We start from the raw sequence: 138,721 nt of genomic DNA on the forward strand, positions 1-138,721 counted from the left end.
ACAGAAAAGAGTTTCCTGCTCCTCTCTGATTGGCTTTTTTTGTTTTGTTCAAAAGCAGTGAGCTTCAGCTTCTTCTGCAGTGAAGGTAAATTCCACAGCAGTCAGTCACAGTGTCGGTGCGACCCCTGGTGGCCAACAGCTGGAATTACAAACAGTCTGAAACCTGACATCCAACATTAATCTGCAGCTCTGAACCGTCTCCTACCAAGAAATATTCAGCCCTCCTGTTTCTGTCACGCTGCAGTGCATTCTGGGACTCTCTGGTGTGTGACCGACATGCCGGATCGATCAGTCGGGTGAACGGAGACGATGACTGGAAGGTAACGAGCGTCCTGCTCGTTAAACCCATTAGCGGACTCACATCAGCAGGAGCGGTTGCTACAAGAGTTCCTGAACAGCCTCCTCTCTACGACTACAGACATTTTAAATGATGCAGTACAAATCACTAATAGCTCAGGATACTCTGGATACTCTCTCAGGATAATCCCTGCAGCACACCCATACAAAAACAACATGTAAAATGAGGAAGACCTCTGCAGGGGTCAGTGCCAAACCACAGTGCTCCTTTATGCTCGGAGAAAACGATTTGTAGACCTGCAACAATTTAATGATTCTGTGACAACTACAACTAAATTGTATTTTAGCAATCGGTTTGAGTGCATTTTTTAACTCCGTGATGACAGTGAAGTGAAAATCTGTGGGTTGTGGACAAAACACGACACCTGATGAGCATTTTTCACTGCCTAATAGAACAAACAACTTTTGGTTAAATGATTAATCAACAAGCCCCAATCTCCTGCAGGTCAGGGTTTGTTATTTTGGCAGCCTGTCACGTCTGTTTATCCTCTTTTTAATGACGCCTGCAACCTAAATTGTTTGTTTTTAATTGCAAAATCTGATGCACCTGACAGAGAAAGAAGAAGTTTTTACTAGAAGACAATACGACAACACAGTGACCATGTGGTCACCTGCACGGCCAGCAGGACTCTGGAAACCTGTTTGGAATATCGAGCTGGTTGAATAACTATTTGTACATGAGAAAAACTTGTTGTGTTTATTAAAGTTAAGGTTGTCACACAGCTCTTCACAGCGCTTCTCCAGCTGTGTTCACTTTGACGGACTTTCACTGAAGCCAACACTGAACCTCTAACTGTGATCACATCAGAAGAAGTATTTTTAACACAGCAGCTGACAGCTAAAATACTTTCACAGTAAAACAAAGCAGAGCTTCCTGGCTGCTGCAGCTCTTCTTGTGAAGTCAAAGCCAGACACTTCACGTCTTATTAATTAACTTTATTTATACGACATAAATAAAGTTTTTTGTGCTCAACACCACAGTGCAACCATCAGAGCCTTTTGAGACTGCGAAGAGACAAGTGCTTTGCATGTGCTGGTATTCAAGTCTGCTTATTTTTTAACTTTCTGCAGTCTGCTAACGAGGCTGCAGACTCTGGAACGTTCTGCGTCTGTGTGATGTTTGTGGACACGAGCAGGAAACAAAAGGAGTCCATTGTGTGGTGTAAACATGCAGTCACCACACAGGTCACTATTGTACTGTGTTTGTGTGTGTGAGAGATTGTGAAGGGTACTCACATCGAAACCTGTGTTTGGATCCCAGCCCACGTGACCGATGTGCCTGAAGAAGACAGGGAAGAACATGATGAGATGACACTCACTCTCTCACACACACACACACACAAAGTATTTCGCCTGTGCACGTGTGCGACCATGTGCATATGCTAAATAGTGAGTCCCCCCCCCCCACCCCCCCCCCCCCCCCCCCCCCCCACCCCCACATACACAAGCTAGTCACAGACAGTGGCTGGTCACTGAGCATTCTCAGACTATAGCACAACATGTTGACTGTCGCCACGATGCCCAGTGTTACTGCAGGACACACACGGACACACACACACACACAGCTGGGCTCTGTTTCATGTTTCAGTGCTTAAAGGGTGACTGACTGCTGATGGAAGCTCTCAGGTCTGAAGGGCGACTCACTGGAAGTTGCTGGGCGTGCCGATGTCCGCCTTGGTCAGCTTCTTCTTCTTGCCTTTGGTCTTCTTGTCCTTGCGGGTGAGCCCGCTGTGGCTCAGCATGTTGTTGAGGTGGTACGGCTGCTGGTGGCTGTGCGAGTTGTGGAAGCGGACGTTGTTGATCTCCGGGTTCTTGATGTCCACCGTGGCCATGTGCAGAGCTGGACCTGGCGAGAGGACAGAAATGTGAGATGTGGTTGATGTTGTGACAGCAAAACTTCTGTGTGTGAAGTGGATTTTGTTCACAGAAACTGCATGTAAACACAGCAGGCACAATCCTGAGGTCAACAGAGATGAACCAGCTCATGTACGTGTGTTGTTGTAATTACTGTAACATCATCAGGATGGGTTTCCACAGGGTTCACACAGAATACAGCAGCTTTAAGGCGACACAACATGGCCTGATCCAGTACAACACACGTGAACGCACATTCCTGGACTTTGAACCATGATGGTTTGTGTTCCTACCGTTTGGTTTTCGTTGTGAGGTTGAAAGAAGAGCTGCTCTGACCATGTTCTAGTTTGTCAGAATGAGTGTGTGCCAATGGAGGTGTTTTGGCATGTGTCAAACTGGACCTCCTGGATTATGTCATACCCCTCAAAGTGTTGTGTGGGTTCCTTTAACACTACTGTTTTGGCTGTAATGAAGACAAGATCCTACAGGGGGACGCTGGCAACACTTTAGACTGTAAGTGAGGTGTTCGCTGTAGTAAAATCTGACTGTCCCATCCTGACATACTGACAACAATCATCTGTTTTTTTCTAATATAAACGTTGTCCTGCTGTCCCTACCCTCTGGTGGGTCCTGCTCGGGCCTCCAATTCTTCATAATCTCTCCAGACCGCAACAGCATCCGACATAATCACTAATCCACTGCTAATCCCAGTCCAAATCCCTGGACTCCCCATGAATGCTGGATGTCGAGACCAGATCAACCGGCCCGCCTCAAATCTGCAGTCTCCTGAGGAACAGGATGGGCAGGGTGTCGGTTTCCACTTTCAAGAAGAGCAGCATGGAACTGTGGCTTTGATTCTCAGGCCTACGCAGGTGGCTCAGATGCTAAAAAGTTATAACAACGTAGAACGCTTCAGTGCAGTGTTTTGACATGTACTGAAAAGTGTCAGGTACTGAGAGGTAACATAACGTGTGCTAACAGAGAAGCTAAGCCAGCTCATTATAAACAGATATGTGCGCATCCACAGTCTGTAAGCAACCGACAAGACACCGACGGACACAAAACGTTCTGGATTCTGTTTGTACTTCATTTGCACCAGCGAACATCCATTCAAGGCCACTGCATTCAGTTTGTCGACAAGCAGCTTGAGCCCGACTTAAGAGCTCACATCAGGTGACAAGAAAGTGGGAGGTGAACATCTCCAAACAATGTGGCAGTAACAGTACCAACATGAGCAGCTTCCTCATTACTGACGTGCTCACAGTGAGAACGTGAGGAGGGGGCGGATCACAAACACATGTCCACAGAGGCGAAGCCGGAGCAGCACCATCCCAGTGCTGGACTCATGTTTCACAACTGAAATGTCAGAGAGAGAGTGTGTGCCACTGGAGACAAACTTGGATGAAAGAACGATGTCAGGCACAGATCCTGGGATGTGTTAATCCTGCTCTTTACAGCGCCTGTTGTTTGCCAACACTCCAAAGGCTTAATGAAAGTAAACCGTCTTTTGGGATGACATGTAAACACAGCTGCAGAGGAGAAGACCTAAACGGAAGTTCAGACGGGGACCACTGGGACCATTACCAGCAACTGTGCTCATGATGGTGTTTAGGTGCAGCCAAACCAGTGCAGTGAAACAGCTTTTACATTCACAGGCCATTTTCACCCACAGACCCCAAATGTTCTGACATACGACAAACAGCCACCTCACTTCATGTCATGTACAGGCAACATTCACAGTCTTTGTGCTCCCCATTTTGGTCTCCGCCCACAAGATGGCGCAAAGACAAACCAAAGCTGGGGAGTTTGTGTAAACTGCATCCCAGACTGGATGAATCGAAAACACCAGCCACACGTTCCAAAATGCTGACGGTTCATCCAGTCGGGAGCTGTGTGGTGATGAAGGAGAAATCTTGAAATCTCTCACTTGACGAAAATGTTCACAACAGTGAAAACACATCTTTTCCTCTCCATTTTCTCACGGTTTTTCTGTGCCTCCTGGAAATGGTATGCACACAGCTGACTGCAATGTGATTTTTCTTGGATGCAGTACTGCAACTGGCCACTGGGAGCCTGCAGCAAGGATGACTGGTGGTGCAGTAACCCGTTCTCTTCATATATTCATGGGCCCACTACTCCACGCATGCTGGAGACCTTTCATCTACATTAATTCAGTCAGAAGACTCAGACCAGCGTCTCAGTACTGGCTTTGATCTTGGCGGATATTAAAATGTTCGTGCTGATTCACGTTTCCTCTCATAAACTGAAAGATAAAATGAAGTCTATACAAAACAAATGTTCAGCAGCAGTAAATGAGGGATTACAGATTAGTCCTAATGTGCATCACAACAGGGTTTAAAGGGAACAACACCAGAGGCCATGTGGTTCACATATGGCACAGAAGGGCTTCCTGCCGACCAGATTAACCTGCTGCAGACTCCACTCTGTGACTGTGTGTGTCTGTGAAACAACGCCGCCAGCGTGTCAGGAAACACCACGACTCAGCACTCAAGACTCCTGCCATCCACTCAACATCTATTTTTGTCCCGACACACTCAGTGAGCGCGAGCCCTGTTTTCAATCAACAACCACAGTCTGCTGTTGTTGTCCCAGTGTTTTCTAACCTGGACTGTTTCACCCAGATTAAACCCGAGGTGTGTGTTCTGGTGCAGGACCTTTACAAGCACAGTGTACGAGTGAAAGCTGGTACTGAATTCCTGCCCACACATCCGCCTGAGCCAATAAGGAGCAGCACCCAGCTGTCAATCATGACATTTCAGCCCCTTTTCGTAAAATCTCATAACTAATTAAAACCAAACTTATGAAAGAAATGAACACTTGAAGCAACAACAGTGTGACAAGAAATACCTAAGATGATAGAAACCATCTTTTGGGAAAAAATTATTTGGCATGTACTTTAAAGCTTTTGTGTCTTTTTAGAGTTTTTAGTTTGGCTCATGTCCCATATGCTAACATGGAGGGGGAAGAGTTTAGGAGCTGTACTACAGTCAGCCAGCAGGGGGAGCTCTCATGTCCATCTTTTACATTCAACAGTCTTAACGACTTTAATTTTTCTCCATTTTGTTGTGTTTTATTGAACTTTTTGTTTTTTTGCTGTTGGGGAATTTGATTGTCATATTTACCGTTTGGTTTGGAAAACAAAAAAAAGAAAGGAAAGGAAAAAAAAGAGTAAAAACCCCTGAACTGATGCAGTGAGCAAAACCAAATCTTAAGATTATTGTTATTGTAGAGTTCAACATACCATTTTTAGGGTCACCTCTCTTCTCTGAAAAAGAAAAATTAACAATAGTTTCAGAACAAAATCAACAGGACTGAACTCAACTTAGAAAACATACAATAAAAGATATTTTAAGAGGCGAGAGAAAAGCGTGAGATGCTCCAGAATCAGAAAGTGTGTTAAAGATCAGTTAGTGGGATTCTGCAGCAGACAGAGAGAAGGCGAAACCATCAGCAGTAAAATCTTAAAACATGCTGCCTCATGTTGTCGACACAATAGGCAAAAACAGTCAGCGAGTCAGTTCAGGAAGTCTTCGACACAACCAGAAAAAGAGATGCTGAAGTTTAGCGAGCTCGGTGTGCATCTGATTAAACCCCCCCACCCCCCATAAAAGAAAGCCTGCCTCTGGACCCTCAGTCACCACCCCAGTCTGAGTGGTGCACTTCAAAAGGTCGGCATGCTGAGAGGAGCTGGAGGGAAGCCACAGAGGACCCTCACTGCAGAGATGTTTACGACACAGAGAAGCACACTGAGCTCCCAGCAGCAGAGAAGGAAACTGTCCCAGACCAAACCTCAACTCCTGTCCTCATCTAAGAAAACACCTTTACCTGTCTGGAATCACACCACTGCACCATGTGAAGCCAGAGAATTTGATGCGACTTGGAATTTAATATTGTGGCTCCAGCTCTGTCGTTATGCTGAAAAACTTCTCCTGAAACAATGCCAGCACGCTGCCTATCCTTCCTGAATAAAAACCTGCTATGTTGTCGACGACGGCCATTTTACGAGGTCCTGGTGGTCGAGAGGAGACTGAACAGTTGACGCTGCTCCACAGACTGCTTGTGAGGTGATGCAACGTCACTGTGACTGTCAGACTGCCTTACCCACGAGCATCCCTGTTTGTTGTGCTTATAGAATGGAAATGCGGAATTCAAAACAGGTCTTTTTTTGTTCTGATGCCTGAATTAGTCTAAATGAGGCCTTAAGGTGTTTACAATCACAACTTTTTGGCTGAGGAGAAACCGAAGAATCACTGCCTGTCGCTGGAGATTACTTGATTAACTGTCTTCAGATCAAGAGTCCAGCAGCATGTGGGATTCTTCCTTTCAGTACATCCATTCAAATACCACAGCAGCAGCTTAAGCATCAACTCTTACATAAGCTCCTACTCAGACTTGTTGAGATGCTGAGGTCAAACCAACACGTGTTTCCAAGGTCGATCTGAATTTATCAGCCCTGCACATTTCCTGCTGCAGGAGGACATGAGAAGGCAGACTTGTCAGACAGGTTTGGGACAGAGGCTGAGGTCTGGTTAGCAGAAGAGGTTGTTAGTGCTCTTCGGTCTGAGCCCAGGTGTGAAAGGTGAAGGGCCAGCAAGCAGAGAAGGAAGGCAAAACGAAAATAAAACTTACCGGTTTTGCGTTGTCTTCGGTTGAGCAGGTCATTGATGGCAGCTCTGAATCTTTTGGCCTCTTCTTCGCTCGCAAAGTTCAGGCCGATCTGACAGCTCTGAAGAGGAAGAAGAAAAGCCACAGGTGACAAAAGTCTTCTTCTTTGAATAAAAAAGTGTTCAACAGAAAGATGGCAGCAGTAAAACAGCAAACCTTGTACCAGGACCAGAAGTGAAGCATCATCAACTTTTAAACATTTATCTGAGAACATCTGTCCCCTTAAAACAACACTAAGAATGGGTCATTTCAGCAGCGGTCGCCAGTCATTTCTACATGTGATTGATCTACATGTGCCTGATCACACCTCAGTGAACCCGACAGGACTTGATCGGTCAGACCAGCTGCTGTGGACATTTTTGCTTCTGAGCTAATGAGATGCACACTTACATCTCCTGCAAATGAGATGAAGTAGGATCTGGAGCTGCTGATGACAAAGTTATGGTACAGTTCCTGTTCAAACATGGTCTTCCCCTCCTGCAAAAACAATAAGAAGGAAACATGAGAGCAAGTTCAGGAGGAGCTCAGCTGTGACTGATTTCCATCCAGGGCTTTCAAGGTATGTGAACATGCAGGCAGAACACACACGTTCTGAGGGCAGACGGTCGCCCTTAAGACACCACGCTGATGGTCGGTGAACATTCTGGTTCTGGTGTCTCGCCCCACGTGTGGCGCGAGACACCAGAACATGTGCAAGTATGTTGTTGAAAACATTCATATATTAAAATATTGGTTCAATTCAGTGATCATGCAGCTAAAACAACAGATTTTAGTCTAGCATTTTTGGTCTTGACACTAATGCGTCTGGCAGCAAGTAAACTATACTTTTGGCCAAGTAGAGAAAAAATGACAAATAAGTGCATACTATCTCGCTAAAGTGGAGCGTTTTCAGGTGAACTGTCTCTCCCACCAAGTGTTCAACAGCACTGACTGACTGGACGCTTGGCCAGAAGCTAAGCACCGTAGAGGACAGCGTCGCTCACCTTGATGTCAAACACCCTGATGAAGTAGGACCTCTGTGGGTTGTCTTTGACCAGACAGGCCACTCCACAGCACCTCTTCACCCAGCTGCAGCTCCGGTCTGCGCCGTAAACCTGGACCACCGCCGAACACAGAGTCTGCACACACACAGGACAAAAGACAGGACGGTGGACGCTTCATTAACAACACATACATTTAACAATCAGGGATATCCTGCAGCAGGTGAAGCTGCCAGATCTGACAGACACATCTGGTGAGTTGTTAAAAAACAAAGTAGCTCCAGAGGAAACGCACCTGATGCAAACCATTTCAACCGTGATAGGGATCAGATACAGCACACACCTGCTTCACCAGGTGAGAAACAAAGAGCCAACACTGAAACCTTTTGAAATCAGATTATGAGTCACATGCAAATAATTTCACAACAGATTGTCAAATGTGCAGAATAAACGCGTGCTTGATAGCATGACTGGACGTGTGTGATTTTGGATTCATTTGTTGTCTTAGTTCGGACTTCAGAATCGCACACCTCCCTAGTCTGGACCGAAACCGCCATCGCAACAGCCATGGCTAAATAAGGCAAATGATTCAACAACACGAGGGTGCACTGAGGGACGGTTTATTAACACGACTGCTGTCTTGGCAGCAGCCACTGTTGACAAAAAAAAAAACGGTAGCACAGCGTCGTCCAAAATGCATGCTGATGTATAAATCAGGCCTGGACTGCAGAAAACTCCCACTTCCTTCTTGATTCCGGTCCCCAGCAGAGAAACAATCAGATTTTTTGAGGTCTTGTGACTAGTTTGGGCCATAAGAAACTCCTTTGTTGCAGTCGTTATGTGTTGGATCACAGTCCTGTTATGTTGTTGTACTTTTGCGGTATCTGACGTCTCTCCACCGTGTTTAACCTTCATTTGTGTAGGACAGGAAGCCAGCTGCTGTCCTCAGCACTATCCTGTCCTCACACTGTTCTGGTTTGTGGTTTTGAGGGTTCTACAGAAGTCACACGCTGTTAAATCTTCTGCCAGGATCTCTCCCTCTGTGGCAGAAAGTAACTCCAGCCGCTGGGGGAGGAAAGAGGAAATGCCACTGGACCAGTTTCCTCCTCTGTGATTTATGTGTGCAGGTCAGAAGAGCAGCAGGAAACACTTTTCACTATGAAATCACTGCTCAGCATCACACAGGAAAGGTCAAAGGTTGGCGGTTAAAAGCCTCATTTGGGCTCTGTAAATTCTCACCGAGGGAAAGCATGTGGCAGTGAACACAGGCAGACTCTCTGCAGGTTACAGCAGCTCGCAACACAAAACTGAAGGACGCGACCAGTTCATCTATTAACCAACCCAAAGAAAATTAATTTGGTTGAGGTCCATTATCAAACATCTTCGTTCTCTGGTTTGAGAAGATGCTGCTTTTTTCTGTTTCATATCATTACAAACCTGTACGTCTTTGGCTGTTGGATTGTTGGTCAGGCTAAACAAGGTGTGAAGACATCACCATGGACTCTAAGAATTTGTTAAAGATTAAACACATGAACTAATGATTACAAATGTTCATGATGGCCCTTAACTTGTAGAGACTTGTTTAATGCATCTGAATCCAAACTTCTCTGACTGACATCATCTGAATGGTGCTGCATTCAAGAACACGAACAGCCAGTCTGAGATCTGACAACCAACATTTTCATGGACAAAACAACCAAATTCCCATCCCGCATCCACTATAAATCTCAGAACAAATTTTGCATGCGAGGCCCTGAACAGGTTCAAGCTGTCCTTTAAAATTCGTATGTCAAATCTCACCCGATCATTTTTCTTTTCTTTTAATGACCAAAAAATGTGATGCATTAAACAAACATGCTCACGTTATTTTTGACTCCAGAGAGGGATGACTAAATGTGAAGACTTTAACATAACTTAAAGAATTAAACAGATTTAAATGAGCGGTGCCTCCTCCCTCAGACTCAAACTCTGGAGTAAAATAAAATGAAGAACTGCAGTTCGGGAAAATTTCTCAGACCTATAAAAACTGGTCAGAACAGGTTGAAAAATCATGTGTAGACGTCCAACAGTCCTAAATCCAAACTACCTAATACTGTGCATCCCCAAACTTGTCACGTAATCGTCCTCTGGATAAACCCACCACGGATCCGTTAGGGGAGCAGAGGGGCTCTCCACAAAGCCGGATCAGCAAATTAGCCACATACCTTCAGGAAGCTTATCTATTTTTTTTAAAGCTACTACTATACTTTAAAGAATAAAAATAACATGCATAACCACAAACATAACGCCAAACTTAATATGACAGATCTGTATCACCAGATTCATCTTTACTGCTGCCACACTTCATCTGTGGAACTTTCTAATCCTGCTTTGTGAAATACCACCGCCGCCGCCCTCGGCCCCCACCCAACAAGCCTCCATCTGCGTGTCTGTGGGGAAAAGAAAACGAGGTCTGATCACAAGTCATCTTCTATGATGTTTTTTAACTAAGAGCAAGCGAGGCTCGAGACCAAAGCGGTTAATTACTCCTCGTTTTAATGGTGTCACCTCTCCCCTCTTTATTCCTGAATGACGCTCGCTTTCATTCATTCATTGGTTTTCTTTTTTGTTGCAGGATTGCTGAAGACTGGATGTGCTAATAAGATAATTGTAGTTGCAAGGTTTCCCATTCATTCATTTAGCTCATCGTGAGTTTCGCACACATGCACTTACACAGGTACACTGATGCTGACAGTAACTGAAATGGTTTGATTTTAAGAGATCAAATAAGCTGTCATTTTCGCTGCTTTGCTTATAAAAGTTTTCCATGAAAACTGCAGCACAATTCACTGATTCATCATGCTTAATTAACGTGCCACAAAGAGGCTCCTTGCTGTAAGCTTGTACTGGTCACTGCTACTGGAGATATGCTTTTACGCAACTATTGTCAATACAGGAATGTAACTTTTTGATACCTACTTTATCTATTTATCTACTAAAAAAACATATTTTTAACATTTGAACAAAAGAACTTTGCTAAATGTCTAACCCCAAGGAGCCATACAAGAATTTTGTATAAATAAAATATAGACTAAAACTAGAAACATGAGAGCAAAAAATATATAAACAAGTTTATAAATCCGTCCAGACATTCAGACATTTCAGTTCGACAGGCAGCCCCGCTGGACCGCGCAAAGCCACCAGTCCAGTGTGAGTTTACCTGGCTGTTCTGAGGTCAGGTGTTTCCCACTGCACGCCCTGCAACCATCACATGACATCACCCCCGAAGAAGATCAGATCAAACCGTCAGAACAACATCCGGGTACCGTCGGTTTGCAGCCGAGTGAAGTGACCCTGAAGTGTCCAAGTGGCGCCTAAACGGCAGGAATGGAGGCGCACAGCTTCCTGTCCCATCAGCACGTTTTACAGACGACAAAACATTTGGACACCTCAAAGCGGAAACTTAAGGTCAATGAAGAAGTGGCCTGGACAGGTTTTGGACTAACTGGGTCGGTTTTAGGTCTTGAAAAGACCAAAAGTCCAACAAAGTTTTGCTTTGCTGGTCAGGTTTGAAATTCCCTCCATAAAGCTTTGAGCAGCTTCCACAGCTTTCCAAACTGATGGACACCAAGTGGCACAACCCGCTTCTTAAATATCCACCAACATACCAACTTCTACTCACATAAAAACGTTAAATCAAGTTACGCAGTACCAACAACAGAAATGGGACTTTATCACAATACTGAAGGATCAATTTGTACTTATTTAAGAATGTGAATCTGAATATTTTCTCACTCAATCATCTTCTCTATAACGCGTAAACTAAAGAGAGTAAACAAAATGCTTTGCTTTTTCTGACCGCCAGCCCGGAGCCCAAAAATACTTCAGTTTATGACAAAACTCAACCAAACCCAGCCAATAAATTTAAATTAAAGCTAACTGAAGCCGGTTCTGTTTCAACAAATTACGTGAGTAATGAAACAGCTGTCCAAAACGTTGCCTTCTTTGTTCCACACATGTTCAGTTGCGTAATGCTAACACGTACATGCATCAACACTGATCTAAACAAATGGTTTAACAAAGTTTGGGTTTGGACTTTACAGTTCTGTTGATTTAAAAACCTTTCAAACAGGTAGCACCTACCAATTGATTTCTTATGGTTAACCACGTATGTCGTTCATATCTGGTTCACTGGTTGTGTTTACAAACGAAGATAATACAGCAGAAGCTAATGGACAAAACAAATAAGGACTGTTTTTATATAAACATGTTTGAAGCAGCGAAAGCTTCAGGGTCACCGACTTCGTTTCAACACCGGGCCGCCGGGTTGAACGCCACAGCGGAGTCCAGGCGGGTTTCTGCTGCTTCGTTTCAACTGAGAAAGCTAACCTGGCAGGAAAAGCACAGCCTGGCTGTTTCAAACGACGTGTGCCTGTATGTGCCTGCACCTTCTTCGGACCTGCAGGTGGTAAACAAAGTGGGAAACTTACGGCGCATTTCCTGCCCAGGTAGCCGAACAGGCACTCGTTCTCCTGCGGGGTCAGGAGAATGGAGCCGACGTTAACAGTTCTGCGGGGCGGCGGGTGGCTGTTCATGGCTCCCGATTCTTCGAGTTAACACCGAAACGATGCAGCTATCCCCGGACGGACTAAGCAAACACTACTGATTACAAAAAATCCATGCGGGCTCCGGTTGCAGGCCACAGCAACCGGATCATCTCCACTGAGTCCGACTCCCGGCTGGAGGGCGGAGGAGGACGGGGGTATTTCCAGGCTTGCTCCTGCTGAAAACAGAACTTCAGCTTCTCCGTGTGGCGTTAAATAACAATAATACGGGCTCGCTGTGTAGCTATACGCGGATAAACGGTTAACTTTCAATCGGAAACTCAGAAGCTGCAGCAGCGTTGCGTACATCCAACATGGCAGCAAGACGGAGCAGACCACTTTAAAGCGAGATGAGAGGGGTTACTGGTTTCGGCAAACTTCAGAACCATCCACTGTAATATGGATAACATGGTGAAGCAAGTGAACACACACACAGAGAAGGACAAGATTTAATAGTAATATCAAGTCAAAAGAGTGTGGCTTGTGTGTCTTTGGTCCATTGTGGAGCAAAAATGGCTCAGCTAACACGTAATGGTTCGGTCCGATGTAGGAATGCAGTTCTGCGGAGGGAGAGGGAGGGGCGGGAAGAGCGTGGAAAGGAATGGAGAATGACGTAGCTCGGGGGAGGAGCCAGAAGGAGCACGTACAATGTAAATAAGATGAGCAATTTATGAAAATTGAAAATATTATTTCTGTGAGGGGAAATAATAAAATACTTTAACTTTGCAACATACACATAACAACAATAATGCTACATTTATTCAGAAAATTGTAGGCCTGTTGCAACATAAAATTTTATAGAGTTACATCGCATTAAGCATTTGAAAAAATAAAGTAATATAAATTACTTTTGACTTAATAAAATATAAATCATAACCACATTCATTATCCTTATCTGCTTAAGTGACAGCGTGGATTCAGTTATGGAATAAAAATCCTATTTAATTGAAACTCATATCACATCTTTGTGTTTGCTAGCACTGTGACTTGTACAGGAGTATCGGCTGACCCACTGCCACAGAGAAAACATCCCACATGTCCTGCCCCTCTGCCATTTACAGGAACACTCAGTCTTTAAAACTAACTTACTTTTGGCCACTTGGGCCCATGTGAAACAAGCTCCTCATGATATGTCAAACCCCAAATTGGGATTTACAACACATGTAGTATCAGCTCCTTTCTCAAAACAAATGGAATCAGGAGCTGATGGATGAGAAGGTGGTGGTGGCAGATGGATAAATGGCGGCAGAGGTCAGTGTCCCGCAGGTCCCGCCTGCCTAGTGCAGGTTTAAAGTCCATCAGCAGCATTAACACCGGGACTAATCTGTAGACCAGCTGCTTCTACACGCTGCTGTATACAGGGACCATTCCCCACTATCACAGAACCCTCACTAACAACAGTGCCAGTGTCCTCCTACAGAGACAACCTGAAAGTGTTGGACAGCAACAGCATCCCAGTGATTCATCTATTCTTAAGCCCTGCCAGACAAGAAGATAAGAAAGAAAAGGTTATTATTATTATTATTAACTGTGGGACATACATTCATGTTCCCCTCAAGATGAGTTGCAATTGTTGTTGTGATCCACAGACTTTTCCACCATAACAAATCAAATTATTTTTTTTTCCTCTGAGTTCTGTTGTTTATAACCAAACACTATAAAATGGGTTGATCACATCAGCATTTAAAATGGTGAAATTTCTTGGGGGAAAAACATCCAAAGCAAATCAGCAGTTTCCTGGTCTTCTTCTCGTTTTGACCAAAAGTGTTGGATTCACAAACCAACAAAATGTCCTCACACTGCAGGTGAAAACAGACCACCAGAGCTCCAAGTTCCAACTTTTTCATCGTGTTTCATCCACACCTGTGCGTCAGACACAACAGGGATGAGCGTAATTTTAACAGATGGTGAGGGGCAGTGGGGGAGGGAGCTGTTTACTGAGGCAGACCAGTCGCTGCAGGACTGAGGTGGATTTAATGCAGATCATCTGCTCTCTTTTGTCCTGTTCAGGTGATCATTTAGGTTTAAAAACTTGCTGTGAAACTTTTGATCACGACTGAAACCTGTTCTGTGAGTCTTCATGCACGTATTCTGTCAGATGTGGCCATTTCTCCCTGTACTTTCCTTCAGCCTGAAGTCTGTGAGGCTCAGATCAGCCTCCTCCACTTAAAGTTGCAGTTCTGTGAGAGGGGAGCATTGGCTGTTTCATGTCTCTGTGTTTTAATGTATTTGACTGATGGCACCACTAGATGGCGGTAGACGCCGGGCTGTCCAACCTCACGTCTCCACTGATTTCACCCACAGGGAAGGAACTCGACTGAATCCCAGCTGAGGCAAAAGATTTAGAAGACAGCTAACGTCAGGTAAACCCAGTTCGGCTGCCGATGACATCCTGTTTCTTTCTGCGTTAGCTGCATATCAGCAGCGTCATCTGACGAACAATATGGGCTGCACACCTGATATGTCGCCCACATCTCAGGCAAGGACAAATACAATATTTTAATTTTAAATCTGAGAAGCAGTTGCATATCTTGATGCAAATCAAATCGTTATGATGCAGTACTTTTCTGTCATGTTGACATTGTTAGTTTAACAAAGGACTCGTTGACTTCTTCTGCATCTCCGAAATGGACTGACGTTTCAGACAAATGAAGAGAGTCTGTAATGACTTCCTCTTCCCAGAATTCTCCTCTGTGGCCCAGACGTAACCTGGGCTCTTTACTCTGTCTGCCAGTGTAATCTAATCAGAGCTCCTGCAGAACAGCATGATGGGAGTCATCGTGTCTGTCTGTGTTGTTTCCTGTCCACGAGTTCGTTCATTCATTCAGTAGATCAGACAATCGTGGCCATTTTACACAGTGACTGGCCAGGAGGTGGGAAAGCAAGCAGGGTTTGAGCTATTTCTGTATCATCTGGGTGAGTACAAAGGAGTGCAGCACTGAAAATGTGCTGTTAGCCTCCCTCTCTGTGAAGGGCCAGCTTTTCACCCTGCCTTTTCAAGTGTGGCTGTTCAGAAAAGCCATCAGCAGTTTCCAGCATAATCCAGCAACGGAAGTCCGCAGCGGATTCTTCCTCCAGCCGCTGTGGACGCAGGAAACAAACTTGATAATCATCCATCCATAGTCATTCAGATATTTCAGTCTTCAGCCAAAAACACCGAACACACACACAGACATTGCAGGCAATGCAAGTGCAGTTCAGTAAAGCAGTCACAGACAGGAGAAGATCAATACATTTAAAATGTTCCATCCTGTGTATTTCAGACACATGATCGGATGTGACGGATCGGATCGGTCAGATCAGTCAGACTGCAGCCATTTTCTTTAACTTGAATGTAAACACTCTGCACTGACGTCAAGGCCTCATGGAGACCGCCCTTCCTCTTTTCCACGTTTATCGGCTCTGCTCAGCACTGCAGCACTTGTCAGGAGCTGCCTCACCTCCACAGCATCGTCTGCTGTATGACCTGTAAAGCAGCATCACTCAAGAGGTCCAGTCCAACCTTTTAATGCATTAAAACAAACCAGAAAAAGTTAGAAAATCAGACACACACACACATATATATATATAGACACATTCACTCTCAAATGGCATGCACAAGTCATCTAAGAGAACCTGTGGTGTAGATCAGTTTTCTTGAGCTTAAAGTTTCTCTAAGCTAAGCTGAAACAAGCATATGAGCAAACTCGGAGCCTTTCTATCGTACCCACTGAGGACAAACGGACAGGCTGAACTTTTCAGCATGTTGCACTGGGTTCACTCAAAAAGTGAGTGGAAAAGTCTGAAGGGATTTCTTTACCATCTGACCTGTTTTTGTTCCTCCTGACACACCTTGAAATGAGTGACTGTACTTGCAGCTTAAGTGAGATACTCCACAGTTAGTTCCAGCTGATTCTGCATGGCGGCTGCAGGAAGTGTGATACCAAGTCTGCTTTGGTGTTGAGTCTATCCATTTGTGCAGCTGCAGACTGATGGTTCTGGACATTAATGCAGCGCTGACGCAGAGGTGAGGCTGTGCTGTATGGAGTCCAGATAATAATAAAGTTTTCTCATCTGGAAATACAGATGGGTGAGGAAGAACCTGACTGGACTTCTTTCCCAGGGTCACCATGTGTGGGGAATCAGGGCCATATGGTTAACACTGAAGACACCAACATCATGTAACCTACATGATGTTGGTGTCTTCTTCAAACATTTAAAAGTAAGACTTGTTTAGTTTGATTGCACTGTTGCTAACAATTAATATAAACAGATAATTTACTTTTATACTGTTCTTAGCAGAATTTTTTCAATGTGATGAAGATTTTGAGTTCTTACTATTTAGAAATCAAACAATCATTAACTGTTAAACACATGGTATGCAATTTCTGCCACTAGGGGTCTCTCAACCAAAACAATAACAAAAGACGGAGTTTGATGACGTCGTGTTGTAGTGTAGGATTATGGGAGCTGTTCTTGTCATTGTTAAACAGCTACCATCGTCAATGACAATGAATAATCATGTTTTCCATCACGAGCGCATAACACAAGCAATGATGAACAACGGTGGCCAGTTGGCTAGCTAGTTTGCCGACTTCCTTCCTGACTCTCTGATATGGTCATCTGGGTTTTCACAGGGTAAAGGCAGGCGATTGAATGAAATGGGTCATTACCTTGAAAGAAAGACCTGTTTGGTGTCTGGTGGAGAGTTCAGACTCTTTGTCTTATTTATTTGTTCCTAACATATGACTTGGACTAGTGCACAGTGTCAGCTAGTGACTAGTGACAGTCTGTGGTGGATGCAGACCCTGAAGGTCCACCAGAGAAAGTGTGTTTAGTGGTTTATTTTAGATTTCATTTTTAGTTTCAGATTGATAGATTACTTATATTTGTAATTTATTTAATGTTTTCCACAGTTGGTCTTTAGAGCGCGGCACGGTGGTGCAGTGGTTAGCACTGTCGCCTCATAGCAAGAGGGTTCCAGGTTCGAATCCCGGTCTGGGCCCTTCTATGTGGAGTTTGCATGTTCTCCCTGTGCCTGCGTGGGTTTTCTCCGGGTTCTCCGGCTTCCTCCCACAATACCAAAAACATGCACATTAGGTTAATTGGCTACTCTACATTGCCCCTAGGTGTGAGTGTGAGGGTGTATGGTTGTCTGTCTTTGTGTGTTGGCCCTGCGATTGACTGGCGACCAGTCCAGGGTGAACCCCGCCTCTCGCCCGTAGTCAGCTGGGATAGGCTCCAGCTCCCCCGCGACCCTGACGGATAAGCGGTATAGAAAATGGATGGATGGATGGTCTTTAGAGCCTAGAATGTGCTCCAGGCTGTTAACTGTCCAGGACTTCATCTGCTGTTTGGGCCAGTAAATGAGAGGCCTGTTGGGCGCAAATGAGGAGGGGCCAAACCAACAATAGTGGGGGCATCACTGCCCCAAGAGCCGCCAGGGACCTGACAGAACGGGGACAGAGACGGAGAGACAATTCAGCAGCTTATCAGATGGGCAGCTTCTGTATCTGGGGTTTAAAACAGGAGATGAGAACATCAAGGAGGCCTTGATCTTCAGCACAGTCAGCAGGGACGGGAGGGTAGGTTTCCTTTGTCATGAAACTGTTTTTATGTCCTCTTATTCATTTTTTTTGTCATGTCAGATTTGGTCACAATTAATATCACAGACTCTGAAGGTCTTTAAATATCAAATTTAATTCCATTTGAAAAATATTACATATATCTGTACTTCTGTAGTGTTGTCCCTGCCACTTTTTGGTTATGTAATCTTTCTGATGTTTAAGTGAAATTTACTGGAAGATATAAAGATTTTAACTCTGCTTCTGAGCCAGGCTGGTGAAGGAAGTGTAGGACATCCCCAAAGCTGAGCCAGAAGCAGACACAGCAGGATGAGTGAAAACATGTTTGTTAAAGATAAATCAGGTAAAACATTAATAAAAAATTAATCAAGTTAACAAAAGGCATACTTTAACTTTTGATATTTTGATACTAATGCTTTTGTACTTTTACTTAACTTTTAAATTCAGGATGTTCACTTGGTATTGATATTTTTAGTTAAGTAAAACTGTGTGCTTCTTCCAATCCTGGATTAATTACTGACAAAAGGACAGATGGGTGGACAAACAGGATTAAACTGTGAAAGTAAAATGTAAAACGCAGCTTGTCGTTGTTGCAGCAGTGAAATGTCTGAGCGCTGGTGTTAATAAAACCTTAAAATCACATCTGGAAACTGCAGCAGAGAGACCGCAGCCTGAAAACCACACATGAACATAATCAAGGCTCCACTGAAACCTGGAAATGAACCAGATATAATCAGTGTGTGAGCGAGTGATGGAGCGTAAGGCTTCATTAGGCCTCAAATGAACTACTTCAACAAACTTTGCTTTGTTTTAAGCAGAACGAAGCCTAACAGTTTACCTCTGTCTTTGCAGACACTTATTAGTGACACACACTCTCACTTTTAACACTTTAACAGCACCACAGGTAAGAGGAAAACTATGCAGTTTTTATTTTGGTGTGAACTGTCCCTTTAATGCACAGACTCACACACATCCTTGTCTTGTTGACACATTTGTAACTTCACAGAAACATAATCGATGTACATGTTGGCAGTCAAATCAGCAGTCTGACTCAGACTTTCTGCTTTTCGTGGTTTTAAAGCCCCACAACGCGCACACACACACACACACACACACACACTCCGTGATGTGTGGTATTGCTGAACGACGACAGTCACTCTGTCTCTGGTTGTTGGATGTTAACTGTGGATCATTAACTTCTAATTCAAGGCTGGCTTCATATTTTCCAGATTACAATGTACGAGCTGGTCATGAACCAAACACAGTCACTCAGGCCCATCCAGACCAGCCTTAGACTCACAAACACACCAACACCACATCTCATCTGCACACACTGCTGCAGATAAAAATCCAGCTAAGTTCCTCTACAGTAAGTCCACTGACTGAATAAAATGCAGAGAGGGTGCAAACAGTCCAGTAAAGACAAAACAAAAAGGCCAGAAAGATAAAGTGACTGACCCAGTGAGCTCGCTCAGTGTGAGCAACCTCAGCATCCCCTTTAGCTCAGTTTGCACCACTGACTTATATGAAGATAAACAAAGTGTTTCAGTACAGCTAAAAGCCTAGAGAGCTTCATCCAGTTTGGACACACTGGATCTCTTTCAGCAATGCTGGCCCTGTCAAGGCGGCTGGCTACCGGTGAACAGAGTGAGTTCACGTCACACTTGGCCACGGTGGAGCAGATTTGCCCCCGAGAGCGAATGCACTGACCACGGCCATTCCCTTTAATGACCCGATAACCAAAGTTACTACAATTCATACTCTAAGGACCATAAATATCTGAGCTAAATTTCATGGCAGTCCACCCAATAGTTAGAGTTGTTGAGATATTTGACCCTGAACCAAAGCGATGCACCAACGTTGCCATCCTGAAAGCTGTGCCAGTAGCACAGAGTGGCTAAAAGTCACGAGGGTTAACTCACACTGGCAGTTTTGCCTGTTCTCATCTGGATCCAATTAGTGGAGTTTTTTACCATATCGTTGTGTCTGTCTGAGACCGCGCATCATACTGTGTCTCCTGTGTCAGTTTGAACTCAGACTTCGTGTTTGGGGGGTCTTTCTTGTGGTCTGGAGTAGCAGTGTTTCCAGAGGTTTTGGGCTTTTCGGTGGTCTGAAAGACAGCCTGAGTGGCTTCACCGCAATCTGTTTGTCTTGGATAAGCATCACCAGAAAAACCATCCAGCTGGGAGAATTATGAAACTGCACACAGCCTGAAGAAATGCTTTCCTAAGATGAGCCGGACATGAGGAAACTTTCATGAATTAGAGCCCTCTTAAAATGTTTTGAAGGTGGCATTATGGCTCTGAGCACTCTGTCTTCCGCTGTGTTCTTCTCCAAGCCTCCACTCACTGATCCACATCCAAGATTACTGCGATCATAATGTTCTTGTGCCATTAAATTCACCAGAGCACATCAGCTCCGGGCGAGTGCCTGCTCAGATAAAGGAAAATGATCGAGAAGCCTCAGCCCACCAGCGGTTTCGTGCTCCCTGCTCGGGTTACAATCCCACAAAGAGAATGAGGGGAGAATTTCCGTGGCGTCCTTGGAGGCAGCCTCAGTGGCCATGTTTACCAAGAGCCGGGTCACGATGTCTTTCCCCCAGCTCTGGAAAAATTGAAATATGAATTACTTGCATATGAGGGGGCGCCAAGAGCAATTAGATGGGGAGGGGGTTGGGGGCTCTTACATAAAGAGCTGGAGGGAACAGTTTCAGAAGAATGACAGAGAAGAAAATAAAAGGCAGAGCTACAAACAGACTAAAAATGTGTGTTTCAGTATTTACTGAACGTGTAACTACACAGAATGAGTTTTGAAGCTTTGTAGTTCCTTCATAAAAGTACAGACTTCATTTGAGAAATAAAGAAATTCTTAATAATTCAAAATCACATGGATCCTGTAAATTACTTCTTTGAACAGAGACGTTTGCAGAACTGAAATAGCTGACACACGGTCGAAGGATTACACATCCCGTCTGTTCTGGGAGTGCCTCAGGATCCCCCCAGGCGGAGCTGGAAGAGGGACGTCTGAGACACCTTGCTTAGCCTGGTGTTTGAGGTTTCATTACTAAGAACTGCTAACAACATTCACATTGATAATCTGACAACAGGAGCTGTGGTTGTGGTTGTCAACAGCTTCTAGAATCACATTAGTGGATTACAATTACTGATGCAATAATGTGTACAACACATTAACTTGTCAACTCATTTTATGTGGCCATGGAGAACTTGCAAAAAATTTTATTTGTGCCATACAATTCTGTATAGCATTAGGGAAGTACAGTGTCCATAAACCACATCCAGAATGCCTCCTGATTTTGTTACCTACACTCTAAAGGGGGCTAAGCACTTAACGTCCTCAGAAATGTCCATGAGTGCAATGCATCATATACCATTTGCCTGTAAAAACGTACAAAATGCATTGTAGCAGTAGTGCACTCGCTCTCTGACTTGTGTGAATCAGACAGGACTGTCACTTTTTTGTCTGACAATCGATTCAGATTAAACTATCGGAATCCTTCTTTAGTTTAGATAATATTTGTTATACTCTTGCCATGTGTGTGCTATCTATGAATGAATCTATGAATTCAGTTCTGCAGTGAGGAGGCCACAGTTGGACCTTCTGACTGGAAGAAGCATCTCTAAGTTATTGTTTAGAGTTTCAAAGGGTGTGAAGTGACGACAACAAAAAGAGAGGAGAGAGTTAACGCACATTGGTCCAACAGTCCACATTGTCTCCGCTGCTTTTGGATTTGAGCCGGCCGTCTTTTCATCACATCCCTTTAAGAACAGGGGAGCTTTGTGTCTTATTGCATTGTGGAATTTGGAGCATTCACTTCAGTGACCATCACTCATGTGTCCTCTCGCAGGTTGGCCTGATTATTTCTGCTCACTGAAGCTCATAACGTGTTTATTTTCTCTACAAACATGTCAGTTCTCTCCTTTGTTTTTGTAGGACCACTAATTGCTCCATGAGGAATAGGGGACCATGGCACTGATGGTGCTTCGTCCCCTGGTACTGGCCTTGTGTGTTGGCGTTGGAATAAAGTTCCAAGTTAGGGGTGACCAGATGAAGCCTGCACGGGCACCTCTGATTCCTCACCGGCCTTTTGTTGTCGTATGGAATGCTCCTACTGAGTCCTGTCGCCTTCGATTCAAGGTGGACTTGGACCTCAGTGTTTTTGACATTGTAGCGAACCTCAACGAAACCCTAAGTGGCCCAAACGTTACCATATTCTACCACAGCCACTTGGGATACTACCCATACTTTTCCAACTCTGGGGTTCCTATCAACGGTGGCCTACCACAGAACCAGAGTATTTCCAAACATCTGAGCAAGGCGCGGGCCGATATTGATAAACTAATCCCCCAGAAGGATTTTCGAGGCCTGGGTGTCATCGACTGGGAGAACTGGAGGCCTCAGTGGGTCAGGAATTGGGGGTCTAAAGATATCTACCGCAACAAGTCCAAGGAACAGATCCGGAAACTTCACCCACACTGGCCAGAGAGCAAGGTTGAAAAGGAAGCAAAAGAAAGTTTTGAGAGGGCTGGGCAGGACTTCATGAACCTGACTTTAGCCCTCGCTGAAGGTCGCAGGCCAGAGGGGCTGTGGGGGTTTTACCTGTTCCCAGACTGCTACAACTATGGTTATAAGCAGCATCCGCAACGGTACACGGGTGAATGCCCCAATGTTGAACATGTACGTAACGACCATCTGATGTGGCTTTGGAAAGAGAGCACAGCCCTCTACCCGTCCATCTATCTGGACTATGAGCTCAAGTCCTCCCCCAATACTGTCAAATTTGTCCACTATCGAGTCAAAGAAGCCATGAGGATCGCGTCCATCGCCCGTATCGACTTTACATTGCCTGTGTTCGTCTATTCCAGACCTTTCTACGCCTACACCTTTGTAGTTCTTTCAGAGGTAAGTTTCTGGTTTTTAGTTGTAGTAGTTTTTAGCTGTTGTCCTTGTGGTAATATCAGCGTAGTCCATCATATTTCTGTAGCCACAAAAACATTTGTAGATTTGAGATTATGAAAAAGTGGAGGAGTTTGAGGTGAGTATGTCGTATAAGGATACGGAAAGGTTTGGCGTCAGGTGTTTACTTGACTAAAAAGACCTCTGTCATTCTGTTCCAGAGGGACCTGATTCACACCATCGGGGAGAGTGCAGCTTTGGGAGCGTCAGGTGTTGTCCTCTGGGGATCATCAGAGTACGCTCGATCACAGGTAACTGCGAACAGCATAACCAAAAAATACTGTTTGTAAATTGCTTTGTAAAAATTTACAAAATGTACATGTGACATGAAATGATGACAAAATATTAAAAAAAAGGTTGCATGCCAGCAAAAAATTCAGTTTCATTGAGTTTACTTCAGGAGCCACTTATTAGCTTTTTCTCACTTGTGCTGAACGTTTCCACAGTCAGTCATCACTCGTGAAACTTTTCAGTTATCACAGTTAAGTTGTATGTGGTTCTTTTGGAACTTAGAGATTTTTATACCTTAACAAAACTGTCTGCTCTGACATAAGCAGTTTTTAACCTAGTGTTGAGTTAGGTTATCTTTAGCATGCATCTAACTCTAATTCATTCTTCATTTATCCTGGTTTGTATGAGGTCGTGCTGGATGCTGAAATATCAAGAGTTTAAGCTAACGTTAGCTTAAAGCTGCTCTCTATTGAACTTGGGGAAGTTTAAGGGTGTATGATTTATCACACTCATTTATCTCTTGTAAAAGAGGACATTGTTTGTACAAATCAACAATAAAGCAAAAAAATGTGATTTATTTGGAAGGTTTAATGAATATGGGTTGATATTTCATTCTTTCCTTAATCCCACTACAACAGGTAACTAAGTCTTTCTTCCATACAAGACCAATGCTGTTTCTTAATCTCCATTCTTCTCGGCTGGTGACGACGTTGACTTTTTACCTGGTACCTGTCAGCTTTAGCCCCTTTTTGCTTAATTTCAGCAGTGGGTTGATATGATTTGTATGAGGCAATGCGATGCATACTTAAGGAGACATTAAAAGATGGAAGGAGTAAACAATTAGCCAGCAACATTTAATAAATGAAAAATTCGAGTGGAAATTCTTCAACCATCACTGTAAACTGCATCGACACATTAAAGGAAAGGTTCAGCAACAGTAATTAACACCAAGTGACCCATTGCTCGAAAAATAAAGGAAATCTAACTGATGGTTTGGAGTGGAAAATGCTCAGCAGAGATGATTTAGCGATCTGTTTGAAACATGGCCAATTAGAAGTAAGATCTTTTAATTTTACCGACTCTCTGTGTGTCTCCTGCTTTATCCAGAGGAACTGCATGACAGTGAAGAAGTACATTGATGGTCCTCTGGGACATTATGTCATTAACGTCACCTCCGCTGCCAAGCTGTGCAGCAAAGCGCTTTGCAAGAAGAATGGCAGGTGTGTCCGTAAGAGCCTGAACTCGGGCGCCTACCTGCACCTGAACCCGCACTTCCACATCCACCGCAACCCTACACCCAAGGGCCCTCATTTCCATGTCAGCGGTCACCTCAACAACCACGACATCCTGGACATGAAGCACAAGTTCACCTGCCAGTGCTACCAGGGCTGGACAGGTGTTTACTGTGAGATGCCCCAGGCTCCGCCATGTCCTCCATCTCCCCCACTTCAGCCTGCTGTCCCTCTGCCACACCCCAGGGAGAACAGCCTGCTGGGAGACATCCTGCTCCTCCTGTCCCTCCATTTCTCCTGTCTGTGTATCATCATGTTCCTGGGACTCTGTCTGATTATCAAGTGTCTGATACTGTAGACACCAAGGTTTAGGGCACAGCTGTAGAGAGGACAGCAGGCAGGTCTGTAATAAGCAGCCACACCTGAGTGTTAGCCTCACCTAAAGTGCGATCAGCTGCAGTTCCTCGAATGTCCACGCAGTGCAGCACCAAGAACCGTATTGAAATGAATGGGAAAAACTCCAGGTTCTGTGATTTTTAAAGATATCATTTGAACTTATGAAACAGAATGCTGAGCCCATGTACTAACGTCCAGGTGTCTCACAAAGTGGAAGCGAACCTCAGTCCACCACTGCCTGAGAACGCCTGAGCCTTTCATGGATCATCCAGAATCAACTGCTGCTAAAAAGCATTCAAAAATGTTTGAAATGTCTGTCAAAAATGCATATTAAATTCAAATGTAGAGGTTAAAAACCCCACTTGCAGATCTGATCACTTTTGTACTCTCATGATTTATCTGTTGAACTTGACTCATTTGCTGATAAACCTTTTGAGAGATTTTTTTTTATTATTTTCTCCAGCCAGAGCACAAAACACACATCTCTTTTCCATGAAAACCTCAAAAAGCAATCATCACATTAAGAAAAGATAATAAGATAATTCAGTCAGTTTACAGTCACAGGCAGTCATTTAATTTGGTGTGATGACTGTAATGAGACTGTCATCACAGCCAGCACTTCACATCAGTCAGCTGTGTGAATCTCCACTTTGGTGATGGTGGAGCAGCCAGTCAAACAGCGAGCTGAGGCGGGACGGGTCATGTGACCACACGGTCTAACAATAGTCCCTGTTTGTCCCGCGGGAAAGGGAGGGACAAATACTGTTTTGGGTGATGAAAGGAAGGAGGAGAAGCTCTTCTTTTAAAATGAGCTTCAGTGTGAACTGTGGATCACAGAAAGTGTTGAAGTCAGCTCATTATAAATGAAGGTCTTCACAAAGTCCTCTTAGCTGAGTTTCATCACAAATCTGCTGCTGCTGGAGGATCAGAGAGCCACGGGATATTAAGTGCTGAAGCTGAAGGCCATGTGATTTATGTTTCTATGTTTCTGTAGTTAATTCTGATCACTGAGAGTCTGAGGAGCAAAGGTTTTGTGACTCCTGAATTAACAGTTTTAAAAACTAATTTCAAACAAATGCTATCTGCTTGTCACTGTCTTTGTGAGAGTGAGAGTTCAGGTCAGTGTGGGTAGCAGAACTTAGCCTTAAAAACTGGAAGTACCAGGGAACCGTGTGTGTGTCCGGCTCTTAAAGTCGGAATAAAACAGACAAATGTACATTACACTGACTTGGTAAACCTTGGAAAATTTAAGACATTTGTTGAAACAGACAGACTCCAAATTTCTGCTTGAAAAAATTCAGAAGACTACAATTTCCTGGCTCACCCTCTGATGATCTTCTGTTTATTAAAAGTGTTTTGGACATAAATCTGAGTTTCTGGGAACATAAAACACAGTGACTCAGAATATTTTATGATGGATAAAAACATGCGAGTTTGTCCAACAAAAACACAGTTTAGCGAAGTTTTGTGGTTTTCAGCTGCTCAGAGGTACTAACGAGTCAGCAGTCGCTCCACCCTGACTCAAAACTGTCAGCTCTACTCAGGGCTTTGCTTTCTTTAAAATGATGACAAATAATCACACATAGAACTCCACTCCTCAACCTAAACAGCTTTCACATTGAATTTTTAGGTTTCCTTCCTTCAGTCTATCAGCAATGAAAATCAGCAGATGAATTTACTGGCTGAGCCTCAGTCCGAAAGAAGGACAACGACTCTGAGGTCACCATGGACCCACCTGAAACACCTGCAGAGTGTGCTGGTCCTTCTGCCTCGGGTTGTGAGTCTACGCCCGGGGCGGAAAGCGAGAACCAGCTGACGGTGAGAGTGTTAATGAAGTGGAGGAGTGGGTCACCCACACAAAGAGGCTGATGAACCAGGCCATGGACGGACTTCACTGCCACTGAAGGCTTCTGACACCAAGCACACCAAGAAAGTGTGCAAGGCCCTGCTGAAAGACCTGCGCGACAAGTTCTGCGGTACACATGATATTATTACAGGATCCAGCTGTGGACGCCGCCATCGTCCAGTCGTTGAGACTCACGTCTCCGAACTGTCTGCTCGGCTGGCACAGAAAGCTTCACGGCCCCGCACCAAGTGGACGGATGTCCTCCAGGGCATAGCCTGTGCTCTGGGTTCATCTTATGAAGCAGCACACCAGCAGCTGCAGGTGAAGGAGCTTTGAGGCGTTGCATCAAAGTCCACCATTTTAAGATCACTGGGCTTTGTTACACGTTTCTGCATGGGTTTTCTCCGGGTGCTCCGGTTCTCCCATACTATCAATTTGACAATAAATTCCTTAAACTTATTTCTGATGTCTGAGGAACTTGTTTACCTTCCGAGCTGAAAGTAATGTGCTATAAAAAGATGAATAAATCAATAAATGTGGCAACACGTGAATGAATTCATAAATAAATGAAGGAGCTCACAAGCTAAAGTAAAATGAGCACCATAAATATTTTATCTGCTAAATAGCACATTAGCATTGTCACTGCAGGCATGCTAGTGCACCGGTGTTAGCGCTGGTTAGCTCAAACCAGTTCGATGTGTAAATATTGAGTATGGCTATAAACACTGTTTATGACTGACGTGAGTTTTGTACACTTTGTGAAGCTCTTTAAAGAAAATCTGTAGTTTTAGATGATATAAGAAAAACTAAATTCACTTACGTCATCCACAAGCTTTCGACCTTTGGGTGGCGCTACATGAAAAGTCAGCGGAGCACAAAAGTCATGAAGATCCATCCTCTGTGGGTGATGAATGTCAGATTTCGAAGCCCTTCGTGTGACTTTGGCAGAGCTGAAGCTGACTCGGCTGAATGAATGTGACAGCGTGACTGTGTTGGTGTTATTATCGGATTATGGTGATTGACAGCCGAGGAAGTAAACAACCTCAGCATCAGTCCTCTCAGTTTCATGTCGGGGTGTCTTTCTTCTTCATCCCCTAAACACACACCTGAGAATGTGAGATGTCGTTGGTGAAAGTTAGACTGCAAAATAATACGACTTTGTTTCCTTCAAGTGTTTACACAAGCACATCTGAAGAGTTCGCTCGTTAAGACGCTGTATTCTACAGCAGTATATCCACTTTGTAAAATAAACTCTTCAATATGTCTTCAATGCAGTATACAGAAACCAAACACCTGTGATTTTACAAACCGCAGACATCAGTCAGCTCCTTTACTTTGACTAATGACCATAATCAGCTTTAGTTCAGTGTCAGCAGTCACTCTGAATGTTCAGCTCATCTGCAGTGAAGCTGACAGCACGAGAGCTGTGTTTTCTATCAAACTGATGGCGAACAGCTGCAACCTGAGAGAACAAACCTTTGGAAGTTACAGGACAGGAACTCTAAAAGGACCCCGACTCCATTTTCACACAGTGCTGCCTTTCAAAGGAAACGTCTGGTGTTGTCCTGTGTGAGCAAAAACAACAATGTGTGTGTAAACATCAGAAAAGGCATAATTTTACACTGCAGTTTTTATCAGCAACAATTTTATCAGCAGTGGATTAATGTTCGAGTGAGTATTTGCAGCTGAGCACAAACTGCAGGTCTGCTGAATTCAAACAGAGTGGACCAAAGATGATGCTGTCACTGGACTGCAGCTGTGATTGGCCGTTTATCAGCTCTTCATCACCTCTCTGCCAGCTTCATCTGCTGCTGCTGATTACAGGCTGGGAGAGAGAGCGTAACCAAACATTTACGACCTCCATACACAAACAGTTTACGAGGTCTAAACACCGATGACTGACGATCGAGATGGATAAGACGTCTCCCCTCCAGAAGTGCCTCACATGTGAAGAAAAAGAAAATCGAAAGCAGCTCCATTTCCGTCCCTCTGTAAGCAAAGAGGCTTTGACTGATGTCTAACTCTCTGGAAAACACACAATTACCCCATTTCCAAAAGACAGTATGTATAGGAGAAGCAAAGCTGTTGATGTGATTGCATATGGTTGCAAGTTTAAATCTTGACTGAAGCAGAGAGAGAAAAACTTTTCTGCTGGTTAAGGTGAGATGGCCTGATGGCGCCGGCGTCAGCTGAAGAAGTCAAACGACCACCGAAATCATCAACATTCAGCCTGAGTCGACCGGAAACATCCGCAGAAAATTCTTGTTGAAATCAGTAAACACAGATGTTGAAAGTCCAAATAATCTTGAGTTTTTCACCTGAGTTCATAAAACAAGTTAACAACAGGCTGACTCACTCTGAGACATCTTACAGGATTGTCAGAAGAGACGCACTTCATCGTGGCGAGCCGAAGTCGTCTCCTCCAGTAAAAACAACAACATGGTGGCCGTCCAAGCAGTCAGGCGTCAGGCGTCAGGCCGTTGATTCTGAATGCAGTCAGCCTCTCAGATCCTGATCCCACAAAAACTCAGTGAAGCTCCTCGACAGCCACAAAATGCAGAATCAGGTTGGCGGGTTAAGATGGCATCAGAAACAATAATACGACTGCTGGAGAAAACTGGCAACCCTGCGATAAAACAAACAGCACGTGAGGCCCACTGGGATGTGGTGACCGTACGAGACGGACTCCTGCAGCTCGCTGGACTCACACTTCCTGTTCAACACGTGTTGATGACTGCAGACTGAGCTTCAGCTCCTGGAGGTCAAAGGTCAGAGTCACAGCTGACTGACGATGACAACAAAAAATTGTGTCCATTTCCCTCTGCGTGATGGGCTGATAAAAAGTTCAAACAGTAGCGATATGACTTTGTTTTAAACAGGAAATGATAATCCTGCTCTACTCCAAACTCTGTTACGTAACTCGTCTTTTGTTCAGTGTGGGAGGTTAACTGTGAGGAGGTGCTGCGTGACTGGAAGCCGCCTGAAGTCTGCTCTCACGGGGAAAATCTGCATGGCTGCTGAGGACATGAACAGCAAAGTGCCTCCTCAGAAAATGGGAGTGACAGCAGTCAGTATGATGAGGGGTTGATGACCTTCATCTGCAGCAGCCACACAAATCAGTTTCTGTTCTTTCCATCTAATTTCTCTCATCGTCCTGCAGGAGCACGTCTGACAGATCTAAATCTGCACATTTTCTCCTGAAACCATATTAAACAGAATGTATTGAACTCAGGCCAACGCTGAAGCAGCACTTCCTCCTCGGGCAACTCGATGCCTCATTACAGCTGACGCCATTAAAGCGACGGGAGGATCCGTGCAGTCCAGACATTTTCATAACACAGTCCATATGTTCCCGAGGAGGCTCTGACCGCCAGAGACGCAGCGTGGAGCGAGTGAGCAGGGGGGCGAGGAGGTGAGGTGGGTTCACGGTGGGCCCTTCATCCACGGCCAGAAGAATCAAACACAGCACCTCCACCCACTGTGGGAATGTGTTTTCCTCCACACGCTCTCAGTGAGGCTGAGGTATGATGAAATCAGTCTGTGGGTTTGTTTTCTCCCAGTTTGCATGCATTTCAACTCTTGTTTGGGGACAAAGTGTGTGTGTAAGAAAGAAAAATAAAAAAAGGTGCAGAGTTTAAGGCACAGTATGTAGTTCCTGACTAACAGCTAACAGGATGCATGTGTCGCCCATGGATAACAGGATGAGAAGACCACAGATGGACCAGTATCTGGATTCATAAGGAGGAGCTGAGGAGTTATAAGACAAACACATAAAGAGGACTGGAGCCACAGGATGCTTCAACATCAACGAGTGGAATAAAACTGTGGAAGTAGAACATGAACAGTTTTAGACTGACAGACTAATGAATAACAGATCTTCTCATTTCCTTCTAAATGGTATTGTCTCTGAAAAGTGCATCAAAAGTTCTGAGATCCCTTCAGTTACGCTAAGTTCAAGTTTCTCTCGTGCATGTTGTCGTACTTTGAGTAAAATAAAGTCAAATAAAGTAAAGTCAGCAAGTCGTACCACACTGGTGCATTCAGGTGATGGAAGATGGGAAGCGAGCAAGGTGTCTCCTCCTCAGCAGCAGATAATCCTCGTGATCAGAAGGTGATCGGGTTCAGCGGTAGCTCGCCATCCCCCTCGGCGGGGAGCGTTCCAAATCCTGAATCACAGGTATCCAAGGAATCTCAAAAACCCAGCCTGTACAAAACAAGGCTATTACTACCATTAAACTATGTTCCATTATTTTACATTATGGTCATAACAATTCACATCACATTCTCACAATAATACTGCAAGACAGTAATTACTTTTTGGGTATTTTAGCTCATTTTAAACCACAGATGAATTGTCTTTAGTTTTCAAACTATTTAAGATTATTGAATTAAGATTATTGTCATGAACTAAAGTGCTTGTGTCTTAACCTCTAAATCACGGATTGAATAACAGCAACAACAATTGGTTTAACCATTCCAATGTGATGCTGTTTTCAGGGCATTTCAGGGCACAAAATAGAGTGTTTTTCTGTAACTAAAATGTAGTCAAGGCAACATTTCCCAAGTCACCCAACCCTCGTGTGGCTAACACAGCTAGCAAGCTAGCACACCTCGAGACGTCGCTGAAAGTTGTAAACTCCTGACTCTCAGTCTCTACATCAGCTGTTTTACGGTGCATGGAAGCCGTCTCATCGTGGCCTGAGCGCTCATGAGTGTGTTTAATCAGTTTTCTCCTTGTGTCGCTGAACTGACCGCAACCAAATGGCCCTCACTTGCTTCGTGCATCGCACGCTCGGTCACGTTCACCTTCAGCAGGTGGGACTTGTTCCTAGTAGCCAATCAGGCTGCAGAACTGAGCTACATTAACATTACGGTCTCATCCAGAGGTTACAGGGTACCTTCTGCATCTGGATGAGACACTGAGGGACGTACCAAAATGGTGGCGTGTGAAGCCCCGGCAGGATCGTCATACACTGACGGCTTCGGCGTCTCGACAGACGAGTCACGCAGGTCAGACTGCAAACGAATTCAGTTTTTGACAATCATGCAAACAAGTAAAAGCAAAGGACAAACAATGAAACAACAGCTCAAACTCCGTGTGTGTTCTCGTCTTATTGCATGTCAGACTTTGATTTTCTGACCTCATCATCAGTCCAATTTAACAGCTGAGGAACTTTTGTAGTTCCTGAACTCTCTGGTTCCTGTGGCTCTTTTGATGCGTCGGTTATTTGGGGAAGGTTTTTCCCAAACAAAACACACAACTCTGTTTTTGAAGAGTGTATCGAGCTGCAGAGGGAAAACATAATTAAAGCAAACGATGCTCCTCAGATTTGTAGTCACCCTCAACAAACTTCTGTCCCTCCTGTGCAGAAATACAGAGAATCTAATGACCACCCACAGTCTGTCACGGCTGATGGACGGTCCCATCGACTGTCAAAATGTCCTGCACTGCAGCTTCCAGTGTGTGTGTGTGTGTGTGTGTGTGTGTGTGAGAGAGAGAGAGAGACACAGAGAGACACAGAGAGAGAGAGCTTTTGTTTTTAAAAAAAGACAAAATTGTATGGTGACATCAGGGAGCAAATTAGAGAAAATTGCACCTGATGAGTTCAGAGAGAAGATCTGAGGGAGTCGCTGATCACTGATTATCCTGGAGAGAGGAAAAAACATCTGTGGTTGGCTCACAGGAGTCGCTGATTTAAAGCAAACACACACACACAATTTCTGTCTATTTCTGATATCACAATTTAAAGAAAAACAAGAGATGTTTAAGCAAACGTTCTCCGTCTTCTTGAGATGCACATGAGATGTGGACATCAGTTTCTCTGAAACCAAGCCTGGTCTAGCCTGGTCTAGCCTGGTCTAGCCTGGTCTAGTCCAGCTTAGCAATCAGCTAAGCATCATGTAACGCTATCTGTCAGAGCTGGTGAATATCCAACAATAATCCAGTCGACGAGGACTCAGTGTGAGAGCTCTGTGTGTGAAATCATACAGAGCAGACAGCATCAAGTTTACATGCACACAACAGACTAAGAACTGTGACTAAGTTATTATAAATGATCATGTATGGTCCTCACATCCCCATATGCTGAGAGTCAGCAGCCAACCAGCACATGAAGATGAGCCTGACAGCTGCAGAAATGCATCTTTCCAAGTGACAGCATCTCACCGGCTGATGACCAGCTCATCCTTATCGGTCACATGAGGAAATATCGTTTTTTAACCCCACATCCAGTTTCGTCTAGCAGTTACTCTGAACTTTAATGAAAAGAAGACTTGAAGTTTATAGAAAGAGTTCATCAGGTCATTAGACAACAGAAAAATGAGAAAAAACGAAGCCAAGACTCCTGTTTTTAGATCCTCATCACTAGAAGCAAAGAAAGGTGAAATAAATGTGAGGATATGAAAAAATTAATAAAAGGAATCAATAGGCAAATGAAAAATATAAAATTTAAGAAATTTATATCTATTATTTCATACTACTACAACTACATTTATTTTCTTGTTCTGTCACAGGTTTATTCTCTTTTGAAGGCACTTCTGTGATGTGCTGTCTGATGTTCAAAGCTTACAATGAATGAACATCAATGATCTGATGAGTGTTTTAATTATAAGCTGCAAAAGGTTTTACTGCCACAAAGTCAGAGTCGGGCTTCTTCCACAACACAATACGACCATCTTCAATTAAAAATAGACACTATGGAAATCAGTGTCAGTGCTGTTTAGACAAATGCGTGTGCACATTCAGCAGAGGGACTCGAGGGATCGGCTTCACTCTGGCTTTTGTCCTCTGGTTGTAAATATGTGCGGTCAACCACAGGAATCTCAGCTCGGGCTGCGTTTAAGTGCAGGGTCCACACGTCACGTCGTTTAATCAGCGCAGTGACACTCGGCTGCACCGAGGAGTCACAGCACGAATTAAGAAATATGTGGAGACACCACTCTGAACTGCTGTTTTCATATTTTGGCAGAAAAATGAGTAGATGTGTGTTGTTGTGTGACAGCTCTGCAACCCCGATGGTTTCCTGCTCTGTACTACCCCAGAGTTTCTCAGGGATTTTTTTCACTGCGTGTGGTTTCAGTGATTAGGCTGGTTTTGAAAGCAGGAGACTGGCCTGACATTTTTACCATTTGAACATTCAGCAGAATGAAAGCGCGAAAGCGGGGCTACAAAAGTGCACCGAGCGCTGCATTCGGCTGAACACAGCACCTCCGCAGCTCAACACGTCTTTCTGAACTCAGGAAATGGACTGAAGTTTAAAATCTTGCCACATACACTGAATGCATCACTTGCCTTTTGTCTAACACACACAGCTTGCAGGACCAGTGCTCACTGCAAAAAGCTTTACATGCATGAACGAGAAGGCTCCCTGTACTAAAAAAAGACTTTTAATTGTTGGGTATGTAAACGTAGATGAACACACGCACACACACACACACACGCACATTTGTTGTTGACTGCTGTGTGTTTACGTCCGTCTTCATGTCTGATGCTGATTGAAGTTGAGACTTTTCTTCCAGAGAGGATCAGACCTCAGAGGAGCTCAACAAACTCACAGGGATTTAAAGCCTCTCTCTCTCTCTCTCTCTTCAGTGTTTGTCTCTATGTCTCTCACCCCCTCCCTCCCTCCCTCCCTGTCCTGTAATCGCTGTGTTGTGGTGGTGATGACGCTCTCTCCTCCTTCTCCTCTCCTCTCCAGGCTGTATATAAGTGTGGATGGCTGGCTTTTGTTTCAGACTGACTGAGGGAACGAAGACAAGCCTTTCGGACGTACGGCACGGGGGGCCACCATGACCCCCGCCGTGACCCTGACGATGAGACCCCCACCTCCCTCCTGGACTGCTCGTTATTGGTCAGTGTGCAGCATCTACAGGTGAGCTGTTGAACTCAGGTAAACAGTTGAAAACTTGTTTATATTGGGCCAAAAAAAAAGAGAAGAAAAAAATTTTGACTTTTGTGCAGCTTTTGTTTTGCTTCACAAAGAGGAAAATAAAGTGTATTTTTAATCCCTGAGGCAGGCAGCAACACTGGGTGTTACAACACGGTTTGAGCGTCTGTTTTGGGTGATGCAGGAAGGGGGGGAGGTGGTGGAGGAGGAGGGAGCGCCTTGTCATGCAAGGAATGTTGGCTGACTCTCACAGTGGAGAAAAATCTAACTCAGAGCAGTAGAATTTCTTTAAGTCTCTGAGTGGCGTTTTCCCCCGTCAGGGATTAACGTTGTGCTCACAAACTGCACGGAGAAATGAAGGGTCTCATTTAGGTGGAGTTTCAGTCATTCAGCAGATGCTCTGACTCATAACGACTTACAGTAAACATCAGCAAAGGCGGCAACACGGGAGGTCACAGTTTTCAAGGGATGTCAGAGAGAGCAGCAGGATTAAAGCTGGGCTATAAAAAGTTCTTTTCTGTTTACAGAAGTGTGTTGTTTTTCAGGCAGACACACACACACACACACACACACACACACAGACTGGGTTAAACATCAGAAGCCGGGAGTCTTGATTAGCTGACAGGATTTCAGGATTGTGTGTTAAGATCTGCAGTTAATCTGACGGATGCTCTGCCTTCAGACGTTCAAACCAGAAGAGTTTCTGCCAGTGAAGTCATGTTGTTACGATGGTGTTCAGTGTGCTGATACCTTCTGATATTAACATGGAGACAACGTGGTAGCTTTTACACTTTTTTTTCTTTTTCTTAAATCAGGAGACATCAAACTTTGTGGTTGTTTCAGCTGCATTTCATTGTTCCCTGTGGGTAAAGTTAAGTACTCAGAAGTCAGATCCAATTCTGAAGTAAAAGTAGCAGTACAACAGTGTAGAAATACTCTCGCATTTGTATTTTTACTTAAGTAAAAATGACAGTATCAAGTAAGTATCAAATGTAAAACTACTGTGATCACAGCCAGTGGTGGAAGAACTTATTCACACGTTCTGTGAAACGTTCTGCATGGAAATTCAAAGAAACTCAGCTTAAAATAAATGTAGTGGATCTGAAGAACCCGATATATCGACATGCTTGTGCACGTCACAACATGCGCTGATGTTAGGAAACAAACATTGAACCGTGTATGGTACGTAACTGTGCCTGTGCAGCAGCATTTAGAGCTGAAATTCTTCTTGATATCAGCAGTATCTTGAGGCTTGCTCGTCTTAAATGAAAACGTGTTGAAGAGCCTCACTGAAAACCTTTCTGGGGGGGGGGGGTTTATCGAACGTGCTACGTCGTCTCCGCCCTCCCCCTCGATTAACAGTTTGCACTGAAGTAATTTGCCACATGACTCCTCCATCCTCCAACAGTGTCCAAACAAACCAACAGGAAGAATAAACAAAGGCAGACTTTGAGATCCTTTCATTACTTTCATCTACATCAGTTCTCTCCTCATTCATCTTCTCCATCAGACAAATCCACCCCAAACCTGGCAAAACCTCGCCAGTGGTCTTTGTCATGCCAAAGTGCTCGCCAGGCAGGCGCTGTGATTGGCTTTGGCTCTGCTGCGTGGAAAGATTACAGCCTTGGTGGTTCCCATTCTCCAGCTTTTGTTCTCTCGTGTGAGGAACATGAATCATGACCACATGCAGTCAACCAGGAATATTTGTTAAAATGGTTCTGGCCAACCTGGTGCAGGCAGCTTCGTGTCACTGTGGAAATCCTGAAGCAGACTCATGTTACTGAGCGTCTGAGGGCGTGATGGAGAGGACAAGCTGCAGTCCAGTTGGTAGGGTTTTAATTTTCAGATTCATTTTATAAAAGCCAAATGGTTATGGTGTTAAATTACACTAAAAAGGAAAGAAAACATTTTAATAACACATGAAATGACCTCTGAAACCGGAGTGATACTTATACACCATTTGGTGAGACCAGGCTGACAAAATCGTTAGTTAACTCTGATTCAGAGGGTTGTGATGAGGATCATGTCAGTCAATCACCACCACCATTCGATGCAGGAGAAGAAGTCAGGGTTCGAAAAATGTGCAGATCCAGAATAAGAATGCTATAAAACTGGTGCTTTTCTTCATCATCGATGTCGGTGTTTCTACACAAGTTTACGTAGAAATAAACAATGGAGGATCATGGGAATTCATGAAAGGATGAAGAAGTTGAATCCATAGGATTCGTGTACATGGGCAAGCGTTACTGACCCATTTCATGGCAGTCAACACGAGTTAAAGAGGAAAAATTCATCTCAATATACAGTAGAGAATTCTAAAGATTAAATGCATTTTACAAGTTGAGCTTTCATATAACCAAAATTAATGGAAATATCCACTACGCTAACCTTGCATGCACCTGATACAACAGGCACCAGATTATGTTGCTCTTCACCCAGGCCTTAATTTGGGGCAGGCCTTAATTTGCTTGCACTGACAACAACCCCGGCCAGATTCAGCTTTTATTTGACTGCCAGCTCTCATTTATACTGTGCAGAAATACTGTACGCTTTTTCTGCCTTCCTGCATCCTTAATCTGTTCGTGACGCTTCAGAGTCCTGACCCACAGGTTGGGAACAAGTGTAACAGGCTTTGCCATTGGTTCATTATGGTATCAAAACAGTCATTCTCTGGTTGGAGCTCCTCCAATGTGACGACTTGCTTCTATGTGTAACATTTTTTTTACTGTAAAACTAAAATCTTTGAGTTTTGTGCTTAAATCAACATTTGAACTCTGGAAATTTGTGGCGACTTTTTACGGAGGAAATTAATCGAATGTGAATCTACAGATTATTCAGTAACATGAAGAACTGGTTTACATATGATTAGTTCCAGCACCAGATCTTCAATTTGTCATGTGCACCACATGTTCTGTGTGATGTTCATGCAGCTTGTGTAACAGTTTAAAGTGGAAAAGATTTGATGTTGAGCTTTATGCTGTGACGTAAAACTCTATTTATTCTTAAATTCGAGGTATTTCATGGTTAGCAAACATTGCAAGAAGAGGTTAAAAGGCATGACCTTGGACAAACTTACTGGAGAATATCTGTGGTAAATTTAAATATTTTAAGCAATTCTCCATGCCTGATTGTTAAAACAAACAACAAGTTTCCAGTTACTCCAGTTAAGAGACCAGCTTGACTTAAACAACATGCAGGCATCTATTTAAGGCTTGTAGATGCACGTCTACTGTTCTGTTAATTACCAAATAGCAGCATGAAATGTGAAATGCTGTCATGGTGTTTAAAGTGATTACGCAGTCAGAATCAGACTGGCTTAGTAGTAATATAATGGCGTTGGAACATATTTACCTGGCAGATGGCATTTGCGAGGGAATCAGTGATCTGGCTCCCGCCCTTCGGCCCTCCATCAGGGGTTCGGCTCGATTCCCAAGCACCAAACTGAGGACGTGGCTTTGCCTCTCCTGGCACCTCTGAATGTGCTCAGTGTTCTCGTTCTTCCATCCTTTCAGAACTGCCTCCATCAGACTGTCATCTTCACTTACTTCTGAGTTCAAAATGCTTTCTTTGGCAGTGAAATTCACTCATCTTCCAGGAATAACTGGTGTGAAAAGCGCTCCTGAGCTTGCTGACATTGTCAAGGTCACACAACAAGACACACTGAACCTTACACCAAAGATAAGCACTGTGGCTCCTTCAGCCTTTGCTCACATTAGAAATCATGAACTGATCTATTAGAGTTACCTTTTTGCCCTTTGTCATGTGGTTCAGGGACACTGCTGAGACAATGAAGAAATTTCAGACACTGTTTGTCAAATTGGCCCCAATTTTCCAACAGAGACACTGAAAATTAAACAGTCTCTTTCTTGTTTTTGTTGAGCGAGGGGAACCATACCACAAGACCCACAGAGAGCAACATACTCTTATCTTGATCGATGCCAGAAGGGCCCGCGGCTCCAAACTCCTCTGGATAAATAATTCACTTTGACCCAAAGCCAAACTTTAAACATGAACTTTTGATCTGAAGCTGCTCCCACGGTCTTTTATAGTGATAACAACCACTGACTAGTGCACATGAAGGTTTGGTCCAGTTCAGCTCAGACTGTGATAACATGGCAGGTTTTTTGTGCTTACGATAAAACAGATGAATTCAGGCTCCTCAGAGGATCTAAAGTTTCAGGCTTGTTCTGAATGCCCTCCCCTGAAAGTCGCACTTCGCTGGTCGGTTGTCCAAGCACTTTGATGACCCAGGATTTCCTGCCAGTTGATTAGACAAAAAATTATCTGCAAACTGCAACTTTAATGTTAATGTCAATGGGTTATTTATTTCAACCCTCCTTGGGTTTTGGACTTTTAGTGAAATAAATCTGGCAATGTGGCAGTGGGAAACATTTTACCATCAAAGCCAAAAACCGGGGACACAATAATGAAAGTGGTGGCTATGAAGATCTCTTTGGAAGGAAAGGTGTACACAGACTAATCTAAAGTAAGCCATTTCACAATGCGTGCAGCATCTAACAGGCTGTCTAGACCAGATGCATTTCAGCTGCTCTTCTCTGTCATCCTGTCATGTCATGCGGAACAGACACACTTTCATTTCAATTAATTCACCAATCTACACAGGCAGCCAAACGGCTTGTGCTTCACTTGTGCTTTAAAATCATATGTACTGATGAAAACATATATAATGTGTTCTGTGAAAAGACATGTGTTAGATGTTTGACTAAAAAATGCAGCTTGCATCTGGTGTAGACAGCCTACACACACCAGCCATATGAACTGTGGAAGTTTGGAAGACAAGCAAGTTAATGAAAATAAAGGCAGATAGTAAGACTAAAGCACATTTTCAATATTATCAGTGACTACTGTGACTCATTTTCTTTCCAGAAAGATTTTTCTAATGCCTGTTTGATAATTTCATGCTTGAAGATTTAATTTGAACTTATCTGTAAGCAGTGATCCATGATGGCATCCACATAAGATAGAGATCTGTTTCAACTTGAATGCTGACCAATCGGGATCAGCTTTGAGTGGTCCTTGAACAGAAAACAAATGGAAAAGTCAGAAACATTGCTATCATCAAATCATGTCCGTTCTGCTTTCTGACAGGCTTTTAACATAAGAGTTTTCTGCTCAAACTGAAAGCTTATCCAGCTGCACATCAATACATCTTACAGTAATCCTGCAGTACAGTTGGCTTTGAAAAGGGATCTGTTTTCACCAAGTGCAGCACTCAAATTATTTCCAAACCTACAGGGAAAAACTGGCAGGAACACAAAGAAAGGAAAAGAATTTGATTCCAAACCGACATAACTCAGATAGGAAAAAAACCAACCCTCCTAAAAATAATAAGAACAAAATTAAAATGCATTATAGGACTTCTAAAGGATACTACAATGAAATGTTATGTACCATAACGTGTACTTTTGAAAAACAGATGTAGTATTTTGTCTCTACTGTTGTCATGAGTTCTTATTTTCAACATGGGAAGTTTAAATCACAGGATGTTAATAAATGGTTTACAGTCAGAGGGTGACTGGAAACCTTGTTACCCATTAAAAACGGCTAAATGTTCCTCAGTTTAACGTGGTCTAGATCTTTTAAACAGTAGTGAACATTTTTTAGCATGGAGTTTAAGCACAGAGAACATTGTTTAACAAGGACTGTTGAAACACAAAGTTGGTTAAAACACAAGTTAACAGCATGTGCTAACATGTTACCTTATGCTTTGTAAAGCGAGAGATAAAGCGAAACACCTTAACATACACTTAAATTAACATGTGCTTCATGCTAATATTTTAGCACACACACACAGCATCAAGAGAGAGCCTCTAATGCTTCAGCATAGATTTTGTTTCAGACAGTTGGTTATATGCTAACACGTCATCATATGCACTAAAGAGAAGCTCTGCCAGTTAGGCTTTAGCACAGGCTACATATTGTTACAGATCATAGACAAAATTATCTGCAGATTAATCAATAATGAAAATAATCTTTAGTTGCAGCACTGCGTTGACAGTAGGAGTCATGCTAATCCGTTAGCATACACTCTGTTTGTGAAGTGATAGTCTGCTCTGGGTTGGTGCTCAGTCACATGTTCAATTTTAGGGTTCCTGCTATCACAGTAGAATTTGTTAATATATCGTTAAAGTTTAAATTAATGTGTCATTGTTAACTGATACAGTTGGGTGACAGAAATGTAAACAAATTAACAGATAGAAGAGAAATGTCCCAAATAAAGAATCAAACCTTCCAATAGAAGGTTAATCAGATCAGTTCTGGTTGGTGTCTGCTGGTCTGCCGGTTTGGCTCAGCCGGCTGTATGTGAGACTCAGAGACACAGCAAACCCTGAGACGTTTGGCAGGGAAGCCTGTCATTGTGGCCTGAGGCTTCAGCTCTGGTCAGAGGAGGACTAGATGTGGACAGAAAAGCAGCAGCGGTCTGTCCGGATGAAGTCCTCGTTCCAATCCCTGGGTGTCAACGTGACTTCCTCTCTGTGACCTCTGACCTTCGGGTGCCATGGAAATGAGCCGAGAACTATTTGCATCTCTGAGGACAGCAACAGTCAGGAGATGAAAATTATATGATGTAATTTAATCTATTTTTAATTATAGTTTTTACAGCTGGAAAATGAATGAAGATTTCTAATAAAATGAGGTTGTGCAGAATGTCAGCAAGTTGAATCTGTCCCACGTTTCTTTAGCGACTTAAACATGGAAAAACTATTGTCTCATAAAATCACATGTAAAATACTTAAACCCTTGCAAACAGAGACAATAGTTAAAAGAGCATTTATCTACATGACAGAAGCTGTGGATGACCAGTTTGGAGTAAATTCAGAGGAAATGTTGAGCTCATCCAGCTGTGATTTCCATAAACTCACTGAACGGGAACAATATAAAAGCAGCCAGAGGGTCAAAAGAAGTTGACAAGACTTTTGCAGATGGGCTAGAACACTTCACACTGTCGTTAAAGGATTTGGGTTTAGTGTCTCTGCTGCTTATTCTGTCAACATTTAAGCATCTCTGCATTAGACACGACGTCACAAGCTGAGGGTCTGGACCCAGCATCAGGCCACATTTCTCACTAGTCACTATCTTTAAAAGGAGTTTCAACCATTACTGCTGCCCCTCATACTGCAGTGTTCATAACACAAGATACGAACAGATTCCATCACACATGCAGAGCAAATTTTATGGGATTCTGCCCAAGAGAGTCGGTTTCCAACATGTTAGATGTCTAACATTTTCAGACAACGGAAACGACTCTCTGAAGAGCCTCGTGGTGGTCTGTCAGTAGGTGTGTGTGGAAAAGGTGAAGATGACTAAAATAGATTTATCAACTACTCCTTAAGGTTGCTGTACCTGATTCTTCTTCTTCTACACTAAAATTTGTTGTGTCTGGTCTTGATATATCATCATTACTGCTACACATCTGATTTCGTCCTGTTCAGTCTTTCACTGAAATTTCAGGTTAATAAAAGCCATAGTTAAAGCCATAGCTATAGTTCTGCAGACTTGCAGGAGAAGCACCAGAATTAAGACTATAAAACTAAAAAAAATTATGCAACACTTTCAGTCACCACAATCTGAAGCTTAAAGATGGTTAGGAAATGTTAGAAAAATGTCTCATGTCCAATGACTCTGCATGTCTTTCTTTGCGTCTCTTCAGAATGATTGACAGCTGCTCCCTCTGAACCCCAGGATGCCTGGAGTGCCAATGGGCGGAGCATCCTCCTCCCACTACATCGTACCTGTCTGCCTGATCTGCTCCTGGCTGCTCCTGCTCTTCCACGCTGCCTTTGGTCAAAAACCCGCCAAGCTGCCTTTGATTGGCCGGAAGCCCTTCATCGCGGCTTGGAACGCCCCACTGGACATGTGCACTTTCAAGTACAACATCACCACGAACATCGACCGCCTCTTCCATATCCACGGGAGCCCACGTGCTGAGTGGACAAACCAGAATGTCACCATCTTCTATGCCAACCGGCTGGGCTACTACCCCCACTACACGTCGCAGGGCGTCGCTGTGCACGGCGGCCTGCCGCAGAACTGCAGCCTGGACCTGCACCTGTTCAAGGCCTACCAGGACATCATCCACTTCATTCCTGCTGAGGACTTCCGCGGCCTGGCAGTTATTGACTGGGAGTACTGGAGGCCTCAGTGGAGCCGTAACTGGCACAACAAAGACATCTACAGGCGCAAGTCAAGGGAGCTGACCGCCAAGGCGTACATCAATGTGACGGAGGCGCAGGTGGAAGAGCTGGCACGGCGTCGGTTTGAGAAAAGCGCCAGGGCATTCATGCAGAGGACCATCCAGCTGGGGATACGCCTTCGCCCCAACACCCTCTGGGGTTTCTACCTCTACCCTGACTGCCACAACTACAACTTTCATGAACGGAACTACACAGGCTTCTGCCCTCTGCTGGAGAGAATGAGGAATGACGAGCTGCAGTGGCTGTGGAACAGCAGCACAGCGCTCTTCCCCTCCGTGGCGATCAGGAAAAGTCACACCAACAGCATCAACAACCTGCACTTCACGCGCCACAGAATCCGAGAGTCTCTACGTGTGGCCTCGCTGACCTCCAAAGAGTACGACCTTCCCACCTACGTGTACATGAGGCTGGGCTACCGGGACGACGCACTGACCTTCCTCACTGCAGTAAGAACAAAGTTTAACACTGATGTGTTAATGTTTTTTTGGGGGCGGGGCACCACAAGTGAAGTGCCGTCTAGTTCCATTATATTCAAAATGAGGCAGACATCTTGGTCTGCACAGAGTCAGACGCTGAATCCAAATGTCCTCCCTCAGACTGAGCCCTCGTCGAATTCAGTCGAAGACATGCAAGACCACAAGACTGTGTAACCTACTTAAGACTGCAGTAATAAAATTAATTTAGATTAACTTTATAGCCAATTACGGTGCGAGACAGCTAGACAGACAAGCTCACGTGATCTCCCCAATCCAGGCTTCACTCATGATCACTGGCAGCTACAGGTGTGGTGCAGGTGTGACAACCAGCATGGTGTCACGCTTTTTATTTGTGGATTTTGTCATTCATAACTAATTCAGCAGAGCGAAAGGTACAACATTTGCCTCTGAAAAAAAGAAAAATACAAGTACCTCAAAATTGTACTACAGATGCTTGTGATTATTGTCCACTAGTGTTACCTACCTTTTCATGTTTAAGATGAGTGTTGTGGAGAAAATACATACACCACAGCATGAAACTAAAGCAACTTAAACAAAAACAAGTCACATCTCTGACCTAAAGGACGACACTTTCTTCACCATACATGCTGTTGACACTGACTGAAGGTCAGAGTTTACTTTCTGGATTTGTTGACTGCTGTCATCTAGTGGAGATTCACAGAGAAGCAGCTCAGAGTCACCAACCGCAAACCCACAACCTGCTGTGATTTCCTCGTGAGAAGTAGCCTGAAATACTGAAATATCTGCCTCCCAGGGATACAGAAGGCAAAAAGTGAACATTGCTATGGATTGTCATTTACATTTTGGAAAAGTCTTACTAGAGAAACACCTCAGGTCCATTTCACCTGATCTTGAACAGAATCAGAATGAGGGCAACGTAACAAAGAAAACAGAAATGTGTACTGAACAACCTAAGTATTTATAACATTTATTTAAAAATAGCACTGCATGTCATTTGATTAAAAACAAGAGATCATTTTTGTTTTGTTGGATAATTTAAAGTGACGTCTTTAATTAAAGTCCTTTCTTGTGAATGTTTTGGGCTCGCTGAATGTTCACCTGTGATGTGATGCCTGCACCTGTGTGTTACCTGCAGAAAGACTTGGTCCACACCATCGGGGAGAGTGCTGCTCTGGGAGCTGCAGGATTTGTCATCTGGGGAGACATGAACCTGACCATGTCCAGGGTGAGTGTCCTTAGTCTCCCTGACTTCCTGTGTCAGATAATGGTTGATTGACAGATAAGGCATATTTAAATACAGCTCACGCATGTCATTTGTGCTGATGAAGTCTGACTTTGAAATTTCTTATTTGTTTTGGATTCCAAACAAATCACAGCTGCAAATACCGTAGAGACACACCTGAAAGGTGACACCATGTGGCCTCATGTAGCATCATCATGTCTGCAATGCACATGCTACAGGCAGCAGTCTGCACGGAGAAATCATTCATCCAAACAGCATCTGACCATCAGAACTATTCCTGTGTGAACCTGAAGCAGCTTTTCACAAAATAGCAGTTTTTTTGTGCACATCTCTTAACAGATGTGCTGTGAGGTATGCAAAATGGACAAAATGACTGAAGTTTTCTCTGTTAAAATCTGCTATATCAGTTTGGTTTGGACAATTTTAGTTAGCTGCCAAACCTCATGTCAACCACCTTCATCTCAGTACTGACTCTTCAATACAGACAGTGAAAGCTGCAGTCATTAATTTTTTTGGCCACTAGGGGGCAGACAAACAATGCATTTGTCTGAGGGCTTCAGGTGCCAGCAGGCGCAGGTGGATGGTGGGTATCAGAGCTTGTCTGATGAATACACAGAGACGCAATCGGTAGCTAAAAGACGAAAACTAATAAAGAGACTGAATACTGGCCTTTCATCAGGAAAGCACAAACTTGACAGTTAATTCAGCTTTAATAATTGATTGTCTTTTCTCTCATTTGGAAATTCTAAAAATTCACACCGATGTCATGACAACCTGAGCCCTCATGTTTTTGTCAGCCATCATGTGAAAATTTGGATGTTATGTTCCCACAGCATAACTGCTCCAAAGTGAAGGCCTTCCTGAGACACCGTCTGGGCCAGTACATCACCAATGTGACGCGAGCTGCTGAGTTCTGTAGCGACTTCCTGTGCCAGGGGAATGGCCGCTGTGTTCGCCGGGACCCCCTCGCCCACCATTATCTCCACCTGAGCGCCAAGAGCTATCGCATCCGGCGGTCTGAGGACGGGGACTTTGCTGTCACCGGGTGGCACTCACAGCACGACCTCCAACTGCTGACCGAGAGGTTTCGCTGTCACTGCTACGAAGGCCACAAGGGCGAGCGCTGCGACAGCATCAACAAAGTGAGGGAGGACGACGAGCCGTGGGGGGCCGAGAAGGGGGAGGACGACGAGCAGGAGAGGCGGAGGAAGGCGTGGGAGGACGAGCAGGGTGGGCGGTTGGAGGGAGGGCAGAGTGTGGCACCGCTGACCACATACAGCTTTCACCTGATGTTCTTGATGCTCCTCTTGAACTTCTCGTTACTAAAGACGGTCGTGTGATGAACTCTGGCAAAAGCAGGTGTCACTTTTCAGCACAGCTGTACAGATGTTACTTTTCAACACACAGACAGTATGACGTGTATTGTTTAAGATGGAGACAGACTGGTCTTCAGCTGGTTCTTAACCCAGGACTTTACTGCTTTACCCAGTTGTTGTCTGCTGTCGCTGCACGACTGCTCAATCACCGCAAACATCTCAGATTTGTTCAGTGATTTCAGTAAATCCGGTGTTGCTGTCTTTAACGGCTGGTTGCTGGCTGGATGAGATTTTGCAGCTGTAAAGGTAGCTGGAAGATGACTATGGTGGAGTGTTTGAACTGTGGCCTCAGGAGTTTTCATGTTCTCACTGTGTTTCTGCTTGGGTTCCCTTTGGGTGCTTTGGGTTTCCTCCACATTCCAGAGACATGCAGGTTAGCTAAACTCTGAATTTGCCCGTTGACATGACTGAGACCTCGAATGGTTGCTTGTCTCTATGTGTCGGCGCTGAGACCCCAACCCCTCACCCAGTGTCAGCTGGGACTGGCCCTCCAAAGGGTAACAGATATGCATAATGAGTAGAAACCCTAAATCAACACATTTCCTTGATCCCCATAGCAAACACTAAGATAACTGCTGACATGAACACAATGTTAAAATGAATAACGAAGAAAAAGCTACATGCTCAGTCTGAATTTCTGGTTGGAATGATTTAGTCTTTAAAATGTACAACGTGATTCTTCAGACTGCTTATTTACTCTGAGAGTCTACATTCACGCCAGGCACACTTAGGAAAAATGGTGCTTTGAGCTAAATGCTCACAAGGACAATGCTAGCATGCTGAGATAAAGCAAGTCCTGCATTAACTGTTTTGCACATTAAACTTGCGAACATTTGCTAAAGGATCATTTGCAATGAATCTAAAATACAGCCGAGGCTGAGTGTGATGCCGTTAGGCTGTAGCTTTTGCAGGTATTTGGTTATGAACCAAAGGATTGGACAAATTGTAAGTTTGACCTGATGATGGCACGAGACAAAAAGCTTAGGGGATCCCCAGAGAGAGTGAAATTTCTCCTGAAGTCGTCTTGCATGTCTGAATCAAATTTCATGGCAATCAATCCAACAGCTGTTAAGACATTTGCTTCCAAACCTCAAATGACCTCAGGGTCGATCTTCAAGAAAAATCCGGGGATTACCAGTCGGGTTTACCCTATGAATGTGTGTGTGGCCATCAGAGGAACATCAGCTGATCAAACACACTGATTACACTCATCAACACTCAGCCAAGGTCGCTGCTCATCGATGAATGGTAATCGATGGGTTTTTCTGTGACAGCAGCAGTACCGCGTATGTGAAAACACTCCCTTTTTTAAGGAGCGTGATGGCACTTTACATGACTTTGGCACGTCGACAGGTGAAGGTTTGGTTACTTGTGATAAACTTCAACCAGGTGAACTGTCATTTGACCTCTGCAACAATCTGCACTGCCTCTTTTGCCAAAAACTGCATCCGTTGCAGTTGAATCAGGAATGTTCATTAGTAAATGTAGATACTGTTGGGCTGAATCACCTTCGGCAAAGAGAGGGTTTGACACGCTGAGCGCAGGGATCATGTTTTTTACTTTTAAAAGCTCCACGGTTCAGTAGAATCACGGGAAAATGTGGCTGCAGGATGATCCTCCGGATAGTGTTGTGGAGACAGCCAAGCCTTTCAGCGGAAACCAAAGGGTGCTAATGCTACACAGTCATATGTAGGAAAATAATCACTAAGAATAACTGTTTATTTCTGATAGCATGAAGCTTATTATTTTTTCTTAGACAATAAGCTGCTCTTTTACTTGACATCATACATAAAGTGTCTTTTTTTGTACTGTTGCTTACATTATACCCGTGAAGTGCAGCTTGTAAGCAAACACCTCATGTTTGAGCCTGTTGGGACGTGGTGAGTACATGTTGTAGGTGCTATTGACAACATAATATGTTTAATATCAATATACACTATACAGACAAAAGTATTGGGACACGTGACAATCACACCAACAGGGACTTTAATGGCATCTAAACACACAAACAACTTTGCCGCTCTAACAGCTTCCACTCTTCTGTGAAGGCTTTCCACAACATGTTGGAACAACAAAGTTGGAAGCATAGCATTGTCCAAAATGTCTTGGTATGCTGAAGCATTAAGATTTCCCTCCACTGGACGTAAGGGGTCGAGGCCAAACAGCTGAAAAACTGCCCCTTGAAGAGGTGTGTCTGGATACTTTTGTCTATAGAGTGTTGTTATAAGTATACAGGATCTGATTTGTTTTTCAATGGTTATTAATCAAGTGTGCTAACTTTTTGATGAAATCTCATCTCCAAGCAGTTGCGAGTCTGTCTTTGAAGCTGACGTATGTTACTGTAAGCATGATGAAACACTGAACAGGATGTAAAAGATGGCACATACTCTGTCAGAATACACGACTCAGTGGCTGTCTGTCGTTCTACGGTTCTTCAATGCCTTCCTCTTGCCAAATTTGGTGGTTCCACACACCATTTGCTGGAATAAAAGTTGGCACATGTACATTTACGCAAATCTGATTCACATGTTGCCTGAAAAAATACCTGGTTTTGCTGGCCCAAACATGGCTGGACAATCTCCCCAGGTCTCTTGGAAACATCAGCTTTAGTTGCCACAATCACGGCTACAAAGTGAAAGTCAGCTCGTATTCGTGTAATCTGAGCCTGTTATGACACATGTTGCGTAGAAGTGTTAGTGTGAGTTTTTGAAAACAAAATAATATATCTGTGGTTTGCAGAAACAAACAGAGTGAATTCAGACCAGTGCTGAAACACAGAAGTAGACAAAGTATCATCTCCTTCAACAATACGACTGGAAGCACAAAGCTGACTTGAGACCAAACGCAGGCTGGACGTCTTTGAGTTTAATCATTTGCAGCTGACATGAAACCAACGTGAGCCTTTCCAAGTTTAATGCTACAGAGCAGCAAACGAGGGTGCTGAAGGTAAAAAACCATCTCTACTTCTACGTTAAGCCGTCGTTAGGAGACGAGGTTCACTCAGCTGTCAAGGATCTGAAGATGTTAAACTTTCATTCGTCTCAGCACTTTAAGGACTCCATTGATGCTACTGACAACATCAGAATGTAATGTAATGTAAACAATAAAGAACAAAATGTTCTCGTCTGGTGTCGATGTTCACTTCTGCTAAGGTGTGGAGGACAGCTGCAAAACCCTAACAAGTCATCCATGTTTTTTCCTCTCTAAGGGAAAATCGATGCTGGTGTGGCGACCTGCGCATTTCAGGCCGATTTTCAGTTTGGTTGAACGTTTAAAAGGCCCACGAGGCAGAGGGACGCTGGTTGTACCATAACCATCTTTTCTCAACTTCACCAGGTAGTTTTACTTCAGGTTGCAGTTTGGGCCTACACTTTGCAAACCTTTAAACACAATCGGGCAGATCAGAAAGCAGAAAATGTGGAAAACATTGACAAACAATGTTGTCCTGTAAACAGGGCTGAAAGATCAGAGAATCTAATCATCTAATTTTTCTGCAAGGCAGTTGAAATATTTTCAGCTGGCAGCTCAAATGTGTCTTCAGCTCAGTTCGTCCCACCCAGAAAAGTTCCAGTTCACCTTGTGTCTTTTCACCAGCTTTGTACGCAAGAGCATCACTCCGAAAACTCATTTGGCACTCAGTCTGACTGGCTTTCCAGAGCAGCAGAGGTGGACCTGAAGCCTGCTGCAGGTCAGGTCATTCCAAAGAATCTGATGTAAAGCTAAACATGAAGCACCTGTCATGTGTCTCCATAACACTGAGCCTGGTTAAAACCGAGTCAGTACTTTCAGATGTGAAGAGTTTCCCTTCACCTCCTCATTGCATTTCTCTGCACTTATTGTGTTTTGTCTCATGAGACTGGAAACCAAATACACAATGAGGACTATGCAACACATGAAAACTGTTATTTGAATGTAAATGCACTGCAAATAAAGAGTTTTCTTCAGTACGCCAATGTTTCTTGTCTTCAGTGCCTGTAAAAAGAGGCTTTCAGGGACCCTCCTGGCAGCCATGTTGGATAATCAGAGAGACGACGATGTAAAACGCTGAAAACATCGTCAAAAACACCTCTGGAAACCCGAATCGTATACTTGCTGGTTTCCGTCCAAATTGTGAGGACTGAAAAGAGGAAGAGGAGTAGACTGAGAGATCACACTCTCTGCTTTCTCACGGACGATGACACACGATGAACATCACACAAAAAGCTGTGAGCGTTTCATCTGATGAGAATGAGCGAAACGCAAAAACTGGTCCAAGTCAGGAGCAAATAATCAATCAAAAGCTGATCTCAAGCAGTCGACCTCTGATCAGCATCTGAATATCTCTTGCACAAGTTAAAAGTGATTTAAATAAATTTGCCTTTAAAACTGTTCGCCTCTTCTAAGGTCATCAGAGCAAAGTGAACAAAAGGTTGATCGATGAGCCACTGATGCGGATCAGCAGCTTTTTGTGATACGAGGCAACACGGGTGGAAAGTCCTGCACAGGCCTTATTTTATGTGCTGAACAAATGAAGTCCTTGTCTGCAGAAGAGCACTTTGTGAACCAACCAACTCCTCAGTATGGCTTCACTATAACCAACCAGCAAAACTTACACAGCAGGAGCAACAGGCATAAATACACAAATCAACCAGCCGAAAAGACGTGTTACACAATCAGCAGCAGAATTCGCTGAATACAAGCCTCATTTAACAGGCACAAAACAAGTCGGCTTCCACCGGGACAGAGATGAGAAAAGAGACTTTATTTCGAGTCATATGCAGTCTTTTGAACATCAAAAAACCACAACTGATATTAAAATGTCAGATATTTAGAACGCAAAGGAAACCAGAGACCATTGAAGAAAATAACGACTGTGTTAAAAGGAACAAAGTGTGAAGGCCTGCAAAGACCAGAGGCCTTCAGCTCACTGCGCAGTTCAGAAAGGGAGAAGCTAAAGAAAGACAAACTCCAACCGGCTGCACGCATCAGCCCAGCAGTCTGTCTGTCAGCTCAAAGCAGCCTGTCTGTCAGCTCAAAGCAGCCTGTCTGTCAGCTCAAAGCAGTCTGTCTGTCAGCTCAAAGCAGCCTGTCTGTCAGCTCAAAGCAGCCTGTCTGTCAGCTCAAAGCAGCCTGTCTGTCAGCTCAAAGCAGCCTGTCTGTCAGCTCAAAGCTGCCTGTCTGTCCGCTCAAAGCAGCCTGTCTGTCCGCTCAAAGCAGCCTGTCTGTCAGCTCAAAGCAGTCTGTCTGTCAGCTCAAAGCAGCCTGTCTGTCCGCTCAAAGCAGTCTGTCTGTCAGCTCAAAGCAGTCTGTCTGTCCGCTTAAAGCAGCCTGTCTGTCAGCTCAAAGCAGTCTGTCTGTCCGCTCAAAGCAGCCTGTCTGTCAGCTCAAAGCAGCCTGTCTGTCCGCTCAAAGCAGCCTGTCTGTCAGCTCAAAGCAGTCTGTCTGTCAGCTCAAAGCAGCCTGTCTGTCCGCTTAAAGCAGTCTGTCTGTCCGCTCAAAGCAGTCTGTCTGTCAGCTCAAAGCAGTCTGTCTGTCAGCTCAAAGCAGCCTGTCTGTCAGCTCAAAGCAGCCTGTCTGTCAGCTCAAAGCAGCCTGTCTGTCCGCTCAAAGCAGCCTGTCTTCCATATGCATAACTAAATTATTGGTCAAACTTTTCTTTACTTCAGCAAAGTGACCTTGTTTTGATCTCCCAAATGTGTCTTTCTTCACCTTCCTAACTCCAACACAGAGACAAACAGGGAGAAACTTTAACGTAAATGTTGAATATTTTCTGTTGTGTCAATTTGTAAAAGTAAATTAAACTATGATGAAGTTGCTGTCAGAGAAATACAAAACAACAAATACTGTCAGTGTGACCGTGGAGAATACAGTAATGAGTTGTCTGAGTGTGGAGTCTGATAACAATCAGAGTGAACAATTTCCTCTGACAGATGAAGCAGCAAAAATAAAGAGGTTCACAAACAGTGAACAGTCCTTCACAGGTCCCTGAAGAGGACAGCAGCAGGTAGGAGCCCAACATATCCTCAAAACTATTCAAAATGTCTATTTCACTGCATGATGAAGGACATCGCTGGCTCGGTATAAACGATGTGGAATCAATCATCGGAACATCTGTTAACATCTGTTAACTGTTCACCACAGATCATTTTAAAAGTTTGTTAAATCTTTAGCCGCGTGTGTATTTGTTCTTAGAGTTTTGATGTTATGTTAAATGTTAGTTAAACGTTGTAATTTCTGCTCGGCTACAGTGTTTTTACACTTAATAATTAAAAAGTAACTAGTAACTCTAACGCGTATGCACACACGCAAACAAAAAACATGGAAGGAAATGTTGGAAATATGAAAATAAAAAGCTTCCTTAAAGCTTAACTAAATCCTTCGCTTCTCTTCTGAAGATCAGTTTACATTCACGGACTGAAATTAGTCATCATTAGCACCAGCAAATGTATCATGAATGATGACACGACTTTCCCCGGCATGGAAGTGCATACACAGCTGATCCATCAGTCCGTGGTTCTATTTCTGTATTACTTGACATCGGATCAGAAGTGAATTTTGAGGACTCGCCCGTCCCTAAGATGGCAGTCAAAGGTTTGTTGTCCGCTTTCTCTCCACGGGTTTCTGATTGGACCTGACTCTTATTTGGTGTCTTTCCTCCATTTATTCAGAGCCAGCACGATGGCCTCACCCTTCCTGCCGTGCGTCGCCCTCTGCATCATCAGATCCATCACCGCCATCCTCGCACTGCCGCCCACTGAGCCGCCACTGATCCGCGACCACCCCTTTGTGGCCATATGGAACGCCCCCATCGACAAGTGTCAAAAGTTCCGCATCCCCCTGGACACCGCAGCCTTCCAGGCAGTGACCACACCCGCCGCGGTCTCTGGTCAGTTCCTCACCATCTTCTATGAAGACCGCCTGGGCTTCTACCCTAAAGTCGATGTCACCCAACACAAGGTCCACAGAGGCGGAGTCCCTCAAAAAGTGAACCTGTCGGAGCATCTGGCCAAAGCTCGAAAACAGATCGATTACTACATCACCCAAGATGCTGCTCCAGGTCTGGTGGTCATTGACTGGGAGTCGTGGCGCCCCATGTGGGAACGGAACTGGGGGTCAAAGCGTATTTATCACAAGCTGTCCATCACTCATGCGATGCAGATGGCCCCATTTTTGTCATCAAAAGAAATTTCCAAACTGGCGAAGAGCCAGTACGAGCAGGCCGGGCGGCGCTTCATGGAGAAGACTATTAGCCTGGGCATCGGCGAGCGTCCGAGCCGTCGCTGGGGCTTCTACCTGTTCCCTGACTGTTACAATTACGGCTGGGGGAAGCCTGACTACACCGGGAAGTGCTCCGAGAAGACCAAGAAGCAGAACAACCAGATGTTGTGGCTGTGGGAGCGCAGCACCGCCCTCTTCCCCTCCGTCTACCTATCGGAGACCCTGAGGAACTCCCCGCAGGCTGCTCTCTTCGTCCGCAACCGTGTCCAGGAGGCCATGAGGGTGGCCATGCTGCCTAAACGTCCATACACGGTGCCGATCTACGTCTACTCCCGGCCACTATACCGGAACCAGAACCAGAAATTCCTGACCGAGGTGAGCCATTTTGATTACCTGAAAGTAGCTTACGTTCCTCGTTAACCTGCTAATCTCACTCAATGCCCCTTTGATTTCTCTTCATTCTGCAGCCATTGAGTTCATGTTGGCAGTTTTCTGTCTTTGGGAAGGAGGCCTCTTTGACAATGTAGGCTAATGGGGAAAAGTCTGTATGGGCCTCTGTGTGACCCATGATGTTGTAATTACATAGTTTGGCCACAATGTCAAATTGGCGCTCTTCCTGAGGGCTTGGTGTATGTGTAGTAATGTCATCATTACCTCATGTCAGGTCACATGAAAACAGTTTTGACTTGCATATTAGTACTTGCTGCAGAACCAAATTAATCTAAAACTGATTATTTGGAGTATTTGTGTCGGTTCATCCCCTCTCAGATGGACCTGGTGAACACTGTCGGAGAGTCTGCGGCACTGGGGGCTTCAGGAGTCGTGATGTGGGGAGGAGTCAAAGACTACGTCAACAAGGTAACCACCGTCTTCTGAACTACAGCCACTGGTCTGCTCCCAACACAACTACACCACAAGAGATGCTGGGCAAAAAGGAAAGAAAACATTACGGGGTTTGAATTCAAAAAATCGGATTCTTTTGCATTTTTTGCCATATGTTTATTGTCTCATTGACTTAAAACGTGCTTGTTTTTCTAATATACCTGAGTCTCACCTGTAGGCTGTGTGTCAGTCTCTGTCTGACTATCTGACCTCCACCTTCAACCCGTACATCGCCAACGTGACGGCAGCCGCCATGCTCTGCAGCGAGGTCCTGTGCCAGGGGAGGGGCCGCTGCGTCAGGAGGAGCTACGACTCCGACCACTACCTGCATCTGAACCCCATCAACTTCAGCATCCTGCGGACTGAAGAGAAGTACGTGGCGATTGGTAAGCCCTCCACCACCGACCTGAACGCCTGGGCTGAAAACTTCACCTGTCAGTGCTACGCGGGGTGTAGCTGTTCACCCAAACTGTTGCATCCACAAACAATCAAACACATCTGGGTTTAAGGGGTTTGCTGTCTTCAGAAATGCGTCCCCTGCTCATTCACAGATTATGTAGTCATTAACACAATTTAAACTACTGTATGTAATTTGGTGAATTTATGCCCTCGTAAACATCACATGTTTATTGGAAAAACAAAAAAAATGTAATGTGGGAAAATAATTTGAATTGAAAACCAAACTGCTCCTTAATAAATGCTTTTCTGCAAACAATTTATTTGCATTTTGTGATTTTATTAACACTTAACGAAACAGCAAAAACTGATAAACAGGTTGATAAAATCAGATTATTTCAGTCAGGGTGTCATGAAGGCCAATTCATCAAGTCTTAGACACGTTCAAGTAGTTTTAAAATTGTGTCAAGACCAGATGGACTCAAGACCACGTCAAGATGTGCCTCATACCTCATCTGTTTCTACAGTCCTCGTGTGACAGGAACAAAAACACCTAAAATCTGCCAAAATCGTCACACTGAGACAAGTCTGCTTCAAAACGTCCATGAGTCTGCCACCGAGGCCAGTCCGAGCCAAAAGACACACTGAGACAAAAGACAAACACAAGTCTGAGACCCGAACAGCCAGGAAATCGAGGACAGTCGGTCAAAATGCCCATGAGGGAACTGGTCTGAGTTGTAGCAACCACAGGACACAAGTCAAAGTGAATCACCCATAAGACAAGTCCGAGTCAAAATGCCCACAAGTCTGAAACAAGTCCAAGTCAAATTTGAAGACTGGACACAAGTACCGCGGTCCCGATTTCAGACCGACCTGATGTTCGTCACAGTAAATCCTACATCTGTTTCTTATCGGTCAATCAAGACACGTCTGACATACAAGTGACATTTTAATAAGACATTAATGATTAAACCTCAGCCCAGGCTTTTCTGCCTGCTCAGGATCTTCTGGGTGGATGTTGGACGTGAGTGTCTGCCAGTGTGAGAGTAAGAGACCTCCTTCACCGCAGACCTTTTGACTTGTCATGGCATGAAAAACTGGTAAAATTTATAACATCAGTGATGGATCCATTTAGGCGTGACAATTAACCAGCCTGGCACACCTGAGTAAAGTGCAGTCATTATGATGTTATTATGTGTGCCTGTTTCTGATCATTAAACATATTTATTGTATGAACTGCTGCTCGTCTGGGAGCAAGAACTTATGGCCTGAGGGTCAGGTGAGGTCTGAGATCAGCTGATTCTTTGTAGAGCAGAGGTTCTTGAAGTAGGGTCCTGGGGTCCCCCTTTCCCACATTTCTACTGAGACAAAGCAGAGAGAAGTTAGAAATGATCAGATAGAAGGACTTGCAAAGTTTCTGAGTGTGTCTGCAGCCATGTTAACTTCCTGTATGTGGTCTAACTCTTCACAGGTCTGAAAACGGGAACAAGATGACCAAGCGTTAATCTGCAAATAATTCATCCGCCTTTGTTTCCTGTTTTAGCAGGAAGTGACCGCTGTGACTCTGCAGAGTCACCTCAGCCGACATGAAAGTCATTTTCTGTCTTCTTATGTGTTAAATTAATTAACGGCCATACAATCCAACAGAAACAGTGGTGCGTTTGGTGCAGTCAGGTGTTTGTGTTACAGGTGTGCATGACTGCAGCCCTACTCACATCACAGTTTTGGTCCACGCTGAAATAACTCAACGACTACTGTGTGGGATGAAATGTAAATTTGGTGCAGAATCATGCTGATTTTTTTCTGACAATTTAAATATGTGTTGAAATATATCAAAACCAACAAGCATGTGGTGGACTACGAAGCTTCACATGTGGATGTTGCTGCTCACAGACACGTCCAACCCAGCAGCACAGAAGATCAACACAACCAGCACAGTTTGAAGATCAGAGTCACCAGTTCGGTCTGGGACCACATGTGAAATCTGGTCCCAATCTGCCCTTCGGTTCCTGAGTTCTGCTGCTGAATAACAGACAGGAAACACTATGATGTCACAGTGAGGCTGACCTTTGACCTTTTGGAAATGTCATCTCTTTGTCGTTTTATCCTGTTAGACATTTGGATGAAGTTTAGTCGTCAGTAGCACATGAATTCTTGTGTTATGACTAAAAATGTGCTTTTTGAGGTGACTTAATCTTTGACGTCCAAATCCGAATCAGTTCATCCCTGAAGTGGACGTTTGCGTCACGTCAAAATGCCCACAAGATCAAGGCTGGTCTGAGTCAAAACAAACACAGGACAGAATGTCCTTTAGACCGAGACGGACTCAAAAACCAGCAAGTGTCCCAATCAAAACAAGCAGCACAAAAAGCTCAAGTAAATAAAGAACATCAGTGACGGATCCGTTTAGGCGTGTCAGCGAATCAACACATCACATCAACACCCTGACACACCTGAATAAAGTGCAGTCATTATGATGTTATTATGTGTGTCTGTTTTGATAACTGACAATATCACTGCAGAAAATCCTGCTCGTCTGGGAGCGAGACTTTAGGGCTTTAGGGTCAGGTGGAGTCTGAGGTCAGATAATTCACTGCAGAGAAAAGTGAACGATTTCAGAGACCATCCAGGCTCCAAAACATCACAGACACCACGGTCTCGTTTTTGTTCAGGTTTCATTCAGCCTCAACCTACGGCATCGTACTTTACGAGAAAGAGAAAAAGAGCAGCTTCTTCTTGGGGTTGCACTCAAAGTGCAGCAAAATTTTCCTCGATCGCTTCGGCGAATCCGTCGGGATCGACTCCTGCCCACCATCTTCCCACCAAGCGAACCCCAGCATGTTTGTCTGCTCTTCCCTGCAGCAGAGATGTCATCAGCGCCAGCTAAACGACAGAAAGGCCAAAACCCTCTTCTTCCAGTGTCCCACACGGGACCTCATCCATCAATATGGATGGTAGATAACGTGAGGGACAAATCGGTTTTCGGACCTGCTGTGTCTGGAATGTCACCTGAGATGTTTCTCAGTTTAAGTTTGCAAGGGAAGAAGGTCACAGTTTGTTGTTGGAGATAATAAAGGATCATTTTGTTCACACAATCACAAGAGAAATGGCTCACTAAGCTTATTTCTAACAACACACGTCACCAACATGGCTGTAACAGAAGACGGATTCGACTTGTGAGATAACTCTTGTATTTCTCTGTCATCTCGTCTCTCAAGGTGTCTGCAGAGAAGCACACATTTGATTGGCTCATCGTGTGAGATGATTTACAGGTTACAAATGGTGGAGGGGGGACGCAGGTGTAAATGGAACCTGTATCACATGACCATATGCTCATAAAAAAACCCAATCAGACCCTGTAAGGTCAAAGGTCAGCCGACTCCATCTCTTCCCTTTAGCTAACAACGACCGCTTCTTCAGCCAAGGTAAAGACCACCTGTTAACACCAGGTGTAAACACCCCTCAACCACAGACCGTGTCCTGATTCAGATCTCGTGTGACCTGCAGGTCTCAATGGGGCCAGGAGGTCAGTGTGGCTTGGGGTCAAAGTTCAGCACAGCTCCCTCACTTTCCCTGCTCTGCAAAGTGCACCACACGCACACGTCAGTCTTCTTCATGATGAGGAAATAGAAACCGGGGAGATTTCCTTCAGCTCGGCACGTTTCCAACCGCCGCTGACCAAGCTCGAACTCTGGCTGCATTCTTTGCGTGTCGGGGCAGAAGCCCTGGATATGAGCAGCGGTGTGTCCACACATTGTCCTCATCCAGGAGCTTCCTCAGTCATCTTCCTCCAGGCAGGGAGGAGGGAACTCGTCCCCCGCCTGGAACACATCAGGTCGTCCCAATAAATAACAGAACACCTCAGGCCAGCAAATCATTCGCTTCTGACAAGTTTCCACAGGTGTTGGGCCTGTAATTGAAGCTCGTGTAACAGCTTATTTAAAGAGGAGGTAGTTCGACTCTCAGAGGAGAGCGAGGCTGGTGTTCATCACTGACAGGTAATCGTTTTACAGCTCACTGATTGTGCAGTTTGGACGGCAGGAAGTTGGACCTCCAGAGCAGGTTGGTGCTTATTAACGACGTCTCATTTAACTGTCTCACCTGGGTTCAAAGGTTAAGTGGTGTTTAACCTGAACGTTACGGGGGTCAAGTTCACCTGCAGCTCATTTAACTTATGAACTCTTAAATCATTAAGTGTCAGGCTGCAAGACAAAAATACTGTAGTCACACCTGTCATGTCACCATGTCAACGTAATCAATCAATCAGCACCAGCAGCTGAACAGTTTACTGTAAACATAAAGTGAGAACACTTTACCTGTGTCTTTGTATTAAATATATACAATATTAATCATCACTGTTATTATTATTTATGTACTTATTTTTATATTATTTATTATCATTATTAAATAACATTTGCGTAATAACATTACCTTTAATGTTGTCTTTCACAATCTTAATTTTTTATTATGTTTTAATGAACAGGTGCTTATTATTTTGCATATGATGTAAAATTATTTATCATATATATATATATTAAACTTTAATTTTGAAACTAGTCAATAATAAATAAATTAAAGGCAAAGAGCCAAAGGCTTTAGGGAACATATTTATCTGTTTCTCGCCACACACGCACACACAGGTGTGAGCGTTCTAGCTGCCCTTCACAGGCTTCCTGTGAGTTGTAGAATTGATTTTCAGGTTTTACTGCTGGTTTTTAAAGCTGTTAACGGTCTGGCCGTGGTGTCAGTGCCCAAATCCTGGCTCGTCACTCAGGGCGGCCACGCCTTCGCTGTCCACGCCGCCAAACTCTGGAAGTCCGTGCCAGAGGATCTCAGGCGGGCAAACTCGGTGTCCTCTTTTAAATCTCTTCTTAAGACTCACTTTTATCGCTTGGCTTTTCTTAGTCGTTGATCCTATTAATCTGAATTTGTTATTTATTTATTAATCTTATCTTAATCTTGTTTTATTTTATTTTATTGAATTTTACTGCATTTTATCTAATTAATCATTGTTTGTCCTTTATTGGTTTGAAAAATTTCACACTTTGGTTTTTGTATGGCTTACGAAAGAGCAGAAGCACCAGATCAGACCAGCCGGCGGCTGATGGCAGACATGACAGGAGTGACAAACGAGAGCGAACACATCAACCCAAAATGTTGAGTTTATTCCTTTAAGGGAGATGGGAAAATAATCTGTAAAACTCAGTTTACAAAACTAATCAGTAATCTGAATATTAACGATGGGTCACCTGAGGGGACACGAAAGGTGTCGCACCCTCAGAGAATCCCGTCCAGCACCTCGAGGAGCCTTCTCACCTTTTGGTTTTGTGGCACATGCAGCGAGTGTTCCTGTCCTCCATAGATCAGCTGTGGATTAATCTCGCTAACATTTTCAGGGAGGTTGTTTTTTTTCTTAATCTCCTCTCTTCAGGTGATTTTCCGGTGAGGTGCCTTGCTCAAGGGGTCAGCAGGATACTGTCAGTCAGTCAGGTGAAGAGCTACAAGAGAAACTGAGTGAAGCCGCTGAGGGTTAAACCACAACAGTTTCTGAGTGTTCGGGTTATTAAAAACACGTGAATGTTGGCTGCAGTTGGGTCACGTGCTGCTTTCCAGGACGCTTCCAAAACTTTCCAGCTGCTTGTTTTGACTTTTGAATTGTGCTCTGATGTGCTGAGCTGGAAAAATAAATAAATAATTGTTGTTAACTAAGTGCTGTTGTTCATGTTCATTATTTGCATTATTTATTTTAGATCATATCAGCGTATTTGTGTTATTGTGGGCGATTATGGGGCTGGAAAACATCAAACTGATGGGGCAACAGTGCAAACACACGAATTATCTTTCCTTTTTGTTTTATTGCCAGGTAACAGCTGGGTCCACTTCCTGTCAGCTCTTCACATTGTACAGGAAATAAACCTGCTCACTCTTCTAACCCTATTTTGAATATGTCTCATATCTCATATTGTCAAAAAGATAAGTAAATTGCCAGATAAATGGTGACATTCTGCATGTTAAAATAAGTCAGTTTTAAATCAAATCAAACGCTCTTGTGATGTAGAGTTTTTGTCTATTAATGCACAGTTGATGGAACATTTGAAAACCTCCAGTGTTTGTCATCTTCTCCTGTATGATGTCAGAAGTCTTTTTCAAAAACAGCAACAGATTCTACTCGCTGTGAGGATGACAAAATGCAATGTTCAAATTTAGATTTGTAAAAATACATCCAAACCCACTGCTTTTACTCTTTACTAAGACTTTGAACAGGTACCCGACCAGCTGCAGTTGGTCTCATACTTTGTGCACCACCACCTGTTGAAAATGTGTTCATCGTTGAACATTTATGACCCAAGAGAATACAAGTAGAGATTCTAACCTTATGTATGTTTCTATTTCCTCAGTTCCAAAATGAACCAAGTCAAAGTGCTCGATGACAACCGTCACTTCTTTTCCATCACCATCACCACGTTGGCCCTGCTGAGCTCCGCCCGAGCCTTACCGAGGACAGATCGTCCCATCCCTCCCAGCAAACCCTTCATGTTCATGTGGAACGCCCCGACTGAGCTGTGCGACATCCGCTTCGGCATGCCCCTCGACCTCTCCTACTTCCACTTTATCAGCAGCACACTGAAGTCAGCAACCAACCAAAGCATCTCCATATTCTACACCGACCGCTTTGGCATCTTCCCTTACTTGGACGAACGCACCGGCAAGAGGTACAACGAGGGCCTGCCGCAGCTGATAGACCTGCAGGAGCACCACAAGTTGGCCGAGGACGACATCGAGTACTACATCCCTGCCAACCAGCCTGGCTTTGCTGTGCTTGACTTTGAGGAGTGGAGGCCTCAGTGGATTCGAAACTGGGGCAGCAAAGCCATTTATCGACAGGTTTCCATTGATGTGGTCCAGCAGAACAATGTGTCGCTGTCTGATGAGGAAGCAGGGAAGCAGGCGAAGTTCACATTCGAACTTGCAGCCAAAAGGTACTTTATTCGATCCATCCGCATCGGGAAGAATCTGAGACCCAACAGACTCTGGGGTTACTACCTGTACCCCGACTGCTACAACTACAACTACAAACAGAACATGGTGGACTTCACCGGCGAGTGTCCCGCCATCGAGAAGCGCCGGAACGACGAACTGCTCTGGCTCTGGAAGGAGTCCACAGCACTCTTTCCGTCCATCTATCTGGAGCTGGTGCTCAGAGACTCCCTTCAGGCCCGGCAGTTCGTGCGGCATCGCATGCAGGAAACCATGAGGGTGTCGACGCTGCCCGACAAATCCTACTCCATCCCTGTCTATCCCTACATCCGCCCTGTGTACAAGGACAGCACCGACAACTACATGTCAGAGGTCAGACACACCTTTGTGACACCTGTAGACACGATGTATGCTTCACAGGTATGTTTAATGCTAATCTCTCAGTGGCTAGCGGGTGTTTGCTGTCCTGATTTAGAACTTGAGGGATATTAAACTGCAGGCAACAGCGCAGGAGCTTTAGGTTCCGTCAGCTGTTAACGGATCTGATTCTCTAGATGATATCTGTGGGTCCATACTGTCTGCTCCACAGAGTTGACAGTTCTGTCCAATATCAGGAAAGTGAAGGACCACCACCACCACAAGCACCATCACTTCTACTTGCTGGTTCATCAACATGACCGAGTGTGACTGATTGTCTGCCACTGTATGTTTCTTTCCTTGCAGTTCGATCTGGTGAACACCATCGGAGAAGCTGCTGCTCTTGGTGCCGCCGGCGTCATTTCCTGGGGAGACATGCATGTCCCCGAAACTGAGGTGGAAAGTGACATCACTCTGGGATTTTCTGGGAAGGTTTTTAACCTGTTCTTCTCTTTGTGTATTCACATGATAGCCACTAACTGATTCCCAAAATCCCGTAGGACACCTGCTTTGACGCTCGACGCCACCTGGAGGAGGTCATGAACCCGTACATGCTGAACGTCTCCATGGCAACGCAACTCTGCAGCGAGGCGATCTGTCAGGGCCAAGGACGCTGCGTGAGAAAGCGCTGGGACGAAGACGTCTTCCTCCACCTCGACCCCAGGCGTTACCAGATCCTGCGGGAGCGACGCGGCGGCCCGCTGACCGTGAAGGGCGGCCTCTCCTCAGATGACATCAACTGGTTCGACCGCCACTTCGACTGCATGTGCTACAGCGAGAAGCCGTGCAGATCGGTGCTGATAGTCAACGTCGTCCACGACGTCGTGTCCACCATGAGGAGTCGAGGTGCCGACAGGCCCGAGCCCCTGCTGCTGGCGATGATCCTGCTCTGCCTGGAGCGTGTTGTGATGTAAAGATGCGAGATGTGTGGTGGCAGGAAGTCAAAGGACAGTTTCAACGACATTTCAGCTTCACTTCCTCAGTAACTTCCACCTGTTTGTCCATTAAAGGTGTTTTTAATTCAGTTTAGCCAAATCTCTGTCTCATTCGCACGACTTTCTCTCAGAATATGTGAGCAACTGCGGTGAGGTTTAACATGTATTATTAATATTATTGTTGTGGTTGTTGATTGTTGTTCTTCGTCTTATTATTGTTATCATTAAGGTCTAAACATAAAGTTTTGGCACTGCTGCCCATAGATAAAAATAACATAAAACAAAATTTCACTTAACACATACAAACATGATCAGTTCAAAGACCACATGTGGACTCGTTCCAGATCTTTCAACAGTTTGGAACAAAGATTCATAATCCTTTTTAATCTTGAACAGAATTATTCCGATTTTGAAATGCTTTTTTTCTCTGACACTCCTGATAAAATTCATCTTGAAGGTTTTGTCTTTAAAAGAATTTAGATACCACAAGATCAGGATTACAGAGTTTACAGACTTTTGGAGTGACGGCTGCTCAGGGGGGATTTGTGCACTGCTGGCTACATTTGTTAATTGTTTAATTCAGAGTGAATATTGTTTTGTTTCTGTCTTTTTTATACCAGCACCGAATAAAAGTTTAAATATGTGCCGTTTATCCTGCATTTCTCTACATCCAATTCAGTTCAATTCAATTCCCTTTACAACAAAAGTTGTCTCGTGACACTTTCATGACGCAAGTCAAACTCTTTCATTTGATTCCCAGTCATATCAGGATGTTCCTGGTTAAGATAAGATGGCGTTAAGATAATCCTTTATTATCTTATCTTATACAAAGAAAAAAGAAAATCAGTACCAAGCTCACCTTCTTTTGTTCTGGATCCACAGTGGAATTAGATGACCAGATCTTTATCCCAGGATCAGGATCACATCTGCTGGTCTTGAGATTTTGGGCTGAGGGTGGTGCTTGTGGTTCAGGCCTTCACGTTACTGTCGGGATGAACTGGGTTAAGTCTGGTGACCTCTGACTCGTCAGCACTTTGTGTGTGGTGTAGATCAGATGGTGAACATTTGAAACGTACCTGTTGAACTTCAGCATGTTAGACACTCGGCTCAAGGCAGAGCGACGTGAAGGACTGACAGCAGGCAGCTGGCCCTTTAAATGTTCCTACAGGTGTCCATCTCCATGGAGATGGCTGATTTGTTTCCTGTGGGCGGAGTTAAGAAGCACAGGTGAGAACAAATTGGATCAATTTAAGGATTTGGCTGCACTCAATTCTGCTATAAATGTCTCTTCTGGACATTTTCTTTACAGAGGGACATTTGATTCCAGTTTATTTGTAGGAGGACAATAACTTCCTCACTTTGTCAAAGGTTTGTCCTGAGGGGGAAAAAATGTAAGTTTTCCCACAAAGAAAAACAAAATGTTGTAAGGTGCACTAAGGTAAGAAAGCCTCCAGCTTCCTCGGGTTTAGGGGAAAAATTTGTCCTCTTGCTGCAGTGGACAGACACCACCAGGACAGTGAAAATGAAGTACAGACATATGAACACTAGATGGCAGAGAAGCCTGAAGGAAGGAGGAGGAGAAGTCGGGAGTTCAGTCCCTCTTTGAGCCAATGGAAACACTTGACTGATGGGTTCGTGTTTTTACAGCCGGCATTAACTCGATTTGGCTACTTTAACCTCCTGTAAACCTCTGATGTGCCGACGGAGGACTGTGGGTTTTGTCGACGAGTCCTCTCTCCTCTTTGATACATAATGAATCACATGACCTGGATAAACAGCAAAAAACTGTTGGATCATTTAACCACTGAACGATGATTGATTAATTAGTTAATTATTAATTTTCCAGAACTTTTCTCTTCTGCTGCGGTGGTCTTCCTGGCTTTGCTGTCTCTGAGTGATTTAACAAACTCCTGCAGTACAATCCACAACAATCCCATGACGAAAACATGTTTGAGCTGTCATTACGGCATTCAAGAGGGACTATTTAAGACTTTTGTCAATGTGAATGTTTTCAGTGACGTTTAAGGTCGCTCTGAGTGAACTGCCTTCAGTGCTTTGTCACAGCTGCAGATCTGCTGGTGCAACAGAGAGTCGTTCAGCTCTGCTGCAGTCTGAGCTGCACTGCAGGTTTGTGTCCTGCAGGGGGAGACAAAGTTCTGTCTCTCCACACTTCAGTCTCACCCGTTTTTTTTCTGACGATGTGTTGGCTAAACCACACACACTCCACACGCAGGAGACAGTCCGGTACCAATACTAACTCTAATGAGAGTACTTACTACTGACCGGTGGAAACTGGACAGAATATTTCTAAAACTGAACTGGCTAATGATGGTGCACATAGAGAGAAAAGGGTGGAGGTGGGGTTGAGGGTGGTGCTGCTTGCTGAGGCTGGCCAGTCCCTCTGAGCTGACTATTTGAACTAATGAGAAGTCCTCTCGATTCTTCCCGTTTTGCGGTGTGTTGATTCTTCTGAAAACCCTTTGAAGAGACCCCAGCATCATTTCAAAGTGGCTCCAAACAGCAGATATGGAGGCTGGGTTATTTCAGGTCATAGCCTGCCTGTGACTGAAGATGAATTTGACCAAAACATAACTGATGCAACGCTCAAGAGAGATGATAAAATACATAAAAATGTGAATATGAATCTATGTTTGGAGCAGAGCATAATGCTGCGTTCACGTGGGCTGCGTAACTCTGAGCGTCACTGATCGTACTGACTCAGCCGTCTGTCCTCCACCGGGCAGCAGGGTTGTTTTTTCCCTCTCTTTTCAGTCCTGCTGTCAGAAACATTTTTCTGCCGCGGCAGACGGCTGCGATCGTCGTGTCTCTACTGCTGTTTCTGATTTCACACAGAAGAAGATCTGAGAGACACACGTTTCTGGCGCAGCGAATGAGATTCTTCTAATTTAATCGCAGCTCAGTTTCTAAAAAATACTAAATATGTTGGCTCCTCAAGACCAGGAGTCCACTTTAAGTTTTTAATCTCAGCGTGTGCACATATTTTTGATATGACACATGACAGGTCACAAGTGAAATAAGCCTTAAGTCGCATGACAAGTGAAGGGAACTAATCCTGTCAACATGCAGGGTGGGGAGACCGAGTACCAGGTGGAGAAGTCAGGTGGAGCCAAACTACATGGACAAAAATGTTGGAACAGACTTCTTTATTATTGAATTCAGGTGTGGTATGCGGCTGTTTTTCAAGGTACGAAGAAAAAAAACTTTGTATTTTGATGAACAAAGACGAGCTTTTAGGATTTTGATCAACGATAATCAAGTATTTGGAGGACAAAGTCTGCAGCTGCATCTGTGACTCACCAGAAAACTGACTTAACTGGGAGAACATTTGTTCTACAGGTCTGCACATAACTGCATTTCTGATTCCCTGCACAGGACGATGCAGTTGGGTAGCACACGTGTGTCTGTGCAGTACAGACAGCAGCTGGTTAGCTTAGCTTAGCATAAAGACTGGGAACAGGGTCAAACAGCTGGCCTGGATCTGTCCGCCCAGCGCAGTTCATTGTGAAATAAAAGACATTCGGCAGCGTCCGGGACACTGAAACACACACTCGTTGTTTTGTTGTGTGAATGACTGAATTCCAGAAAACAGTGAGATTTTATGTCACAACACATCATTTCACGTCTTCTCATCCATATTCAGGACCCGTCAGCATCAGCTGGTCCTTCAGACGGATCCGAGTGACGGAGTTGCTCTCATGAACAGCCGGCCTGTTGTGGACGCCATGAATATTTCATGTCTGAAATCTCTTCCTGGTTTCTGCAGAGCGTCCAGCAGCTGAAAACATCTCGACAGACAGACTGCGGTTTTGAAACCACATGTTTGGCACGATGGCCGTCACCATATTGCTTTTTTGGACGAGAGGGCAGAAGCTTTGAGGTTGGTAGGGACTTGTCAATCATAATATCCCACTTTATGCTCTATTTTACTGCAATTCACAGGTCACAGGAAACTTCTGATCCCTGAATTTAGCTTTGCAGACAGCATCTCCTGCCAGGAGAATGTGAATAAAAAGCAAACAAAAAGCAGAGAAAGAAAGTGAGACTGTAACACGAGGGGTCCTCTCTCAGAAGGCCCAAATAAGCTGTTTGGTATGAACACACCCGACAGCTGATGGCTCAGCGAAGTCCTGGTGGAGCCGTCTCCCTGCGTGCTGTGGCGGCCTGGCTCGGCTCGGCTCGGCCCGGCCCGGCCCGGTCCTCCTCTTGCCTGTATAATCTGCTCTGTCAGATGGAAGCTGTCATCCTGGGGGGGGATAAGAGCTTTATTGTCCCACTTCTTCTCCTTTGTTGGGGGTTGCAGTAACATTTCTAGGTCACCGGCTGTGAGTGAACGCCCCGCTGCCCAAACTGAGTCTCCACTGAGGGAATTCATCCCCTCCCCATGTTTCACCCAGCACTGTCAGGCGGGAACACAATTAGAAATGTGCTCCGAGCAACAACAGGCAGGCTGCGGTCCATCAAACGATTCCAGCCTCTGTTTTCTGTCAGAGCAGATGCATTATGGATGCTGACTCAAACTGTTTGTGAAAAGGGCTCGTTCACAGCGATAATTGGGCGGACGGGCGCTCAGATCCTTTCCCCATTCACATTTCCACTCATAACCATGTTTAACCCCTCAGCCTGATGTGTCTCACCGAGGCCAAGCACACATTCTGTAATTTCCCAGCCTGGGATCAATAAAGCATATCTATCTATCCATCTATCTATTCACGCTCTCGCCTGACGATGCTGTGGTTTAATCGCCAAAGATGGTGCCTCAGCTTAACGTAAGCGAGTGTTGAACTCTACACTGTATGTAGAAACTGAATCATCTGAAGGATGTTTTTGGACAGCTTAAACAAATGAGATATGACATGATAATCACAGGTCACTTCACAGGACGAACATGACAAAACGCCGTCTGGGGTGGCCTTCAAGTGAAGGAAAAAAGAATTGAGAAAATGTGATGCAGTGGCATCCCAAAATGAAACTATTTTTAACTTTGTTTTTCTGCTTGAGTCTGAGTCTGCTGCTGCTAAATCAGCATCAACAGCTCCTGGTGAGAAGCAGGTCTTACCAGGTTTAAAGTTTAACACAGTCCTGTGTGTACTGACTGAATCATCTTATGTTTCTTATTTTACAGACTCTTTCTGATGAAAATAAATATTTCTGCAGCTTTGCATCCAGTGCAGAAAACCAGAGCAAACAAGCTGCACAGACACATCAGACATCCTGAAAATGCGTGTCTCCTCTCGTCTTTCAGAAGAAGCCTGCAGTTCCTCTTCTTTGCCTTTTCTGGATGTGAGACTCAGCTGCAGACCGTGTGAGGAGGCGACGCTTCAGGCTGCGTGGTTTCGGTTTGTTATGCGAAGAGACAGTTTGGGTATGAGGGCCTCCATTACGGCCCTTCAGCAGGAGGGGCGGCTGCAGAGTCAGAGAAACACCTGAAGAACTGGGGTTCTTCTTTTATAGTCGATGGCCCACACTTTGGCCCAGCAGAAGAGCAGAACAGGACCCCCGTGAGACTGATCATCTGTTTTAGAAACAATCAGCTGTTGCCAATCTGCTGGTGTGTTGTTATTGTTGTCTGTGAGCAACAGCTGAAACACACACGTCTACACGCAGGCGAGCCGGTTGTTTCATGGCCGTGTTGATGTTTTGAGCAGAAAATCTGAGTCTGCACCCTCCAGGACGAGTGGTTTGGTTGCCGTGGAGGTCTGGCTCCTGTCCACCAATCGGGGGCAGCGATCCTGGACCTCCCAGGATGTCCGTCTCATTCCAGAACGCAGTCCTGGGAGCATTTTGGAGAAGGTCAGTGAGCAGCCTGTTCAGCAGCGGAGCCTCAGTGTACCCGCTGCCCCATTGTTTCTGAATGAATGGGGACGTCTAATTACTGGAGCAGCGACTGGGGCCGCCAGCCTCGTCCACAAAAGCCTCGAACATGTAAGTTTGGTGCCAGGGAACAAATAATCAAAGCCAAACGGGTGATTAGAGAAGAATGTGGTTTACATACAAAGAGTCTCCTCTTGTTGATTCTGTGATGAACACAATTAGACAAGAACATTACGTGATTATCACAGGCCATGAAAGGAAAAGCAAGCGACAGATTTTTATGAAAAAAGTATCTGACAGCTGAATGAAACATGTTTTCTTGTCTTCACATCAGATACGAGTGCAGAAATAATTCATGTTGCCTGCATTCAGGAACATGAATTTTCTCTGAGGTTCATGCTGTGGCCTTTTGTCCAGGTGCTGATAAAGCTCGGACAAAAAACAAAAATCTTCTGACTGTCTTTCTCGTCAAAAACTTGTCTGAGTCATCACCTCTAAAAGTAAAACATGTTACATTCAGTAATTGATGCTAACATGCTAACTTTTTCATGTTGCCATATTAGCATGCTTATAAAGCTCACTGGACAAACCAAAAGGCCTTTAAATAAAATATTCATTTTAAATTACGCTACCATGCTAGGTATTAGCATGCTAACACCATAAACATTAAACTGAATGTTAACCTTTCAAACATCCAGCCATCTATTAGCTGTACCTGCTTGTCCATGAGGGTTGCGAGGCTGCTGGGGTCAGGCCATGGTGTGATGACATTAGGTAGGCAGGGCACATCCTGGACAGGTGAGAAGTCAACCATAGAACATGCTAAATGCTAAGCTAAAGTTCAACTTCAAATACCTTTTAACACAATTACTAGCTGAAGGCCTCATACCGCATCACCTGTAAGTTTTCACACTGGTGGCTCACACAGTTCACATTAACGATGTGGACACCTGAAAAAGGCTGCATGCGGTTCATTGGACAGCAATTTGAATAGAAGCAGCAGCTGCTCAGGTGCACCTGTTAACATGCACACCTGCTGCAGTTTTAATGTTGGAGCCGTTCACCAAACCAGCAGTAAAAACATGTTTAGCCGCCACACTGCGCTGGATCAGACCTGAAGCCATCAGTGGCAGCTTCTTTCAGCATAAATGAGCCTTGGTTTGTTGTCTGCCGTACTGTAGGACTGTTCACTGTGACGGCCAGCTGAGAGGCAGACCGCCTCCGTCGCCATGACAACGGGAGGCGAGGACAATGGCGTGCTGTGTTCAGCCTGGCTGGGTGGTGACGATGATGACGAAACGATGGCGAGAGCATATGCTAAGATTTGTGCTGAGTGTGACGCAGCAGTTTAAATGTAATCAGAGGAGAACGAGGATTTTTTTTGTCATTTGAGAGAACAAAAAAGCAAAACACTTTTCAAGATAATTGAGTGATGCGCTTGACCAGACTCAGCGGTTTCTGTCCATGTCCAGTGTTCTTTTGGACTGACTGTAACTCTGAGTGGTGGAGGACATGTTGTGTTGAGTCTGAGCTGCACAAACAATGGCGGCTGTGTCCTCTGAAGAGACGTGACTGTGTCTCACTCAGTTAGGATCAACAGGTTTCCTTCCGCACGTCTACTTCCCTCTCTTTTCTTCTCGCTGAGATTGTTGCAAAAGCCTGTTTATCTGATATTCAGTTTCACATTTGTAGTAGTGGTTAAACTGTGAACAACTCGATCATCAGTCTTTCTCTTTCATATTGTGTCCGTCTGTGCATCAACACGAAACACCAAATCACGCATGCCGCTAACAGTGGAAGCTAAACAGTACAGTGCTGAGAAAACCCGAGAATAAAATTAGCATTTTAAAGGAACATACATGATGACAGGACTGAAACCTTTAAAACTGCTGGCCATAACAAACAGCTCTAAGATCCTGATGTTAACTGGTCTGTGTTTGTAGGTCCAGGAAGACAAGGAGAACATCATTTCCAGAAACATTTGAAATGTGGGGGAAAACAGGTCGCAAATCTATTCATTTATGCATCTACCGCTAGCTTGAAACATGCTAGTGCTAACCGGCTCTGTTAGCTTTGAACCTCTGAACAAACTCAGTTGCTAACGGGACAATAAGTTAACACACAACCATCTGTTGATGACTGCAGAAACAAATATGACAGCCCCAGCTAACGATTTTTACTATCTTACGTATTATGAGGGGTTCATTAACAAGCAAAAGCAGTTACAAACAGTAGATTGAATAACTGGATTGATTGTAGTGGATATAATTTCATATTTTATTTAACTGTAACTGTCAGTGATGGAGGCCACAGCATGTCATTAGCTGTTTGTTTTATTTGAAACTGCTGCTTGAACGTAGGAATGTTTTTTAAAAAACTGACTGCCCTCATTTAGCTGCTCGCCCTGTTAGGACCCCACTGAGCCGCCATGAACAAATGACCTGTCTGTTACCTGTGTAAATACAAACCAGGTGCAATAAAATCTATTTTAAAATAACTTTTAATTGAAGTGACACTTATAGCTAAATAAAAAACATACATACTGAGCAGAGTCCAGTCTTTCTGCTATCAAACACAGAATGAAGACTAACAAACAGCCAGATTCACAAGATCATCAGCAAAACAAATCAACAGCTTTCTCAATATATTACTTTACTATACTGTACTGACCCACTCACACAAGGAAGGAAAACAACCAATAACATCCAGAAGGACTAAACTACAGGTGCTGACAGCAGCCACGGCTGATGGTAAGTTTTTATGTCTGTTATCCCAACACAATTTAAGGTAACACTTTCATCATCATTCATCATTTAAAGGGTCTGTGATTTCCTCCTAATTTCCTGGAAAGTTTGAAACTATTTCCACGCAAAATTTATTTTTGAAATTCGAAAATTGGTGCCCATTTGATTAATTTATTCTATGAACTGCTAGCTTAGCTTATCTTAGCTGACCTGCTGAACACAGGAAGACATAAAATTTGTCTATAAGAAAGCACATATTTCAACATGTTGGCTGACTAAAGTCTGAAAGGAAATAAAATAAGACATGAATATCTTAAATGGTGCAGAAGTCAACTAACTAAACTCTAAAGTAAAATAATCTCTTTTTTCTGAGAAACAGACAAAATAAAATAAAGTCAATTTAATTATCTCATGTCGTGAAACTCAACAATCAACTTTTTTCCCAGGATTACTCAGGCCACCTTTTATTAAAAAGATCTAATCATGTAAGTGACATTAACTGAGTGTGTTTACTTCATAGAAATTCTGTAAACCGTGAATAAACAAACAGCGGCGTCTTCGGTCCCGTAAGTAAACACAAGTGTGTTCGACGGTTTGCAATCGATTCCGCTCAAGTTTTTTAAGAACTCGGGAATTTACAGCCTGATACGTCGAGGCGTCCACCAATCAAATTACTAATCACATCAGGGGAATGACCCCTGACGAGCTCCGCCTAACGCTGTCGACCTTTGACCTCAGCAGTGCGTCCCCACAGCGGTGTAGGCGGCGGAGTTGGACACCTCCCTGCGGATGGTGCTAAATGGCGACAGCTCAAGCTCCGTGGTGGTGCACTCGTTGTCGAGGTCGCTGGCGGCGGTGGCGGGGGAACGAGGCGGGCCGCACTCGTCGCAGCAGCAGCAGCAACAGTCCAGGAAGGTCCTGGTGAACGGCTGGCACAGACAGAACAGCAACACCGGCGTCACTGCGGACTTACAGAAGAGCAGCAGCTGGCTGACCAGGTGCAGGATGTCCAGAGTCCTCCTGGGTACGCCGGCTGCCATGTACACGCTGACGATGTTGCAGATGTTCTCTGGGATGATGCAGAAGCCGTACAGGATGGCCAGCGCCACCACGGCGCAGTTCATCTGGCTCTCCAGTTGGATCTGCTTCTTGCTGCCTCGGACGCAGCTCCGCTCCGCGTGGCGGATCTTGCGGGCCGTGACCAGTGAGCTGCAAATGGTGAACAGTGTGGGCAGGCAAAAGTAGCAGCCAAAGTACCACCAGAGGCGTGCGCCATCGTAGGTGAGTCCCAGGACGTAGAGCGTGTCCGGGAGGTCCGTGGAGATCCGGACCACACAGCGTTCACATGGGGTCACATCGGGCGGGTCGCCGTCCTCGGTGACCAGCTGCCGGATCAGCAGCTCGGGCAGCGCCAGCAGCAGAGCTCCCACCCAGATGACGGCGAGCTTGGCCGTGGTGGAGGCCCAGTTTTCGATCATCTCGTAGTACATCTGCACGTTGGTGGCAGCACGAAAACGATCGATGCAGAGAGCACACAGAGTGAAGGTCGTGACCCCGAGAGAAGCCACCTGGGAAGAGAAGAACGTAAAGTTACACCTGTCAGCGTTCTCTGTACTCGTCTTCCTGATGTCACAACAAAGACCTCCAATTATAAACTGTGAAGATGAACCATAAGAAATTACGTTTGCAGAACAAAATGTCAGATGTTATGATTAGATCTGAGTACATGTGCAGGTTTTACAGGAACAGCTTCTATTTTTACTTGCTGAAGAATTGTGTTTGGATTTTTAAGCTTCCTCTGAGTGATGTACAGCCCTGGTCTTTGTCTGAAAGGCTCTGTCCCCTCAGCCCTGGTCTTTGTCTGCAGGTTCTGTCCAGTTAGCCCTGGTCTTTGTCTGCAGGCTCTGTCCCCTCAGCCCTGGTCTTTGTCTGCAGGCTCTGTCCAGTTAGCCCTGGTCTTTGTCTGCAGGCTCTGTCCAGTTAGCCCTGGTCTTTGTCTGCAGGCTCTGTCCCCTCAGCCCTGGTCTTTGTCTGCAGGCTCTGTCCTCTCAGCCCTGGTCTTTGTCTGCAGGCTCTGTCCCCTCAGCCCTGGTCTTTGTCTGCAGGCTCTGTCCCCTCAGCCCTGGTCTTTGTCTGCAGGCTCTGTCCCCTCAGCCCTGGTCTTTGTCTGCAGGCTCTGTCCCCTCAGCCCTGGTCTTTGTCTGCAGGCTCTGTCCTCTCAGCCCTGGTCTTTGTCTGCAGGCTCTGTCCTCTCAGCCCTGGTCTTTGTCTGTAGGCTCTGTCCCCTCAGCCCTGGTCTTTATCTGCAGGCTCTGTCCCCTCAGCCCTGGTCTTTGTCTGCAGACTCTGTCCCCTCAGCCCTGGTCTTTGTCTGCAGGCTCTGTCCCCTCAGCCCTGGTCTTTGTCTGCAGACTCTGTCCCCTCAGCCCTGGTCTTTGTCTGCAGGCTCTGTCCCCTCAGCCCTGGTCTTTGTCTGCAGGCTCTGTCCTCTCAGCCCTGGTCTTTGTCTGCAGGCTCTGTCCCCTCAGCCCTGGTCTTTGTCTGTAGGCTCTGTCCCCTCAGCCCTGGTCTTTGTCTGCAGGCTCTGTCCCCTCAGCCCTGGTCTTTGTCTGCAGGCTCTGTCCCCTCAGCCCTGGTTCTTGTCTGCAGGTTGTCACCTTGCTTGGTGTTGCTGCCCTCAGAGTATTTATCATTAACCTAAGCTTTGCACTGAAGGCAGTGGATTCTGAGTGAAAAAATTAAATAAGCTCCTGTGGTTTGTTTTCCACATTTTATAACAAATGAGTATCGAGCTTCAGACTGAAATATGAAACCTTGTTGGTCTTAAGCAATAAATTCAACAGGAAGCGTTTCAAAACTGCAGTGCAGCTTTTCCAGCCCAGCAGTGTGTCTGTTATCCATAACATCCACCCACACTCTCTTCTGATGTCGTCTTTCCAACTTTTTATCTCTGCTGTCCAAACACGTCTGCACTGTTCGGCTGTTCATTCTCACAGCTCGCCGCTTCACTGACCTGCGTGCTGCGTTCATGTCCTACAGACTGCACGGAGGGAAGATTCCAGCGTTCACAACATGCGAGTGTTCGTGTGTTCACACAAGTTAAGGAGGAAGCTTTTTCATCCAAATTTACAGAAAATGTAAATAACTCTCTTCAGCAAGGTTTAAGTTTGTCATGATGAACAGCAGGAGGTGCTATTTCCATTAAACCAGTGCAGAGGAAAAAGACGCAAGGTGATGAAGAGAGCATGAGTTGAAGCTTAAAAGATGGAAAAATTGGATGGAGACGAAACATTTCTGTTTTCAGTCTCATTCCTCACTTCCTGTACATCGAGTTGAAAAGTTACTGATTTAGTTGTGTGCACCCAAAAAGGGTGTGAGACTCACGAGGATCGGTTTTTAAATGGATCAGAACTGACAACTGACGGTTTCCACATTGAAAGTCAACTGTGTCGTCTGGCAGGCTACGTTAGCCGCACCAACAGATCGGTTTCATTTTCAAATTTGAGGCCTGCAGTGACAAATGATGCCGACTCAAGTGACATCACTTGAGTCACATTTTATTGTGTTTGTGTGCTTCCATTCAGTGCTAAAAGCATGTGGATGCAAACACATTTTGAATGTGAGGGTTAGAAACGCTCGTTAAATCTGAATTATGAGTCGGGGTCACCACTCCGATGCTGACATCAACAGGATGTGATCTGGTGGATCTCTGACCTGACACAAGCTGCTGACCTTTGACCTGCATCAGTCTGAGGACTTGTGGGTAATGGTGTTCTTTAAAGGCAGCTAAAACAGAAGTGAGTGTGTGTGTGTGTGTGTGTTGGGGTCAGACAGCAGTTTTCAGTTTTAATCCTCTCACTGTTTTACGCTCCATTTACCAGTCAGAGGAGACAACAGGACTGATCTCAGATCTGCATGTCACTTTATTTTGTTTGAGGTTTGCACTGTGGTTTCACTCACCTTGTTTCACTTCACTGATTTTATTAAACTAAAAAAAAAAGAAATCTTAAGAGTAGATTTTTTTCTATTTTTTAAATAAACGTATGTGTTTATGTTTGCTTAATTTCACTTGTAATGAAATGAAATGAAATTGAAAGACTGACATGATGTGGCAGCTGGTCAGAGATCTGCTGCTGCTCAGAGGATTAGCCACGTTTTGTTTCCAGGCGTCACATTCAAAAGATTTTCCACACAACACGTTAACCTGCGGCTGATTTTTACAGTTCAGACGCTCAGTCGACTTACACCACATGACCAAAAGTATGTGGACAGCTGAACGTTGCAGCCACATGTGACATCCTTCCATTTTCTATACCGCTTATCTGTCAGGGTCGCGGGGGAGCTGGAGCCTATCCCAGCTGACTACGGGCGAGAGGTGGGGTTCACCCTGGACTGGTCGCCAGTCAATCGCAGGGCCAACACACAAAGACAGACAACCACACACTCTCACACTCACACCTAGGGGCAATGTAGAGCAGCCAATTAACCTAATGTGCATGTTTTTGGTATTGTGGGAGGAAGCCGGAGAACCCGGAGAAAGCCCGGAGCTCAGACCGGGATTCGAACCTGGTCTGAACCTTGCTATGAGGCGACAGTGCTAATCACTGCACCACCGTGCCGTCCCCACATGTGACACTTAAGCGTAATTCATCAGTTTTCACTGCCTGATTTCAGATTTTCCACCACATCATGAACCTGAGCATCAGTGAGGTCCGACTCTGACGTTGGGAGGTCAAGTCGGGCTCAGGGCTGGTGATCCAGCTCATCCTAAAGGTGCTGGATGGGCTGAGGTCAGGGCTCACAAACTGTTCAGAACTGGTCAGCATTAAGGCTTCCCTTCAGCAGAACCAAACCAGAACAACGATTCAACAAAGAGTCTGCATTCATATGAATCTAACCTCAGACCACATGAAGACTGATCAGAGGGGGGTCGTCTTTCTCTAATCTCAGTCTGAGAGACTCTTCATTAATCCTGATCTTCACTCTGATTGGACGGGGGGATGTTTCCTGAGCAGCAGGCGTCTTGTTTTCTGCAGCCTGATGTGATGCGGATCAGATTAGAGACCCTTCACATTAGGTGACATTAAACCTGATTTAAACCCTCGCTGCAGTCTGGAGGCAGCAGACCTTGAACAGGTTTCCCCCTCCTCCTCCTCCTCATCATCATCATCTCATTGCAATCGGATCAGGTTGTCAGCTTCAAAATAACTGAAATCATCTGGAGCTCACACTCAGATCAACCAGATGAATCAAGAAATCTGACTCACCAGTTCTTATTAAGTCACCTAATCTGATCTGATGATCTCATGTCACAAACTTTGGATCACTTTGGACACACTGAAGCTGCACGCGGTCAGTCAGGTTGCTGTTGTGCAGCTCAGATGGTGGAGCTAAACTCAGTATCAGCTTTTGATTCGGAAACTCCAAGCAACAGCAAAGTGACCCGTCAGACCTGCTGTCACCTGTCAGCACCTGACGTCAACCCCCTCCCGGCTCACCTCCAGGTAGGGGACGATCCTGCACGAGAACTCCCCCAGCAGCCAGTTCTTGCTGAGCTCGTGGAACACCACGAGCGGCAGGCAGAAGAAGACGATGACGAAGTCCCAGAGCGCGAGGTTGGCCAGCAGCGAGTTGGAGATGCTCCTCATGTAGTAGTTGTGACACACGATGCACATGACCGACACGTTCCCGATGATCCCGACGCTGAAGATGACGGCGGCGGTGATCATGACCGCGTACGCTCCGTACGACTCTGCGGTGACCGGGTAGAACGGGTTCCTCACCTGCTTCCGCCTGGTCCGCGTGTTCACCGGCACGAACGGCGTGGTGTCGGGAAAGTCCGGCAGAGAGTACTCCTCCTCGTAGTCACTGGTGTTGAGTCCGAACGGGGGTCCGGCCTCTTGTTCCTGCGCCATGGCCACGGGCAGAGCTTCCATCCCGGCCGCGGCTCCGTCCTGCTGCGGCTCGTTGCGCTTCGTCCTGCCGGGCTTTGAGCTCCGTCTCTGCCGCCGGCTGTGCCCAGTCAGCCTGAGGCTACAGGTGCGTCCATGCGGGGTTTGTTTGAGTACTTCTCTCGGATTGCATCCACCACTCCGTGGCTCACCAGCCTTGTTTGCATCCGCGCGTAAAGCGTCGTCTCCTAGTAAAGGTCGGATGCCCTGCGCTCCATTCTCTGCGTCGCCTTTGCGCACAGCGCGCCGCGCTACGTGCGCCCAGAGCCGCTCCGGGGATGGCGGGTTTACAGTATCCTTCCACGAGGCCTGCGCACTCGCACCGCGCGAGCCCCCATTGTCCTCCCCGATGACTGTGCGCCATCTCCGGCTCTGCGCATTCCTGTGAGCGGCGGTGGACTCATAATGAGGACTGAAAGTCGTCTTTGTTTTCTGCCAGAGGAACTGACTCGCGGCGGCCTCGCTGCACAGCCACAGACACAACAACCTCGACACCGGGAGCAGCATGGTGTGCTTCTGTCTAACCTGTCAGATCAAACGGATGTCTTCTCCAGCAGGACTCATCCATCTCTGGTTTCTCATAATCAGTCCAGCCAAAAGCCAAAATCTTAACTTCAAACTGACACAGAAAACGAGGTGTCCTTAACGTCTTCGCGCAAACAGCTTTCACAAAGTCTTTGGTCGGGTATCAGAGACGCACCTGTCGGGTTCGGGTGCGTGCTGGAGCGGCTCCAGTGCGGAGGCATCACCAAACAAACCAGAGCAGAAAAATGTCCTCCAACTGGACCGGGAAAAGGAAAACGGACCGTCCGGATCCTCCGCAGCAGAGGGTGGAGCTGGGACTAAAGTGTTCAATCCCAGCCGGGGCAGATCCGCCTCAGTCCCTCGAGCTCGAAGGCCGGTAAGATCGCAGTGAAATGCGGCCGGTGGTGACGCGCAGCTCCGTCTGAGAGAGAGAGAGAAGAGGACCCGGGAGGGGGAGGAGGAGGGGGAGGAGGAGGAGGGCTGCAGGGAGGGGGGACACCAGATGATACAGTGCACACATACCACACGGATCTGTAATCTGTGAGGGATTATCATGTGTGAATTATATCAACACGGTTTCCTCACGCAGACATTTTTTGACAAACAATCTTTGAAGCTTTGATGAACGTTTTGCTGAAGTGACATTAATTTGATTCCTTCCATGTTTGCAGATGAATTCATTTTTCCAGACGGAAACGCTCTGCACTTTGCAAAAAGAACTCAAACACAACATGATGTAAAGTCAGTTCTTTGGCTTCTTACAGGAAACTTCAGGAAAACGCTGCTATTGGGTTTAGTTAGAGCTGGACAGTCACAGAAATCCAAAAGTACACTCATTTCTAAATGTTCCAACAGATATTTACTGTGTCCCTTCGGGGTATTATTGAGTGACTCCAAGTTTTGTGCAAATGTGTCAGTGCGCCTCCGCAGTCTGAAAAGTTTCAGTAAACTGTCAACTCTTTACAGCTCTTTTGTGCCATCTAGTGGAAAGTCAGCGTATTACACCAGCACGAATCTGCCTCATTTATACTGGAAGAGAGTTTTTAGTCAGATTTGTGTCCTGAAGACAGAGCTGTGACTGTACTGAATGTGTGTCTTCGTGTCCCAACACTCAGACCTGTCAGGGGTCTCTTCACACTGCAGGCCTTCAGTTCCTGGACAGGTCAGCATGTGACGCACCTGATGTGAACTGCAGTGTCCACCTCGCTCTGGTCTGTCACTTCAGGTGTTCCTCTTCTGCAGGAGAGAAGCAGGTAAAGGCGAGGACAGGTAGAAACCAGAGCTCTTCTGTCCTGACTGGTGAGACAGATGAGGTTTACCCGTGGACAGTAAGCAGGTGTCTCCTCCCTGGAAGATGTACATTAAAAGAAGTTAGAAGGACGTTAAGAGAAGCACTTTCAGAATACAGTGGGTGTACAGAGGAAGAATCCGTTTGTATCAACAAAGGATCAATAACAAGTCTTTTACCGAGAGCCTCATGCTGTGAGTTGACCAGCAGATGGCGCAGTAACACCACAGATCAGCCATGAGACGTCCTTTTACTGTAGAAATCCTCTGACACACAACGTGGTCAGACATATTAATGAAAAGAAAAATAAACTGCAGCTGAATTTGTCAGTGATGCCTGATGCTCCTCACTACTCACGATGCAGGTTGGCTCTGATGCGGTCGAGTTCAGGGTTGCGGTCCTGCCTCAACACCATCGACTGTTTTACCGCACATCACAGCCCTTCTCTCACTCCATGTTTCCTGTCTGTCTCCATCATGTCAAAAGTCAAATTAATGGAAAAATGATCTTTGTCCATAACATGAAAGCCATGACACTGCGTCCACATCCATCCATCCATCCATCCATCCATCCTCATTTCAGCTTCACAGTATGGACAACAAATCCTGCCAGAAACCAGATCAAACTGAGACATTTTAGTCCTCGTCTGAACAGACTGACCCAACATCTGTCACACTGCTGACAGGCCGAGAATCACACCTCACTGAAAGTGCTCACCGGCTGTTTGCTTCCACTGACAACTGCTAATACACCACCATTAAAGGTCAGCCATTTTATTTTGAAAGGGTGATAAAAGGCTCTGTGAGCGGCACACAAGAAGCGTTAAAGACACACTCACGCATCAGTCATTTCACATACATTTATTTTGTTTTGCACAATAAATACCAATAAAAACATAAAAGATATGAAAATACTAAACAAAAGCAGGTGCAGACAGGTTTCCTCCTGCAGGTGTACCAGTAATGACCTTTGACCCGTGGGCGGTTCAGGCGGGGGCGGGGTCGGACAGTGTGGCAGGCGGTTTGGTGACGGTGGTGTGGCATATCTGATAGCACATCTGGTTCTGCCCCCCGTCGTCCTCTGCTCGGTACGCCCTCAGACACAAATCGAGCCACGGACGCTCACCTGAGGACACACACACACAGACACGCACGCCTGAGACCATCTTCACACACACCTGAACTCACTCACTCACTCTGCTGCACCTGAGTGTCTTCTACATCATCTGCATATACAAAGATGGCTGACGTGCTCGCTGTACAAAAGTGAAGCCAAAATATCCCGGATATGAACGCTGCTATCTGGTGATGTCATGTGGAGCCACAGTGTGCACAGTACTGATCAGGTCGAGCTCCCGCCCATACACCCGTCTGAGCCAATCAGGAGCAACGTGGAGGGGGCGGTGCTTATGAGCTGTACTGCAGCCAGCCACCAGGGGGAGTCCAGATGTTTAGGCTTCACTTTTGGGGAGCTCTCATGTCGTCCATCTTTAAATACAGTCAGCAGCTACAGACACACAGGCAGAGCACGTTCACGTTCATCTTGTTTCTCTGTATTACGCAGCTCACAGACAGGATGATCTGAGTCATCATTCTTCACCACGTCACTATCAGTGAGAGTTCTAACTACACGACAGATGTACCAGTGCTGCCCCCTGGTGGACAGAGCGAGTCCATCGTCTGGTGGATGCTGTTCTGAGCCTCCTGATTGGCTGCTACGTCTTCTGCCGACACCTTGAAGAACAGTTCCTGATGAAAGACACAAACCATCATCGTCACTTGTTAGGTTTCACTTTGAAACATCTTCTAAAAACCGTTTCAGGTGGTTTCATCACGTTGTGTGTTTTCCTTTCATCTGATGTCTCATCATGTGATTCTGTCCAGTTGTGACAGACTACAGAAGACATGCAGCTCCAGACACACACGCTTTGTGCTGCTTCCTGTGTAAAGTTCACACATATTGAAACTCACGGCGTCCCTCCACAAGAAGACGTCGAGCGTGTCGGCGGCGTCCTGCAGCTCGAGCTTCATGAGCAGGACGAACTGCAGCAGCTGAACGCCGAGAGCTGCAGACCAGAAGACCAGACGTGTTAGAGCTGTGGGAGAACAGAGCTGAGAAACACTTTTCTTTAATTCAAGTAAAAACTGTTGTTGTTGCTGTGGCTGCAGCTGAGAGCAGCTATCAGCTATCAGAACAATCTGAAAACAGGGTTTTAACGGTCAGCCTCCACAGCTTCCTCTGACCATCCAACCAAACTCTCTCTCACCTTCTGCGACGACCTTCTCATCAATCAGCTCGACTCCTTCAGCACAGGGTTCCCTCACTGCAGCGTCGGAGCACCGCCTGCACCTGAGACACACGCACACACAGGAAATCATCAGACGACACCTCCTGCATGGATGGAGCCCAGGAGAACACCACCCGCCAGGAACGCGGACTTCAGTGGACGAGGACTTAAAATAATGGTCCCGTTTGTCCCAGTGCACACAAAGTCAGCCCCATAAAGAAAAGCTCTTCCCACTTTGGTGTGGAGGAAGTCGACTGGTGTGCACTCCGACCTCAACCCAATCAGCAGCTTTAGGACGAGCAGGATCTCCGGTGGCTGAGCAGCACATTCACGCTCACGGCTTTGGAGCCACGTTCTCAGTGGTCACACATGGCGGCAAAGTTCTGTGTAGTCTTTTCAGTACATTCTCACAGTGCACACATCACTTTTATTATTTAATATCCTGCTAACACCATATTCATCAGTCTTTTTCTCACACAGAGTTGAACTGCACCACCAACAGCAACAGGAAGCAGGAAACTGTGCCTCACTGACCCGTAGTATCTCCTCCTGCCTCTGAACAGGAAAGGTGCAGACAGGTCGAGCAGAGTCATGTGACCTCCTGATGACCTCACAGGGACGATGTTCTGGTAACCAGACGTCAGTCGACATGTTTCCTCCAGAGTCGAACCTGCAAGACGGCGAAAGTTTTGTCAGCAGGCGTCTGACTTCAAGATGAAACTGGCTTTCACTCTGCTAACACTCGTTACCTGTGAGGAAGATGAGCTCCTTGGTTTTGCCCTCAGACATGAGCTGTGTGGACAGGTGAACACTGAGAGCTCGCGTTGACGATCCCGGGGACTCTCCGGGGACGTCGACCTGCCCGGTTAGCGCCCACGGCGGGGGACTGCAGGGTCCAGAATCTCTGGACGCCTCAGAGAAAAGACCTGCCACCAGTTCATCATCGGGGATGTCCTGCCTGAGATCATATAGAGGTGTTTAACCTTCCCACTCTTTAAGATAACTTCACCAAAGGTAAGAGCTGAATTAATGCTTTAACACTGAATGTGAGCCTACATAGAAGAACACTTGCTGCAGTAGAGCTTCAGAGCCTGGTGGAGTCTGCGGGGCTCGTAGGATCTCAGCTGGACTCTGACGTGGTGAACTCCGCCCGGATCGGACCGCTTCAGCTCGGACAGCGTCACCGGCGGTATGCTGTGGCTGCAGCTTCTCTCTGATGCGCACAGTGAACGTACGACCAAATAAACAGTTACAGTTTCACAGATGCAAGGCAGACTGACTCATCAACCTTTCCAGGAGCACAGAGTTTAGGTTTTCTAAACTTTCAGGATTTAAAAAGCATCTTCACTCCTCAGCCTCTGCAGCAGAGATCCACTGCAATGTGACGTTAATACAATTATCTTATTTGACTGCTGAACGGAGGGGAAACATACTTTACTCCAGAGAAGATAATAAAGAAAAGATGCTGGAGGAACCAGAGTCTCTGATGAGTGCTGAGTTTAGTCAGAGGCTGAACTGAACACAAACACCACCAGGGCCTGCTGTCGCTCACTAACTTGTAGCTAAAGTACAGTAAGATATTGTGGTTGACTGAAGAGGACAAACCTGCAGTCAGTGTTGGTGTACTCACATCTTTAACTTAAATAAATGTATTTTTAAATCACAGTATAAAGTACACATATAAGCTTTTCATGTTATAGTCTGTCAATATCGAGGCACCTTTAGATGTTTTGTATGCTACTACTTTTCAACGTTAAAAGAAATTAAATGTAAACCCTGACTAAATGTCATAGAGCAGGAAGTACACAATAAAATGGAAATACTGAAAAATCCTACTTAAGTGTACTTAGTTACTTTCCACCATCCAGTGTCAAACTCAAGCAAGTAAGGCAAATAAACATGAACGATACAATCTTGCTTCACTTTCTCTGTGTACCTATTTATCGTACAGTCCATGGTGTGAACACAGCAGTAACCTAGCTTGTTAGCTTTAGCTAGCCTGGTAGCTTCGAGCTACGTAGGCGAGTTTTAGAAAACACTATGCTGCCTTTTTTCCACGTGTCCACTTGGGCAGAAAACCTGAAGTGAACCAAAGCGAACATTAAGGTGTGAAAGAAGTTGGAAAACCCACTGACTTTGACCCATTTTCCTCCAAATGCTAAAAGAGCTAAAAGAGCTGGCAGTGATTTTAAAAACAATAACTTCAGCACATTTAAACAAACCACTGGTCCTGGTAGGCTGCCATTGTGTGTGTGTGTGTGTGCGTGTGTGTGTGCGTGTGTGTTGTGTTTGGTACCTGTGCTGCACTCCGCTGCTTCAGCATCTATAGCAGAAACAGAAAACATCAGTGACTGAACTGGATACAAGAGGACACAAATCAATAAGTATCTCAGGGCTGGAAACAGACTGGACTCTGGACTCTGCTGAGCCAAAACCCTTTTTGTTAGAGGGTTTAAAGCTGCCTCAGTTCAGGCGTCCTCAGACAGTAGTGTTTAAACATCAGAATCTGTGGACGCCTTCCTGCGACGCAGCAGCAGAGAACAATCCAGACATTAAAAGCTGATAAAATAGTGCAATACTGAATTTAGTTTCTAAACAAAAACACATTCATTCTATAAATATTTTTATTCAAGTGAAGATACTCAAACAACATACAAGCAATAAACTGACAAGACAAACAGCTTTTTTTTTAGTAAATAAGGAATTAGGCTGAATGTAAGAGACCTGAGATAAGATAAGAACTTTATTGATCCCGCCGCAAATTGTTGAAACCGAGACTCATAACGGCTTAATATCCTGAATTCAATATAATTTCTCTCTTTTCTCTTTCCTTGGGTATGTCGATGAAAAAGGTTAAGTATTTTAAAAAAGAACTCTCTTCCTGCATCCCAAATATTTTATCCACTCAGGAGTTACACAAGCGTCATCAGGCCTGCAGGTCTGAACACAAAGGAGACAGTTTTGTCTGTCAGGTCACAGTCAAAGTTTGGACTTTTCATTATGTCCTCAGTGAAGCGAGGGCTTTTAGAAGGCTCTGCTAATGGAAGCAGATCCCTGCAGCTCCACTCCATCCGTCCATCCATCCATCCGTCCTTTCCTCAGAGAAGAAAGTGGTCCATGTGAGCAGTCAGGAGGTTCACATATCTGCTGCTGGCAAACTTGTTTTTCATTTAATCAACGACAGACAGGCGTCCATCACTCTCATCGTTCTTTGTATTTTAGTCTCACAGCTAAAGTATTGTCAGTCGCAGTCATGTGTAAGCAGACATAAAGGCGGCTTACTGAAACCAGGGCTAACGGTCTGTTTTGTCAGTCATCATGTGTGTCTGACTGAAGGGATCCACTTCTATTTTAAATCGGACCGACCCTCAACACCAACAGAGTAACATCTCACTATTTCACTTGTGCCCTTCACACATAAACGCAACCCGTTCTCACCTCAGCTTTACTTCCTTTTGTTTAATGACCATCACTGCTGCTTCTGGCTTTGAGTTTTCCTGAACGCCAGATGTGTACAGACAAACGGAGGACTGAAGCTGCTCTGATCACATGCTGCTAATGAGTAAGAGCAGCTCTGTGAGACTCAGACACAGCAGAGCTAAATGCTAACAGCACATACAAAAGTATTGGGACACCTGCCCATCACACCAACAGAGACTTTAATGGTGTCTCATTGTAAACACACAGACAGCTTTGCAGCTCTAACAGCTTCCACTCTTCTGTGAAGGCTTTCCACAACATGTTGGAGTGTTTCTGTGGGAATTTGTGCCCATTCATGCAGTAGAGCATTTGTGAGGTCACACACTGATGTTGGACCAAAAGGCCTGGCTCACAATCTCCGTTCCAGTTCATCCCAAAGGTGTTGGATGGGGTTGAGGTCAGGACTCTGTGTGGGCCAGTCAAGTTCTTCCACACCAAACTCATCCAACCATGTCTTTATGGAGCTTTGCTTTGTGCACTGGGGCACAGTCATGCTGGAATAGAAAAGGGCCTTCAACAAACTGTTGCCACAAAGTTGGAAGCATAGCATTGTCCAAAATGTCTTGGTGTGCTGAAGCATTAAGATTTCCCTTCACTGGAAGTCAGGGGCCGAGTCCAAACCCTGAGGAACAGCCCCATAAACTGTGGTGTCTGGATACTTATGTCTATATAGTGTATTTGGTCATAAACCGCAGTATTAGGACAAATTCAGATTTGGACCTGATGATGGTCTGTGGATCACCAGAATTAATACTATTTTCTTGATATGTTTTGATGGCCCAGTGCACAAAACTGATATATTAGAGACCATTGAACATCCAGTCCTACCTGGTGACGACTCTGACTGAGTGCTCCAGATCTCCAATAATGCTGAGTCATTCAGCTCGTCGTCCTCTGCGAAGGCCTCCATGACTCTACAGAGGCATAAACAAGAAGAAAACAGCGCATGCTGTGTCTATAAATACAAAAACACCAAAAACATCCAGTGAAATTAATCTAATATTTCAGTATCTTTTTGTTAAGATAATTCCATTTCAAACCACCACAGGATGCAAGGAGCAGGACTGATCTTCACAGCTCTAAATCTTTCCTCTCTTTAAAGTGAATGAAAGGCATCATCTGCTCTTCACTGTCTTGGTTCTTTTCTGGTCCAGCAGGTTTTCAACAATGACTTCACCTTTAGCCTGACTTCTCACAGGTATATTGTCCCTCGTCCCCTGCCGTACCTCTTCAGCTCCTGCACATCCGGGCTGTTCGTTGGAAGAACCCGGATCCCCCTGCCGTACGCCGTCCCTCCGTGCAGGTGGAAAGCCAGGTGATCCACCTCCTCCGACTGGCTGCTGGTGAGGCCGGGCACCTTACTGGATCCAGAGATCGCTCGGAGGTTGTAGATCCTCAGGAAGTCTCCAGGCTGATGGGACAAATAAAAAACACAAAAAAATTCATCAAAGGTAAGAAATCATTAGAACTTGTGAAACATTTTATTAGTAAAGTGACAAGCAGCAGGACAGGAAGAGCTGACTTCTTAAAAACTAAAAACGTGGTGTGAAAACATCAAGTCGTCGTTCTTCTTTGTCAGACTGGGACTGGAAATCTCTGTACACTTTGCTCTTAGCTTTGATTTGGTTTCCACCAACTGATGAGGAAAACATCCGCCTGGTTAGGGGTTAGGGAAACTCTAATATTCTGTTCCTGCGTGTGTGTTAACGGCCACACAGTTAAATAAACTCACCGTGACAACAACCCGACACAGTTCACGAGGATTCGCCTGAACGCTCCGTCACTCTGTGAGGACGTTTCTATTTGTCTGACCTCATCGGCTTTGATCAATCAGCAGAGGGCGACGTTGCACCAAACTTTCAGTCGGTGAGGTGCCGGCTCAAAGCACTTGGTTTGGAGGGGTTTGTCGTTCTGTTTTTCCCTCCTCATCTCTCCGTAACGACGAGCCTGCGGTCGACAGAAATCTTTCCTCACTCTCATCATCAACAGACGCTTCGGCGATCAGGTGTCAGAGGGAGTCACACATTTCTCTGAAGACTTTACAGTGTTTTTACACGACTGGGTTCAGTCAATAAAAAGACCCAGATACACACACACACACACACACACACACACACACGACCTTTAATTGCATTATAGCTGGAAAGCAGAAGACTCGGAAAGTGAATCCTCTATAAGCTGTGGCTTCCTTTAAACCCATTTTCACCGTATACTGAGTGAAGTTTGAGTCAGTGTCAGGGTGGATTAGCAGCTGATCTCCTGAGGCCTCTCCTCCTCTGAAGATCCACGTGAAGAGCCGAGAGATGAACTGGGAGGACTGGAGAGCTGCTCCCCGCTCACATGGAAGCATTTTAACATCTGGAATTATCCTTTCATCTCGAGTTACTCCGCATTACCACAGGTTACTCAGAAACTGACAAACAGGAGAAGCTCTGCTGTTTACGGGAGCTCAAAGAAATCAAAAACTCTTGGTTTTACTTCCCCTGCGTCACAATCTGAGAACGCCAACACAATGACAAGACTTCATAAGAGGGAAGATCAGAGACTTCCAGATTATTCTGACGAAGCACAATCATTCAAAATCACGTCAAGGTTTGACTGATGGAAGGATCCCTGACCATCACCATCGCCCAACAAGCTCGCCGACACTCAGGTCAAGATGGCCGTAAGAAATTCAGTCCAGTTAACACTTTGACTTTCAGACTGGCATGTTTTTATGAGAGCGCCCTCAAGAGGAAAGGAACAGCACCGGCATTTTGTGCAAACTGACTGCTGGTTGTGTTTGCACTCGATGAGTCAAGAGCCTCCAAACCCGAGCTTCAGGTTGACTTCGGATGTTAAGTTTTCTCTTCAGACGTTTACTCGACACGCAGACACAGCAGGCGAAGGCGGAGAGAAAAACAAATGGTGGGAGTATCCATATGTTTTTGTTTTTTTAATTGAATCACGACACCTCCAGTTTGCACAGATTGTGTTCACTCTCTGCATGAGAACAGGTTAGCTGCAGGTACGACTTAGCAAGCACAGCTCTAAATCAAGTGTTTTGGTACATTTGGCCTCAGTCGCTGCATCCCTTCTCGGCCCTCGTGTGGGTTATCTGTTATTCTCAGTTAATTAAAAATGTTTGTCAAAATGTTTCCATGAAGTTAAATTTAACAACACAAAGCCATCCTCCTTTTTCCTGGCTGTGTTTTCCTCCTCCAGCAGCAGAAGAAAACATGCTATTTGAGCATGAATCATGATTAAGATCATGTAAATCCCTCCATGGCAGGAAGCAAATGCTGAAAACAAACAGACACTATTGTTGTTTGCCGAACCCCAGACTCTGTGCAGAATGAGACAGAAGAAAACAAACCAGAAGTACTCTGAAGCCTGGCTGTGTTTTCTCTGAGCTCCACGAGAGTTTAGCTGAAATGCACCACAGTTTGTGTTTAGAAACAGGTCCACAGAGGACGGAGAAGGGGACTAATACTGGGAGACACGAGGAGGCACCACGTCGCTCCGGCCCGGACAGGCTTCCTGTCTGGATCCACATATCAGAGCCTGTGTAGCGGCCCTGAGAGGCCAGGTGTGACGATAAGGAGCAGACATTCAGCTGAAAGAAGCAGCACTAAGTTTAGACCAGGATCATGACTCATCAGACGACCGAGGCCACAGGACGTCTATAAGTTCAGAGGCTTTCCCAGACGGGCTTCTTGATGAAAGCTGGCACCGCGGTCGTTTTCATATTCACTGGTCTGTTTTTAATAATGTGAGCGGCTTCAAGGAGGATTTCAACACAACCTCTCCTGGATCCTCTGTCAAGTGGACTGGATATAAGAGACCTTCAGGTGTCCGCGTCATCAAAAACACGGTTAACAGGTTAATTCTGCTGCCAGCTGGAGTTGGTCCTCAGGCACGGCTCACATATTGTATCGACACAACATTCAAAAACGTCTGTCTTAAAAAGTTTTTAAAATTTACAGTTTTGGTCAGCTTCACTGGATTTACAAGGCAATATGAGTTTGCTCTAACAAGAGCAGGTGAATAATGTTTCAAATTAAAAGGACCCTTTTAGTATTTTAACCCGTTAACCGCACATTACGTAAACGGTTCAGTTCTGGGGACAGTTTTTCCAAAGCTCACAAAATCTCTGTGTCACTGAATGCATCGTCAGGTGTCAACTGTTTTTAAATCTCTGAACATATCTTTCACATCAAAACTTTCATATCACGCGGGCCCTTGGTGACCGCAGGTGTCTGAGTGTAACAGAGTGTATTTCCACATGTCCTTCATTAGAACCTCCTTTTTAAGGGAAATTAAGACCCAAGAGAAGAGAGAAAATGACCTCACGGCCTCATCATTACGAAAACAGTTGGCATAACAACCAAATGCAGGAAAACCAGCTGCGTGACTGGCCTCCAGAGCTCTTTGATCAATCAGGTCATTCAGCGGGGACCACGTTTAGTATAACTGGGGTATTATCACCATCAACATGTGCACAGGGGGCGTTCAGGGACCGTAGGACACCGGGGTCCACGGCTCTAAGAGCAACCAGCCTGTCTGACAGAAAATGGCTTCCTGCAGCTTCCCCTGCAAACAAACCATTTTCTTTAAAAAGGGGCTGAGAGAACAGAGTGGAGCAGCCTGTGGGGGCTTCTTTAAGTACTTGATCTGTATGAAAACTAAACACTCCACCGTCCGCCCACTGCCAGACAGCCAAGACGCCACCGCCGCTGTCTCATGGTATTAGTGCTGCTCGGCTGCTCGGTAAAAAGGGATTCCTTAAAATTCAAAAGATTGCTTTGGGCTTCCACGGCTTCTCGTCAAGCCGAGGCTCAATAAAGCAGCCAAAAAACTCGTGCCCTCACTGCGACGAAGAAGAAACTGTTCATTTCATACTGGCTTCTTTATGGAGCAGCAGGAAATGGGCTTTAAAAGCCTGACAGACACAGACTAACTCGACAGAGGGACTCTTTGTGCTGGAAAATCAGCTCGATGGGGAACAGAGTATGTGACGGCTGAAGCACACCTCACTTCAGTTTGAATGCTTCGACTGCACTCTGAGCCTTAAATAAAACAATCAAGGATGAGGCGTGCTGACTGTTTTCACCACTGAGTAATCAGTCAGCCACGTTTAAATCAAGGGTCCAGCAGATGCGTTGACTTGCCTTATTTTATCACTGATATACCAACAGCTGCATGTTGGCAGAAATGTCAGATTTGTCCGAGGTCACTGAGAAGCACTCTGGCAGTTCAGGGTTTTTGAAAACGGGATTGCACGAGGCGCTCATCCAGTCGGCGTATCTCCTACAGTGGAAGGTGGCTGGCACGTCTCCAGCTGGGAGAAGCAGACCTTAAAGAGTCAATATCAGTTCAAGTGTAACTCTGAACGTTTTCGTGGCTGCAGCGTGGCATCAGAAAGCCCTTTCCGAGAGAGGACTGAAGCCGTCATATCGGCCTCCATTAATACTTCATTAGAAAGCAATAGTAATTATACCCAAGAGAGAACAAGACACGCCTCAGGATGGACAACTTACTGTGTGTTGATTGCAGTGAGCAGAGTCATTAGACACATACCATTAATTTACTGTTGTGTTGGGTTTCCCTACACCTGCTGACTTTACTCACTGCAGTCAAGCTAAACAGAACAAAACTGCCGTACTGCACTGCTGCTTTTTAGGCTCCGATTGTTAATTTAAGCACCCGATATGTTGCTTTATTTTCTGCATCACTGTGAGGGGAACAAGAGTGTGTGTGTGTGTGTGTGAGAGACACTCTGACGTGGACTTTAACAAACTGACTGCAGCATTTTATATTCTTAGCTAAGTGAGGGCCACCATAACTTTTGATATCATGGCCCAGTCATTGCACACAGCCACAGTCCACTCACTGAGAGATGCTGTCAGCACTGACGCTGTGCTGTGGTGGCTCGTTCACAACAGACTCAGTGTACAGAGTTTTGGTTGTTGTATATAGTTATGCTGATCAAATGAAGCCTGAATGCAAAGACATTTTGTTTAATCTAGAGTCAATCTATGATTTTTAGTACTTGGGCAACGTGAAGAATCGTTTCAGACCTAAAAAAAATCAAACAAACAAAAAAATAAAAAAAAAAAGGCAGGCCAGAAACCCCCGTGTACTGCAGGGTAAGATTACTGCTTCAGTCGAAGTGTCGTGGCTTTGGTGCAAGCGATACGCCTTCAGTTTCCTGCTGAAAAGGGCTGTCTGGCATCAAGGTTACAAGGTGAAAGTATGTTAAATATAGCCTGACTTTTAGGTGGCTGAAACCCGCTTTGCTGCTGACCCTGTCCAGTACTTGTATACGGCTTCATTTTCCACACTGGTACTTGCACCTGAACTAAATGTTCTAAATATTTCTGACAGCTCTAACGTGCATGTGTGTGTGATCACGGCTTTGTGCCGATGAACGGCCCTGTGGCGTTGCTGTCGAGGCTCTCCTGGTCATCAGTGAGACTTCCTGATCAAATAAAGTGATCTATTTGTTCATCCATACTTCACATTAATAAGCCGCTAGTTTATTTACTGTATTCCAAGAGTTCGGAGAGGATCTTTGTTGTGCCTCTCAGATTCCTCCTCTCTCCTCATGAATAATAGAACAAAGAGGCCGAGACGGTCAGCGAGGCCCGGCGGAGTCAGATGTCCGCCACAAAGATCCCATCCCTCACAGCTTCAAGAACCCTTCAGCAGGAAAACACATCGGGCAAACTGGCGAGCAGACTCGGTCCGTCTAACAACCCTTTTTCCGATGAAAAGACTGATAAAGATGCGGGCCTGTCAGACGATCTGGCGAAGGACAACGGTGGAAAGTACAAAAGCTGTTTGCTCTGCTCCTCAGATAACACATTACACCCACTCACATTCACACAGAGATAAATCTGAAGCTGTATTATCTAAATAAATGATCTGTACATGAGGCATGAGGAGAAGCTCCACACAGACGAGAGCTGTGTAATGAAGCGCCGGCGTGAACGTGAATGCGAGCCCTCGCCTGTCTGAGTGATGCTCCGTTGACTCCTCTAGCGCCAGGAGAAGCAGCATTTCTGTTGCGGTCGGCGGTTTTTGGAGGAGATTTGAGCCCGCAGGCCAACATGAAGTCTCATTTCTCTCAGAGCTGTGTTCACTAAACAGGAAACAGTGTGGGAGTAAAGAGCGCGCTGCATTAGACGACCCCCCCCCCAAAAAAACATTCAATGACATGGAAACGTGCAGTCGTTGGAGCATGAGTGCTAAAAATGAGATAATGAGCGGAAGCTGCCGGAGCTGCACACAAACTGAGAAGATCACAAAGACAATCAGCGGCTCAAGCTTTCCCCTCAATATTTCAGGACGTGGCCATTAAAGAAAACAAAAGAACAAAAGAATGGAGATGAAGGAGAGAAAAGGAAATCATGAGAAAGTGTGAGCTCATCAGGGGTTCGCTTCAGAAACCAGTCCGAGTGAAGTGCAGAAGGTGCATGAGGTCGAGACGTGAACCTCAACACGTCAACATGGCAGCACCAGACTGAGAGCTGATGAGGTTAAACTGGATTTTTTTATTTTCCATTTGCAAAACTAAAAACTGTGTGTGTGTACTTCCCTCTTCCATGAAGCTTGTGTTGCAAACTGAAAATTCCTCAGAAGCAAAACGTCCACACGGGGGACGACATGTCTTCAGCGTGCGGTTCGACACAGGGACAGCAGTTTGACGTCACGGGAATGACAACAGCAAGCTGGACATCTCCTGTCTGCTGAGCTGTCAGGTGTCAGGCCTCGGCTGAGCTCAGCACTTCTCAGATTATCGGGTACATTTTTTTTGTGGTTAAATAAATTAATTTTAATGTGTGCTACTTTGCCTCTGCTGCAGCCTCCTCTCTTGCCCATGACTCAGGCCAGTACTTGACTAAACTAATCACTGGATATTCTAGATTTCTGTTGGTCTGTCCCTGGTCTGTTCCAGGTCTGTTCCAGGTCTGTCCCTGGTCTGTCCCTGGTCTGTCCCTGGTCTGTGCAGATGTCCACACGGATCCTCCACGCGTTGGGCAGATGATGAAATTTGTGTCACGTGGACCCTCGCAGATATGGAAAGTAGCTTACAGCCGTGACTGCAGAAGTGTCACATGTGAAAACCGTGGGAGGCTCAAAGTGTGTTCACGTGCACGACGAGACGAGCTGCACGCAGCGCCGTTTAATCTGCACGCTCGTCATCTGCTCGAGCACACACACTCAGGAGTGTTTGTGAGGATGGTGAAGGAGTGACACGCTGACATTTTGTTGCTTTGATTAAGTCTTCAGAAGATTTCTTCCTTTCTTAAACAAGTACCATTCAAATAAATGTTTTATCATCCGTGCGTGTGTGTGTGTTTGTGGGAGAATCAATGATGGAGGAGGCAGCACACACAGACTGCAGCACTACTCCACCTCCACCACCTCCTCCTACTGTTCTCACTTTCTCTTTTCATCATAATGGGCTCCTTTCTCTCCTAATGGCCTTCTTCTCGCAGAAATGCCTCAGTCGATTTCACACAATATTGCTGATGATTCACCAGAGGAGCTCAGTAATTGGGGGAAATATTCCCGTTCACACACTTCTGTAGTGTGAAGACTCTCACTGTGCATCACGCTGTGTAAATGTGAGGTGAACTGACTGACAGGTGTTAAGAGACACCTGTGAAAAAAATCCGGTCTGAGAGACATTTTACCCATGATGCATCTGTCCGAGAGTCTGGTTTGTGTGGCCGCGTGGCTCCTGCTGTCAGCCAAGTGTGATCGCATGTCTCTGAACGCATCACAGCTATTCTGTGATGAGGAAACGGACTTGAAGGATTTTAAAAACACAAACAGGAGCACTTCAAAACAGGCAGTGGATGCACTTCTACACATGCAGAATTACAGCCACAGTCCGCTGGGGATGCATTCAAGTCCCAACAGTCGTATCAGTAAACACGGACGTCTGTACATAAAACACAAGCAGCTGATGAAACTTATATTGTGTGGATCCTGGCAGACACACGGATGAAGAAATATAATCTGACTGTGAACAGACGACATGCAGCAAAAAGTAATGAGGCACATTAAGTTTACATCAAGAATAAAACCGGACTGCAGGCTCCTTTCCTTTCCTCCGTTTGAAGTCTGTAGTTTAGTTTTATGGATCAAAAACAGCTTTTGCCACTTTGCTTCGCCGCTGACACACATAATACACGTGAAACAGTGAAGTGAGGAAGAGTCGACTTGCTGTAGAAACACACAGCGACACTGCGCTTCTCGAACGCATCGCATCAACACATCTACACTCTGACTGGATTTATATGCTGACAAATCTAAGGTCAAATAAACCTCATGCTGAAAATCTCCTTTAAAAAGCTGAGGCTGAAGTGGGGGTTTTATTTAAGTCCTGATTCTCTTTGGAGGTCAGAAGGTCTCTGCTGCTTTTTGAACCAGTTCTTGTTCATAACGTTCTGTTGTTCATGAACGTTACTTGCACATGTTAGATGCTGTTCGTAGGCTCCCAGTCAGTGTTAGTTACAGTGTGAGACAACAGAATCTAAATTTGGCCTGATTTTAATTTAACTTTTACACCTCGGCTTTCACACACCTGACAGTGAGTGTTATTCTCACTGCTGTCACATGCTAACTGCGAGCGCTTCAAGGTTTTCCTCTCTGCTGCACAGCACACCTCTCACACAGTCCACCAGTCCAGCAAGACCAGATTCTCAAGTGTATCATCACAGACACAGCTGGGATAGGCTCCAGCTCCCCCGCGACCCTGACGGATAAGCGGTATAGAAAATGGATGGATGGATGGATCATCACAGACACTGCAAAACCCCTGATCCTAACCAGGCACTTTAAGCTAAGTGTAAGTCATGCAGAGGAAAACTCACTTCAAGTCCACGAATAAACAGTACAACTCCTTATGTTGTATTCTGTTGCATTTTCACACAACTGCGCCGTGTTATAAGGTTTAATTTGTTTACAGGGCATGAAATCTTTCTGGTTCCGGTCAACCAGCTTCTGCTCACCTCAGCCAGTTCTGTCAGCTCGTATTGTTTTTTAAAAAACATGTGGATGAGGTGGAGAAGCAGACTCGTGCTGCCGGGTGTGTCACGACCGAATGACCGGACAGGGAACTTTTTAATTCATTAAACATGATGAGGTCTTCACTCTGCTGAACACACTGTCCAGGAAAAGAAAGAATTACTGACAAACATGAACGTGTTGGGATTACCATCACCAGCACTGACTGAGGACAAATCAATCGTTTGTTTATTTCTGTAGCACAACACAACACTTGGATGCTCTTTAACGTTCACTGGACCAGCGTGAACAATGCTTTTGCATGCAGAGACGTTTGCCAGAGCCAAAAAGCTGAAGCCAGATTGAACAGACGGAACAGCAATACCAACAAGTAGTTTAAATAAGCACTGCAGAACCACAGAGAAAACTCCCGTCCAGCTCGGAGCTCGCAGGCTTCGGGTCGTGACTGTTTCAGCACCAAAGTGTATTTAACACAGTGACCTTCGGATGATCTCATTCCACAGTTCATTATCGTGGCTGTTGTTTTAAGTTAAATAATGTGTCGATGAAGCGTATTTACAGCGTTCACATGTGGTTACAGATATTCTGTGTAATGAACCCGCTCTGTCTGACTGCGAAGAGCTTGTCGGCGCCTCCGAGCGTCACGACGACGGAGCGGAGAGTCGTTCACACAGTGGAAACTGAAAAACAGACCCTGCTGAGCCTCGCACACTCATCTTTAACCAACTGCACAGCAACAACCAACAGATGATCACTTCATGCAGCGATAATTAAGAAAATGAATGAGAAGAGATTAACTTCACTTAGACAAACGAGTGGTAAATAAAGCAAATGCGAAAGAACAACACGAGAGTAATCTGAATCATTTTAAATCACCATTAAAACCTCACTGATGAATTCTCCACAGGAAGGAGCAGCTCCTCCTGTCTGTTGCCAACCACTCGACAACATTAAACTGCACCGCAGCATTTTTCTCTGCGGTTTTACTGGCCTCTGAATTGGGCTGCAGGGACACAGACAGGACTGAGCCACAGCTGGACGACACAGAAACACTTCAGCAACACTCGGTCTGTACTGATCTGCTGAGCCGCGATGAGCTGAGAGATCGGAGATGATTTCCACAGCTGTGAGTCCCAGCGAAGATGTTGCTGTTGGTGTAATATTCTCAAGAGTTCTAGAACAAACAAAGGATGTTTTTGAGGATTTTTAATAGGTTTAGTTTCAAAAAGTGTGAGGACTTTATGGGAGCAGCTTTCACGGGGCTGACCTGAAGTTATTTCTGCATGTAAACGTTTCAGCATGTGGTTTGGGGACCATTTTTTCTTTAATGTTAGTAAAGATGTCCCAGTACCTTTTTTTCCCTTCCTGCAACCAAACTTACATGTCAGCCGTTACCACGTGTCTATTATTTAAACCTAGCATCATCTGCATCTGATCAACCAACCACATTATCTGTATCCACACCCGTACTCGGAAAGGGCAGGCCTTAACCGAGAACTGGGCAGGACGCACCGGAAGTCAGTTTAAGCCTTAATTTGATTTGGCTTGATCAGAAGTAGCTGTGTTTCTAATTACGTCTCATTTATTATAAAACTATTTACAGAACGGCCTCAGAACCGAGCAGCAGATCAATGATTCTGACCACCACAGTAAGAGAACTTCATGACACAATAGGGCAACAGGACAGTGATGCATTTTACTCTGATGATACTTGTACTCGCAGAAAGTACATTGTCTGTACTGGATGCTAATTTCAGCTGAGTGTGCGCTTAGCAAAACTCTTACTCAACAAATGCAAGTTTGCTTGCTATTTATGGAAATGTGTTACTGGTGCAGCCAAACATTTGTTATGCTGCCTTCGAGGCTACAGGATGCTGCTGGGAAGTATAAATTACCTGGTGCTGGATCATTTGCTACTTCTGCACTAAATAAGACATCTGAAAAGGTCAAATTCTGTTGAGAGCTGAGCTGAAGCCTAAAACGCCAAACCTCCAGCACTCAAACATCTGAGGACTTGTCAGTCAGCTCTAAACTTGATGTAGGAAACAAGGTGACAAGAAAAGATAAGTTTTCCCACAAGCAAACACAGAAGGGAAACTGAATAATATGCTGGCAGAACTGTTGCAGCCCTCCGGAGCACAACTGTATATAAGAGATCAAGTTAAGGAAACAACAGAAAGGCGGTGAAATTACCCAGAGGTCAGTGCGAAGTGATTTATTCATAGATGTATTCAGAGTCCTGTGTGTGAAGGGAAAAAGCAGCCGTGGTCGTGGAAGTGGCGGCAGCAGGTCAGGGAATATTGTTTCCATAGCTATAATCAGTGACGTTTCTGCTTAGAACAGAGTTATTTGTGATTATTACAAGGAGGATGTCCTTGTAAAGAAACAGTGAAAAGGACAAATGAGCTGCCGGTTTCCTGCCAGCTCTCCCCCGTCGCCTCAGCTTTCACGGCGCTCTGCAGGCAACTCGGCCCTTTTTCTTCTTCATACATTAGTAATCAGAATAAAGACCTGCATGTGCTGAAACACATTGAAGCCTATGACTCTGGGAGTGGGACATAATACTCAGTCATTTAGCCTATTGTGTCTAATTCCCTATCATTTGTGGAAAGAGGGCTTTTACACTGAGGGGACCTTTTATTATGGTCGGTTATTTTAACTTATTTTTTTCCTTTTTAAAAGTACTCACAGAGTTGACATTGCAAAGTAGTTTTCCAAAAGAGATGACATTTAAAACTTTAAATTTGTCTAAAAAAAAAAAAAAAATTCTTGTGCGCCGGACTGCACACGCTCATGTTGTGTTGCAAGATGGTTTTATTCTCTACGTGTTCGTGACGAAGGAACCCAAATGAAATGAACAGCACAGAGTCCAGTCTTTGTATGGTACATGTACATTACATGTACTGTATGCGTACTCATTACGTGTCCTAAACAAAAGATCTTTAAACGTAGGGCCAGATGAACAAACGCTGTTGGGTCTGTTTTCAGGCTTTCAGATTCGGGACTATAAATTCATTAAGCATTTCAATGTGTAGAAAAAAAGTGGAGTGTAAAGCGAAAGCATAAAGCAGCACATGCAAATGGTAAATATGGAAATATTCAACACACAAATACCTCAAAGGTGTACTTAAGTTTAGTGCTTGAATAAATTGTACTTATACTGTATGAAGGGTGATTGTACCAAACTACATCGAGTCACAGCAGAAGGATGCATCGACTCCTGGACGGGAGGCTCGTCGAGACGTAAACGTTAATGTCCCCCTCGACTGAGCTGTAACATTAGTTAGCTTAGTTAGCCGCACGTCCTGAAGAAGATGCACGCTTCCTTCTGCGTGGAGATACGGACAGAAAATAGTCCCTGCATGAAACTGCTCACAACAATCTGTGGATTATCTTAAGTAACCGAGTCACGATTTCTGGACAGAGTCATCGCTGTTGGGTTCTTCAGACGCATTGTTTGGCGCTTTGATTACAACACGTGAAGCGTCATCTCATTCCATCGTGTTCAAGAGAAGGCAGGCGTCTCCAAAACTCTGCAACTCACAGCAAAACTACTTAGATGGATAAAGGGCACGACAGGTAAGGGGAAAGGTGTTGCTGCACTGGACCGCATTCTACTGAGAGCTGCTTTGCACACACACACACACACACACACACACACACACCACTGCAGGCTTCCTTACTAAGTATTTACAGTGTGTGTTTCCCCTCAGCTTTACAGTATTCTACACAGACAGAAGTTTGGCGTCTTCAGTTTACGTCCCTTAAAGTGTGTGTGGACTTTAAACACATCTTTCAAATGTGACTGCCGGAAATGAAATGCTAGAAATGCTTTATAAACTGGTGTCGGTGCAAACTGTCCTAAAACGATGCATGCAGGGTTTGATATGCTCAGTAGAGCTTTGTAATAAACCTGTCTGAGAAAACAAGGCAACTGGGTGTGTGTGTATGTGCGTGTGCATCTGTGCGTGTGTGAGTGTGGGTTTGTCTCATAATTCAATGTGACTTTGCGACCGACATGATGTAATTTATGTCTCAGAGACCGGAATCAAGATGGATGTGCTTCCTCGTCACAGTCAAACACACACGCACGCACACACACACACACACGTGCACACACACACACACACACACACACACACACACACACACACACACACACACACACCAGAGCAGAGCAGAGCAGAGAAATCATTCTAAAAAGACTTGGGTGGATTTGTTCAGTGTTAAATCCAATCTAACAAGCTGAATGAGGCTGAATGTCAGTGGACGCCGTCATTCCTCTGACCCACAAGCACGCACACACACACACACACACAATCAGATGTCAGGTGCTGTAACAACACTGCAGCTGATGTCTGGGATCTGTGACTGAGGTGACATCAACATGTTTGCTCTGTGTGACTCATCACGAAATGACACCAATATAAAGTACAGCAAAGAGAATAAAAAGCTGCCGTTTCCAGAGGAGAGAGGGAGTGAGCTGGGATCTTATCCTTTTGAAAACTTCACAGTGATGATTGTGTGGAGGTGAGCCTGCGAACAAACTGGTTTGTTTTCCAGAATACAGAGTGAAATAAAGTCCAAGCTGTGCTGTCAGGCACAATCACTGACACGTACAAAGATGGCCGACACATCTCCACTTCCTCCAGCTGTACAAAGTAAAGCTGCCATCGCGTTCTGCTGATGACATTTGGAGCCAGAGTCTGTGCAGTAGTGATTGGGAGGTGGAGCCACAGAATCAAGTTCCCACCCACCCACCCACACCCGTCTGAGCCAATCAGGAGCAGCACTCAGCTGTCAGTCATCACGTTTCACCCCCTTTTCACAGCATCAAGTAAGTAATCAAAACCAAACCGATCAGAAAAACGTTCTCTGACCTTCAGCTGCCTGGCGACCTCCACATGGTTGTCATAGACGAGGACGTTAGCGATGAGGCGCTCTCTCGCTGCAGAGAAGGAGGACGGTCCCTCGGTTACATTCGGCTCAACTATCACCTTCAGCAGCGCGTGAGGACACCTGGTCCCGTCCCACACCTGAAGAGACACCAAAACATGACATGACTCAGCATGGAAGTGCAGATTGTAATGACATGAGATGCAGATGACGACCTTTACTTTCTTTAAACTGAATAATCCATTAATGAATCGACTCATTCTTCAGACTCCAAAGCTGCGAAATCCAAGTTATGATGTGAACAAACGCTGAGGAGACGATGACCTCAGGTGCTTGAGGAAAGGTATCAACATCTATCCTCGGTCTATTATCCTTTTCTGATTTGGAAAACATCCTCTCCTGGTTGTCGCTGCCTAACAGCAGGCTCAGAGCAGAGATCAGTGAGAGCAGACTGGCAGCAGACCAGCAGTCGCTGCCAAATCCTGCTCAAAATTATCTCCTCTATCAGCCTCACTGGCAGGAAAACCAGCCGCCACTTACAGCCTCACTTCTGTTCTGAAAACTAAGGTGGCAGGTAAAGCAGCTCAGGACCAAGACAAAAGGCATGAGATCTCCTCCCGCTGAGGCCCACCGACTGTCAAGTAGATTTACTCCGAGACAAATGAAGTCTGAAGGAAAACAGCTCCACCGTTCCAGCGGGGAAAACACGACATGAACTGCTTTAGCAGGATGGAGGAGTTCTAAAAGGAACCGTAGGAATGAGGAGTAAACAAGACAGCAACGCAGCGTCCTCACTTGGCAACAAGTCGCATTAACAACGAGAAGTAAACACTTGACTGTGGGAATTAAAAAGGAGACGGATGATGGTTGCTATGACGGTGAAAAGCCTCCAGGGAGGCTTCCTGGTGTCTGAAGGGATTTTGTGTTGTTTATTAGCAGGAAACATCACACAACAAAAGGCAAAACCCACCCTCAGATCAACAGTCTGTGATGTTGAATCTATTAAAGTGAAATCCTGAAGGAAAGACTGTGTAAAAATGCAGTTTCTGCAGTTAAAGGTTCAGCGTGGAGGATTCAGGGTCAACATGTAAAATGATATTTAATCAATCAGTGTGTTTTCATTAACTTAGAATGAGCCTTTCATATCTACAGAGGGGTGAGTCCACTTCCCGACGCCATCTTTCTACAGTAACCCACAAAGGTCAAACCAAACACTGCCTCTTCAGGCTACCATTAGAAGAAGGTTTTATGACTGACAGAGCAGCTTCTGAACAGTCAAATCTGCTTTGCTCTGCTGTAAACTGCTCGTTTCTCAGAGGAGGTTTCAAAATCTGCTTCTAATTAAAAGCTCTTTATTTCTTATTTATTACACATTTGCAAAGTAGGCTGCAAACCAGACCGCCTGGGATCACATCTCCTACCTGTGAAAGCACACCGATTTCACCAACCTGCAGACGTGACCCAGTTTTAACACCTGCTTCGGTCTCATGCACTCGCTCTCATGAGCAGAGTACAGCAACATAATAAATGTTAACAAACTCAGCCTGGCTGCTCAGCCTGTGGAAATGCACCACGCATCGTCAGCAGTTCAGCTTGCTTCGTTCCTCATGTCGGTCACTTTCTTACCCTCAGCAGGGTGCAGGTGGTGTCGATGGGAGCTTTGGCCAGCAGCTGGCAGGTCAGGTCGAAGTAAGCTTTGGGCTGAACGGCAGACAGAGGGATTGTGGGAAGCGGGGCGATGACAGCCTGGCTTGCGGCCCAGGATCGCAGCTCCTCCACGGTCCGACGATCCTCCTGGTCAAAGTGGAAGGAGCGGCTGGAGGTCCTTGGCTCTACGGCTGCACCGACCGCCCCATCAAACGTCACCGCAGAGAAACCGAAAGTGTTGACCAGCGTGACCGAGTCATTGAAGAGCTGCGTCTGCGTAGAGAAACGCGGAATGACTCAGCATCGAAATCATCAACATCAGTTTATCTGATCAGTTCAGCTGAAGAACAACACTGTTGGATTTGTTTGATTTGATTAAGTTCCTAACTTCATGCCTTCAACATTACAAAAGGTTTACAGTTTCAATTTGGCAATAAAACAGTAGTGAAGTCCCTCCAGTTCCAGGTGCCACCATGGGATCTTAGTTCAGAGAAAACAAACATGGTGGACAGCTAAAGCGGAGCGACTTCACCTCCGTATACATGCTAACTGAAAGAGTCAGGCTGGACCTTGACTCTGTGCATGCGGATGATGTCTCCGACTTGAAAGATTTTGGGATGGTCCTCCAGCTTCTCACAGAAGATGGTGCAGCAGATCTTCTGGTTGGACTGATCTGTAATCTTCAGGCTCGAACAAAAGTCTGTGGAAAAAAACTTGGTAGCTTTAGATTGTGACTGCAGTTAAATAGATTGTGATATGTTTTTTTTTTGGGGGGGGGGGGGGGGGGGGGGGGGGGCAGAAAACACATTCAGCTGCAGTGTGCTGACAGGGAAATGAAGTCATAAACTGAACTTCCATTCTGCCGCCCTGCTCCTCTTCACACCTTTCTGAATGTGTTACAGGATCAAACAACCTCTGCCCTCACTCAGCAGCGATTCAGCTTTTATCACTTCATGAAAGATTTTCTCTTATCTTCTGTCTGTCAGCTCATTTTGGTCTCAGAGGAGGCGATGTGGTTTGTGTTCCCACTTCCATTTACGTTTTTAAACACGTCTCTGAAGAAGTCCAAAACACAGCTGTCGAGCATCCTACACTTAAAATAGTTCTGACAATATTGTGACTTGCCAACATACTAAACCAACATGGTGAATAGCATGTTAGCATATTGATGTTAGCATTTAGTTCAAAGCACAGACTCAGAGAGCAGCTAGCACAGCTGTGGACTCTTAGTCTTTCGATGGTTATGAAGGATTTTCTTTCAGGTTGTTTGAGAGACATGTAAAGACTAATAAATGGATCTGCCTCTTCCCCTCCATCGTTTGGTTGGTTCTAGTCTGACCTGTGCCGCGGCTCTTGAACGGCTGTTTGAAGAAAACCACCACCCCGTACACGTTGGCCACAGATCCAGCCTTCAGGTCGCCCAGCTGGACGTACGTGTATTTTGGAGCTTTGGGCTTCCTGGAAACCTGCAGACAGACAAAGCTGAGTGAGTGAAGAAACAAAACCAACGCGTCCACGCTAACTTGCTATCATATCATATCAAATGTCCTGATTATTAGGCATGGAAAGGATTCTGACAGTAAAAATAAACATTTTCATATTTTTCAGCTCTCTCTTTGGGAATTCAGACAAAAAAAGTTGAATTATGACACAGATTACTATTATAATATTATAAATGTGACTAATGATATTAAAATCACATTTTGTAAAAATGACCTGTAAAAATAAATTGACTGTGCCATGTGGTAAAGTTGTTTTTGGTTTGGCTTGTGGACACATGGAGCTGAAGCGATTCAGTGCAGGGCAGTTTGGGCACACGTCAAGCTTCTAACCCTCATGACTCACTGCAGCGCTTACATTTTATATTTCCAGAACCTAACAAAGACTCCAGTGCTGCAGGTGGTACGTGATGTGAAGACTCACCGTCACCGCCATCATCACAGCGTGTATGAACAGCCATACACGTTCAACACTAACATGCTAAGTGAGCGTGAGCAGCGAGGTCGTCATCACCGCAGGCAAGTGACGGCTGAACTGATGTTTCAAACAAAAATAACGAATAATCGCATTTCCTGAGTGACACATTTTGTAATGTTGGCATTTAACCAAACAAATGTCATCTCCCATAAATGTTAAGAGCCTCAGAAATGTATGAAAAGAGCAGCCCAAATTTTCAAACTTCCTGCATGTCTTTTCTCTGTCGGAGGGGAATTTTCAGAGGAGGATAATAAAGATGTGAAAAATTAGCATATGATCACAAAAGAGAAACCCAGACAGAGGCAGTCTGTCCAACATTTATTTTTACCAGCACTGTTTCTAAAGTGCAGATCAAACTCAAAGTCAGAACCAGCTTTTAAATCCACGAGCTTCTGGGAGTATTTAGCCTCTTTCATTTATTTTTATTCTGTGTATGTGATTCTGTCTGTTGTATCTGCTATTTCACCCTGTTAAAAACATTTAGCGCAGCTTCATCTCACTTTTCCTCTGCTTTATTCACCTGTCATCGACTGATTTCCTGTGGTCAAAGAAGGTCGCATCTGGGTTTGATTATTTTATTGTATCTTAAACCCTGAAGCTTGTCTGTAGTGTTTTGTGTCTCTGCAGCCCAACCGTCACATGAGCTTTAACCACTGAAGTCTGAGGTTAGTTTTGCACTTCTGAACCGCCTCAAACATCTAATGTTATTTGGGATGAACCATAGAGTTTACTCACTCAGAAGCTGCTGGCTAGTTAGCATAGCTTCCTCACTTTAACAAGATGTTGTGTTGTGAGATTTACAGGTCAGGTGTGGCTTATAGTGATCAGATTATATTCAACTTCTGCCCCTAAATCCACTCTGGACCTTCAAGGGAGCCTACAGGAGTTTCTGTGTGTGCACATTTTGAAGGTTTTTATAAAATATTTCTCTGGTGGTGATTGGGTTCGACTTTTTTTAACTCCTAACAATATGCATTGCATAATTACAAGTCATATTACATTACTACAGAAGGTTGTAGTGTTTATACAACAGTCATACAGTCAACTGTTCTTTCACATAAAGAAAAGTGAAGGTTGCCTGCAGCCACAATCCAGACATGAGATCAGAGGAAAACATCTGCTTTGTTTCCCACAGTGGATTTAACAACTCGCTCTAACATGTTGCTCAGCTTCTTCTCATTCTGCTCTGCTTGTCTGCTGATTTCTGAACGTCACAAAAATAAAGCGATCAAGAAGTTACTAAAAGGTCTTGAAGGCACTCGTATCAAACAGAGACAATCCTCACGGCCACCCCTGAGATGCTGAGGTCTGGTGAGACCCTGATCCAGTCGAGGTGACTCCGGGACAGCCAGCAGCTGACATGAAGCGTCCCGACAGATACAAGACCTCCACAACACACAGCAGCAGCCTCTTCAGCGAACGCGGCGTCTGACACTGACCTCGGCGGAGGGCGCGGAGCTTCTCTTAACAGCCAGAGGGGATCTGGGGTCAGGAGGAGGCTGACGGGACACCTGAGGGACGAGGACAGCGAGAAGACATTACAACTGCTGCTGAGGAAGTGAAGAACATCTACAAAATATCATCATGTGTTATTGTTCACCCCTATGTTTGATCTCTTTCATAAATAAACAGTTAAAAAGTTTATCGTCAGGGGCTGAACACACCATTCACTGTGTCCATGGAAACGACAACGAACGCAGCCATAAATGGTTTCCCTACGCAGTGAAGATTTACTTTCACTGCACAACTACAACTAATGTGGCTTCTGTTTCAATACTGTGTGCCTCGAATCCTGTAGACAAACTGGAAATAATGTTCTGAAACTGTACACGTGATATTTGGTTAACAAACGCGTGTTAGACATAAATATGAGTGATGGCTGAGCCCGCAAGTAAAACACAAAGAGGAAGTGAAATTCATGAGCAGGTAAACAGCAGCAGGCGTCCAGCAGTGGTGGTGTTGTTACATCTGAAGCTGATGCAGTCTGCAAACTGAATTTAGTCTCTCTCTCACACACACACACACACACACAAACACTCAGATAATGAATGACACACGTGTTCAGACAGGATGAGCATCAAACGTGTACCTGAGGTCACCTGATCAGGTTTATGCATCAACAACTTTAAAATGAACTGTTTTGTGTATTTCTAAAAGTCCTCACGTAAATGCAGGCGGCGGCTCCTGACAGCAGCAGGTTGCAGGGGTGCAACTTGTCCTTGTGAACTGTGGGAGATTTGCCCACAGTGAAGCCAGAGGCCACCACCACGTCCTGCAGGAAGACACAAGATAAACAACAACAAGCAGAGAAATCAGGGATTAAACATGAGAGAGTGCAGACAGATGAATGCACATCCTTCTTCCCAGAGGGAGGACAGATTGAAGCAGCAGATGTAGCATCCTGGGAGACATTAAGTAAGACGTCACAACAAGCCGCCGACGATAAGCTGGTGTGAAAAGTGTAGATTGTCTTTTGTTTGGCGTGTCAGCTGCCCCCGTGACGGCTTTAAAACCCCACAAAGGGACAGCAGATAGTCTGAATAATCATGTTACAGAGAGACATCGCCTGACAAACTCTGATCTGCAGCCGAGTACAGAGGCTCAGGCTGCGGTGACTTCGCAGCCTTACGACGCTTTGAGTCGCATCAAGACGCCGCTGCAGGGAAACCAAACACACAGAGAGAAGCTGCTGACAGGAGGATTATCCCTGATGTGTTCGCTGTCCCTGTCCAGGTGAAAAACAGATTCACCGCCCTGCAAACAACATCACAGGAGCTGCTGCTGCTGCGTACAGATGTGTCCACACGTGACAGAAACAAGGAGTCAGAGTCACTTTGTGAAGTTCGGGGCTGCTGCAGGAAGTCACACCAGAGCACTGACACATGAAGAACCGAGTTAACAGAGTTCTCTGAAGGAGACGTCAAAGTTACAGTCCTTACCGTTTCTGTCCTGGTTGATTTAGTGGCACTTGTGGTTACTATGGTAACAGTGATTGCTGTTTGAAGAGTAACTAAACCCCAGAGTCTTGGCTCAACTTCCTCCATCCAGAAAATTCATAAAAAGCCTCTTGGTGACGTAGGCTGCCTCCAAACACGTCACCTGCCCCCAGCTCAGCCACTCACAAAATTCAGCTGCAATAGCTGGGATCCAACCTGTAGAGGGCGGTCGCTGTGCATATTTATCGCACAAAATAGACAGATAGATAGATACTTTATTGATCCCAAGGGAAATTCAAATGTAAAATTCAAATACTTTGCTTTAAAACTGGAATGATCGGTAACAGTAACAGTAATATCTATTTACATTGTTTTTCCAGGAGAAAAAATGTGGTTTAGAGGCTTTGTTACTCTATAAAACTACTGGTCCAAGAACTACAAATAGGTACTTTGTCTGAAACAACAGAGGAACTAATCGTGACAAATACATTCTGTTTCCTGTGGCTGCTTCACAATAAAAGCCACCAGTTCCGACAGTTCGAATATGAAGCAGCAGCCAAAGGAAATGCATTAGTGGTGACTTAATACAGCTGATATGAGCAGCACACAGTGAGGCTGATAACACTGGACCACATGCATTCATTATTTCCTGTTAATCCTTTTTGTGAAAGCAACTCGAATCTGTCACAGGAATGGAAGACTCGAACACTGACAACGGAAACTGTTAAATATGGAGGCATTTACTGAATGCAAGCATAACGTCTGCAGCAGGAAACATACAGACCCCAACAAGTCTGTAGCGTCTCGTCTAAACGGCTCCCCCTCCCTGTGTTCACTCTGTACACCCATCGCAGCAACCCCAGACACAGAGACAACTCTAACATGACGCATGAGGGGGAAACCACCACCACAAACAGCAAGAGTCCAAACCAGGAGAATTTAGCGGCCTGACAGGGTGGAGCACAGAGAACAGCCAAGAGCGGAGTGTTGATCTCAGGACAAAGGTGGCGCAGACACACACTCCTGTCTACATCAGTGGAGCTGAGGAGGAGCTGGTGAACAACATCAGACACCAAACATCTGCACCCTGGTGATCCCAGAAACGACTGCAGTCCTGAAGGAAACTTCAGAAGGTAAAATTCCCTGCAAAGTTCTTGTTAACTTTGACAGAAGAGCGACAGAAAGCATCCTGACAGGAAACATCACAACCTGTCGTGGTTCACGGCCCAAGACAAAGAAATGGAATTTGATTCTCTGCATGTTCCATCTCAATCCATTCTTATTTTCATTTTAGTAACTTTCATATACTTTACTTTTTTGTAACTTCTCTATCTATCTGCATTTATTCCCGTCCTTGGGTTTCTGTAACACCCTTATTATGCATCTTTAAAGAATATTTTTGTTTTTTTACGACTTATTGTGAACGTGTCTCAGAATAACACTTTACATAATCTGGATAAACTGGTGGTAAAGATTCTTCCCCTTTATTTGTTCAAAGCTCAGAATGTTCAGTTACTTTAAACCATAGGATTAACACATCTCAGCACACATTTCTTCAAACACAAAATATGTTAATGAATTCATCTCATCCTGCAAATTAATGTCATACTCATCAACACATCACATGTATCACTTTGCTCATTACCTTATTCAAATCACAGATTTTATGATCCAGAAAAATACAATTTCCAGCGACACACCTTCCAAATATCCAGGCCTCGTTTTTAATGAAAATAACATAATGCATCTTCATCTGCATCACATGAATATTCATTATAAAAATGCTTTGTAACTGCTCTTCACTCGCGCCTCTCAGGCTGAAAGCGCACACCCTTATGGGAGTTAAGTTCTCCAAACTCCACGTCTGACAAGGACACTTTCTCCATTCACATTTACGATCTAATCAAATAAATCTGGCACATATAATACGTGCAATAAATCACACATTATTCAAGCAGACTGATGGGTTCAGGCGACAAAGCAGAGCCACTAAACTGTCTGTGCTGGATGAACAGAAACAATAAAAAAATACTATTAACCACAAGACATCCGAGAAGAGAAAAATATTCTCACTGATGTTAAAGGTGAAAAGAATTCTGTGCTGTGCATCATCAACATCTTCTGTCTCCTAATGGGGACGACTCAGATGGAAATAATGCAGCAGAAGTTAGCAGCAGGACTATAACCTAACCAGTATGACCAGTGCATAACCAGTGACTGAGGGCATCAGCAGTGTCATCAGAGGTGACTCCATCATACTGATGGGCTTTTATTACATTAGATCACACCGAATTTAGGTAAACCAACAGGTAAACCCAGAGGAAATGTCAAGTCTGTATCAAATTAAAAGGGATATGATCAGATGTCCTCTCCGCCAAGCATTGCGGGACATCCAAACATAGAAAGAGCTGTCGGGGAAGGTGAGCAGTGTGTGATTTTTACCAGCGAGGTTTGTTAACAATCAGGTGACACAAAGGAGAGAAAAGAAAAGAGAAAATAACTCAAACTGTGAATTAGATTCAGCAGCAACATCAACATCATCACTTCCTCTATTCACATGATTCATGATGTGTGACAAAAATGAAAATCTCCAAAAAGTTGCTTATTTTACTTGGGTTTTCCCAGGACAGTAAGAAACCCTGAGGACACCTCATCAGCAGTGCTTCTAATGTGACATTTGCATTCTGTTTCTATTGCTTTTACCTACAGGGAATACCAGAGAAACACACGCTGCGATACTCCTGCAGCTTCACACGTTTCTGTGTGAACACGTCTTTGATGGCTGAGTGAACGTACCCCTTGATTGACAGAGTGACTGAAGTCCTTCGCCAGTGCTCCCAGCAGGACGACGTTAATGGACGACACATTCGTTTGGGAATCCTCTTCTGCAAAACAGACGCAGAGTAAGTTTTTAAACTGGACAGAAATAAAGGTGGAGGACTGAGTGTTCAGATCAGGATGATGAGGCGTTCAGCAGATTAACTTTGACACGTTCACAGAGAGGCAAGAAAACAATGAGACGGTGGCCTCCATCGGAATCAGCACGAGCCTCCTGCCACCCGAGTGGCTGGACTGGACTCCAGCTTGGAACAACATCCAACAATCAGCTGTGACCAAACCTCTACCAGCATCTGCACGTGGAGATGCATGAAATTAAGAGTAAGTGGAACATCGTTTGATTGTCAGTGTGGTATGAAAACAACAAGGCTGTACTTACTTCAGTCCAAAATTCACCTGAGAAACTTTTCCTCAACTTTAAAACAGTTCGTCTCATATGATGAAACTGAGTCACGCCTCAGTCAGGCAGGCCTCACAGTTACTTTTTGTCAACATATTACAACAACAACTAACCCAAAAAGCAGCACTGTTCATTAACTAAGAGCAGACAGCAGCAATAACAACAACACCAATAAGCCTAACAACTTCATCGATCAATAAAAACTCTAGAGACAAAGCTCTCAAAACTTTAGAGCAAAGTACCGAAGTGGAGAGATGAGTTTTCTTTGTGACCGACAGGCTGCTGAACGGGTTTCCTGTAGCAGAGGTGCCCTTAAAGTACACCAACACTGAAGGCACGCTTACATCGGAACACACAGCAGCCTGGACTCAGTTCAGGTATAAACAGACAGAGACACACAAACACATGCTGAGAGCTACCTTGGATGACAGTCTTCAGGATGAAGTTGTCAGCTGCTAACGACACCAGCGGACCTTTATGAGCCACTTTCCCCTGCAAAAACAGAAAACACTTAACTCGGAGACAAACGGAAAAGCATTTAGCCCTGACAGAAGCTCTGCAGAATTTCGCCGAGCGCCTGTCAACTGATCAAAGCCACATCAGACAACTGAGCAGCGTTGATGAGCGCCTTGGGGAAATGAGCTGCGAGACAGAGGGTGGATTAGTCTGCTCCTTTGGTTTTCACAAATACATTCCTGCAGAGCACTAATCAAGAACAAGGAAATAACCTCATAAAGAGGAACAGAGTGGATGTGAGCAGATGGTGGCTGGTGACAGATAAATGTAAAGGCAATAATGAGAAAAATACACAGATATCTGTGCAGGAAAATACAGAAAAATGCTGCACTCTGAACAAATCTGTGAGGGGCTGCACACCACATCTTTTAGCTCTTTTTTTATGCGAAAATGAGTTCTTGTATGGAAACTTTTTTTGTTTGTTTCCAAATTAACTCCTGCACAAATACTCGTAACAACAAAAACACGGAGCGCCCAACTCCTGTGGCAGGCACAGCTCTGACAGTTTGGTGTTTTCCTTTAAATTAGCTTCGTCTGTCTTCATGGCTTTGCATTTCCCAGCACAGACTCGCGGCACACAGACCGGAGGTTGGTTCAAATGAAACAGTTCGATCAAGCTGTCTGTATTTTGTTGAAAATTGGGTTGTACGTATTGTGCTGAGGAACGGTCGGTACCTCAGAACTGGTTCAGGGGCAGAGAAATGCACAGTTTGGGTTCAGAAGTGCACAAACAGCCTCAGTTCCTGGTCTGGTAAGTCACGGCTGGACGGTAATGAAAAAAATATGATCACAACCATTTTGCCCATACTGATCAATATCACTGTTTATCATAACTTACAATTTCCTGTCAGTCTGAATAATGACTGAAGCCTGAAGGAACCAAAGGATTCATTAGTCAAAGTCAGCATATTTTGCAGACTGCTTCCATATAACTGATGTCATGTTTGTTTTTATGTCCACAACTTGCTAAGCTGTGGCACAATAAGCTCTTTGTGTGTGTATAAAACAAACCAGGTGTGGATTAAAACGTGCAGCTACCAACCAAGTTACCAACCAAAGATTTCTGAAAGTTTGTGCTCTGCTTGTTCACCAGGTGTCACATTAACTTCTGTCCATTGTGGTGCAGAATGAGCAGTAGGGAGAGACTGGCTGTTGTCACATTAATTTCTGCTGTTTGACAGGCTCTTAGATCCATCCAAGTCAACAAAAAATGTCCAGTTTTTTAGTGGTAGACATAAAATTTTATCAGCTACCCCATTCAAGGTTGTTTTATCACCCCACCTCTATAATAAGTTACACATACACACATGCATAGACAAGAACCTTAAAATGTAGTGAAGACTAACTGGCATTCAGTGTATGGACTGTAAAACAGCAGTGACGGGAGCTCTCTTCTGTTCTGAGCTGATTTCCAGACATGTGCACAGCAGCAATCAAGACTACTTCTACTAAAAGCATGCAGAAGCTTCTGTGCATCTCTGGCAGGAAAAAAGGATCTGTCCTTGGTAAGATTCAGGACACTGTTCAGTTACGTTCCTTATACTGCATGGGTGTGAAGACAATGGGTGTAGTAAAGGAGAACGTATTTTAAGTTTTTAAGTATAGAGTTTCTGTCTCCCAAACAAATGTCAGAATTATTGCTGTATTATCATTACAGGCCTGCTGTAAACAAACCTTGACTGTTTTGTCGGAGTAGTCGGCGCCGGTGCTGATGAGCGAGATGGGAATCCTGGTCAGGTGCGTCGGTACATGGGCACCTGGCCCCGCCCCCTCCGACAGCACATGGACAGGCATGACATGAAGGTGACCTAAGGGATGTGAATCAAAAGAAAAGATTCATTTCTGTACCAACAAACAGGTTGCCTTAAAGCTCAGTGTTTGGTTTAATGCGACTGATTTGACGCTTGTCTATAATGAAGCCTTTAGTGAAACATCTGAAAACGTTTGTGTTTATCTGCTTTGGACAGAAGTGAATGTCAGCAGTTTCAGGCTTCATTCTGAGCGAAAAGAGCACAGACGCACAGCTGCTGACAGACACTGACCGGCCTGTGAGCTGTGGTTTTAAGGTCCGCTCTGACTGTCCTCCACTACAGACGACTCATTACCAGGATAAAACCTCTGACAGGAAGCACCAGATCCATGTCGACAGCACGGCGGGAGGGTTAAAGTCTGTGAGGCGTTTCAGAGAGAAACCCAGAAAAGTGTCGGCCGTGTTCCCAGCAGGTAGCACGTTGCTTCCTGTCAGAGCTCGTTAGTTTGATTTCCCGCAGATTCGACTGGCGAGGCCCTCTGTGGCACCTCGTCGACCGAGGATGGCAGAGCGGGAACAGCCTGCGAGGCAGACGAGCTGTTCACTCGGCCGTAAAGTCAGTCGGCTCAGTCAGGCGCAAAATCCAGCCAGGGAAAAATAAAATCAAATAAACCTCTCCGATTTGGACCCGAGGGGAGGAGCCGGAGGCCTGAATTAGAGCACGATGAGTGACTCACTGAGGAGTTCGGTCTGTGCAAAGGTACCACCGACGAGTCCGTCTGCCCTCGAAGCATCTCAGACCTGCAGGTTCATAGACTCACTTACACCTGCAGCTTCCTCAGCCAGGATGTAAGAAAGACTGTCTTTGTCACTCATAATATCAGGCGAAAACTGCATTGTTTGTAGTGGTAGAAGCTGCACATAAACGGTTTGTTTGTGGGCGGCTGTAATCCCGATTGGCTCGTCCGGACTACCAAAGCAGAATCTGGTCTGGGACCAGATTGGACAGGAATCAGTGTTAAGCCCAGAATATCTGGAAATCTGAGGGTTTTACCGATCCAGTCTTAAACCGCCCCATTAGCTGGCAGTCTTATCTGTTGACTTTTATTAATGAAGAAAGACAAATTACTGAATCTTTCAGAGAATCATTTGCATCAGGGCTGAGGGACTCCTGGTATTTAGAGATCTATGGCATGATGTAATATACACCTGTGCTGTCATTTAATCATTCATTCTAATCCATTTTCTGTGTAGCATTTCTGTCCATCCTGGGAGAGGGATTATCCTCAAATCAAGGGTCTAAGATCAGAGGGTGTCATACACTGTACACCAAGCCTCTTTGTGATTTGGATTTTATTTAGTGATACCCAGCCCCCATGTGGAACCAGCTGCTCCTCCACCTTTCCATCTCCCTTGGTAACTCCATGGCCAGATCGCATCCTGACACTACCCCACCTGTATGATAAAAACCTGACACCTGGTCCTGCTGGACCTGCAGCCTCCTGCAGCTGGTCTGTTTGTCAGTCTCATATAAATGAATACTACAGAGTCTCTCCCACAGAGCAGCAACATGTCAGAGGCTACCAGGCAGCCGTAAACAGTCGGCCGATCCCCGCGGTGGGACGGCAGCTGATCCCTGCCAAACGACTGTCGGGCCACCCCAAGCAGACGTCTGCTTTCCTGCACCTCGGAGCATCACCCAAACCCACCGCTCGGCTGCTCCAGGACACTCATTAACGCAGAGGGTAAGTCAAGTTCATCCCATCAACATCGTTCACGAGGAGCAGAGAGACTGGGACGGACAGAAGGTAGATGTAACTGCTGAACCCAGTGCAGCAGACCTGACAACACTGTGCTGACCTGCTGCCCTCAAAACACACTGAGACCTGACCTTGTTTTCTGCGATATACACTGCAGTTGTTGAAAAACAAAATAAAATAGGTAACCTGATGCATGCAGTGCGTTGTTCATGTACAGACAGTCAATAATAATTGTGGGTACTTTAAAATTATGTCTGCATCTAACCAAACACGTCCCCCCTTCCATTTCTACCGTAGTTAGTTCAGCCATATTTGAGTTAATCTGCCTTCCTGATGCCGATGTTAGAGAGTAAAACATTAAGCACAAATTTTAACCAAATCTCCACGAAAATTGTGCAAAAAAAAAATCCAACAACAAACCTGACATAAAAATCCTGTCAGGTACGATTAATTCACTGCAGAATAACAGGGTGCAGCAGGGCTGATGTTATTAAAAGAGCAGCCGTGAAAGGGTGGAACGAAGAACGTGACAGAAATATATATAATATATAAATGTTTATGTCAGATGTGTCACAGGCGACACATTCAGAGGATAACCAAAGTTAATGTACCCGTACAGTTATAAACACAACCAGCACAACATCACAGTGAACGACTCCCTCCCAACATCCGCCGAGAAACTAACTCACTTAACTCCCATATTTAATTGCCACTTTGCAATCTCCAATTTTCCAAAGTACACTCATTAATTATGGACCGAGGTGAACTCCCAACACACAAACACACACACACACACACTCACACTCACGCACACACAGAGCTCTGTGCTGGCTACAACCTCAAGGTTCATTTTCTACAACATAAAACCTGCAGCTGCCACAGGCGTACGCTCCAGCAGTTTCACCTATTGAATAAATAAAAAATAAAATCGCACAGCTCAGCAGGTGATTTCAGGGGTTTTTTATCAGGTCAGGAGCAGCTTGCGAGTGCAGAACGGAGGGAGTGTGTCGAGGGACTGCAGGCCTGCGCTGCTCAAAGAGCCGCATTTATTGAAAGCATTTAAAACCACACTTTGGCACTGAGTCACAGGTTCTCTGTGGACAAGAGCAGAGAAAAGACAGACGGACAGACAGGCCCTGGACACAGACACTCCTGTATAAACTGTCTCACATACACATTACACTACCTCTGGGTGGGGGGGGAGTCACTTGGTTTCTGCTTCACCCTGCACTTCCTCACAAGACCATTGAGTACAAACATGTAGCCTGGATCCAGACCTCTGAATCTCAGACTGCAGCTCAGACCTGCTCTAATCAATAGTTTTATATTATTAATGGATGAAATGGCTATGCACAGTGTGAGAAATGTCACACTGACAAAACCCACTGAGTGTGATTAGCTAAATAGTCATTTAATCGTTGCTGCCCTCACTAGTCAACCTCAGAAATACTAGTCTGTTATTAAGCTGATATTCACTGTTGTATTAATGTCCACGTAGGAACAGCTTCTAGAGCTACAGGGAGGAACTTCCGCTAAGGGGACGGGTGTTGGACGGACGAGCACAAGCGGTGTTTTGATGCTGTGCTGATCAAATGCTTGGCTGTGTGGAGATTTATGGACGACGGTTATGGATTCTAGCATGTAACACCACGAAGAACATTAACAGAGAGCAGTTCCATTCCATTAGAGACAGGAAGCACAAGTCAGACTGTTGTTTTGTCAGACGCTGCTAAGTGCAGCTCCATTTTAAAATCTCTAGTTTCTTCACAGTAAAATGTATATTTGAAGCACTGTAGTCTGCCAGAACCTCACTGGTTTGGATGATGCTGAGCCTCAGGCGACTGATGCTGCATCATGTGATGAAGCTCTCCATCAGTCACCACAGATACTGAATGAGACTGGACAGACATGGACATAAACTACAACTTGGCTGACAAAGGCGGCAGAGAGTGTTTTTATCTGTGCATTTAAGCAAATTATTTCTTATCTCCTAAGCCCAGGTTGGAAACACAGATCTAAAAGGCTTATTTTTATACAGACTGCAGCAGGAATCAGAGAAATCGTCCCAGAGGGCAGAGCGAGATGAATTCACCAAATGCAGCTGATAAGAAGCTGACGCAGGTTCAGTAACACAAAGAACAGCACACTGCACACAGAGACGCAGGAAAACATCCAGCTGCTCTTTGGAGCCACAGAAACACTCTGATTACCGACTATATTCATTATGAATTGATAAGCTCATCCATGAAACATCAGGAAACTGTGAAAAATGCTCACACTCAGAAAATCAAAGGGCACATTTGAGCGTCTGAAATGTTTTTGCACTTTTGATTGAAAAATGAGCTTAATCATTAATTAATCGATTACCAACAGAGTGGCAGAGCAAGAAAAGATGTCATGATGTTCTCAAACATCCAGCGGAGCTTCAGGAGACTCACAACAAAATGCTGACTTCTGGTTTGCTTTTGCTTCTTACTGAGAATCTCCTCTGATGTGTTTGTCCCACTTAGCAGACACATCAGCAACATTTAGCAGCAGATCTGATGACGAAGGTCTGAGTAGGTGCCACAAGTCCACAGTCAAATCAGCACGTCTGAGGGTGCAAACCTGACCAACCCAACCAACAAAAGCAACAGGTATTAGCCAATCAGAGGCAGAGTACAGTGGCATCCTGCAAAAAGAAAATTGGTATCAACTTGAATAACTTTGTGCATCACAAACTGTAGTAACAAGAGTGTCCAAGCTGTGTTCAGCACCATCGTGTCCTCTGGAAACATTTCCTGCTAATGCTTTCTGCATTTGCAACTTGTCTCTATAATAACTATGTATGTATGTATGTATGTATGTGTGTGTGTGTGTGTGTGTGTATGTGTGTGTGTGTGTGTCTGTCTGTCTGTCTGTCTGCATTCCCAGCTTAAACCTTAAAAACATGAGCCAACATGCTGTTGTGTGTCTGACAGCTTAGTGTATGTTATGTCATCTCTGTTGCTTCCATTTTGTCCCATTTTGAAAAGCTGACTTTTGAAACGTTCTCCTCAGGTTAAAATAAAGTCCAGTAAAATATACGACCCAAATAATGATGTGCATTTCTGTGCATTGTAGAAACAGATTTGACAAAACTGATGCCGGCTGAAGGTCTCACAGTGACTAGTTTTTATCGGTTTATTGGAGATGGTTAGAGGTTTTAATGAGCTCCTTTGTAGGTATCACCTCACTGAAAAAAAAAAAAAAAAAAAAATCAGCTAAAATTAAATCTGACTTTTGGCTGAGAACCTCTCGGGGCCGAAGCTGTCACATGAGATGACAGACTCAGCAGGTCAGTAATTACACTTTCAGAGGAGAACAATTTAATTAATTTCACGGTGGTTTCTGTAGAAAAACGTAACCTTACAGCAGTGTAAGACACCAGGAAAGTCTTGCTGTGGTATCTCATCATGGTGAGAAGGTGAAGAATGGCTGATACACACACAGACAGCAGACTCACATCAGCAGTGAATGTGATGTGAGATGATCTCTGAGCAGAGGAAGTTCAGAGAGGCCGTGTAGGCTGCTGCAGCTCGCATGGACGATCACCTGTAGGTGAAAATCTTCAGACTGATCGGGCGACAGGAACACAGCTGGACAGCTGACAGTCTCGTTGTTAAACATCCTGTCAGATTATATTTACTGTTTGTTGCTGAATCTGTTAGCATAACATTAGATTTCTGGCTCACAGTTGAGCAGACTATGAAGATCTCCTGCTAGCAGGTCGTATCTAAGGTTCATCCTATTCACAGGTATTGAACAATGTTTCCATTGTGCAGGAATCTTATGAGATGGGAATGACTGTTTCACATGTTAGTCAGACACTCTGAAAGCAAGAGTCCATTCAGTCCTGACACCTTGTCAGGTATTATCCCTCAACTTAATGTACATTACAACAGCGCTGATTCCATCAGTGAAAAAGTCGTGTCATTTTGATTGTTCACCACAACAACAAAGCCAGATGGCCTTCGTTGCTATGACAACACACACACACACACACAAAAGGCAGACCCAGCTGCTTTAACAGATTTGTGTATTTAACTAATACATGTCACCCAAACAGGATGACCTAAACAGGAAAACTCATCCAATGCTGAGCGTCACATAATCCAACAGAACAATCCGTGTTATAGTCGTGTTATAGTTAATGACTACATTCTCTGTTACAAGTGAAAGAAAAAATTTGCTGTAGAAACCATCAAGACATGTGGCATTTAGCTATTGCAGCCAAAATTTATTGCTGCATCATTAAAAAAATATTCATTTAGTCCCTGATAGTCGTCTTCTCTGAAAAAAAAACACAAAACAAGTGGAAACTGACGTCCTTTCAGTGTCAGGAATCAAGTGAGTCAGCAGAGGAGATCAATTAATCCATCCTGTCAAAGCTCAGCCAATCAAGACGAAGGAAAACAAACATGTCAGACAGAGAGAGACGGACGTGTGGAGACGCTGCCTCGTGGGCCAATATGTCCCTCCTTGTCTGACAGACAGACATTGCATGTCAGAGTCCCCCACTGTCCTCTCTGTTCCAGTTTTAGGCGTGACACAAAACATATTTTATCCACATGTGCACAATTTGTGCACTTTTGCTCATGTCATTATCCACCTGCTGTTCATTTGCACTGTTTACCTCACCCACTTGCACTATACTCCACCCTGCACTACCTCACTTTTAGACTACCTCCAGAAACATATTTATTTTACTTATCTTATTTTATTTTGTGTTACCTTATTCTATTTTATTTTATTCTTCTATTATATGTTACTTGTTACGTTCTATGTATGCACCAATCACCAAGACAAATTCCTAGTAATGTGAAACCTCTTCACTTACAATGGCAATAAAGTCTTTCTGATTCTGATTCGGATTCTGATTTTTGTCTTTTTCTCTTTTTGTGGAGATAAAGGAGAGACAGAGTTTCCCCTGTAACTGACTCAAAAAGCAGATGGAAACAGTCCAGGTGGTGGTTTGGTCCAGGAAATGGTGACTGTTTAACAAAGAGGACAGCAACTCCCAAGATCCCACACTACTTATGTCTTTTGTTTTGTTTGGAGAGATGCCTGGAGACCTCTACCAGCAGTGATTACATATTGCACTTTTAATTATCATTAGTATTCTGCTGCTGAGTGAATTTACCACCAACAGATGTCTCACAGCTAGCAAACCTATCAACAAATTGTCAAGATTTCAGTCACATTTAAAATCACGCAGAACACTAAACTAAAATTGATTAACCCTTCAACCTTCAGTGTTACTTACACTTAGCCATCAACATGTAGCTACATCTCAGTCGGTGTTATGCAGAACTGACAGAGAAAAGGTTTATCTTAGCCTGCTGCTGGACAAATCCAGTCTGCTCCTTAAGCCTGTTCAGCAGAAAACCAGCCAGAGTCCTGCAGTCTCTTTTTCACTCCAACCAGCAATGTCTCAGGTGAAAAGGGTGAAATGAGGGGCAGGTGACTCCTGTCATGCAGCAGCCTATGAGTAGCAATAACAGGCTGTCACAGCCAGATAAAAGTCCAGTGTCCTCACCCCCCATCCAGCAGGGGGCTGCCGGGGTCACGCACGGTTCGATCTATCCCACAGCGAGCGGCCATCGTTTCAAAAGCAGGAGGGAGCGCTTGACTTTTAACTCTCACAGACGGGTGGTTTCATCCAAACAGCATTTTGTTCCCTTCAAAAGAGACCAAACTGCACCCAGAGTACATGAAGTTTAAAATACTCCTGCTTGGTGTCTCAGTATCAGTATGTTGTACTGTTACGGCCCTTCCACACTGGACAAAACCCCACTCACATCTGGCTTTTGTTGTCACTGGGTACAAAGAGCATTCATTTAATGTCTTCTGGATACAGTCTGGCATGTTAGGATGTTTGTGCTGATTTAGCAAGACGACACCGCAATTACAGTGAATGAATAAATAAATAAAGATCTAATCACTGCAGTGCATCAGCTTGGAACGACTGCGAGTTAAGCTGCCGGAGGAGACAGCATGGACTGCCGCTCTGCAGAGCAGCAGACTGTGTGTGAAGCCTACAGCCACAGGAGAGAGCCAGCAGGGCTGCGAAGCCTTTCTGTCGTCTCTCTCTCTTTTTCTGTGATCACACATTTTAAACTTAGAAACAGCAAATCACACAGCACAGCTTCTGTCACCAATGCATGTTTCTGTTGATTCTGTCTGACACAGCTGCAATATTTACTCTCTTAATCAGTCAGAGGATCAAAACAAAATTACATACCACCTATATTGATAATCAGCTCATCATTTCAGTCATTTTTTCAGCCAAAATGCCAAACATTTGCTGGTTCCAGATTACTAGATAAGGATCGGCTGATTTTCTGACAGACCTGTGCATAAGAGTCTTGAGTGAGTGAGTGAACATCTGCGGTAACAAACAGTAACATAACACTCACAGTCATCAAATAATAAACAAGAGTTTACCATCATCAAGTTCTTTTCATCATTCAAACACCTTTACAACAACAGTTTAGCGTTTATAAATGGCCGTCTGGGTTTTCGAACATCGCCGGATAATGATGTACATCCGGTAAACAGCACTGCTGGTCCACCTGTCACCGCTCGTACCATCCAGTCCAAATGGAAATCATGAACAACTAACACGATCACATGATCACATGAAAACACGCCAATATATGTTTTTTGTGTCATCAGTTTACATTGGCCAACAAAGTTAGGCTACAGTAAGTTAACTGTTAGCTAGTTAGCCTGCTAGCCAGTTTTAGCAAAGAGCAGCTAGTCTCCTGTTTAACGTTAGCATGAACAGAATAATCACACGGTAACACTCAGGACAAGTGTGCTCTTACTTATTTAATACTGTGTCTAAGTAAGTTAATGAACAACGAAAACTGTAAGAGCGCCAGCAGGCAAGATATCTCTTGTTCTGTCGTTTAACTAAACGTCAACTAATCTCCACTCTAAAATCCTTCGGTTTAAAGTTCTATTGATTCTCTGCAACCATACGCAGGAAATAAAGCATAACTTGCAAGTTTTTGTAAAATACTACATGCCATTGATAAATTCGGTAAAGACAAAATAAATAATGCCGGACGTTATTAGAGTAATATTTTCATTTTTGACTCAAACCGTAAGCGGGGAAATTTGTGTGATTTGGGAGACAAGAACAACATCCTCATGTAGTGGGTGTAAGCCGAACTTTTTAGGACAAAGTATGGATTTTTAAAATGTCCCAAACCTTTTCCTACGTCGTGTATGGTTGTGGAATTAAGAAATGCAAACCAAAACATAAGTATTTTTAGATTGGGTCTCGCTGCACATTCTCCTCTCAAAAGACAACGAGGGTTTGAGTAAACTGTCAAACTGTCAACAAACAAGCTCCTACAAACGAATAACTCGTAAGAGTATTTAGAGTATACTAAGCGTCATCGTGGTGAAATAACTTCAGCATTCGTAATGTGGTGAGAATTACATCATAAGAGAGGAAAACTTACAGCTGCAGGATTTCGGTTTGATTTCCCTCGCTTGCTTTCGAATGGACAGCTTTCGACAACGCGCATGCGTGCAGGGAATCCCAGCACAACTAACTTCTGCCATTTGTACTAACGAGAAAAAATGATTGTAAAGTAAAGGGAAACACAAAAACAAGAATACAAAACAAGGCAATGCATATGAAAATGTAAGCAGAGAAAAGAACATGAATAGCTAAAATGAAAAATATAAACAAATGAATTACAATAAGTAAGACATTTAAAAAGCTAAAAGTTCAGACATATAAACGTTTCCATTCCATCTCAGCAGTGAGCGCACATCTTGTTCTTCTGAAAATGTTGTCCTATCCAGTTAACAGCAAATAATAAACAGCAATAACACCCAAGATGGCGCTGTCCCGGATGGCAGCCTGCAGCCGCAGCTCTCGTTGTGTTTTTTAAACTTTATATAAACTGTAATTTCCCAACCTGGGATTGATAAAGTATATCTATCTATCTATCTATCTATCTATAACAGCAACGACGGAGAGCCTCCTTGTTGCGTGGCTCCATTACCTCACAAATGTGGTGGCATTAAACTAAATTTCGGGCTTAAGTTCGTGATGGACCACACAGATACCGCATTATGACTTACAAGACTTTAATATAATTAGAATATTTTTCCATCATTGCACTGAAGGCAGTCTTTGCACAGACTGCACTCTGTGACAGCAGGTTTCTGTGTTGGCAGCCTGACTTGAGCTGGAGTCCGTTAAGGATACTCACATCGAGCAGGTTGATCTGCCAGCATCCAGGCTCCGACCGCAGCCGCTGGAAGTGACAGCAGATGACTGAGAGCTTCGTGTTCTGTTTCTCCGCCTCCCTGTGATTGGTGGGTTTGGAAGATATTTGTGCCGCGTTGTGGCCGGTCAGGAGTCAAAACAAAGTAATGTGCTGCAGGCAGCAGAGACACACTCTGGGAGAGTGTGATCTGAGATGACATCTGTGTTACTGTTAGTCCCTGATCCATCCTGGCCTGTTCACCATGTTTGAACAGGTGATCTCAGAGCGCATACACACTGCAGTCCTGTCACTTTGCACACACTGGTGATATAAACTTATTTTGCCTTCTTCTCCTGAGCTTGTCAAATTTGAGGACAAAAGTTTGATGTTGGTGTACTTGTTTTGAGAAAGGTCATTAGTCTTTGCACCCTTTAGCTTGTGGTGTGTACAGTTTGACTGAATGATCACTTGAAAAATGTTAGAGCCTTACGGGGGGATAAAAATCTAAACTGTGTCCGGGTGGCACCTCATGACAAGTCAGGATGTCACCAAAATCATTCGAAGGCTGGTGAGTCTGAATGTCCAGAGGGAAATTCATATCAGTGTGTCGAGTTGATATCCTTCTGTGGAGAAATGTGGATCAATCAGCGTCATTATCCGCAGGACAGAAACAACAACTTCCCTCTCATCAAACAGCAGCTCTGCTCTGAGCTATCGCCAGCGTCATATTCATGTTACATTATAGACGGAAACCTCAGAACCTTTTACAACCAGATTACTGACTGTTTAATTAAATTGAAAAATGCCAAATACTCAGAGAGCCTGTGATAAAGAGCATAATTCTGCAGCTGTATTAGCAGGAGGCTCATTACTCAGCACTAATGAGTTTCTCCTGCAGAGACACACCACAGCAGCAGGCCCGAGGTTCTCTTCCTGCTTTATGTTTCCAATCAGATGTCCTGCTCTGTGAAGAATATCTCCAATAAACTACACGGAGGCTGTCTTCCAAATGGAAAACAACGGCGTCCATATTGTTCTGTTCAGCCCTGTTGCTGCCTGGGGGAGGAGGGGAGTCATTAGTGAGTCCTGATAAACCCTGTTCACACTGACTTCAGGATCAGACATCAGAATCAGACCACCAGGCGACACTGGGTTGCATCTCCACCGCAGATTCTGTGTGTGTGTGTGTGTGTGTGTGTGTGTGTGTGTGTATCTAGTTGTGTGGTCCAACCATGTCTAGAGTCAAAGTCTGCCCCCCACCAGGAGGTCTGTGTTGTCTCAATGCCCTTCATCATACGAATGGTTAGAACGGAGCGAACTGACAAAAAGAGACATGCGTGGTGTTGTGCTCAGCGTTTGAAATGGAAAGTGACAGAAGAAGTTTTGTGAAGAATGAAAGAACCTCAGAGAGAAGTTCAAACTCAGCCTGCCTTCACACCTCACTGAAGTAAACGTCTGAAAATCTGATCTCATCTCTACTATAATATTGATATATAATCCATTTTGTTTATTCTCTAATCTAATCTGTCCTAATCTGATCTATTCTTCAGTGTAATCTAGTTTAAACTAATTCAAATTCTTCAATTTAATCTAGACTCGTCTAACCTAATCCAGTATGATCTAATTTAGTCCCTTCTTTAGTCTGATCTAAAGAAATCTCATTTAGTTTAATTTTGGATAGTCTAGACTATTCTCTGGTCTAATTTAAAATAATCTAGTCTTTTCTATAATTGAATCTAATCTCAGGAATTAAAAAAAAAAAAAGACACAGCAGACAGGGACTCTATTGGCCACGCTCATAAATAATCCCACAGAAATAACCAGGTGGGTGTCGATGTCATCCAGCAGCAACAGAGATGACACAATAATATGTCCATAAATCCTGGTGCCAACCTCCCAGCAGCCTCTGGGGCCAGGAGGAGGAGGAGGAGGAGGAAGATGACGAGGAGGAAGTGATTTACTGGTCCTGTCCGCTCCACAGATGAGCTCCATCATCCCTCCATCATCCCTCCCTGTGAGTTTCAGGTCAGGCCCTGAGGAAAGGCAGGTGTTATATGGTGCTGGTGCAGACAGAGTGCCGAGGGCGTGGCAGCCTCTGATCCAGACCCAAACAGAACCAGGTCCCTCTGCTCTGTGGTCACAGCAGTTCATTAAACTGACAGCAGTCTGCTCTGCCTTCATGTCAGCAAGTTTCCACCCAAAAAACTGGACTAAACCCGTTTGTTTTCTCTTTTTATGTTTGCAGAGTAAAAATGGAGGCACCAAAGTCTTAAAAGTCAGAAGATGATCATTTAATGTGATGTTATGAACATCCCTGTGGAGTTTACAGCAATGCTACTGCTAGCATATTGCACATGCTAAGTGTTTACATAAAGAGGGGATGTGTTGCCCTTGTGAGCCCTGATTGGCCCATAACCAAAGAATAATTTATTCACTACAGCACATAACATGCATGTACATGAGGCTCACAAACAGACCCTGTGTGATAAACTCTGTTCAGTAAAGAGAGTCGCTCTCTGTCAGGACTGACCTCCATCAGTGAAACGAGAAAAGCTGGAGTGGAGGTAACTGATTGCAGAATTAATACACGAGTTAACAGCAAATAACATTTTTATGAAGTTGATTGGCGGCAGCTGAATGTGAGAGGGAAAGCCAGCAATAATGTGACGGAGCACGCTGGGAGGCTGATTACAGCCCAGCGGAGAGGAATGAAGGTCTGAATCATAACCCACACGAAGAGTCAGAGAAGATCTTCATCAGACGCACGGAAACACCAACACTAAGTCGCATTCATTCTGAAAAGTTTGACAGAAATGAACATTCACTGAAGGCCTGCGGCACTGAAGCCACAATCATTAATAACCTGAAAAATTCAACAAATTATTCAGCTGATGTGCAGAAAATTAACTACATTTTTCAGATATTTTGTATTTTCCTGCTCTGACAAATATGTCATGTCGAGCCTGTTTGCCGTGTGCTCTGCGATCTTTGCCTCAGGAGATCAGTTTGTTAGGGCGAACGTGAACACAGGACATGATGTCTTTGGTGTAGAGGAGTAATGTGATGAAGAAGTCTCACATCCAGAGACACGGAGTCAGTCGATAGCTTCAACAAGCTGTCACAAGTTCGCCTGTTTCATATGCGCTTTGCCCTGTCATGTGTGTTTCCTTCTGTGTAGTCTCTACTGTTTGTCATGCATTAATGTTTCCTGGTTTCAAAGCTTGCCTGCTTACTCACTTGTCTCTTCAAACTGCCTCAGCGTCTTCTTTTCTTTCGTAAACTGCAGGCAAACTGCTTCCGTCGTGCTGCCGCCGTTGCAATCAGCTCTAACGTGGAGGTTAATGAGCGAAGGCCTCAGAGTGAACACAGTGAGGATTAACAAGCACCAGGTGTTGGAGTGGATACTCTGAAGACGGCTCAAACACGACTAAAACAGAGATTTAAGCAGAACAGAACCGGACGGGACTTCCAGAGAAAGACGAAGACAAACAGGAGGAGGAGAAAGTGAAAAGAATATTTCTCTCACTTTCTGCACAGGAAGAATCAGAATCAGAATCAGAATCAGAAAGACTTTATTGCCATGTAAGTGAAGAGGTTTCACATTACTAAGAATTTGTCTTGGTGATTGGTGCATACATAGAACGTAACAAGTAACATATAATAGAAGAATAAAATAAAAATAAAATAGAATAAGGTAACACAAAATAAAATAAGATAAGTAAAATAAATATGTTTCTGGAGGTAGTCTAAAAGTGAGGTAGTGCAGGGTGGAGTATAGTGCAAGCGGGTGAAAAACAGTGCAAATGAACAGCAGGTGGATAATGACATGAGCAAAAATCAGTCAGCAAAAATCAGGAAGCTGTTGACTCCAGTCTGTTCACATTTAATCTTCATTACTTCGCAGTTTGAGAGGCCCAGCTTCCCTCCAGCACCAGCGGCTGTGGGTGAGTATCTGCACAATCGATTGCTGCTTACAGACACACAGACTGTGCTTTCAGCAGGTCTTCGAGGAGGTAATAAAGGTCTGCAGCAGAGCGGTGACCGTTAGCTGGTCTCATGTGGCTTCCTGCTGTGTCGACACCTCGTCCTCAGAGAGTCATTATTCTGAGCGGCGAGCCGAAGGAGGCCTCAGGATGAGACGAGCCCGAGCTGCTGCTGGACCAGAGGTGCAGATATAACAAGGCCGAGGAGATGAATCGTTATGGAGTGTGTGAAGTGTGAGTGGGTGTGTGACAGCGTGTTTGACAGCAGTGCATTGTCGTGTCGAGGCCTGTGGACGGACAGAGATGCTTAGTTAAATGTCTCCAGCTGAAGAGTTCAGCTGATAATCACACCGCAGTGAGTCTTCACGCTTAGTTACAACCTGCTGTTACACAGGATACGCAGCGCCGAATCTGCTGCCAGTTCTGCACTTCTTCTTCTTTTGTTCCTCATTCGTCCCAATTACAAATCAAGTGACAACGAACGACCATCGCCTGCCCGTGCAACACGCACACGTCTTTTTCTATTGGCTGAGGGTGCAACTTTGCTGGTCAGAATTCACCAAACTCCACGCGAAGCCAGGACGCGACTTGGCTTCACCCTTTCGCTCGACAGAATCGCGTTGAGCTGGAGGCAAATATTCTCTGGTGTTCATTTTGCATGTGTGACCTTACTGGGACACTAAATGGAACTGAGCCGCTGTTACTGTTGTGAAGTCCAGCTGTGACAAGTTGAGTGCAAGTTTTATTACATTTCTAGGAGTTTGTTGCATTATTACTTTATTATCAGTGCTGCACTTAAGAACACGATGTCTGTGTTGGGATATCAGGATTAGTGAGAACACATGTTGACATCCTGCTGCCTCCCAAACCAAGAGATGCTGAGGTCATGATTCAGAACTCCTCTCCGCTGGACACGTCCTCCTGTTCACTGGCTGTGGTTTTAATGTGGGAAAAGCTGCATATTAGAGCTTAAATCAGAGTAATGACAGCTCAGTCTGGAGTTTAGATGAGCTGCCTGCTTCTCACAACGACGCTTGGTGGAAACAGACGGAGGCTTTGTTTGGGCACCTCCATCATCAGCACCATTACAGAAGCTGCAATATTTGTTTGGTTGTTTAATTAAAAGTGTGTGTGTGTGTGTGTGTGTGTTACAGGGATGCTCCTCGCGATCTGATACGACTCTGAGGATGTTATTTGTCCACAAAAGCTTATTGGGTTTCATGTGAGAGATGAAAGCTGTTCACCTCCTGCAGAATTATCATACCTCAACAGAAGAGTTCTGCTAAGAGAGAAAAATGGCTCATTATTGGAACTGTTGTGGTGTAAACATTTGATTAAAGACACTCTGCTTCCTGCTCTGCTGTCCAACGACTTGCAGTCATAACGTGGTTTAACTTAATGAATTGTGGAGGACAGTTTCACACCAGTTAGATTTAAATAATCTCAGAAGCTTATTTGTTAATCACGACTTTAAATAAGTGTAAGATAAATAAATGTAGGGATACATTCGCGGCATTAGGAAATTCTTCTTCGTGGAATATTTTGCAATTACAGCAGAGCTTGTGCACATCAAATCTGTTGTGTTTGGCATTTTGCATAATGACTACAGATGTGCAGAATCCAGAGGGAGACCTGCTCCTCTCCTCCTGTTGGATCACAGAGTTTAAAACAGACAGCGTGAAGATCCGTGGAGCTCGTCTGAAAGTCAGGCTGTCAGTCAGCCAGCACGTTCGTCTCTTCACAAGCAAATTCCTCCCGAGATGGAAAACATGAAACACTTGATGTTGACTTTGTAGCTGTGATCATATGAGAAATCTTCCTCAGTTTCTACATGCATGCAGTGCGACACAAGCAGACCATGTAACCATGTGACCACGTGACCACGTGACACAGTCTGGTGTCAGTTTGAAGGAATATCACCCTCCGGATGCACCGAGCAGAGGCGGCGTGGATCTGCTCATCGGGAAGCGTCTGTGATGACTTTTAAAGACATTTAACGCAGTGACAAAAAGGCAGCAACACCACTTTGTTGGGCTGACAAAGAACGGCCTCCTAAATGTGCTGAATTCCTCACTCTTTATGCCGCGTCAGGTTACATTTTATTCCTCTGTGATGTTTGTGCCCAAAATGACGGGAGAGAAGTTTTATGTGGACGGCACAAAATGAGGAAAAGCAATAAAAGGGCGTTGAGATAACACATGATGACTTGTGCTGTTTGGCGAACGGTGATGCATCGTGGGTCACTCGTGTCCTCGCTCGCCGAGTCCACAATTCAACCGCTCAGTAATTCAGCTTCCAAAAACCTTGAAACATCCGGATTTCTTTTCAGCTGAAGGTTTCAGTCAGACCTCAGTTGGCTGTTTTACCTTTTCGCAGCATTAAATCACACCTCAGTTTTTTATTAGCTGTTAAAAGGGGAAGGAGATTTTCCTGAACCTGTGGAGAGAACTGAGAGTCTGAACTCAGCCGTGCTGCAGAGCAAACTCCTCTGTAACCTGCAGGTAACCTGGAGGAGACATTTTATCAGCATCATGCAGATGTTCATGTTTGATTTGATGCTTCTTACAAGCTTGATTACCCCTTTACTGTCTGACTTCCAGCCCACTGTGAACTCCCGTCTGCATTAATATTTCACGTTGCCTAAAAACTTTAAATGGGAGTGAAGCGTGGCCGTCTTTAATTCCAACATGTTAAATAATTGATGCTGCTGGATTTTGATGCAGTGCAGCGTTCAGCAGTGTCTGCACCGTCGGAAATTTACATCCACTTACCCACTGATCAACATTTCCCATCGGGCTTAGAGGGCGCCCGCCACGGTCCTCACTGAGCAGAGAGACGCACAAACGGCATGGAGTTAATTCATTGTTCACGTGCTGCGGCTCTTTGCCCGGCTTTAACACTGGTCTCGACAGCGAACGTCCTCGGGTCGATAATGCAGACAGATTTCAGTCATTTGCAGATCGGCTAAAGAGCACCACTGTTCTCAGATATTAAAGGAAATGTTAGGAATGAACAGCAGGAAGAATCAGTTAAAGGAAACGGTCAAGTTTTTTTTCTTGCAAACAAATCTACACTCAATAAAAATATAAGCTTTTGTTTGGTTGAATCACAAGGTAAATTTTAATGAAAAATTTGTTAAAACTGAGGGTTTTAGGGCCGTTTCAATGTGTGTTGTTGAACTTGAGACGGTTCCCTCTGCTGCTCGGCTAACCACCTACTGACTCCAGATCTGCACAGAGAAACTGATGTAAGACAATGGAGCTGTGTCGTTGTGATCAGGAGGTGGAGTTGCTGTTGTGAGTTCCCGCCCACACACCCGTCTGAGCCAATCAGGAGCTGCACTCAGCTGTCAGTCATGCAGCTTCAGCCCTTTTTAATAGCATCAAATAACTAATTAAACACAAAACATCAGGAAAATGAACACTTGAACAAACATCAGCGTGATAAGAACTACCTAAGATGACTGAAACCATCTTTGGGAAACATTTAGATGACGTGTACTTTGGGTTTTTAGTTTGGCTCATGTCCCATCTGCTAACATGGAGGGGGAGGAGCTTATGAGCTGAACTGCAGCCAGCCAGCAGGGGGCGTCCAGGTGGTTCGGCTTCAATATGGGCAGCTCTCTTGTCGTCCATCTTTAAATACAGTCAGTGATACCAAACTGGGCTGAAAGGTATTTTTTCATTGTGAACTACAGCAAGTGAAAAAATCAGGATCAGGCTGACGCTGATGACACAAGATGCTCTCACTGTGAGCTTGTCATTCGACGGCTGCTGGAGTTTTGACCTCGTTGCTGTAAGGGGACGTCATGTTGATGCAGCTTGATTATATGCAGCAGATCTCCCTGTTAATGCAAATATGACAGAATCGCCATCACCTGAGAGTGATGTATTGAGGTGGGAATTGAGACTGCATTCCTTATTAATCATGCAGCGCTTCTGTCAGGACTATTGATCGAAAATCTCACACATCCTCCTCGACTCTGTTCTCTGCACACACATCTGGCCTCGTTATGTTTTGTTCTTGGAGAATGAAGTGATTCAGTTTTCTGCCTTGGCACATGCACTCGTGTGTTTTCTGTCTTTAAAATAGTTTGAGAAGCTCGGGAGGTTTTTTAACGTATCGGTGGGAAGCTGCTGTTTTTCCTCCAGCGGGGCAGAAAATGTGCAACGCTTCAGGGAGTTTCGCCAGGCTCTGAAGCGAGACTCAAACTCCTAAAGTGCTTTCATCACTCCAGGGACAAGCAGGATTTCACAGCTTTCTGCAGTGAATCCTGCCGTCTGGGACTGAAAATGGCTTCCTGCTCTGAAATACCTGTAAGAGCACCAACAAAGGGAACAATAATGGTGCACGTAATGCTAATGGCAATCAAACCCTGGAACACTTAAACAGAGGCTCTGTGGAGTTCCAGTTCTGGATTCTGACTGCGCTTTCTAAACGTGCTGATGACACAAATCATTCATTAAATCTGAAATCCAGGTGACGTCTTTGTAAGAAGTTTGATCTGAATCTGACCCCCCAGCAGCTTGCAACAACATGACCTCCAGGATCCAGAACATCATCATGGCCACGAGTGTAAACCAGCTTCTTCCCTTTTCGTCTGCCAGGCCTTTTCTGTCACCAGTCTGACAGGAAGTTCACAGCAACTCAACTGACCTAAAGCTGAACTCGTTTTGTAAAATCCTCTTGTTCTGCAGCTGGTGTCTGGAGTACCAAAACTGGAACCAACTGCAGGATCCGAAATGTGCACCAACTTTGGCCGCTTTCAAGTCTGAATCTTTTGATTGGTGCAACTAAAGTGTCGCACGTTGAAGCGAAGGGATGCCGACCAGGCTGCTGTTTTTGATGCATTCAGAGTACGAGCAGGCTGACTTCACTAAGGGTGTCATTATTTGTGTAAATATCCTGTGTGTTCAAAGGGCTATGCAGCATACAGATGAGTAGTGCACGCACATTCATGACAAGGATGCTTCGGCTATTGTCATGCATCATGTGTGCAGGTTTGTTTTGGATTCAGTGAGAAGATGAGAGATGAACTCATCATCATGAAGGGTTAAGTACACAGTTTTATGCCAATGCACACACGCACTGCAGAAATAAACACACACACACACACACACATAGAGCCTCCCACAGACAATTACAGTATAATTACAGAACTCATTATTTGTCTCTGCGGGAGGCTCAGATGGTTTCTCTGTTAAAGGGACATTTTTAAACCAGCAGCTGGAGTACAAAAGAGAAAAACGTGCAGATTGTTTAGCACCAGAGGCAAGACGAAAACCAGAGGTGGACCGTCAGAGGCCACAGCTCTGTGAAGATGTTAAATGAGCTAAATGTTAGAGTTGTTGTTGTTGTTGTTGCTGTTGTTTTGAGGACATTGCATGCAGTTGGCGCAGTACACATTGGATCCAATCTTTCCACCCCATTTCCCTGATTTGCAGGTGCAGATAACATGCAAAGTAATACAACAAAGCAGCAGCGGAGGAAGCGAAGAAGAAAACTGCAAGCAAGTAAACATTAGAGGCAAACGATGCAGGTTCAAACGTACTGGAGATGTGCAGAGAGCCCATCCTGTTTCTGTAGGAGGGCACAAAGTGACTGTGCATCGCAGAAGCTGACTGATGTTTAACATCTTTGCTCCTGCTGAGCTTCCTTTTGCACACTTTACTTTCAGCACTTGTGTTTTCAAGGCTGGGGGAGGAGGGCTACAAAGAGGACCTTGGAGACCTAAGTTTTCGGGGACAGCAAACAAGTGGTCAAACAAGTGAAGGTAATTTAGCCAGTAGACACTGAGCTAAGAGTGAAGCTAACAAGAGCTTCCTGTCTGCAAAAAGGAGAGCAGCCCACTAGGCACTCAAGTGCAGAGGCATCCATCCATCCATTTTCTATACCGCTTATCCGTCAGGGTCGCGGAGGAGCTGGAGCCTGTCCCAGCTGACTACGGGCGAGAGGCGGGGTTCACCCTGGACTGGTCGCCAGTCAGTCGCAGGGCCAAGTGCAGAGGCAATTTGAAACAATCACACAAAAGCTCTGCAGCTCTGCACTGCCGACCACACAGGCTAATATGCAGAGCTAACAGGTGAACGCCAGCCTCGTCTCCTCCCACTCAACCAAGCTCAGCTGCAACTTCTAAGTTGAAAAGGCAAGACAGAAACTTTGGTATCAGTAAAAAATGCTCAGTTTCCCCAGTGTGATAACTACATGACACACTGACTGAGCAGTGAGCAGCGTGAAGGTGAACCAGCTGGTAAACACGCCAGCACTGAGGCAGGTGCAGTCCAGGGACGCCCGGACGTCTGTGAGGAGGTTCCTCAGGGTCCCCAGAACAAAGAAGAATCACCTCTTTTCACTAAAAATCCATCCATAGGTTACGCAATGTGGGACTATTTTGCTCATGGGTTTCATACATGTTCTGTGATAAATCACCGTAAAGCCATCAAATGGGGTCGGTGGTCTACTGGGCCCACGTCCTCCTCAAGGTCAAACAAACTGCGGGTCCAGCTGGAAAACAACAGACGAGTGGCATCATAATGAAGTCTGGTCAGCATGAAGCAGTGCTGTCTGCTGCTCTTCACTCTGCGCTCTCTGCTGATGCCTTCATGTCAGCCATTTGACATGTTTTTAAATTAACAACAGAAATATTAATAAAATTACTCATTGCCGTGCTTTTGTGAAGTCCGTATTGTGACTGGACTGCTTGAAGGAAAGTCGTTAGGACACACACGCTGTGCTTTGGCGAGTGTGGAAACATAACTTTTGTTTGCCCATCATGTATTGTTAGCATTTGCTTGAAATACCTGAACAAACTAGACTGACAGAACTCCCTGATGGATTTGTTAAAGCAGGAGTGTATATTAAACCAGATTGTTCTGACACACACAGAACAAATATCCTAACATGTTTTATTAAAGTGTTAAAGCTCTGTATTAAAGCTCTGACTCCTCAGAAGTGACGGACTGGAAATCCATCCACATTAATTTGTGGAGCCTCAGTGTCCTTGAGAAGCTGCAGGACGCCGACCGTCCCCTCACTTCTCTGGGAAACACAACAGTGTCCTTTTGTGTCAGCGTTACTATTTTGACTTCAAATTGAGTTTCCAACTTTTTTCTGCCTCCGGTTTTCTCCATCTGAAGACTTATTGAAGTGTCACTCTGAGCGGCAGCAATGCCCATTTAGTTTTCCATTATGACTGCTGATAAACAATTAGATGTCTCTGTTTTGTTGCGGCGAGCGTTCGAGTGTCACTTGAACGTCACCGAAAGAGGAGGAAATGCTGCGGCGAGCACTTAACGTTTCGTTTTATCAACAGCACTTCACATTTGACAAATCAAACTGATTTCAGCACAGGTGATCACACAGCATCCAGTTACTTCCGGTGAATCTGTGCCAATCACGATTAGATGCATCATTTCTTTTAGTGTGAAATAAAGAGGAAAACCTCCAACTTCTCGACACGAACAGAAAGTCAAAGAAAAGTTCAGCCAGCAGCAGATAGTTTCATCTCGATCGAGGGGAGAAATTCTGAGTAAATGTTACAGTTTTCTTCCTCGAACACAAATGCTTCATGAACCTGAAAAGATGCTTCATTAAGTCACCTTGGTGTTTCTGAACGCCTCACTGAGCTGCCTCCAGTCATGGGCAGCTGTCTGACTGGTTTCTTGGCAGGTTGGTTCGTTGGTCTGTTGGGTGGTTAATCTGGACTAATAAAGGTTTGTCTTATCTTAATTTGGTGGCTTCGTGGTTCCTTGGCGGCTGGTTGGTTACTTGGTTGGTGTATGTTGGCAGGTTGGTCGGTCGGTTGCCTGGTGTGTTGGCTGGTTAGTTTGTCGAAGATTTGGTTAGTTGGTTGGCTGGTTGGTGTGCTGACTGCAGGGTAGTTGATTTGTTATCTGGTTGGCTGGCTGGATATTTAGTTGGGCTGGACAGTTTGTTGGGTGATTTGGCTGGTTGGTTGGTAAATTAGTTGGTGCGTTTGTTTGTTTATTGGCTCATGTTGCTGCCCTCATGACCAGATCAGTGTGTGTGTGTGTGAGCTCATGTTCACAGCTATCAGTTCTGTTTTCCTTTGTGTAATTCACATTCCAGCTTCAAAGGGCTGCTAGGAGCTAACACCTGAATGAAACCTGACGGGGTGCGAGCCTCGTTGTTGACTCTCATTGTGAGCGTACATGCAGACGTTTCTGAATGTGCAGCTGGATGATCATTACGCCTGCCGAGAGGATTAAACTTTCAAGCTCTGAACTTTCGGTTAATGCATAATCATTAACACTGATGTACTCCCCTAGTGAATGTTCAGCGTTGTGAGACTTGTTACAGTCAGCGATGGTTGTCAGGGGCAACAACAAAGCAGATTAGATTAGATGAAGGCTGAGAGCTTCAGGAGGAGGATTTCTGCTGACTTACTGCTGCATGTGAAGCAGTTGTATTTACAAAGAGGTGCGCTTGATTTTGATGTGCGCAGACAATATGATGGGGTTCAGCCGCTCCGTCTCAGCGTGAGGCGACGTCTGAAGACAACATGTCGGATGACAGCGGGAGACGACTGATGAGTAACAGCTGAGCTAAAGGCTCCGGTGCAGCTTCACGTCTCATCGACACTGACAGATTCAGGACGGCAACATCGCAGCGAATCGCAATCTGCATCAGCAACACACAGGACAAAACAGCAATAATTATTTTGGGATTAGAGAGCTCAAACGGTGACTAAGCACGCTGCGTGGTCTGAATTTGCCAGGTACAATAAACGTACAGAAGCTCGTGGTGGTGACACTGTGTAGAGACACCAATTCAGCACGAACACACCAACACAAAAAAGGCTTTACAAGATCACCACTTTTCTCTGTTAATCTGAGGATTCATTTTAAATTAATATCTCAGTTAGCTCAATAATTCTGTAGCTGCAGCCTCAGAGGTTTCTTGCACAAATATCTTTGGGTTTTGGTCGGACCGAACGGGTACTTTAAGGCATCACCTTGAGCTCAGATGACGTTCTCATCTGTACGGCTGTTTTTAGACAAAAAAATGAATCCTTCAGTCAACAAAGTTTTGGGCAGATTAATGAAAATAACAGGAAAAACATCGATCTGTTTGTCTGAAAGCATATTTCAGCACGTTACAACATATGTTTAGCCTATTCTACAAGAAAATTAGTTTTTATTGCACATTTCTGTGATGAAGTGATCCACCACCTGAGCACTACTGCACAGACTCTGGCTCCAAATGACATCACCGGCACAAGATGGCAGCACTCGTATCAGGGATGTTTTGGCTTCACTTTTGCACAGCGGGAGGAAGTGGTGACGTGTCGTCCATCTTTAAATATGCAGATGTGGGAGGCAAAAACGAGCGAAAGTTTTCTTCAAGCAACCAAAGATTGTAAAGCTGGTATGTGGCTGTTCTAAGTGTCCTCTTTTTGTCTCTTTCTCTGTTTTCTTGTTTCTGGCTGTTTGATGTCTGCTGACTGTTTGGCTGCTCAGAAACATCTGCTTCAGGCTCTTAGCTCTGGGTTTGCATTTTAAGACGCTGTTCTCTACTTTCTCTTCAGGAAATAAATAAATAAATAAATAAAAGCTTGAGATTGAGTATATTTAGCAGCTCAAATCCTGATATTGGTACAGAACGATCCATTGAATGTATAATTGCAGCTTCCTCGCTGCGACTGTCATGATCCTCTGCTGGATTTCTGTACAATCACAAACGCCTTCCTTTGTTCAGTGTGTTTAGGTGTTACTCATCACACTTATCTGTCCACAGCATGTGTTCTTCCTCGGCTCCTGCCTCATTCTGAATGCATTACACCAGAAACATTCAGTCCCTGTCAGACAGCACACCTGTACGCCCAGATACACTTCACTGATTCTCTTCTATCCCAGCCGTCCTATTTCCATTCCCTCCTCTGCTTATCTGCTGAGGAGGGAAAACGAGCTGCCGGAAGGCCCGCAGCCCGCAATTATTTCAGTGTCGTGTGTTTCTGTTGGCAAAAATCAAAACACGGAACACATTTTTGTGGTGCAAACATTTGGAGTAGGGTGCATCAAGACAAACTGGTTGTGCTAATGCTTCTTGCTCTTCATGAGTTATCATATTAAGATGGACGTCTCCACTTCCTCCCTCTGTACAAAGTGAAGCCAAAATAGCCCTCATACGAGCGCTGCAATTTCATTCTGGTGATGCCATTTGGAGCCAGAGTCTGTGCGGTAGCGATCGGGTGGTGGAGCTATTGAGCAGCCAGAACAATATCCTAATAATTATTAATTATTATATCACCAGCAGTGGGGACAATCGTGTGTCAACTATGTGTTAATCTGTAACTCAACTGTGCTCATCCATGTCTTTCTGACTGCGTCTTTTTGTCATCTTTCAGGAAGACTTTGACCTCAGGGGAACAAATTACTTTCACTTTTATCTGCAGGATCTCTAGAAGACTTGGAGGAAGCCTCGGCTCAACTCCCCCTGAGTCTAAATCAATAACAGCAATGATGTGGAAAAGAAATGAAAGTGAGTGTCCTTGTTTTGTTATGAGGAAGGTTATCTTAATCAGAGACTGTCGGTGTGGAGAGGCCGAGTGTGTGAGCAGGTCGAGGACGTCAGAAACCAGAGTGGTCTCTGTCGTGTCCATCATCCTCTCATCTTCAGCCTCTTCATCGTTTTCTGCTAAATGAATCCACTGAACGTATTAAAGATCGTACAATTCTACCATAATGTTAGCTACCATCTAAACAAAGTTCAGAGCTGATTTATTGATCATCAGTTTTGCTTCGTTGTTTTGACCAGTTAGCTAGCTAAGCGCTGTAGCACCCGGACGTCATGGAATTACATACAACAGCATGAATTTTCCACGTGAAGTGCAGCCAATTGGCTCCAGAAGTCACTGTTTTGTGTCTAACTTTGGCATTTTCAACAACACTAAAGGCTACATTAAAACAGCTAATGTCAGTCTTTGGACCCACTGTGGACGTAGCGTTTAGGAGCTAACCCTCCCCTCAGGTCAACTGCTTCAGCAGTAAGAGCACAGATGATGTTTTGTATAGTAATTTGTATATAGTAATTTAGTAATATAGTGTGTATATATATGTAGTAATTTAACTCATAGTAATTTGCACAGGTGGAAAAAATCAGGCTCGTTGTAACAAACAATCGTTTTGTCAATCACTCAGTTATTGTGTGTTGAGAGTCTTGACCTCAGTGCCGTGTGGATCCCCATCGCAGCAGTCTGAGGAGATGAGGAGGTAAGTCATTCAAGTTCATGAGTCAGTCACCCTCTCGAGTTCAAGTTCCTAATATGAAAAACAGAGTACTTCAACTTCATTTGTCGGAATCATGGAAACGAAAGAAGTCTTCATTACCACAAGCCTTTTAACATGCCCAATCAAATAAAAAGAAAAATTCTACTAAGAAATCTGGCAACTGAGTAGGAGACAAACCTGATTTTACTGAGGTAGCCATGAGGCATCTGTGTTTGTTGTTCAGAGTGAAGTCAAGGTGAGCAGTTCACAATCACTCAGTCCTGTTGGACTCCAGCTCGTCCTCTCGGCTCGGACTGCAGCGTCCGCAGCGGAGAACTTGACGTGCAGACAGACGGCAAGGAAGAGAGAAAAACCACTGAACTCACAGCTCTTAGCACTCAGGTCGTCCTTGGCTCCCGAGCTGGTTTCTGTCTCCCACAGTCCTCGGGGTGTATTTGTTAATAAACACTCTGCCTCAGAGCGACGCCTTAATGAAGAAAAATGCAGTATTTCCTTCGCAGCCGAAGTTAACAGTAAATAATGCACCGCGCGCCTGACAGGACAGCATGTGGATCAGTAATTGCAGAGCATCCAGGATGGGTCATCTGCGCCTGCAGGGGCCCCGGGGGGCCACCGCTAATTATAGCCTTCACCCAGGAGGGAGATGATGAAGAGGAGGCTGCAGGAAAGCAGAGAGTGTGTGTTGCGCTGAGTGTGTGTCTGCGTGCAGGTGAGCATCAGCAGTGCAGCGTGGTGTGTGTATGTTTGGTCACACAGAATATCACATCTTGTACTCCAAGCAATAATGCAGCCAAACCAAACCGAACCAAAGGACAAGACGAGTTACATTTCTGAGCTGACGATGCTGGTGACAACATCAGGAGGATCAGTCATTACAGATGGAGCTGAGGGGGCGTGAACATGTGAACCAAAGCTGGAGCAAAGCCATCACATGTGAACCTCATGGTGTTACCAGAGGAAGAGGTGAGCTGACGTGAAAATACACTATATGAACTAAAGTATTCAGATGGGGCTGTACCTCTGCTATGTGGCAACAGTTTGCTGAAGGCCCTTTTCTATTCCAGCATGACTGTGCCCCAGTGCACAAAGCAAAGCTCCATAAAGACATGGTTGGATGAGTTTGGTGTGGAAGAACTTGACTGGCCCACACAGAGCCCTGACCTCAACCCCATCCAACACCTTTGGGATGAACTGGAACGGAGATTGTGAGCCAGGCCTTTTGGTCCAACATCAGTGTGTGACCTCACAAATGCTCTACTGCATGAATGGGCACAAATTCCCACAGAAACACTCCAACATGTTGTGGAAAGCCTTCACAGAAGAGTGGAAGCTGTTAGAGCTGCAAAGCTGTCTGTGTGTTTACAATGAGACGTCATTAAAGTCTCTGTTGGTGTGATGGGCAGGTGACCCAATACTTTAGTCTATATAGTGTATCAGTTAGCTTCCTCCCAGCTCAAATATTAAAAAGTATATTCTTTAATCAGCTATTTCTCATTGGGTGAGTAAACCTCTGAAGGCTGTGGGCCAAACTAAACTAACAGGTGAACGTTTGCACCAAATTAGTCACTTAATAAAACACTACGCTGAGAGTCTCTGCTGTGTGTCTGTTGGAGTCTGACACATGCATGGACAGGGACTTCATGGTGCATTCAGGTACACCTCATACTCTCTGAAATCCACATCACTTTGTGCAGTAAAGCAGG

At 44.8% G+C, this 138,721-nt stretch overlaps 7 protein-coding genes across 16 annotated transcripts in view; 4 read left to right on the forward strand and 3 right to left on the reverse strand.

Annotated features, from left to right (window-relative positions):
• wasla (WASP like actin nucleation promoting factor a) overlaps positions 1-12,939 on the reverse strand; it is a 17,898-nt gene extending 4,959 nt beyond the window's left edge. Inside the window, exons 1-7 of one of the 2 annotated variants that reach the window (XM_046394594.1) lie at positions 12,347-12,935; positions 7,881-8,015; positions 7,288-7,374; positions 6,862-6,958; positions 5,474-5,497; positions 2,002-2,203; positions 1,594-1,636 (exon numbers count right to left, since the gene is read on the reverse strand). In XM_046394594.1, the coding sequence (XP_046250550.1) occupies positions 1,594-1,636; positions 2,002-2,203; positions 5,474-5,497; positions 6,862-6,958; positions 7,288-7,374; positions 7,881-8,015; positions 12,347-12,451 (693 nt within the window). In that variant the 5' untranslated portion in view covers positions 12,452-12,935. Of the gene's footprint in view, positions 1-1,593; positions 1,637-2,001; positions 2,204-5,473; positions 5,498-6,861; positions 6,959-7,287; positions 7,375-7,880; positions 8,016-12,346 lie in introns of both variants that reach the window. The other variant, XM_046394595.1, reaches the window with a different exon arrangement.
• Positions 12,940-13,676: 737 nt separating this feature from the next.
• On the forward strand, positions 13,677-25,216 carry hyal6 (hyaluronoglucosaminidase 6). 7 transcript variants are annotated; one of them, XM_046395071.1, is made up of 6 exons: positions 13,677-13,968; positions 14,710-14,823; positions 16,526-16,620; positions 21,976-22,944; positions 23,160-23,249; positions 24,337-25,216. In XM_046395071.1, the coding sequence occupies exons 4-6, from the start codon at positions 22,009-22,011 to the stop codon at positions 24,817-24,819; spliced, it is 1,509 nt and encodes a 502-aa protein (XP_046251027.1). In that variant the 5' UTR covers positions 13,677-13,968; positions 14,710-14,823; positions 16,526-16,620; positions 21,976-22,008; the 3' UTR covers positions 24,820-25,216. The 7 variants fall into 7 exon arrangements, with proteins under 7 accessions (XP_046251027.1, XP_046251029.1, XP_046251026.1 ...); XM_046395073.1 differs by having other exon boundaries at positions 14,765-14,823; XM_046395070.1 differs by lacking the exon at positions 13,677-13,968 and adding an exon at positions 14,336-14,470 and having other exon boundaries at positions 14,765-14,823.
• Positions 25,217-34,346: 9,130 nt separating this feature from the next.
• LOC124062434 (hyaluronidase-4) lies at positions 34,347-47,924 on the forward strand. Its single transcript, XM_046395198.1, has 4 exons — positions 34,347-34,574; positions 42,262-43,251; positions 44,399-44,488; positions 45,340-47,924. The coding sequence occupies exons 2-4, from the start codon at positions 42,295-42,297 to the stop codon at positions 45,844-45,846; spliced, it is 1,554 nt and encodes a 517-aa protein (XP_046251154.1). The 5' UTR covers positions 34,347-34,574; positions 42,262-42,294; the 3' UTR covers positions 45,847-47,924.
• Positions 47,925-51,780: 3,856 nt separating this feature from the next.
• On the forward strand, positions 51,781-54,676 carry LOC124062534 (hyaluronidase PH-20-like). The gene is made up of 4 exons (XM_046395363.1): positions 51,781-51,865; positions 52,530-53,454; positions 53,848-53,937; positions 54,140-54,676. Exons 2-4 carry the CDS (start codon positions 52,540-52,542, stop codon positions 54,467-54,469), a joined length of 1,335 nt encoding a protein of 444 aa, XP_046251319.1. The 5' UTR covers positions 51,781-51,865; positions 52,530-52,539; the 3' UTR covers positions 54,470-54,676.
• Positions 54,677-60,758: 6,082 nt separating this feature from the next.
• Positions 60,759-63,218, forward strand: LOC124062034 (hyaluronidase-5-like). The gene is made up of 3 exons (XM_046394458.1): positions 60,759-61,707; positions 62,059-62,148; positions 62,253-63,218. The coding sequence occupies exons 1-3, from the start codon at positions 60,763-60,765 to the stop codon at positions 62,664-62,666; spliced, it is 1,449 nt and encodes a 482-aa protein (XP_046250414.1). The 5' UTR covers positions 60,759-60,762; the 3' UTR covers positions 62,667-63,218.
• Positions 63,219-71,001: 7,783 nt separating this feature from the next.
• gpr37a (G protein-coupled receptor 37a) lies at positions 71,002-79,595 on the reverse strand. Of its 2 annotated transcripts, XM_046394047.1 has the most exons (3): positions 79,207-79,595; positions 76,762-79,086; positions 71,002-72,831 (listed from the first exon to the last, which is right to left on the reverse strand). In XM_046394047.1, exons 2-3 carry the CDS (start codon positions 77,719-77,721, stop codon positions 71,998-72,000), a joined length of 1,794 nt encoding a protein of 597 aa, XP_046250003.1. In that variant the 5' UTR covers positions 77,722-79,086; positions 79,207-79,595; the 3' UTR covers positions 71,002-71,997. The 2 variants fall into 2 exon arrangements, with proteins under 2 accessions (XP_046250003.1, XP_046250002.1); XM_046394046.1 differs by having other exon boundaries at positions 76,762-79,595.
• A 277-nt stretch (positions 79,596-79,872) lies between these two features.
• Positions 79,873-121,144, reverse strand: pot1 (protection of telomeres 1 homolog). 2 transcript variants are annotated; one of them, XM_046394044.1, is made up of 20 exons: positions 121,028-121,144; positions 111,699-111,832; positions 109,928-110,000; positions 109,067-109,155; positions 105,499-105,606; positions 104,774-104,845; positions 102,697-102,823; positions 101,927-102,057; positions 101,337-101,630; positions 99,695-99,850; positions 86,021-86,205; positions 85,623-85,708; positions 83,611-83,637; positions 82,371-82,527; positions 82,064-82,272; positions 81,849-81,984; positions 81,294-81,376; positions 80,998-81,092; positions 80,670-80,775; positions 79,873-80,152 (listed from the first exon to the last, which is right to left on the reverse strand). In XM_046394044.1, the coding sequence occupies exons 1-20, from the start codon at positions 121,128-121,130 to the stop codon at positions 80,013-80,015; spliced, it is 2,511 nt and encodes an 836-aa protein (XP_046250000.1). In that variant the 5' UTR covers positions 121,131-121,144; the 3' UTR covers positions 79,873-80,012. The 2 variants fall into 2 exon arrangements, with proteins under 2 accessions (XP_046250000.1, XP_046250001.1); XM_046394045.1 differs by lacking the exon at positions 105,499-105,606.
• Positions 121,145-138,721: the final 17,577 nt, after the last annotated feature.

Source organism: Scatophagus argus, chromosome 7 (genome assembly GCF_020382885.2).
Source record: "Scatophagus argus isolate fScaArg1 chromosome 7, fScaArg1.pri, whole genome shotgun sequence".
NCBI classification, from domain to species: Eukaryota; Metazoa; Chordata; class Actinopteri; family Scatophagidae; genus Scatophagus; species Scatophagus argus.

What these genes read in the sequence shown, in the direction of transcription:
- hyal6 (XM_046395071.1), top strand. Translation starts at nt 22,009, where the DNA reads ATGGCACTGATGGTGCTTCGTCCCCTGGTACTGGCCTTGTGTGTTGGC. An exon ending in CCTTTGTAGTTCTTTCAGAG is followed by an intron (nt 22,945 to 23,159) that starts GTAAGTTTCTGG and finishes ATTCTGTTCCAG; the next exon opens with AGGGACCTGATTCACACCAT. An exon ending in CAGAGTACGCTCGATCACAG is followed by an intron (nt 23,250 to 24,336) that starts GTAACTGCGAAC and finishes TGCTTTATCCAG; the next exon opens with AGGAACTGCATGACAGTGAA.
- LOC124062434 (XM_046395198.1), top strand. Translation starts at nt 42,295, where the DNA reads ATGCCTGGAGTGCCAATGGGCGGAGCATCCTCCTCCCACTACATCGTA. An exon ending in CACTGACCTTCCTCACTGCA is followed by an intron (nt 43,252 to 44,398) that starts GTAAGAACAAAG and finishes TGTTACCTGCAG; the next exon opens with AAAGACTTGGTCCACACCAT. An exon ending in TGAACCTGACCATGTCCAGG is followed by an intron (nt 44,489 to 45,339) that starts GTGAGTGTCCTT and finishes ATGTTCCCACAG; the next exon opens with CATAACTGCTCCAAAGTGAA.
- LOC124062534 (XM_046395363.1), top strand. Translation starts at nt 52,540, where the DNA reads ATGGCCTCACCCTTCCTGCCGTGCGTCGCCCTCTGCATCATCAGATCC. An exon ending in ACCAGAAATTCCTGACCGAG is followed by an intron (nt 53,455 to 53,847) that starts GTGAGCCATTTT and finishes ATCCCCTCTCAG; the next exon opens with ATGGACCTGGTGAACACTGT. An exon ending in TCAAAGACTACGTCAACAAG is followed by an intron (nt 53,938 to 54,139) that starts GTAACCACCGTC and finishes TCTCACCTGTAG; the next exon opens with GCTGTGTGTCAGTCTCTGTC.
- LOC124062034 (XM_046394458.1), top strand. Translation starts at nt 60,763, where the DNA reads ATGAACCAAGTCAAAGTGCTCGATGACAACCGTCACTTCTTTTCCATC. An exon ending in CCGACAACTACATGTCAGAG is followed by an intron (nt 61,708 to 62,058) that starts GTCAGACACACC and finishes CTTTCCTTGCAG; the next exon opens with TTCGATCTGGTGAACACCAT. An exon ending in TGCATGTCCCCGAAACTGAG is followed by an intron (nt 62,149 to 62,252) that starts GTGGAAAGTGAC and finishes AAAATCCCGTAG; the next exon opens with GACACCTGCTTTGACGCTCG.
- gpr37a (XM_046394047.1), bottom strand. Translation starts at nt 77,721, where the DNA reads ATGCTGCTCCCGGTGTCGAGGTTGTTGTGTCTGTGGCTGTGCAGCGAG. An exon ending in GGATCGTCCCCTACCTGGAG is followed by an intron (nt 72,832 to 76,761) that starts GTGAGCCGGGAG and finishes TTCTCTTCCCAG; the next exon opens with GTGGCTTCTCTCGGGGTCAC.
- pot1 (XM_046394044.1), bottom strand. Translation starts at nt 121,130, where the DNA reads ATGGCAGAAGTTAGTTGTGCTGGGATTCCCTGCACGCATGCGCGTTGT. An exon ending in CAAACCGAAATCCTGCAGCT is followed by an intron (nt 111,833 to 121,027) that starts GTAAGTTTTCCT and finishes CACATCCCTTAG; the next exon opens with GTCACCTTCATGTCATGCCT. An exon ending in AGGTCGCCAGGCAGCTGAAG is followed by an intron (nt 86,206 to 99,694) that starts GTCAGAGAACGT and finishes TTGTCCCATCAG; the next exon opens with CCTGGAGACTTCCTGAGGAT.